Source organism: Colius striatus, chromosome 2 (genome assembly GCF_028858725.1).
Source record: "Colius striatus isolate bColStr4 chromosome 2, bColStr4.1.hap1, whole genome shotgun sequence".
NCBI lineage: Eukaryota > Metazoa > Chordata > Aves > Coliiformes > Coliidae > Colius > Colius striatus.
This window is the reverse complement of record NC_084760.1, coordinates 65,182,554-65,299,000: the sequence shown is the minus strand read 5'-3', so window position 1 is coordinate 65,299,000 and position 116,447 is coordinate 65,182,554. Positions and strand designations below refer to the sequence as shown.

Here is a 116,447-nt window from a genome sequence, read left to right as displayed (position 1 = left end):
CCTTGAACTCATGGGAGCATCGCATACCCAGAGACATCCCTGTACCCACAGGGTCCCGAGAGTACCCCACACCCAGAGGGACATGCCTGCACCTTCACAGCCTTGGGAACACCCATAGCACTCATATAGGTACACTGCACCCTGAGACACCTGTCTGAATGCACTCATGTCCATGCAGCCCTGGGAGCAACTCCCCTGCACACACGGCGTCACCTGCAGAGATACACCATGCACTTACTGGGAATATCACCTGCATAGACATACCCCTGCACACACCTGCATCACCACAGACTCAGGTGCCCAGGTACAGCCATGCGCTGTCAGACACACAGCAACAGTCAGCATACATACACTGTCCTGTCAATGACCAATGTCCATCATTGTACTCTTGGGCACCAACCATGAAGTTGGCACTGCAGCAGCATGGACCTCAAAGCCCTCATTCACAGACAGTGCTTGTGCACACAAGTAGGGTGTCGAAAACATCATACCCTTGCGCACTGACACATTTCATACCCCTGTCCACTCATTGCTCAAAATGAGATAAGTCTCCCTAAGTTGGTACACATCCATTTTTTGCTTGGCAGCCCTGTGAGCATCATCATTACCACAACGTGGAGCTCCTGGCTTTGGTATCAAGACACTTCTTCCTCCATCTTAATCTCAGGACCAGACTTCTGACTTCATGGTGTAAACCTTCAACAAGAAGCAGGGAAATTTTACAGCAGGTAACACAGAGCTCCTTCCCCCATGCTCATAGCAGAGACCTCTTTGCTGGCATGAGGAAACTAATGCTTTTAGGCAGTTTGGTCCAGCCTCCCAGCACAGTGTTTGAAAACTCATCTCAGAACAGCAGAGTCTGTTTGTCCTTAAGAAGAGCCAAACTTCCTGAGTGCCAGCTCAACTCACTCAGGGAGACTGGGCAGATAAAACACAATTCATGTTCAAGATTAAAAATTTGAACCTTCTCTTTGTGCTACAATGAAGCTTGTTCTGGCAGGGGTAGTGTTTTCTAAAATTTCTTTTTATCCTAGAAGTCTCACCAGGCACTTTATGTAGGTAAATAATACAGATTTTATCAAGATTTGGATTTCTGGGACTTCTGACATTTTCAACTGTTTTCTGAGTCCTGTACAAGAACAAACATACTCTTAACTTCTTTGTAAAGTTGGCATTATCGCACTGCTACTATAGTTCGATGTTCCTTCCCTGTTTTTTGGATGCCAGGTTAGCGGTTTGCCCAAGCGCTGAGCCACCAAGAACAGCACGTGTGCCACCTGCCGCTGGCCAGCAGTGTGGAGAGCTCTTCGGCTTTCACGTGCTTTGCTTAAAGATCGCTCAGAAGTTTTCTGTCAAACGCTATTTATATGCAAAACACACGCACATACACACACATCACCAGCTCCCTCCACCCCCTGGATTTCAGAGGCATGCTCTTCACAAAACAGGCAAATGAGTTGTCAAAAAAATATGCATTAATTTAAATTCTTTGGCCTCAAAACCTAGCTGCTTCGTTATCAGACATTGAAGTCTTCTGGAAATGGTGCCTTTCTGTGCTTTTCTTCTACATAGTACTGATTTTCCTTTTCCACCAGCAAGTTTTATTTTTTCTCATGCTTCACCAGACCAATCCCCACGCTTAAGAGGGGTCTGACAGTGTCATGAACACAACTCAGATGTAATCCAGCCTGAAGGCTACCTGATTCAGCTGGACAACAAGCACAACCCCAAACCTCCTTTATTACCTCTGAGAGAAATGAGGAGAGAGGATATGAATCCCTGAGATTTTGCAATGCCTACATGTCTTAGCTATGACTTTCTGGGGTGAAGACTGGCATCAGACTGTTAACTTTTGAGAATCAAGTGGTGTAACAGCAATTCTCATTAGGTACAGTGTCTTGAGTGTGCCAGGAAAGGCTGGTGCTTGGTAAAAGGTGGGATATGGAGCTGCTTCCTGCATTTGCTGCATCTCCATTTTGGAAGACCCTTCTGGCATTATGGACTCCAAACAACAATGCTGGTGTTACCAGCTCTGGAGAAGTTTGGTTACTGTGATCTGAAAATGCCACCTCTATGGCATCTCTCAAAGCTTTGCGTCTGCCAGGTCAGAAGAGGTTATATACTGCAATTGAGTGCCCTGACACAGTCTCCCAGTCCAGCCAAGCAATCTTACTGCCCTGCAGATTTTAGCAGCTAACATGCTCATCTGCGGAATAGCTGCAGCCCTTGACGTATATTAAGGGTCTTCTATGCTGATATCATGGCAGACATTGATGAACTATAGAATCATTTCAGTTGAAAAAGACCTTTAAGATCCATCAAGTCCAGCCACTCACCTCACGCTGCCAAGCCCACCACTAAACCATGTCCCTCAGCACCACATCTACGCATCTTTTAAATATCTCCAAGGAGGAGGACTCCAGCACCTCCCTGGGCAGCCTGGGACAGTGCTTAATAACGCTCTTGGTGAAAAAAAATTCTTCCTAATCTCTAATATAACCAAGCCATTAGTGGATCAAGTAGAGGATGAGTTTGGCTGTGAGTATCTGTTGATTAGAGTTGTAGCCAAAAAAACCCCAGAGCAACAACAAAACAATCCTCTCACATCTTACTTAGTGTGGTGTACAAGACCTAAAAGAGGTAGCATAAAGCTGAGCACAGGCAGAGGCATCTGCAGGATGAGGACCTTCAACTGGAACCACTCAAGCATAAGATTTTCATCCCTCCAGAAAGCCTGCCTGGCTTTTTCACATCTATCTCTGGCCTGCTGGAGATGAAGCCTCAGTCTTCAGCTGAAGTTGTCCTAGTGGGAGCTGTGATTTTACCAGGCAGGCTAATTCCAGCCACAGTCCCCACACCACAGTAAATGACTCTTCATGGGCTCATTTTGTATTCACAGACCACCTCTCGCTCCTTCTGGTGTGACAGCATGGAGATCACCACTTCTGTGCTACCAGGGAGAGAGAGACTATCAGGGAGTTCCCACTTGTATCCCTCTCCCAGGCACAGTTACCCTATAAGCATGCACACCAGTGCTCTCTGACTGCTTTGCAAATCTATCTTTTCCATCAAATCATGTATTCAAATCAAATGTATTCGACATGAGTTATGGCTCCCAGTTGCTCATCCCCCTATTTTTCCCCGTAATGGCCTAAAAAGGAGTGTGAGAAGGTGGTGAAATCCATGACTGTCACTTGGTTATTGCTATTCTACTAACTGGTCTTAGGTGGTCTTCCCACTTCATGTGCACAAAGAAAGGCAGTGCAAGGCAAAAATGTCATTGTAAAGCCATATCCATGCTGGTCTGCATCAGAAATCTTCCAAGTCACAAATAACACAGGTTTTAATAAAACCTTGTGGTCATTTTCAGTTACATTTGGGCTTGCAGATGAAATTGGTCATGTTCTCAGGTGGTTGTTGCAGTGGGTTTGAGGGCCTATTAAGCTCCATCTGCAGAGGGAGATTTAGAGCAAGAATGAAATAAAGCTAAAATGCAGTTGTTCAGGTACCACTCAGGGGCACAGAACAGTGTGGACCTTGGGTCCAAAGCAACAGGATCAACACTGGGTTTGAAGGAGCAGAGTACTCAAGCTAATCAGGGACATGAATCTTTGCCAAATCTGCTCACATTTAGCCACACCTGAAGTAAAGATTTGTTTCATTTCCATTTAGGAATGTGTAATAAATGCCCAGTAAGTGACAAGAGAAAAAAAACAATACTTATAAATATCCAGATAACTCGAGTGCCTTTAAACAGATGTAAAGACACTAAAAACCATCTTCAACAGTATCGCACTATCTTGCAAGCATTTAACTCATGATATTGCACACTAAATTGGCTGCAAGGTTTGCCTTTGCTGTATGAGGTACAAACAACACTTACAAGTCTTTTAAAAATCATGAAAAAAAAAAACCTTTGTCCCCTCAGAGTGTTTCAAGATGTGTGATATAAACTGATGAGGCTGTTGGAGACCCAGCACGCAGATGAGCACAGAGGTAGAGGCAGTAGGCAGCAATCAGAGGCTGGTATCCACTGTTGGTTTCCATCTCCTCTGGAGACTCCTTGCCACCACTGATATCGTATCACACTGGGGCAGTCAGTGGCAAAAGAGATCATTGGTTTTTCTGGGTATTCTTCCCTGCCTATACTCTCCATCGCACTTGCCATTAGCCTGACCAGGCTGTCAGTTGTCTCATCCTCAAGAGTTTCCTGCTCAAGGCTGGATTTCATACCAAATTGTTGATAAACACTGAACATTCTTTGACATTTGGCTCCTCTCCCAAACCAGCACAATCTGCACTGGTTTTGCTATGTCCTTTGTTCCAAAAAAGTCCTTGCTGACAAATCTCCCCATGATTCTGGCTCTTTCTTGGGCAGCACTTGGAGCTACTTGGGGGGGAACCTGGAGACTTCAGCACCAAACTCTTCCATTCCCTCTATCTTGGTTCGATGCTCTGGGCTCAGTGTCAGTGGGCAGAGGCCCACTCATGGGCAGATATTTGCCTGATGGAAACAACTGAGGAAGTTAGAAAGCCTCCAGCTCTCACTTGACTTCCACCTCAGCTCATCAAGAGCTATTTATTGCCTTTTCCTTTCTATTTAGATCAAAGAGACATAAGTTGCAACATAAATGTGATTGTGTGAAAAATGCTTTCCTACAAGAGGGGTGGAGGGACCCAGAGAGGCTGTGGTCTCTCCATCCCTGGCCTGGACAAGTCCCTTGTCCTGACCCTGAAGTCAGCCCTGCCAGCAAGGCAAGGCTTTCCTCATACAGGGCCAAATCTCACAGTACTCAAATGAGGTGGATGTAGATGTGATTACCAGGTTCAACCAAGAACTCAAGACAATCAGGCAAGTTTGTGCGTATGAGGCAGCTATGAGATCAAGCCAGACAGTCAGGATCAGGTCCGGTGGTGGCAGGCTGGGCTCATGGGCAAGGTGTGGGTAGATCCCCCAGTGAGGCCAGTAAGGGCCATTATGGCTTATTAGTGCATTCAGAACCATGACAGTCTCTTCCAATCCAACTCTGCTGATGGGTCTGTGCATGATGCCTCCACTAGCCCTCTGAAAAGGGGTCTGAAGGGCACCAAGAAGTATGTGAGAGGGCCTTTGCACAGGAAGGCAGATCCCTCACCTTCTCACTTTGTTTTCCCTGCTTCTGTTGGGCCCCCTCAAACTCAGCACCAGGAGCCAGTGCTTGGGCATATGAGTGATGAGGACTTTACTTGCAGCACAGAGAGCTCTTGTGGCAACTCTCAACTATCTGTAAATCACAGACCTAGTATGACAGAGCCTGGACATGAAGATGCAACTGTCTGTGAAGGGCTGTATTATACCCTGGTACCAGTGAGGTGAGCTGCTGCAGGGCTGGAGACTCCCTGGAGTCTCTGCAGGATGCTTACACTGAGGAAGCCTTCAATGCAGGGGATACAGTGGAGGAACATCATGAGGGATCTGGTAGACCTATTCTCCCCGGTCTGAGGGGCTGGAGGTGGCCATGGTTGTGGTGGATCTGCCTTTGCATGGCTGAGCTCTCAGTCTTCATTAACATATCCTCCTCTTTGCCATTCAGTGCTGCCTGGGACTGACTCCACTGCCAGCTCAGGGCAGTGCCAGCTCCACGCTAGTGATGCTGCCAGTCCCACTGTGATGCAGTACCCAGCCCTGGGCATATGTGCTGACTCTGGCTTTGGTTCCAACAGTCTAGTACCCAGCTGAAGGTGCTGGTGACAGTCTCAGGCGCAGTGGGACAGTCCTGTCGAGATAGTCGCACACCTAGCGTGCTAGTCTCAGCCAAAGTGCAGCCTCTGGCACCGTGCAGTGAGAACACTAGTCCTGGTCCTCAGTGCCCGGCCGCATGCGGAGATGCCAATGCTGATCCCAGCAGAGAAGAGAGGAATCTTATACCGCTCCCCGTACCCGCAATGCCCGTGGTCGCGCTGGCAGTGCTGGGGCGGGGTGCTCGCAGTGCCGTGCCCAGCCCCACGCTGGTGCAGTGCCCAGCATCCCGCATCCCGGCGCGCTGTCGTGCCCAGCCTTGCGTGGCGGCAGCGCCATGTCCGGTGGCGGTGCGGCACCCAGCCCCACGCCGGGGCCAGTTGCCGGTGACGGCGGGGCGGGCCCAGGGCGGGCCCGGCTGAGCGGGGGCGGCCCGCGGGTGATGTCAGGCTGATGCTGTCGGTGCGGCGCGCGGTGCATTGTGGGCGAATCCCGCCGCCCGCCGCGGCTCCGAGGGGGAAGGATGCACCCGGGGCCGGCCCGCCCCACAGCCGCTGCCGCAGCGCGCCGGGCCGGCGGCACGGAGCCCGGCGAATCGCACTGAGGGGCGAGGGGCATGCGCTGCCCACGCCGGCCGCAGCGGGAGGCGCCGGCGCCGGCGGGGCCAGGTGAGCCGGGCCGGACCGGGCCCCGGAGGCCGTTGCGGTCATTGGCGGGGGAGGGAGCATCTCGCTGGCGGCTGAGGCGGCGAGGGGCGGTGGGCCTCACCGGGCCTGGCCGGGCCGGGCCGCTCTGGAGCTGCGCGCGGGGCACTGTGGGAGCTGTAGTTCGCTGCTCCGTGCGATGCCGGGTGCGGAAGAGGAAGGGTCCCGTGCGGAGGACTCGCGTTCCCAGCGTGCCAGCGGGGCTGGGCGGGCCCACAGCGGAGTGACGGGCGGGCGTCGCCAATGAGAAAGCGGGCCGGGGTGGGGCGAACCATCTGTCGAAAGGGGCAGTGTGGGGGGGGGATGGTGGGGAGGCGGCGTGCCGGCAGCTGCAGTGCAGGGGCGGACGCGGCCACCTCCTCGGCGGGGGGAGGCGGGACGGCCCGAGGTGAGGGGCAAGGCCGGGGCTGGGGGAGCACACCCGGGGCGGTGGCGGCTCCCCCTCCCTGCGCCCCGCCGCCTCCTGCCCATTCCGGCTGCGGGCCGGCGGGAGCCGGGGCTCAGGGCCAGGGCTGGGGGGTGCCCGCCGCGGGAGGGGCGGACAGGAGCCTCCCAGGGGTGCGGGCGATGGCAGCGGGGTGTCCCGACCCGCCGCGCCTCGAAAGTCTCCGCCGAGAGGGTGAACAGAGCGGCCCTGTCGGGTGGTGCCGGGTGGCTCTGGCGCCCGCCCGGCCCCCAGTGTCGGGGTGGAGGCTGAGGTGCGAAGGCGACGGTCGGCCTTGTGCCAGGCGGCTGGTCCGGGGCCAGCGGGGAAGTGTCAGGCGAGGCTGCGGAGGGGGTTGGTGTTTTCAGCTGCCGCCCGGGCGAGGGGACAGGCGTCCTTCCTGGTGTCGCTGGGTGTCTGTTTAACCCAGCGCCAGAAAACCAGCCCCGTTTTGTAGGGGCTTTTGGGGAAGGGAGCGTTTTCATTGTGTTATTTTGGGATAACTCTTTGGTGCTCGAGTTTGAGGTGAGAGGCAGAGTTTCTCCTCATGAGCTGCCGCGGAGTGGGAGATTTTAGTCCTCTGTGTGTTGCCATGTCTTCTGCAGCGTTTTAGCGTGAAGTCTCCTGCCATTGTGTCTTTATTGCTCGTGGTGCCCAAGTTTGCATTGCTGAATGTGACTGTAGTCATTATGCTTTCCCTGCATACCGGGAGAAGATGTATCCTGTAACATGGGTCTGACCCACTGAGAACTTTCAAGATTAGCACCGTGACCTTGAAGTGCATCTTGTATTTAACGAGGAACCAGTATACTATATGAAGTGCTGGAGTGACACTGCCACTCTGTCAGTGTTGCTGAACTACTTGCATGCCAAGTTCAAGACCCCCTGTGGGGTTTTTTTTGTGGGGAGGAGATTTCAATAGCTGTCAGTATCATGTTTCTGAGCAGTCCAGACCAGCTGTATGTTAAAATCTGTCTTCTATCTTTTAAAATTTCTTTAAGTTTGCAAGAAGTATAGACAATTTGATTGACAAAGGGAAAGATTTACTAATTTTACTGTTGCACATGAATTTCTTTGTATTCCTTTTGCTATCGTTGAAAATGCTACCTTTTGGCAACAAACTTCACAATACATTTTTCAATCTTAGAACTTTTTCTTCACTTTCTTGAGTGAAATTTATGTTACTTGTGAGATGTTACTTGTGCTAATGTTCCCACAACACTAATGCTTATAGGTGCGGTAATTAAAGGGCATTGTGCATCAGTATTGCCTCACTAGTAGTTATCCACCACATTTTCAATGTGTCAGCTGCTTTTGAGACTATGTCTCAGAATGAGGGGCAGGTTAGGAATTATCTGTTAATATTTTGGCTTTTTTCCCTTTGTGTGTGCCAGTGATCATTCATTCAAGAATGGGAAAAATTCTTCTTCTCTGACTGGCAAAGGAAAACGCTGGTAGTATCATTTCCTTGTGGAATGATTTTATCAGAGTCAATCTTGGGGATTACCTGACTAACCTTTTTTTTCTTGGAATAGTTAGCAAGAGGAAAGTCTGATCCCTGTCATTGCCTTTGGTCCTCAAGTAAGCAGTGGTGTTAGGAAAGCTATGTCACTGCCTCCCAGAGTTGATGCTAATGAAATGGTGCTTGTGTCCTACGTGTGAATTTCCTTCCCCTTCCCTCTCCATCCCGACCCCATGTTTGGTGGCAAAGGCAAATGTAGCTCTACATTGCAACAAGCAGCATGGAGTTTTGCTCCAATGGAAGAAGTTGGTACTTATTGTTTTCCAAAGCAGGCAGTGATAAGGCAGATCCAGGAAGAGCTGAATCCTTCATGCTTCTTTATCTTTGGTGCTGGTACCCCTTCATGCTGTTCCTTACATGAAAGATCGATTCATCACTTTATAGTTTATTAGGTAGCCCACTAATCTCTTGTGGGTCTTGCTGTGTCCTGTCGGTTTTCTGCCTGTTTTTTTATTTATATATATATCCATGTGCAGGGTCCAGATAAACTCTGCAGGAATGGCGCCCATCCTGGGAAGGCCCTAGGTTAGATGCATTTGCCTGAGCTCCCTAATGACCTTCCAATGACGTTTGTTCACTTTTTAAACAGAGCAGAAGACAGAAAAGAGGGCCTTATAGAGGGATACGTCCCTATAAAGCCCTCAAGGGTTTTGTAAACTGTTGTCTTGTTTTTAAGGGTTTGTTTGCTTTGTGGGCATCTTCTCCTTTTAACATTGTAAGGCACAGCCCAATATTTGCTGGAGTGATTGTGAAAGCATTCCCTAAAAAGATATTTAAGCTCTGCTGGCTTACTGCATAAGAATGCAGAATGGTCACAACTAGTGCTTTCCATCAAAAGTTGTGACTAGCATCCTCTCTTCCATCAAAAATAGCCCTAAAGTGATCATTCCTCTGAAACATCCTGAAATCCTCTTGAATGTCATTGTGGGACACCATTCTACTGGCATGAATGTTAAGAGTGGTTTCGGAGAGAGGAGTAAGGAAGGCCAGCTGTGAGGCCTCTCACCCTAGGGCAGAGTAAGAATGGGAGAACCTGTTGGATGTTTCTTGAAGCATTAGGAGGAAAGGGAGATTATGTGATTTTTTTTTTTAACACCATACGTTGCAGCCTAAAATGAGACTCTGTTGCTTGCAAAAGATTCATAAGCTACAAACTGAGCAATTACAGTCCTCTGTGTCATGCAGGACCAACTCTTGGTCTTCTCCACAACAGTATCCAATAGAGCTTGTGTATGACAGTGTTGAGACCCATGACAGCTATCATAGAAAATACAGCAAATAATCTAGCGATAACAATGTCACTTGGAACCAAGTGTATCAAATGGGTTTTTTTATGTGAACTTTTCCAGTTTTTGGAGATCAGCAGATGCATCAATATATTAAACTTTATGAGGGGAAAAAAAATTGCCACACTAGCTTTTTTGAGCAGACTCGCAATCCCCTTTGGTCTTACTCAATTCTACACTGTTTTCTAGTAAGTCTTTTTCACTTCTTGAGAGTTGTTTACATGGAAAAGGGTCTCTTTTTTGTAGTTGAGAAGGAAGATGTTGACAGTGTGATGGACTGTTGATGTAATAAAATAAGATGTGCTTGGAAACCCTTTCCTTTTGGTGTCAAACTGTGTCATCTTTAATTTGGTGAGCAATATGAAAGGAACAGACTGTAGATCATGGTCTGACTCCAGCCGTATAGGCACAATGAGGAGCAGAGAGAATGCTTGTGGGTGCACATTTCCACTTCTCTGGAGAAGTGAGGCAGCCTAGTCTTAAGAAAGAGAGTTAGTGTCAGTCATGACAGATGGAAGTGGATTCTTCACTGCCCGTCTGACAGCAAGTGTTAGGGGGCTCACTGTCAGCCTAGAGACCGTATGTGTGGAAAGCTTTTGTGGCCTACCAAGCAGATAGCAAAAGATTACAAAAGGGATGAGGAGCTGATGTCTAGTAAAAAGGCTTTAATTAGAGGATTAGAAACTCAACAGCTCAGGTCAAAATTCTGTGTTGCTTCAGTCCTTTTTATACCAGTGACAAAGAGGTGACGCTTAAGGAAAGACTAAGGGCACATATAACATGCATGTCATAGTTATACCCTTCTTGGTGTTGCAGTCTGCATTTTTTTCAGTCATAGAATCATAGAATCATAGAATGGTATGGGTTAGAAGGGACCTTTAGAGATCATCTAGTCTGACCCCCCTGCTCAAGCAGGTTCACCTAGATCAGGTCGCATAGGAACATGTCCAGGCGGGTCTTGAAGACCTCCAAGGAAAGAGCCTCCACAACCCCTCTGGGCAGCCTGTGCCAGGGCTCCCTCACCTGAACAGTGAAATAGCTTTTTCTTATATTTAAGTGGAACTTTTTGTGTTCCAGCTTCATCCCATTACCCCTTGTCCTGTTGCTAGCTACTATAGAAAAAAGGGATGTCCCAACCTCCTGACACCCACCCTTTAGATATTTATAAATGTTAATAAGATCTCCTCTCAGTCTCCTCCAGACTAAACAGTCCCAGTTCCCTCAGCCTTTCCTCGTATGAGAGATGTTCCAGTCCCCTGATCATCTTGGTGGCCCTGTACTGGACTCTCTCCAGAAGTTCTCTGTCCCTCTTGAGCTGAGGAGCCCAGAACTGGACACAGGACTCTAGATGAGGCCTCACTAGGGCAGAGTAGAAGGGGAGAAGAACCTCCCTTGACCTGCTGGCCACACTCTTCCTGATGCATCCCAGGATGTCATTGGCCTTCTTGGCCATGAGGGCACACTGCTGGCTCATGTTAGTCTGAATAAATTTGTATATACACAAGGTGTTTTCATTCCACTGGTAACAGCACTCTATTGTGAAACCTAGCTTTCCATTCCCGCGTGTTTTCCTCCCCTTTAGCCAGTTACTAGTTTTAGAGAAACATTGTTTTTATGCTGTGACGTCTTAATTTTTAAGGCCTCTGGTCTGATACCACACCAGAAGGTTTTGGCTATCCAGGGACAGTTTTTGGTGAGATGGCCCCATCTGTGTGCTTGTTCAGTCTTCCTAAAAGCACCCAGCCTTTCCTACTACATCTATAAATTGACTTCTCCCCTCTGCCTGCCAGTTAGTGTTATTTTTTGTTTTTACTTTTCTGAGAATGTCTGATGCAGAAGTAAGAGTCTTTGATTTTCCAGATCCTCTGCAGAGCTCTTCAAAATAAACAACCACCCAAAATCTTTGGCCTCTTCTTTCTTTTCTCTGTTTGGTCTTTCTATTTCTTGTCTGTCATCCAGCCTGGCCTTTGGTCAAGTATTTGTGTAAAACGCTTATTTTTCATCTGTAGAAATTTACTTCATCTCTTTAAAGTCCTGCCTTCTTCCCAGCTTCCAGCCTTTTTAAAGGTAATGGAAAGCAGTCAGTAGATAGTTCTTTTCTCTTTTAGCCTAACATTTTTGTTGTTGTTTCACTTCTATAGTTAGGGATGAGGAACTTCACCGTTTTCTTGACGTACAGCTTAAATTCTTGGTACTCTTTCTGCTAACACAAACAGGGAGACAGTGTAGCTGTCTTACACTTTCACCTTCATCTCGGCATCACTGTGATGCTCCTTTTAATTGGGCACTCCATTAAATTGTGTGCTTTTGTTTCCCTCATTTCATGAAGAAGAAAAAGATCAGTTGCTTGCTTGGTGAAGAATCTCAGAGAGTAGAAGTCACCTTTGTGGTGACATTGTGTTAGGAGACAGCTCTGCAGTTTAATTACATCTTGAATTATTTAAACAATCTAGCTGCCTTAGACTCTAAAATTTACTAGTTGTTGAAACTAACTGGTTTCTTTAAATTTTGCTTGCCTTGAGAAAAAAAAATAGAATTGGTCTCAGACAGAGTTACTCAACTGCTTTTAAGCAGAAGTTACTGAATCCTGTGATCTCTTGGAAGGCCGAGGGCTTCCTGCTGTGGAGATGAACATGGAACGCAGCTTGACTGAAGCTGAAATGGATCTGAGGTACTGCTCCTCCATTGTGCTGGCACTTGTGTTTGACTGACCCTACAGTGAACCTGTTCAAGGAGCTCTAAGCCAAGGAAATAACTATTTATTAGAAAGGAGAATAGTTGTTCTGCTGGTACAAGTCACTGAACTGACCCATGGTGGAATTCCGTGTGCAGGAGTTCAGAGTTGGCAGGAGAGAGAAAAACAGTCTCTCTTCATTGCAGGTAGGTTTTTGGATTGGCTAACCAGGAACCTGAAGCTGTGGATCCAACATCAGCATCTATCTGTGGACTTTATGAAGGAGGGAACGTAGATAATGCAATGTAACGGTGCTTCCATTGATCCTCAGCTTTTATTCATTAGTGTCTAAGCACACAAAAATGTTAGTTCTGGGTTTGTTTCATCATTTGTTCAGTCCTGCTCTGGCAGAGTGGTTGGTCTAGATGGTCTTTTGAGGTCTCTTCCAGCCCTTAAGATTCTGCACTTATGTGATTTTTCTTAGTAAAATTTGCAGTAGCTAAAGCTTGCCTTTTTAAGGTGCCAAGCCATGATTAGAAAAGAGCAAGAGATCTAGAATCCACCATGTCCCATGTCCTAGGTCCTGTCCCTAAGGAAAACTCCTGTAAAAAACTGATTTGCACTTGTCAGGCCTCAGTGCCTAGTAGAAGATGAGCTAGAATGGGATATACTTTCTACACCACATTCATTTGCTTCTCAGTGTGCCTTTTAGACAAGATAGAAGCATTCTAAAGAGTTTAGTTTTCATGTGTCATTCAGCCTTTTTTGTGCTCCAGCATTTTTAGTGACCATGGGGCATGTATGCAGGCCCTTTACTGGGTTCCACTGTCTCTCCTCAGTTTTAGGCAGAGATAGAATTGCCTCTCTGCTTTTTTTTTCTGCTTCTCTCTGTAGGAGCATTGTGCTCTGTATACATGACCTGTATAACTTATTCATAGATGTCTGAGTGAGTCTGGTTATATTAAGAAGCTTTTTTGTAGGAGATGCACTCTTTCTTTCTGCTGTTTTCCATGTCTAGGAAGAATTGGGAGTGGTTGCTTATCAAGTAGAGCTGAAGCTTAAGGGGCTTTGTCCATTGAGCTAACAGCAATAAAAAAAGGCAAAAGGTGCAAATGCAAAAGAGTAGCAGTCAAGTATTTTCACACTCTTGTGACAGTTGTTGGAGAAATGGCAGGAAACATTTGGGTTCTACTTCTCAGGGCTATCTGATCATGTAGGTCTCTGCAGCCTATCTTCAAGTTTCATGGCAATTCAAAAGCTGGTACTTTTAGCACAGTTGTTGCTTCTTTTGCAAAACAGTTTTTCTTTAACCTTACTACCTGCATTTCTGATTGTGATGAACATTTGCCCCCTCTCTCCAAACATCCTAGGCTGGATTTGAACCAGTAATTGTTTTGTCTGTGGAGATTTATTAGATACGTTTGCCAGCAGCTTACTCTGGCAAGTTGAGCGTAGAATGCCCATTTCAGGCTGAGATGGGTTTGAAGAATTGTTATGAGCTTTATCCAGCTCAGGTGCAAAATTTAGTTTTCCATTACTTTATTACAGCTATGAATAGAATTAAATTTATTTTTACATTGAAATATGACATAAAGTTTATGATGCTTTTTTATAGAAACAGATTCTGACCATCTGTGTTGTACAATAGGAGAACCTCAGGATATACTTACCTGGCATAGCACTGCCAAGTTAAAGATCAAAGTACAAGTGTGGTTTATTACAATGAGTCTGCCCCAAAGAACATATTTTGATTATATTTTTTTTCCTTGAGAATAATATTGAAGGGATTTTTCTGTCAACTACAATGAACTGATGTAAGTTCTGAATAGCAAAATGAGAATACATGTGCCTTAGTCGTACCATTGCTTGATACAACAGATAGAATAATAGAATCACAGAATGGTAGGGGTTGGAAGGGACCTTTAAAGATCATCCAGTCCAACCCCCCTGCAGAAGCAGGTTCATCTAGATCAGGTCGCATAGAAACATGTGCAGGCGGGTCTTGAAGACCTCCAAGGAAGGAGACTCCACAACCCCTCTGGGCAGCCTGTGCCAGGGCTCCCTCACCTGAACAGTGAAATAGTTTTTTCTTATGTTTAAGTGGAACTTTTTGTGTTCCAGCTTCATCCTATTATCCCTTGTCCTGTTGCTAGCTACTATAGAAAAAAGGGATGTCCCAACCTCCTGACACCCACCCTTTAGATATTTATAAATGTTAATAAGATCTCCTCTCAGTCTCCTCCCGACTAAACAGCCCCTGTTCCCACAGCCTTTCCTCGTATGAAAGATGTTCCAGTCCCTTGATTATCTTGGTGGCCCTGCGCTGGACTCTCTCCAGCACTTCCCTGTCCCTCACTTGTCCAATTAGAATTTGATATGACACGTCATATGGATCAAAACAAGATTCCGTAGTGCTAATTCCACAGCCATCAGGTGGTACTTGGCGTTCACAGTCGGGTGGATTTATTTAAAAGGAAATAAACGCATTATATAGTAAAAGCAAAGGGAATTAAAATCTACAATACACGTTTAAAACAAAGGGGCAATGCAAACTACAAAAAATACGACAGGAAAGTACAATAAAACTAAAAAATAATATAAAAAACTTCAGTTGTAAGGATCACACTGCCTTTTGGCTGAGCTTTCAAACATATGTATCATGTCCACTGATGTAAAAAGCACCTTATTCGACAAACGTTTGGCAACTCTTTCTCATTGGGAAGCGGAGAGACCTTATTAGATAAGTAGTTCAAAGTTACCTTCAAACCATAGGAAAACTTATGGATGAGAAATGATTATTTGCGTGGGCTGGGAAAATGCAAGCAGATACTAACGGTTGTGGACTAGATGGCATTGTTGACACATGTGGAAATTATATAGAGGTAGTCCAGACCAGCTTGTAAAACTCTTCCACAACCTTAGTAACATCACTTCTCCTTGGAAACTGATTCACACAGCAGTGCAGAAAGGAATTAAACAGACTGGGCTTGCATATACAAGACTTTTCATATCTCTTTCTAGCATTTTCAGGCATAGGGAGAAATAGGTGCAGGTCACAGCCTTTATCTGCCTTGATGTTACTGCTTTCTTTGTTAATGTTATCTTTAGATATTAACTACAAAGGAAACAAATTCCTCTGGAACAGTAGATCCTTAAAATAACGATGAATTTTAAGCTTCCAGTCTAAACCCAAGTTTTACACCTCTGGGGACTTTTGTCTTTGAGAGAAAAAAGCTCAGGGAACCAATGAACATGGATGAGAATGCACTGGGATTTCCCAAGGGTAGAAGAAAAAGTGGGTCAGTCATAAGGACATCACCTTTGGGCAAGTCACCAGCTGTCTGCAAAGGAAAAAAATGGTGAGGCTGCAGATCAGAGAATGAAACTGTAGATTTGCAGGGTGCAAAGGGAAGGTTGAACATGCTCCCCAGAGCACGCTCCAACTAGAGGAGGAGAGTTCCTTACATAATGAGAGAAAATGGTTACAGAAGGGTTCAAGAGAAATGATTTAAATGACTAACAGTTGCCATGATAAAACATTTTTGTCAGTCCCAGGAAGTCTCTTCTTCCTAATTACAAACAGAATCTCTGCTGTGATCAGCAGTGGGCTTGAAAACCATATAAATTTTGTCTCACTTAGTCTCATTTGGTCAGATATGACATTATCAGTGCAACAAGTGGCAGTTGCCCCGCTTATGCTAATTTTTGTTAAATTTCAGAAAGCACATGGCAATATGAAGTCTATGTGGCTAATCTCTAAGTACATGATTTTTCCTTGTGAAATACCCTGTCTTCCAGAATTTGACTCAAAATACCATGTCTGTGATCAGCAACTTACTGCTTTGTCAAAAAAAGTATTCAGAGGTTAGGAAAATGTTTATTTAATGCTTGGTAATTATGGTGGATGTGTCTGTCACAAAATGATATGAATGGGTAAGATCAGCACCATTTTCACTGGAATGGAGGTTTAAAATGGTCACTCTCAAGTAGTGGGCCTTTTAATTACCTGTTATACTAAGTTAGATACAAGACCATTGAGCAACACGTGTTAGCAGTTTGCTGTATGCCTGAGCTACTTATTCAAAGTAAAATACTGTTCTCCAAGAATAAGGACTTGAGAAAGGTACTGTTAAGCACAGGTATGAAAAGCAACTTGGAGTGGCCACATTTGAAGGTGAATATCAGGCTCCCCACAAATGTGCTCTGCAGGGAGAAAGGAGAGGATTTCCCTAAGAAGGTCAATTTGCATTAAAGAAACAGGTGTCAGGATCAAGTGATGAAAACATACCTCTGTGTGGTGCTTCTGGTGGTGTCAGATGTGGATTGAGTTTTGTACCATAAGTGAACCTCTGCTTAGTTATTGCTTTTATTCAAATATATTTGGTTTGGCTACCAGCAGACAACTAAACCTTTATAAGCAGTGAGCTGTATTGACTTTGCAGTTAGATATACTTAAGCTGCAGTTAAATGTTTATTGTAAGCAGACCATAATGTTTACCTATTAAATTAGTAGAGGTGAAGCTGGTTATGATATTAGAAGGATTTCCTAGTTGGATTTAATTTCCTACTTGGATAAAAAATAGGAGCAACTCTGTCAGGGAGATTGGTGTAACGTAATAGACTTTCCTCTCCAATTCTCCTTCTCTCCAGTTTTTATTTTGGCTTTGCTGCTGACATGTACTTGGAGAGGATTAGGATCATACAAACTGCCAGTAGTGCAGGCATGCTTATCTGGTGTGCGTTCCTAATGATTTGTTGTCATAATTAACTGTGCTGATTCTCCCTGTAGATAGGTGGTTTTGGCACAGAAATCACTGGTGTGTCTGACTGCTCCGTAATGTATGTGAATACAGTCTCTGGCAGTGTGAAATTATGTGTTTGGGGATTTTGTTTGTTTTGCTTAGGTCATATGCTGTTACTTGTAAGTCACTGTGCGGGAAATAATACCTTAAGTTGGCTGAGCCAGGTAGCCATAATAATGCTGTCAAGGGGCTTCTGTTGTCATATTTAACATATTTATGTATGTTCTGTTCAGTGCAGCCTCCTGTAAGCAAAGAATCCAGACTTGTCTGTCTCGATTGCAGCTTTTTGAGGGGTTGTTTTTTTGTTTGGATTTTTGGGTTTTTTTTTGTGGGGGTTTTCTTGTTTGGTTTAGTTTGTGGTTTTTTTTTTTCTCTAGCCATAGCTACATCCCTCCTTAACAGTCATAAATCTTTCAAAGGTGAAAAACAGTCCCAGTATCTTGCAACCTCACTTCTAGATGTTTTGTTTTTTACAGAAATGAAATGCTGTGAATAGCAAATCCAGAATTTCTAAGGCTGATGCCCTTGCATGCCTATGAGAAGAATATGTCACAGAGGAGACTTTAAGCCGCAGCTGCTAGGAGAGCCTGCTTTGTAAAGCAGGGTTTGCTACAGCAGAGGCAGGCAATGAAGGAAGATATGTGTCTTCAAGGAACAATTCAGAACCTTTCGAACTCCTGCTGTCAGACCTGCCCTAACAGCGTATGACTTGTTTTTTATTGCTGTTTCAAGTTCAGCAGGAGGTATGATGTATTCCAGGGCTGAGGGGCTGTTAGTCCGCTGCATTTTTTAAAATCAACTTGTTTCCTGTACTATCTTATGCATTTCTACCCTTATAAACAGAATGCTAGTGCATGGTACAACTTGTTTGTACAAAGATTTAAGGATATTTTTGTCTGTTTTAATGTGAGGGGTTTAATTTTTATAATTGGTATTGGGTGTTGGAATCAGATGACATTTGTAAAACAGTGAGGGATGCTGAGTGCTTACAGTTAATGTTGCCATTAACTGAGCCCCAGTTCTGCTGCTCAGTTGCACTTGGAAACTCCACTGTTTTTCTTTCTTATTTCTAAGCACTCTCAATCCTACTCATTATGTTCCCCTCTTATTCCCCACCCCATCTGTATCATTTTGGCTCAATGCCAGTAATCTTAGTGTGGGAACAAGTAAATTATGCTTAAATTCTATTCATAACTTTTTGTTGGTTGTTACTGTCATGCAGATTTTGCACAGGGAGATTGATCTGATGTCTAGGCTGTGGTTTACTGGGGTTACTCATTTGTGCAGGTGTCCAGCTTTGTCTTGCAAAAAAAAGCTGTAGTTTGCATTCAGCTGCATAAAACTCCATTGGGATCTGTTCTTAAGGTTGATCCTGTGGTGGTGGTGGGGAGTTTGATTGAGAGGGTCATGGGCTACAGCAGTCTAAATAAACTTCACTGTTCTAATTGTTCTGATTTGTAGGCTTCCAGAGGTGAGGATGTGTGCTGAAATAAAGTGGGATATTGCAGTACCTCCACAGTGAGATTAAGCCACTTAAGATTATCCAGGACCTTTAGTAAGATGGTGAGAGACAGACCTCCATAGTTTTGTTCTGCTGTTTAATAACCCCATTGCATCTCAGTTTTCAACTTGATGTTTGTTTGAGTTTGGCTGTATTTTCAGCACTGTTACCACAGTATATTGAGCCTGAAGTAAGCTGATATAGGAAAGATCTCATATATACCTTAGGAATTTCCACAGGGAATGCTCCATATTTATAAGTTTAATTTTAAGAGTGCTAGGATCCTGTAAAATTAGGAAATTGTTTTTCTAGTGAAGCTGTATAAAATGTTGCTTGCATAACAGAGGACACTGTAAGATAGGTAATTGGGTATTTTGAGGCTTTTTGATTGGTTATTTATTTTTTTGGTCTCTGACCGCCTTGCAGGGATAAAGGAGACTATATATATATCTATATAGAGAGAGAGAGATAGATATATGTATACTACTTCCTCTGAAAGTTACCAATAAAAACACAAATCTAGCCATACCGAGTCATATCACAGGTCCATCTAGGCCAGTATCCCCTCCTAAGATGGCCAAGAGTGAATATCTAGGGTAGAGAATAAGAGCAGGGAAAGCATAAAAAATGACTCTGCAGAATGCTCTTGCTACCTTCAATGAATTGTCAACTGAAGGTTTCCTAAGCTAAAGATGGGATATTTGTATATAACTCCTTAATGGAATTTTAATTATAATTTTTAGTGAATTTGTCAAGTTGCTTTTTAAATCTGTGTAAGCTTTTAGCCTCCATAGCGAAGATTTCTTCATCTTAATGACTTTTATGAAGTTACTTTTGCTTGGTGTAGTTCATCTCCTGATGAACACAGGTGTGAACAAGGCAGATCCACTTAATGTAAGACTGCCACATTAATTGCAAGATCAGGCCTTGTTATTGTTGCCTGTCACACCCATGCTTCTCTACTGAGTCTTGATTTTCATGTTGGCTAAGTAATTGCTGCTATAATTGATCAGATTTTTGTAAACTGCCTTAAAAATAAGGAGACCATTTACCTGCAAGTGCTATTGACTGCACTTCTATTGACTTCTATTAAATAGAAGGAACAGCTAGCAGATCAGTGTGTCAGAATATATAGTGAGGCTTATTAGCCTTTTTAAGCGTGGGGTTTTTTTTTACTAAAAAGACTAAATTTATAAAACTATAGTATGGGCTGGAAGAGATAGCAATATGCAAGAGCTGATATCACACTTCTTCATGCTGAGGTTGGCCAAGAGATGAGATTTGGCCCTGTTGTCGTTTCTTTCTCACAGCTGCTTTCATTTCTGGTTCACTTGCTAATTCTAGGAAGCCAGTTTTCCAGTATCTTAGGATTGCTCAGCTCTCTTGCCTGTCTTTATGGGAGAGGAGTACAATCATTTCTTGACATCCTGAACATTTCCTACAAGAAAAGACAATCTGAAAATTCTTATCTTCTCAGTCGCTATCTTCAACGTGAATGTACCTTTACATTCCATGGTCTGTACATTTTAAAGCTAAAAGTGATTCAAATATGACAAAGTTTATGTGCTTGGTCACCCCCTGAATCAAGAACAGCTTTACTGGAATTCAAGAGAGATAAAATCGTGCCATCTCTCCTCCAGGTCCCCTTAACACCACCTAAAATTTAACATACAGAAGTGATGCTGTCTGCTGTGTGTTGGGAAAGAGATGATAGGTGCCTTATCTCTCCCCCACCAACCATCATGTGCCACCTCCCTTCTGTAGCTATAATAGCAAATTCAGCTTTAGCAGGGGACTGGCTGCAGGCTGTAATGCTAGTCAAACAATAGTTACACTATATCTTTATGATTTAGAAGGAATTACAATCATTTGTAAATGATGCTTATATGATGCTTATGTTTTCTGCAGAAGAGTGACTTTGTCCATTCTTTTGTCCTTTCTTTGTGACACTTCTGGCAATCTTAGTTAACGTGTTACATCCTGCCAGGGGTGTAGCCAATGGGGTCAGGTTTTGTTAAACCCTTTGGTGCACAGGCCTGAGCATGTTTCTGCAGTATTAGTGCTGCCTCACAAATTTTTGATGTGTTAGCACAGCTTTGTTCTACTACTGTCATCTAAAACAGCTTGAGATTTGTCTCAGGCTGTAATTAAATTAGCTTTTGGTTTCACTGCATCACTGTGGCTTTACCAGAGCATATCTGTAAACTTGGTTCTGTAATTCTGTATTGCCAAATGGCTGCTATTCGTGGTAGTGCCCAGGAGGATTTGGTTTTGGTTTTTTTTTTTTCAAAGCCAGTGAAGATTTATGCAGCTCCTTTAAATAACAAACATATTACTTTTGTACACATGTGTGACGACATTGATAAAGTGGAATAGTGCACTAGGGAAAGTACTTCTGCCTTGCCTAGCTTTGAGTGCTCATAGACTTCTGTGCTCTGTCTCTCCTTCAAAATTACTCCTTGGGATTACTTTCTACCACTAGTCACTAGACTGACATCTTACGTGTCTGCATTGCTAATGTGTACATCATATGCCGTACTTTTAGGTGAAAAATAGTGCATGACTGACTTTCTCTGCCAAACTCTTAAACTTCTTTCTATCTATCTTTCTTGCTACTGCCACCCCATGTCCTGGATCTTGAGCTGCTTTTGTATCCTCTGCAGTCCAGAGCCTGTATTGTGCTGTACCTGTCTTCATGAAGTGGTGCCAAGAGAACTCCAAGAGTAGGGAGAGGATATTTGCCTTTATACCTGTGTGTTAATGTTGAGGGGCGTATATTTTTGTAATGTTGAGGATCTGGGACATTCTGTAGTTTAAATGATGTTTCTTTAAATGGCAGAAGAAAAGCCAGCCTTAGAAGAGATGTTTTGTGGTAATCCTCTCTCCTGCACAGTCTGCAGCAATGTGCAGGAATGCCAACTGCACAGTGTATCCAAAGCTCACTTACAGTGTAGGGATGGTCAGTTCAGTTATGGTGGGCACAAAGGAACCTGGTAAAAGTATTAGATTTGCTTATTAATTAGAAGCACAAATGTTGTGCTGCCAAACACAGAGTGTAGTTTCTCTTAGGAGAGCTTTCCAGTTTCTTACTTCAATACCTGGTAACTGGAAGAGCTGTTACCCTATAAAGATGCAGGTCACTTTCTATGAGAATTCAGAGCATTTTGCAGCACTGTTCTTCTGAATTTCTTTAATACCCACTTTCTTATTATTTCTCTTCTATTGTTTTGATTGTACTACAGCAGATGTTGGATTGTATGAACATTTCTGAGCAGCCCTCTTACTGCATTAATCTGCTGCTGCTTTTTTCCATGTAGCTATCTTCTGTATCTAGAATGAAACCTTCTTTTGTGAAGATCTTTTGAGAAGATCTCTTTGAGATATTTTTTTTTGTTCATGTTTTATTTGATCATCCTCTATGTCTTGCACTTTTGACATACTTATGCTTCCTTGTGCACCTACATGCTGGTTACTTCCTATCCTTCTTTCTCAGTCTTTTATTGCTAGGAATGAGCTCTTTTCTCTACTTGAGCTCATAATTCACTCTTTTTTTTTTTTTTTTTTCCTTTTTTGAGGCCTGAAGAAGTGTGATGGTTGAATGGGCAGCTCTAGGGTTTTTTTTTTCTAATTTGGTTTTTATGTTGTTAAACTGATTTAAGTCTGCAGTCAGTGCTTCAATAACACTCATTTTTAGGAAGGAAAATATTTCATATTTTGGGGGAAGGATGATAGAACTGCCAAGAAAGTTTAATAAAATATCCATGCTTAATAAAAGATCCAGCCTACTTCTAAATCCAGAAAATTGTCTTGCAGGAAGAGATGAAATGTGTTAGGAAGATATGTTACTAGTCTTGTTTCAATTACTTTTCTTCCAGTAGTGGAGTTAATGTGTATCTGAAAGTCATTTTTGTAGAAGAATTAAAACAAAAAAAAACCTCAAAACAAAATTAATTTCAGCATGGGCTATCTGGAGCTCCCTATAAAAGCAGGAAAATAGGGGCATGAAGTAGAGTGCAAACACCATAGGAACAAGAAATCCCTCTGTATTTGAATTTGATTGTTTTTAGCACTGTGTGTATGCTGTGAGGAGGACTAATTTATACATGGCTGAAGCCCTTTCTAACCATCCCCATCTTCTTTGCTTGGCTGTTCATCACAGTGATAGTGTCTGTAATCCTGGCTCTGTAAAGGTCCTTCTACCCTGTTCAAATGCTTTTAGGCTTATTGAATGCAATACCTGGCAAACCTTTCTAATTTGTGTTGGATGTCGTCCAATGAAAACCATAAGAACTGCCTATGTAGCAGCTGTTCTGTTAAAGCAAGACTTTTTTGCCTGGTAACAACAACAGCTCTTGCAGCATTTGGCATTAGATTGTCTTTGACTTGTTGGCTGTCAGGCCCAAGAGCACTGGTCTCCTGCATGGTATAGCCGGTAATTGTCACCCTTTTAGTTTGTGCTGCTGACTTGAAGCATGGTTGCGTCTGCCAAGTTTATGCATGGAGTGAGCTCAGATGTTTGCAAGGTGAGTTTGCCTTCTCTCCTAAGAGACTGATTCTGATTTAGTTATAAGCAAAACCTGTGGAAATGTAGCATGTACTTCTGCCATGACCTGTACTAATTTTGTCGTTCCTTCCCCCCGCCCCTTTTTTTCCCCAGATAAATGGCTCATTTAAATTGGGAGCTACTAAAATACTCTCTGGCTGGCAAATGCAGTGCCTAGCAGCAGTCATCAAGGACGAACCAAACATGAGTGGAGGAGGGGAACAGGTCGACATTCTTCCGGCCAATTATGTGGTCAAAGATCGCTGGAAAGTGGTGAGTAGCTCTGGTTTTGTGCTTCCTTTGATGGCCCACACAGATCTCCTCCTCCTGTAGTAATATAGAAACTTGACTAGTTAATCCTGGGCTCTGGCAAGTAATAGTAGAGCAGTGTGGTTTGACGTGTTTGTAAGATACTACAGGAAGGTTGTTAATATTGCTTTAGTGGTTTTTAGACTGGTATTTTTAGAAGACTAAACCTACCGAGGATTTTTAGGTAGGATTGAACTGTTGCAGCAGACTGAATCATCTTCTAGTAAGAAACTTAGATTTTGAGTTACTGTGGTAAAGATTACTACAGACATGCCTATAAAAAATTTGCATCACAATAAAACATTTTAAAAGCAAACTTTTTCAGCTTGGAATGTCAGCTACTTCAAAAGTCAGAAATTTCATAATTAGCTTGTCGCTACAATTCCTGTGTGAATTTACTGGGATACTTTTAATCATCACAAGTTTTAGTTCTTCATCGGACAACTGTCTCACCTGTTGGACAAGCTGCATCATAGAATTCTAGAACCATAGAATGATTTGGGTTGGAAGGGACCTTAACGATTGGCTAGTTGGAACCCCCCACTCTAACAGGTCCATGTCCTTCTTATGTTGGGGGCCCCACAGCTGAACGCAGTACAGGTAGGGTCTCATGAGAGCAGAATAGAGAGGGAGAATCACCTCCCTTGACCTCCTGCCACACTATTTTTGATGCAGCATGGGGTATGGTTAGCCTTCTGGACTACAAGCACATGTTGCTGGCTCATATTCAGTTTTTCATCCACCAGCACCCCCAAGTCCTTCTCTGCGGGGCTGCTCTCAACCCACTCATCACCCAGCCTGTATTTGTGCTTGGGATTGCTCCTACCCATTTGCAGGATCTTGCACTTGGCTTTGTTGAACTTCATGAGCTTTGCATGAGCCCACCTCTCCAGCCTGCTGAGGTCCCTCTGGCTGACATCCCTTCCTCACAGAGTGTTGAGAGCACCTCACAACTTGGAGTCATCTGCAGACTTGCTGGGGGTGCACTCAGTCCTGCTGTCCATGGCCCCAGCGAAGTTGTTAAACAGCACTGGTCCCCATACTGACCCCTGAGGAATGGCACTTGTTGGGGTACATTGAATTAGTAACTGTTTCTTCTTTTATGTATTCACTGTATGGTTCACTAACCATTTGAATTCATGACATACGAGTTTGCCATGTAAACTCAGCTCTTCATGTTTCTTATTACTTTAGTATCTGTGACAGATGTTTTTTTTAAAGGTTAGTACTTTTCCAGGTGCTATAAGAGAGAACTATTACTTTGCTTTTACAGATAGAGTTTTTAATGTACTTAGATATCGATTTTTATTATTTTTTACAGACTGGTATTTATGACCAAAGCATAACTCTGTTAGACATCATGGGTATCTAGGCACGCTCATGACTTGTATAGATTGGACCTGGCTGTCTTGCCTTAGGCACCCAGCAGATGAGCATGTGATTAATGACAGCTTGTAAGCAGAGACTTAAGCAGCTTGACCAGAACAATGCAAGAGTGCCGTGGTAGAGATATGGGGAGAATCTCATCTCTAGACTTATGTTTCATTGCCACCAGGTTTGTTCAGAGGATGCAGTTCCTCTTTCATTTTAGTTGTAATATGAGAGCTCTAGGATGTTGGGGAAATAGCATTATATGATCACCTCAATTAAGCAAACTAGACTATAACATGTGAAAGGATCACATACCTTTATACTTATTGGAAGTCTGTGTGTGCTTTCTAAGAGTTTTTGTTTTCTGGCTTAAAAAGCTTTGCTTTTAAAAAGCTAAGAAAAAAAATTAAATCCCATCTACCTGTTCCTTTCTAACTTGGATTACCAGCAATGTCTGAATCATTAAACTTGCAGCAGAAGCCTCACTAGTTTGAACTACAAGTGATTTGTAGTAGTAGCCCTAAGTTGTTTTTGCATGCTAACCAGCTATGGTACAGCTACCCCATGAGTTTTGCAGTGGTCTGTGAAGAGCAGAGGGCTAGAGTGACTCAAGACTCTGAGTTCATTTCAGTTTCAGACTGTGGATAAGTTATTTTCAACACTCCACTTCAGACAAGGTATTATCCTTTCATTAGCCTTGTCACATGCCTGTGTCTCTTCATTGCCCTGGGCAGTACCACCTTACTCAGTTCACTCTATTCCCTGCCTCTCTTCATCCTAGCACTTTGCTCCTGCTTTCTCTACAGCCTTCATCTTTTTGTCTGGCCTATCTCTGAACAGCCTATTTATAGTTAGCAATTCAAACTGCACTTCATTCTCCATGCTTCCTGAGAGCATATGGAGAAGCTCAATTTTCTCAGTGATTAGATACCAAAATGGAGACAACCCCTATCCCCCTCCCAAAGCTTTCTGGCACAGCTGAAGAAAAATCTTGCTGTGCTCTTACAGCTCTGGGCACACATACTTGTTTTGACAGGGTGATACATGTGCAGGTTAACTGACATATAGAACTTGAAACAGCAGGGTGGTTGGACTAGATGATCTTTCAAGGTCTTTTCCAACCCTTAAGATTCTGTGATTCTATGTAAAACATGCTGTATGCTTATGGACTTCTCAGGAAAAGCTGCTTGAAGGTTTTATCTGAACCTTTCTGCACTAATGGACATTTCCTCAGAGCCTACAATTTGGTCACATTGGGGCATGTTCTTTGCAAAGCTGAATTTAGATACCCTTCTGGTACTAAGCTGTTATTTCAGGTGCACGGTTGCAAATACTTATTCTTCTCCATTCTCCTTTACCCTGTCTCCTTCAGCTTGTGCCATGCCTACTGTTCATCAGACCTTGTGTTTTTCCTTCATAGACAAGAGTGCTAAAATGATGAGTAATGTTTTAACACAGTGTAAGCAAAGTAACTTTGTTCTAGGAAACAGCAGAACTCATAACCACCAAAACCTCCAAATAAAGCCAAAAATATTCTCAGCTATGCTCATAGGGGAACATTTCAAACTCATTTTAAATTTATTAGAGGCACTGAATGTGGGATTTAGTGACTTCGTTGTTGCATGAATCTGTGACTGGGAACTGCTAGAATCTCTACCCACTAACTTTGCCATAGGAGATTCAGGAATGTGCTGCTATATTGTCAACAACTACCTCTAACTACAGAAATAGCCTTTTAAGTTTATAATGTTGGCTCACAGTGGTTTTCAACACTGCAGTGAGGTCATTACTCCACTTGAAGGCCCTGAGAAATTATGTGAGCTGCTAAAGGGCATAAATAACAATGAGAAATTCTAATTCCCAGTTCTGACTAGAGCTGGGAGTTTGGCCTTGTGCTAGCTGAGCTGTGGGTTATGAGCCTTCATTGAATAGTCATTTCTGCCTCCTCAAAAGCACACACCGTTTGGACAAGCTTTCTCTGCTGTCCCCTTGCCATGCTTGATGCTGGTGTGGAACCAGTCAGACCTATAAGCTATATTGGAAATAATATAAAAATGCCTCTTTTGGCCCAAGGAAATGGATAGCACAGGATCAAGTGATGATTAAAAAAACGAATGTGCATTTCAAGGTAAGCGGTTTTTTTCCTCTGTGTTAGATTTCAGAATCTAACCCAGAGCATGCAAGCCAGACAGTCCCAGCTTTGCTTTGTGTGATTGATCCTGCTCAAGCAGGTGTGTGGCATATTTCAGCTGCCAGAAGGTTTTTTGTGTAATTTGTCCTCCCATTGTGACTGTCTCTGGCTGGGCATCTGCTTGAACCTTGTAGTTTTTAGTGCTGGCATACTTTCAGCATTGAGCCAATTTCTAATTTTAGATGGGTGTAATGGATTCCTTGAATTCCTTTCTTCCTCTCCTCCTATATGCTAGCTGACAAAGTTTTGACAAATGAAGATGTTGGTTCTCTGCAGTTAGCCCATTGTAGTTCATTTTCCTGTCACTCCAACTCAGTAAAGTTTGGCTGGCTGACAGCAATGATGTTTTTGTTCTTATTTTTAGAGAAAGACATGGACAGGGACTGCTTATGTTTTTTATCAAAACTTTTGGACTTGAAGTGTTCTTTTGAATCCTCATTCTTTACTTGCAGAGATTTTTCATGCTTTGACTGGATGAAATTTGGTCGTTACTGGAACTGTGTGACGTGTGGAGAACCCAGACTGTGACTTGGTCCACACATGCTCTGAATGATGTGAACTGCTTAGTTCAGGGGAGGAAATGAAGTCAAACATAATTTGTATTTGCTTTCATCTAGGTGTAGATGTGAAGGCTGAGTAGAAGAATTTCTCTGAGAATCACAACTGATTAGCAAGACACTGTTGGTAGCTCCTGCACTGAGCTTTGAATACAAGTGGTGACTCTTGTACACATGTATGCTCTTTTGTCAGGTGCAATACATGGTTTTGTTTCTTCTAGGCTTCTGAGGTTCTTGAATTGACGTTTTGGTTACACTTTTCCTTTCGCTGTTTATTTTGGAAACTTTGCTGGAAGCCCCACAAACTTCTGTGGACTTGTCACCTTGTCTTGATCACAAAGGCTACTTATGGTTCCAAGAGGGAACTTAGAACAGAGAAGACACTTTGTCAGTCTTGGGGGTCTATTTTGATCTCACTCTGTACAGAATTGCTTTAAGTGGGTTTTGACAGGTCTTCAGATGATTTAGAATGTGACTAGTTGCCTTCTCCTTGATTGTCTTCTCAATTCATGCATGTTTTATATGTTATTTTTTCCTGGAGATCAGTGTAACTCCAGTCTTCCTGAACAAGTTGAGTGATGAACTCTTGAGAGTTGAGTGAATGTAGATCCACTTTTCCTCACCTTTTATGTCAGATGGAGCCTGCTAGCCATTTCTGTATCAAAGAGCCCATTGAGTTGAGCTGCAAGAGTTGCAGGCTTGAGTATACAAGTTTTCCTCGAAGGCAGTCACAGTAGCCACTGTTTGACCTTGTCAACATTTGAAGCCTGTAGGTGACAACTTTGACCTTAGCTGGGTTCACCTTAGGTTGCTGGCTCTTAGTTTGGTTCTTTGCTCTGGATTCAGAGCACATGTTCTTGTTCCTGACTTTGCCACTGATCTTAAGACTGAACCATTTGTGCTTTGGCCCTAGAGCTTTTTCCTGGGAAGCTCTAGTCTGTATATGATATCCTTGGCAGGCAGACTTTGTTTAGAGGAAGTGTCTTATATGCTTGCTGAATAAAAACCTAAATTTGTAATTGAAGGCTATTTTTGGTTGGAGGAGTGTGTTGCCTTGGTTTTCTGAAGTTGTCCCTCTGTGAGTACCACTTTCTGCTTAGTGGGAAGGCTGTGTGTTGGGGTTTTTTGTTTGTTTTGGGTTTTTTTTAATAGGCTCTGGAGGATTATGCTGCAAGATTTTTTTTTCAGGATAAATAAAAATATTTCAGGATATTTAAAGGAGACCTCAAAGAGAGCCATCTGTGTCCTGTGTAACTACAGTGGGCCTTCTGAGAAGGGCTTCCCCCATCAGGACATAGCTATTTTGTGGCAATAGTCCCGAGGGACAGTCCAGTTTGGGGAATTTCTGGAACCTCAGGGTTGGAGACTGCCACACTGAGGGATTGGGTAGAGTGGCTTTTTGGTGACAGCTTACTCCAAGGCTCTAATGTGTCCTGAAACCTCTTAGAATATGGGAGAAGTGCCACAGTGAGCTGTATGGTCATGTGGCCATTAGTTGGATGCTGAAAGAACTGAACTCATGTCTGAGATGCAGCCTGAATAATTTTAGTGTCTATGTTTGAGTCCAAATAGATACATGTATTTGATAGGGTGAGTTGTTCTCTGAACTCTACAGGCTGTAATGGAGACCTGGGCACTAAGCTCACACACAAGCTCGTGCGCTTAAGTAGAATGAATCCTACTGGTGTTGTCAGCTTGTATCCCAGTCTTAACAGAAAATGAACTGGTGGAAGGCAGGAAGTAGGATGAGAAGAAAATGTAAGTGAGGCTTAGCATGAGCTGGTGACTACCACTTAGGTGATTCTCTCTATATGCTCCTTTGACTTTGTGTTTGAAGGTTTCATTATTTAATTTCCTGAGTAGTGCCTGTCTCTGTGTTCAGGTGAGGGCTATGACGAGTTCACCTTAGGCGGTGAACTGTTGAAGAGCAGCCAAGCAATGAGGAAATACCTGTGTGGTAAGCCCCTGGCCTCAACCAAGAGCTTGAGTTGCAAGATAGCAACTTGCTCAGCAACAGAGAAAATGAAATGGCTGTTAATGGCACCTGGATGTTGCAGAAAAATCAAGGAGGATGGCAGAGCTGGTAATGATGAATAGGACCATCTGGTGTGCTGGGAACAGCATGCCAGAGAATCATTTCCATGAGAGGATGAGAAAGGATGTGAGGAAGCAGAGGCAGCTTGAGGGCTCTTGGGTAGTGAGGTCCATCCATTGACTTGAGTGTGTTTGTGTGTAAAATGGGTTTTGTGATTCAGCAGAAGCTCTGATCTTGATCTCATGTCTCACATTTGTTGCTCTTTAGACTTTTGTGGGTTGTACAATTTGGCTGTTTTCGTGGAGGAGCAGTACCAATACCTGTACATTTCTTTCTGATCCCGCTTCCCTGATGCACAGATTCTTTCTCTATTTTTCTGAGGCAGCAATCTTAGGCTGTCCTTAGTTTTTCCAGGCTCCTGATCATTCTCTTCATCCCAAAATAAACACTCCTAACTCAGGGACTGTCTCTAGCTGCAAAGTTATTGATAATGTACATGACTAGACCTTTCTACAGATCCGTATGCTGACACTCTCTTAATCATGCTTCATCTGTGTTAGAGTCATAGTATGGTATTATTATATTGTAGTAGCCTTGCATTTTGACAGGTAGGAGCTGTCCCTGTTGAGGCCAGTGAATGGAAAAGGACCACTGTGTGTGTCTGTGCTGGCTCAGCAATATTTCTCCCCAGATCCAGTTCTTGAGGTGGCAACCCAGTGAGATGTTTGAGTAAACTATGTTTCTTCTCCATCCCAGCTATGTTGTGTTATATTTATTACTGTTGACTTTTGCTTGTTATGTTACTCGTTTCCCACCAAGACTTTTTTAATCTTCCTCCAAGTCCTTCCAGATCTTGACTAAATTTTTTGCCTCATGCAGCTTTTACTTTCCCTTTTCTCGCCCCTTAATACATTAGCAGCAGAAGGTCTCGTGTACTGAATCCTAAGGTGTTAGCTGACATGTTGTTGCTATGCTGAGTTTGCTATCATTGTTTTGATAGAAAGATTTTTAAATAGCCAGCTCACTGAGTGTGAATTTCCAAGTAGAAGTAGGTCTGCACTGTAATATTTTATGAAAAATATGTGGTGACCTACTTATTGGGCTGTTTACCATATGTGTGCCTGTTTAGCCCAGCGGAAGGTTGTGAGGTTAAAAAAACAAGTAAAAGGAGAAGAAGAGCTCAGGACAGCAACTCCCAGAGGATTATCAAGAAATAGTTTCAGAGACTATACTCAGCCTGTTAACACGGGAAGTACAACCTTCTTCATGCAAAGCTGTTTCTCTTGACCTGGGATCCAGAAAAGCAAATGGTTTGAGTCACCTTAAGAAAACAAAAACCCATGCCCTTGAGAGGCAGGGCCCTTTGTTCAGCAAACTGAGTAGATGCACAGGACAGGCCTTCTGTGGTGCAGAAGACACAAAAATATCATCTAAACCTCACTAAACATTGTGTAAGATACAGATTTGACTATCTGCCTGACTTAAACTTTTTGTCTTCAAGTGTTATTGCTACCATTGGAAAGAAGCAGCGCCCAGGGCTTCCTGAGCAATTATGAACAGAGGGAACATAAAATGCTGAAGGGAAAGGTTGCAGCTAGGTTCAGTGAACAAAGCAGATCAAAGAAGCCCTGATCTAGCTCTGCTGTAAACCTGAATTTGTTCCTGGGCAGCATAGTGCGCTTTAAATATATCTGAGAGAAATAAATACGAAATAATTTTCCTGGCATAGAGAGTGACACTTGCAACACGTTAGGAGTCTGTCTTATTCATGCATATGTATAACTATATGTGCATATGCTGTCAAGTCTCAGCAGAAGGAGAATCAAGGAATCACCTTCCAGGAAAGGCAGAGGATCCCAGCTTGTTCTCTGAGTGGGTGGCTACTCTAGAATAGGCAGACGATCTATCTCTAGTAGGTGCATATCAAATATGCTGAAACTTAGACATCTTTAGCTTTGAGTCTGGGTCAATCAAAATGGTTTTGATTTCCAAGTAGTGATATCCTTCTATTGTGAAACAATTTTAAATTTTACTCTGAGACAGAAAAATGCATAATTTGGCATGGTTCAAAGTTAAAAAGAAAAAAAACCCCACAAATAAAAAAGTGGAAGAGAGAATGAGAAACAACAGAACTGTCCTTGTGTCTTGTACATAACTCTTTTGAGTTAACATAGTTGGCAGTCCTCTGAAATGTGACACTGAAGTAACTTCACTAGCAGAGCAGGTCAAGCATCTTGTAAAATATTCCAGTGGATGTTTTCTTCTACATTTAAAATGTTGTGAATAAGATGTAAACTTTATTTAACTTATTTCTTGAAAGCATTGGTTCCAACACCATGGTGGATTGCTGCAGAAATATGTTTGTGGAGAGGGAATGACAGTTTTTATCTGCCATGGTCTGGCTAGTGGTTCTGCTTTCTCCTTGAAGGGTGATTCCTTGAATTTTGGCAGGAACATTATTGAAGTAATAGGTGTTATCAATTGCTTTTAAATGTATCACATGTCATCACTAGGCAAAGCATTTATGTGTAGCACAGTCAAGTGGGTAGCTGGACTTTTGCCCAGCTGTGCAGTGAAAGGATTCAGGCACAGCACAGATTGGGAGCTGAGTTTGTTCTCCCAATGCAGTGAAGAAGCAAGTGCCTGGTTCTGTGAGAGCCAATTTGTACCAAACCTCTTTGTACTTTTCTAGTTGAAGAAGATTGGTGGCGGTGGCTTTGGGGAGATCTATGAGGCAATGGATCTGCTGACACGTGAAAATGTGGCCTTGAAGGTGGAATCAGCCCAGCAGCCCAAGCAAGTTCTCAAGATGGAAGTGGCTGTCCTGAAAAAGCTGCAAGGTAAGGCAGAAGACTCTTTGGAAGCAATAAAGGTCACTCATTGTGTTAACAATTAGAATCCAAAGTTGCAAGTTTCTTTTTAATTTTATCTTCAACTTTGATCTATGTGTGACGTTACATTAAGCCATTCAGCTCAGAAAGTGACTACATCCTGCAAAGCATCTTAACTCAAGTGAGTTCCAGCTGCAGGGGCTGTTTTTGTCTCTTAGGCTATGTATGAGAACCATGAGGAGACTTAAATGGAACTGTTGGTGCACTTCTCTGTGCAGTCCAGTGGTACTCATTAGGTAGTAAGGAATAAGATAAGAGCAAGCAGTGTCTGACTAAGAAGTGAGGTTAGCCAGCTGCCTCCCAGAGGACCTGGCCAATGTTTATGGCTTGTAACACTGTGGCAGTCTCCAATTAAAATGATTGACTAGTAGATCGGTGCAAAAAAAATGAATAAGATAAAGTATAGGGAAACTGGCAATTAGTTATTTTTTCACGAACCTGACTATCCTAAAGGCAAAGTGGGAAGTGATTTTAGGTATGTTTGGTTTTTGGAGTGGTTAATTTGAATCATGTTCCTATTCTTACTTTTGTCTAACACAACTTTATATTGGTTTGGATGTGAAAGTCAGCCCTGGGATCACTGATTTCTGTAGTTAAACCTGACAAAGCTTATAAGTGGGTTTCAAACTGACTGGGAAGAAGCAAAACGGGAGCCTTCCTTGACTCATGTCCAACCCTGTTTCCACTTCAGAAATTAGACTGAAAGGAGACTTGCCTTAATGCCAGGATGCTGGCTTTTTGTTTGCTCAGGTAAGACTATAAATAAGGCTAAAAGTTAAAAGTTCCTGTGCTGATCTTTAAAGTCACAGTCATTCTCAGGAGTGAACTTTACAACACAGTGAAAGAAGTCAGCTAGTATCCTAAAGGCTTTTGCAGTGCTGATGGGATACAATTTAACACTAAAAAATGCAAGGGTGCAACAGTGCTGCTGTTGTTTTTGGCTGAGGCGGCTTCTAAACAGTGAGGGGGCTTCTACTGAAAACTGACTGCTAGGGGAGGATGTAAACAAAGAATTTCCAAACTGCCTTTGAGGAACTGAGAACTGTTGTTTGCTGAAGCGCGTTGTGCATGGATTTCCTTGTGAAGGCAAGGATAGCTATTAATAGGTACAGTTTACACATTCTAGTATAATATACCTTTGGAGGTATGCTGGATTTTGCAGGATTCCCACTTGGGCTTAGGAAGCACCTTCCCATGAAGCAGAGAGCAGTATCCTTATCACCAGGGCTCATGCTTCAGAGATAGTCTTGTGGCCCCATGTCTGTGTCTATACTTCTGCCCTCGCACAAAACCTCCAGAGATATGATTGGATTAGATGTTGAGACTCTTGCAGGTCACATGAAACAGGAGCTGCTCGATGTTTGTGACAGATTGCCTCCAGGTAAATGTCAGTGAATTATTTTTTAAGGTCAAATACGTTTCTATAGTTTGGCTCTCCTAAGAGGAGAACTGATAAGGCTTTTTTTGAGTACGCTATTGTAATAGATGCAGCTGAGCTGTGTAAAGAGAATCAAAACAAAGGAAAAATCAACCCAGGTGGGTCACGAGGAATAAGCTTGCTGTTGACCTGTGAAAGGCCTGGATACACATAGCTCCCAGAGAACAGCAGAGCAGGTGTCTGAGATCTGAAAGCAGTGTTGTGAGGGCAAGCAAGGCAGATACTTAGACTTTTGCATTTGGCTGTACACTTCAAACTGCTCTGAATTGAGTGAGGGTGTAGAACGGCAGATTCTGAGAGATGATGCTATCATGCTGGCTGTTGTCAATATCTGTTACATTCAGGTCAGGGAATGCTTGAAAACCACGACCTGAAGTCACCAAATCAGAACTAGTATTAGAAAATGTGCAAGGAGTTGACTAATACTCATGCTTTACCATCAGTGTTTATTTCTGGAAAACAGTTGAGAATACCAAATGCTTGAAAACACACCCACAGTTGTACACAGCATGATCCTGGTAATTGAGGAGAGGAAGTGTGTGGAATTAGGAAAGTCCCTTGGCAAAGCAGATAACAAATATTAAAGGACAGAAAAGATGGGAGAAGTAGAATTGGCTATGCATCAGTTGTCTTGCATTTAGGAATGACAAATCACTTCAGCGATGTTTTTGAAAAATCAAGCTGTTCCATGGAGAATTTAGCTTTTTTCGTTCAAGGTTAATCTCAAAATGCCTTGCTGAAATAAATGCTAAAGTCAAAATAAGAAATAAAGTTAAGAGAGTTGGGAATCATGTGTTGTGTGTTATCAATGTGAACTGTTGCAAAGAGGTGAGAAACATTTCAGAAAGCTGACTTTATCCAATTGGTGGATGGAGGAAGTTGGTGGTATTACCATAGGTTGAGATTTATAGTTTTCCAGGTGAAAAGCAAGGCAACAGTGCTGTCTAAAAATCCTCTGTACTTTGTATTGATGAATGGAAGTGATGCTCATTCAAAGATGTAGAAAAGCTAGGAAACGTACATACAAAGACACACACAGTCAAGAAAGTGCAACCAGCAACATCAACTTAAGACCACTCTTTGTTTCCTAGCTACTTCCTTATATGCTGCTTCTGCCCATGTGATCACCCAGGGCTCCATTGATTAACCTGCAGCACCTGTTTCTGATCATTGGAAGCAGCTTGCCAGCTGCATCAACTTGTCCCTACTATCTTTATTCAAACTGAGGAAGTATCTGGCTGGTCGGAGTCATATTCATATCCACAGTACTTTTCTGGTAGAATTGAACATTTTCGTCTCTCTTAAATAGTGCACCATTATTATGCTTTATTTTGGTCTCACATCAACATTAGAGAAGAACTAACGAGCTGCTGTTTTCAGAGCTTGTGATCAGAGTCTTGCAGGTTGCTAGAGCTTCACAAAGTTTGGACAGAGAAAGCTGGCCATTAACCCATACTGCAGGCCTGCTTCAGAACCTGGTTTGGGTGCAACTTGACCTCTCAGTGCCGTAGCTTGTGATCAATTTCGACTGCAGGCCATTGCCAACAGATTTCCTGGGATACTTTCTGGAATAGCCACATAAGGAACACAGCTGCAGGTCCCTTGCAATGTCATTTCTGCATTGGCAGCCCATGGAGAACAGCTGGGGAACTAATCAGTTAATGGCTCTCTAGAATAGGCTTTACACCTTCTCTGTAAACACTGTGTATAGTTTTATACTGTGAAGGTGGTCAAACGCTGGCATAGGTTGCCCAGAGAGGTTGTGGAGTCTCCATCCTTGGAAAGATTCAAAACCCAACTGAATGCAAGCTGGGCAACCTGCTCTAGCTGTTGCTACTTAAACAGAGGGCAAGATGATCTCCTAAGGTCCTTTCAAACATAAATGATTCTGTGATACTTGTGCTTGTCTGTGTGAGATCACTGCCACTTCAGTATCTCTCAACTGCCTTGTAGAGCTTTTCTATTCTGCTCTTACTTGATTGGATTTTTTTATAGCTGTATAGTGCTTTTTCTTTATCTGTTTAGACATTAATGTTTTAGACAAAGTTATCTCTGACTTGTATTGTTACTTGCAAGGATTGCAGATCATCTTCTGACCAACTTTCCAATGGTGCCCTTTCAGGGTGAAACATTGTTGAGAAGTCAGCTTAGAGTTTCTTGCTCAAGCAGGTGATCAAAACCTCTTATTCTCACCAAGTTGCTGTAGAGTATACTCTTGTTTAGGCTCAGGACATTCTGTCTGATGCTACTCTGTCTGGACAATCCTAATCAGAGCACCACAAGACAACCTTTTTTCTTCATTTTTATCAAGCAATGTTTGGTTATATTGTGCTATTGCTCCCCTCTTCTGACAGGGCCATGGCAGTGTTGAACCAAAGCCATTTTCTCAGTGTGCATTGCTAAGCTTGCTTGGGGAACAAGGAAATTCCATTCTCTTTAGGAATGCTAGCCTCAGTATCAAAGTTTGTATTGCTGTCCTTGCTGCTCAAGGAGGCCTGCCCAGGCCTACATTCCACAGTGCCTGATTTACCCCTGTCATCCTTGCAGCACAAGCAAATGGGATCCTCCATATAATTACAGAATCATTTAGGCTGGAAAAGACATTTAAGATTGAGTCCAACTGCAAATGTAATGCTACCAAGTCCTACTAAACTGTGTCCGTAAATGCTGCATCTATACATCTTTTAAATACCTCCAGGGCTGATGACTCAACTGCTTCCCTGGGCAGCCCGTTACAATACTTGATAACCCTTTCAATGAAGAATTTTATCCTAATATCCAATCTAAGCCTGCCCTGGCACAACTTGAGGCCATTTCTTCCTGTCCTGTCACTGGTTATTTGATGGCAGGCATCTTCCCTGAAGAATCACCATTTGAAAACAAGTCTATCTTTCCAAATCCTCACCACATGGTGGCATTCAGGCAAGGAAACCTTGTTGTAGAACCAGTTGCCCCTACAGATTGCCACCTTGGACCTTTCTTACTTGAGATTGTGCTGTGTGCTTACTCGCTGGCTGCTGTAGGTGAAATCCTCTGTTTATCCACACCAGCCTGAGCAACCCTTTTCTCTTGACTACAGGAGTTGCTCACTGCTTGTGTTGGGCTTGATTATCTCTGGCTTATCTGATCCTTCCATGGATGCACGAGTAAGCAGAACTAAGTTTACCTGGAGGATCAGAAATATTTTTCGTCCTTGAAGAAGGCTGCTGTGCAGTTCCCAGCTAGTGGGTGTCATGGACAGTCCAGGGAACTGTATCAGAGAGTAGACTTTCGCAGTAAGAGATTCTTATATATGTATTTCTCTCTAAAATGTGCAATAAGTACCAAGCAATATCGAAGTGATATAAAAAATAATAATGTGCAGCAATAAGAAATGTGTATGTATGTGTGTAGTTGGTAAGTATAGAAACAATAAATGAAAGTAGTAGTATGAAAAAATGGTAATAATATTTTACAAACAGCTAATAGAAAATTACCCTACTAAGGACAAAAATCTTACCAATGATGTTCAGAAACTCTTTCAGGGATAGTTTGGCACTTCTGCACAAGGAACTTTTCCATGAATACAGCTGCTCTGTCAGAAGAATACTATTTTAGTGCCAAGCACTGATTTTATTATCCTAATCACTACTGTAAAATTATCTTTAAATGAGATAATTGTATATGATTCTACCATTTGCACATAATTTTAACCTATCGGGCTTTTCTGCTTTGCAGTCAAGCATTTTGAAACCAAGCCTAAGCTACATTGGTAAAATACTTCTTGCAGATACAAATTATATCCAGCAGAGGTTACTGGTTTAGTTGTGTCTGCAATTATTTTTCTGTGTGGACAAGCCTTTTGGTCATTGTGGTAGTTTGACTCTGACAGTATGTCAGGTGCCCACCGCACCACTCTGTCCCCCACCTCCTCAGCAAACCAGGGAAGGGGAGAAAATAAGGTGGGAGTCTTATGGGTTGAGATAAAAGCAGTTTAATAAAGAAGCAGCAAAGCTGCGTGCACAGGAAGCGAAGCAAAAAGCAAATAAAGCTGTTACTCTCTACTTCCCATCAGCAGCGATGTCCGGCCACCTCCTGAGAAGCAGGGCTTTGGTACGCGTAGCGGTTGCTTTGGGAAGGCCAGAAATGAATCTTACCTCCCCTTCCTGCTCCTCTCCCCCAGTTTATATTACTGAGCTGACATCATATGGTATAGAATATCTCCTTGGTCAGCCTGGGTCAGCTGTCCTGGCCATAGTCCCTCCCAAGATCATGCCCACCCACAGCTATTGGTGAAGGTGGGGGAAGGAATGCTGGAGGGACAGCCCTGATGCTGTGCGAGCAGTAGTCATAATATTGATATCAACAGTAAGCACAGCACTGCAGGAGCTGCTGTGGAAAATCACTACCATCCCAGACCCACTACAGTCATAGATGTTAAAAAATGAATAGAAATAAGATCTGTATGGCTAAGTGAATTAGCAACTTGCTCATCCAGAGAGCAAAAGGGCCCTTGCTGGGTTTTCTCTGTTTCACCCTCTTAAGCTATGTTGACATCAATGAGCAACATAGTACCAGCAGATGAGTGGACAGAAGTGCTTGGGCCTGTACATCTCCAGCACATATGTCTTGGAGATTATAGACTATAAACAGTATGTGCTTTCAGGATTTTGCTTTGGGTTAATTTTCATCTGGTCCCCCTGTCTGAGGGACCAGTTGGTTTGCTCTGTCTTCTTTAGAATTTTAGGGTATTATTTGGTGTGCCCCTAGAATAGGGCTTCTGGGTCTGCTCAGAAAAGTTTACCTGACTCCAAGCCACTCTGTGAACAGCCCTGACAGACGGTAATCATGATAATTTAAGGTAATATGAGGGCTTACTTTAAAACCTTATTGCTGTTATAAGCCAGAACTCTGAATCTCCAGTTCTTCAGAGTCATGGGGAGTAAAAATGGCATGGTTTCCTGTCATTGAACATGTGGAAGGAAGTCCTGTCACTTCTAGAAGAGCAGATGTCCTCCCATATCTTCAATACCTTTCTAACCCTTTGGAATACAGACAGAAACCTGTCTGCTCTCTCTGTGACTTTTCTTCCAGCCTGGATTTGCTGTGGAGCATCATTCAGGTGTCAAAGGAATATCTGTGAAATGCTATCCAGTCTCTCTTTCTCACCTCTGAGGTCTTTGAGGTTAATAAAAATACAATGACTCTGTTAGAACAGCTCTTGCACAGCTTTTGATATGCTTGGCTAGGGCTAACTCAGTGTCAGTCTGCCTTTCCAACAGCAGCCTTAATTGCAGAAATTGTATATGAGGATTCCTGATTAAATCCAGTGGATTACTTTCTCTGGCATTTGGACTGGTGCAGAGAGGTATGTGGAAACCATCTTTCCATGCCAAACCAGGCACTATCTGCTCTGGATGCTCAGCTGGGGCTGTGTAAAGCAGTAGATGCTTTGAATTCAAAAGTTATTCTTCCTTTCCTAACTCATTTCTTGATAGGTTTTTCTAGGAGCACTTTGAGGGCTTGTAAAACTAGGACAGTGCAAAAAGATCTCTCATGAGGTGTGCATTTCAGATACCTTCTGGTCCACAGACTTCCCAAAACATGGATATGGCCATGGTATTCAGTTTGTTTTGCTGGGATTCTTCTTGGATCGGCCTAACTGTCAGATTATCAGTTAAAATGGCCAGATTATTCTGCTCTGCTGAGTACTGTGGTGGCAATTTTGTGCTGGTGTGAGACTGTGATGCCCCGTGTGCTTGCCTTTGACCTCACTTGTCAGCCAGATGTTTCTAAGTTCTCTACACCATGTAATTTTCTTTGTAAATGCCTTCTTTTCAGTGCAGCCAATCTCATTGCATAGGACTCTGATTAATTTTATTCTGCAGTGCAGAGATCTTCTGCATATTGAGTAGTTGTGCAAGATGCAGTCTGGTCACAGGCATTGTAGTTTTTGAGTACCTGATTTTATTACAGCATATTGTGAAGCAGGTCTGTGTTGCTTGTTCCCTGTTTACTGCCAGGGTTTGGACAGGTAAGGGTTTCCTAAACAAAATAAGGGAAGAAAAGGGATCTTGCTGGATTTTTCTCGTTTGCCAGGTCTGATCTTTTCTTTTTGCATATGTGAGGTTTTTTGTGTTACAGTGGTGCCTTAACTCTCTATGATTCTGTTACTTTTGTAGCCATGATTTGTATGTTTCTGTATTTTGATAGGTTGATGTAACCAAGCTATCTGTAAAGGCTGGAAAACAGAGTACATTACCCTTGGCAGATTTTTGGGCTATCACAGGGTGACAGATTCAGACACTTGATGTAGCTCTAGCTTCTGCCCAGCACCTGCATTTTTCCATGTGGAAGTGTTTGAATGAACTGGCATTTGAGCCGCATGTTTTCTGTGTTAACCATGGTGTCATGGAATGAGGAGGCACAGGAGATGGATGAAAGAGGATTTAAAGCACACTTGTTTTGAGGCTGTGTTGAATTCTTGCTCCTTTGCTATTCTGCCTTGCCCCATGTGGGATCTATTATCACTTGCTCATCTTAAAGTTTTTAGTGTGCTTAGGAAACAAGTAGAGGAAATTCTGGCATGCAAGGTCAAGCAGTTTTACCTTTTACTGTTTGATTAAAGGATGATGATCAGCCTTTGGGTTTTGCTGTCCATTAGTTCATCCGTTCGTTACAGAAGCACTAGCAAAGTTAACCCAGTTGATTAAATCCTAGTTGATTACTACTGGATAATGCTGTTACATAAGCATACTTCCAGCATAGAATTTGTTTTCTTTTATGTTCAAAACTGCTTGTCTCCAACAGAGCTGACAAGTCCCTGAAGTCAGCTACTTTGTCTGGCCAGAGATGAAACCTGCTAACTGCAAACGAGAGAAAAGTGTACGCTAGTCAGCTTTGCCAAGGTACAGACACCATTTCCAAGTCAAGTTAGGAGATGATGAAAGTAAATGTCATTTCATTTTCTAGTCCTGATGGATCCTCCATTTCTTTAGATTATTTGTACAGAAGTGAATTCAGTATCTTCACAATAGAAAATCTTTGATAAGCTGGTAAGACTGATACCAATGTTGACAGGTGAATGAAAAAGAAGATAACTGTAAAATGTATATTATGAGAAATAGCTGCAGCTTTCCAGCTGCTGGTGAGAGCAATTGTATAGCTAGAAGTCCACAACTGTGCATATAATAGAAATCCTGGCAGTGCCAAGTGCTCAAGCAATTTATGTCACTAAGTGCTTGGATGTTTCCTATGCAGAGGTGCTTGATGGCTGTCTCACAACGGTTATTTTTGGCCAGCAGTATACCATTGGTTTTCATACTCAATGTATTACTTGAAGAAAAGGAAACTTGACTGATGATTTTGGAATTAAGCTCTTTGTGATTACAGAGCTCAGAGTCCAATGCCATTGTGAGAGGCAGCAGTGGCCTCTCTTTAGAAAAATGAGTGTTTGACAGAGGACAGTTTAGGCAGGTGGGTAACACCTCTGGGGCTCTTTAGTACAACCTCTAGTTTCAAGCAGAAAGAAATAGATCAAATTGCTCTGAGCCTTTTCCAGTGAAGTTTTGAATGATCTCTGAAGATGGAGATCTCACAGCCTCCCTGGGCCCCTGACACAGTTTTTGACCATCCTCATGGTGAAAAAGAAATGATACTTAATGAGAAACTCCCATGTTGCAGCTTGTGTCCAAAGCTTCTCTGCACACTTCTGAGCAAAGTCAGGCTCCATCTTCTCAGCACTCTTCTGTTAGGTGGCTCCTACCACCAGATAGATCCCCTCTGCCTCCTTCCTAAGGCTGAACAAACCCACTTTCTTTCAACATCCCATTTTCTACCACTGTCCTGGTAGCCATTGCTGGACTCGTGCTGTTACAGCAGTCTTAGTCTTGTACTGCAGAGGAAATGGCAAGAATTGGTATGGTAACAGTCATAAGAGTAACAATAATTGCCATGAGATTTATGATAATCTATGCAGTAAAAGTTTTTTCAGTGTTTTGGGTGGACTGTTAGCGATGAGACATCTCATCTATGGAGATGAATCACAAAATAGTTTTAGCATAAATTTAAAAGGTTAAATTATTAAACTCCTTTAGGGAGAAGAGTGGTTATTTGGTTCCTACATGTGAAAATGCAGGAAACATGGAGTCAGTTGTAAATCAAAAAAGTGCAACAATAATGCACATACTTCCTTCTTAACTATTTATTCAATTAGTTTCATCACTATATTGAAAGTACATTAGGAATATTTAGTAACTTAAGCAGAACATTGTAATGAATATTGGTTTCCAGTAGTTTGAAATCCATCTGTGTGGAAAAAAACACTTAAAAGAAGATCATAATTTAAAGTGCTGTGTAATGAAAGTTTTTAAATATTGACATGAGGATTTTAATCATACTTCTACAAGGAGATGAATATATATCCTAGGGTGGAAGGGTTTTCCAGATACTTGAACTTACTTTTATATGTGATGCTTGTTAATGATTGTAAATTCTAAGTTCCTTCAGAAGAAGGATGGGGAAGACCAGTATTATATAGGAAATTATTATGCTCACTTGAGTTTAAAGGAAGCAATAGAAAGAATATTTTTTTTCTATCTGTGAGCATTAAAACATTGATTTAACTGCATGCTTGTTAAAATAAATGCATGTGAAACAAGATGAAAAACATATTCTCTGAAAGTTTTCTCAGGTCAGACTTACTCCTCCAACAAACATTAGTTAGTTAAGAGGCCAAAACTCTTTCTAATCTCTTGCTCTGTTCCATTACTTGGAAGATAACTACTTTGGTTTAGTAATAGACAAATATGGATATTAGACTTTTTAAAGTATGAGCCTGTGCTCCTTTGTAGTATCAGAGAGGCTGTTCAGTGGAATAGTCTATCAAAGAAGCAAGTGTGATCTGGCAGTTAGCACAGTGAAATGGTTATGAGGTTTCCCATACTAAGTATATCTTGAAACCCCTCTTTTTTTTCTCCTTTTTATTCCTTTTCTAGCTTACGACATGCATTTCTGCACTCTGTGCTATGATTGTCATGCTTCAGGAGGTCATGTGTGAGGAAAGAGAGCTATTTCCTTCTTCCTTAAAGGAAAGTATGACAGTCCAATAATGTTGGCTCCATGGGAGGTTTAATAATCTCCTAGCACAATTGTTCTTGTGGGCTTCATAATTCTGATTGGCCTCAGGACCGGTCTGCAGGAATTCCAAAGGCACACCTGGCTGTCAGCCTCCATCTGCTACTTTAGCATGGCATGAATGCCTCTGAGAGCGAACAGTTGTAAGCTGGTGTCTCTTTTAGCTGAAAAATGAATAAAAGCCTCAGAAACGCAGAGGGGTTGATGCTGCAAGCATTTATCCCATCGTTATGACCAGCTGGATGTACATACACCAGCTCCAAATGTGGCCTTCTTCCTCTACACTATGTTATATTCTTTTTGTTTCATGCAGGAATTGCACAGTCTTCTCTCCCTCCCCTTTCTTCTTTTCCTGCTGTTCCTTGTGTTGCAGAATGGTCCATGGGAGAGCTGTTCCAGAAAAGCCTAAATTCTCAAGTTCCCTACAGGTCAGGCAGGAGCCCATTTTAGACTGGAAAGAAAGATTCAGGATAAAGTCAAGTCAGTTTTGAAATGTGGGTCATCAGGAACTGTCAGTCAGCTCACTATCTTAAAAACTTACAGTAAGCAGAAACTTGTCAGCTTAAACAGGCATGCAGTTCTCAAAGGTAATCAATCAAAAATGTAAATGCTTTTTCTTTCTGTAAAAAACTTTTGTGATCCAGAAAAAATAATGTTATGGAGGAAACTGATCTTTTTTAAAAAAGTTAAAAAAGTATATTCCTCAGGAATATACTTTAAATCAGAAGGGGCAGTACTCTAGTAGCATGGATGTGTTTTAAGTTACAAGTGTGTTGGACACTTATCACTCTTGTTTTGCTGAAATTATGGATTTGGATGTCCAGGTTCTCTTGTGTCAGAGGATTGGCTTTTAATGTTCTTGTCTGTAAGTTTACAGTAATAAAAAGCATGTAGTGTCCTGTCTATCAGTGCTTTGCAAGTATTTAAAACCACAAAAGCAAGTAAAAATTGGAGTGATTTACCCTTTTTACCGCACAGTAGTTCTCAATGCCAGTAGAAACAGTCATTGTTTTGGCTACTGCCTCAGTATCCATCTCCTGGTGCTCTGAAAGGCAAAACAAAGCAAAGTGGGACTCACAGTATGACTGTAAGTAAGCTAGGCTGGTCTGTGTGAATCTATACAGACTTAAAGGAGTCATGTCTGGGGTAAGTGTGGACCTGTGCTGTCCTGTCCCTCCTGTCAGAGACCTGAATAGATTGTCAGTTTGCTGAAGCACACAGGTATCACAAGCTTGTAAGGAAACATATCTGGTTCTTTCTGAGGTTATCCAGATACGTTGATTTTGTAGCCACAAATTTGATTTTGAGGCTGCCTTAACATCAGCAGGCAGCATTGCTATCCATATTGAGACCCATTGCAGGAAGATGTGTAAAACAGTTGAGACTTGCTGGTGATCCCTTCTTGGTAATGCCCAGGCCAGGACATGTACTACATCCAGACAGTGTCTCAAGGAGTTCCCTCAGAAAACCAAAAACCTATATATCAAAATCAACACTGAATGTGCAATGAATTTGGAGACAGTAGGAAACAGTGACACCCAGTATTCATAGGCACCCACAAGACATGGGCTTGGAATGTGAGAAAAAAGGATCAAAAAAGTGTGTGCAGGCTGCCTTGATGTATACTGAAGAGGGCAATTTCCTGATCTCAAAATACCTTTTCCTGACATCTTTTCCTGGCTGTGTGACATTCCTTGATGGTTTCAATGTGATCTTGCACACTCAGTCCTGAAACTGGTTAACGTCCTCAAGTTTGTGCCAGAGACATGAGGGATCTGCAGCCTGCTTATCCAAGCAGATATAGGTAAATACTAGGATCAGTTGGTTGACTGATTGGCTTGTTTTAAGCCTGTTCTTCCGAAAGGAGTAAGGGGTAGCCAAGGCCTCTGTCCCTCCAGTTCTGGTTACCTGCTTATAGTAGGAGAGAGAGCATGAATGCTCTGCTGTGGGATGCTTGTGGACCCTAGAGGGCAGACTCTTGAAACTTTTACCTAGAGCCCTGGGATGGAGCTACATGTTCCACAGCTATATGTATTGCTCTGGTTCTCCAGTAAGCAAGCTGCTGCTTTGTCTCCTGCTTCCCTCCAGGTACCTATTCTGTTACATCTTTCTGTCCCCAACAATTTTTGATGCCCCAGCCCTATGGTGCACACAATGAGAGCAATAGCAGGGTCCTGAGGGTGTTCCAGTGCAATTACTGATTACTGTATAGATTCATGTTCTTGATGTTTTTTAAACCAGGGAAGTATCAAACAATAAGCTTTGGTTTAAAAACTAATTCAAATCACTATTGTTCAAGTGCTACAAAGAAATGTGATGATACTCATCCCCTTCCCTGCTCAGAAACCCCACCAGGAACCAAATGTTCACCATCATGGTGTGCATCAACCTTTACCTTCTTAGCAGTAGTCTGCTGTTAGAGGAACATGTGAGTCATACTTCCCCTTTTATTAATACAGAGAGCACACCATCACAAATCCATTACAGGTCAGAATCAAAACCACAGTCTCCACTCACTCTGCATTATTTATTTTTCTGAGCATAGGTCCTGCCTGGCTGACACATGATGAAATGTAAATGTTCCAGCAGCACTATTGTACCATAGAGAATGAACCTAGAGGATTAGCTGAGTGTTGTGGATGGCTGGTTGGTTTTGATTTTGCCTGAATAGGCCTAGTTTGTACTAACACCGTGACAGAACTCGACATATGATTCCTTAGTTTATTATGAAATTGTTTTAATGGAGTTTTTCCACAAGCATCTTTCTTTTCTACATGCTTCTGATGATTAAAACCAGGGTTTCTCCATTTTGAAGTAGCATTAGTTTAGCTGTGTCAGGGTACACAGTGCTAATTGCCAACTGTAGTGGTGATGTGTAAAAGCCAGAATTTATGTGTTGGTTTAGCCTGGTGTCCACCAAGTCATAATATCACTCCCCCTCCTAAACTGGACAGGAGAGAGAGAGAAATATAACAAACAGTTCGTGAGTTAAGGACGGAGAGATCACTCAGCAACTACTATCACAGGCAAAACAGACTCAACTTAGGGAGAAAAAGGTTTGATTTATTAAAGGAACAATAAGAGCAGGGAGATGAGAAATAAAACTCTCTTAAAAACACCTCTCCCCATACCTCCCTCTTCCGAGGACTCCCTTTCCTTCCCCACCAGCGGTGCAGGAGATGGGAGTTGCAGTCAGTTCATTACAGATGGACTTTGATGATGCTTCTTCTCCGGGGAAGGCCTCATCACACTTCTCACTGCTCCACTGTGGGGTCCCTCCCCACGGGAGACAGTCCCTCACAAACTTCTCCAGTGTGAGTACTTCCTATGAGTCGCCCACCAGGAGAACAGTCCTTCAGGGACAGACTGTTCCAGCCTGGGTCCCTCATGGGATCACAAGTCCTGCCAGCAAACCTGCTCTGGCCTGGGCTCCTCCCCCATGGACTCCCAGGTCCTGCTAGGAACTTGCTCCAAAGTGAGCTTCCCACAGAATCACAGCTTCCTTCAGGCGTCCACCCGCTCCAGCATGGGGTCCTCCACAGGCTGCAAGTGGATCTCTGCTCCCTGGTGTCCTCCATGGAGCCTCCATGGTGTTACCTCCATCACAAATTGGCCAGGCCTGAGTCAGCTGCAGGGTCCAGCTTAGAATTGACGGGCCCTAACCCTGTGAGCTACACGGGAAGCTTCTGGCAACTCTTTGTTTAAAGAAACCACCTCTGTAGCCCCACCCCTGCTACCAAAAAACCTAGCCCAGGCTAAACCACTACAGTTTACTGAGTAAAGCTGGTGTAATGAGCCTAAGCATGCTGCCAGTTGGCATGCTGCCAGTTGGCTTGGGAAACCACGTGCTCATGCATACTACCTATGGTTTAGTTCAGAGATGGTGGTGGCTGTGGTGGTGTTGCACTGACATGATGCTGATAAGAACTTCCATTTGTCACACACTCACTTGTGCCCTGCATCAGTTTGAGGATTTGCTGATTGCTGACACCATTTTCCACTCATGGCTATTTCATAGGCAGTTTTCTTGTTGAGTATCAGTGCTCTCCTGAGCTACGAGACTGGGAAGTAGAAACACAATCAGTCTGCTCTGCAAAACTCCCTGCATGATGCCATTTACAGTTACGAACCTTTATTCAGAAATCATTTTTCTAAACATTGTGGTCACAGGAGTGTTATGTTCCATTCTGTATGCTTCTCTTTCTTTTCAGGGAAGGATCATGTTTGCAGATTTATTGGCTGTGGAAGAAATGAAAAATTTAATTATGTGGTCATGCAGCTTCAGGTGAGTTCTGTGCTTCCCATTTCCCCCCCACACTGTGGAGATGGTGTCACAGGGGGAGGATTGCAGTGAAAGAATTAAGACCAAATGCTGATGTAGAGACTTTGTTGTACATAGAAAGTGGATGGAATGGGAGACAGTGAGAAAGGGTGTTGTTGCTGTGGTATCCCTCGGGATAGCTCCGGTTGTCAAGATCTGCTAAAATATTTCATAGCTCTGCTTTTCTGTGTAAGAGGGCTTTCTGACAATTTTCTGGGGAAAGCACTCAATCCAGAATGCTTGCAGGAGCTACCCACAGTATCATGCAGGAGTGGCAGCTGTTTGAAATATGTCCTGCTGAGCAATGTGATGCAGCATTCAAAATATGTATCTTGTGTCAGAGCTCAGAGTGGGGTGGGAGCCAGTGGTGTTGTGAGCAGCACAGTGAAAGGGGAGTGATCTCTGGCTCCTTCATCTCTACCAAGCTCTGCAGTAGCTTGGCTTCTGCTGTGAAAGTGTTTTCTCCTGTTTGAACACTGCTGGTATTAAGTCAATATGAGTAAATACTTGGGTAGCTAGCACATGGAGACTGTACTGCTAGACAGCCAAATTACTCCTCTCAGAGTTAGCCAGCTGAAGTTTTACATGGATGTCTACACAAGCCACAGTAACAGCAGGAGCTGCAGAGACTTCTGCATGGTTCAGCATGAAACTTCACAAAAAACATATAGTTAGATATTCAGACACCAGATGTGGTGGTACTGTCATTAAAACAGCTTTTTTTTTTTCCTTTTTTCATGAAAGCAGTTTTCTTGTACAGCAAACAGTCACAGGAGAAGGAGTTGGAGTGGAACAAGTAGGAAGAGATGGCTGAGTCAAAAACACATGGAAGAAAGGCCTTTTAATGAGAGGGAGATTTTCTGTGGCTTGAGGGGAATACTTTCAAACTAAAGATGCTTCATTCTGACACAGTTCCTTGGAAGCTGGCCAGTTTCAGCATCTGACATAAGAGTTGACAGGGAACCTGTCCTGTCTTTCTCTTCTATGATCAGGGCTTTGCTGTGCTAAGTATTGTATGATTATACAGTACAAGCATACCTTTCCCCTGCAGAGCTTATAGCCCATGTCATGTTTCATTGTGTATAATTTGGGTGACAGAACATTCTGAAGGAAAGTGAGAGGGTTGAAGCATAAAGTAACGAGAAGTAAGCTGCTGCATAAACTGGGAGGTTATTTTTAATTAGTAAGTGGTGAATCGAGTAAAATAGACACTATTTTTACTGCCTTAATCTTTAGATGGCTTAGAGAACAGTCAAAGGTTGTTTTTAAATCAGCTTCTATAGAGTGTGGGTTTAACAGTAAGGAAGTGCTGGGCTCGTACAGTCTGTCTCATACACTGCTGTCCATGCTGTGCCTATTTTCCCAAATAGTGCATCAGCTGATTTCCCAAGATAACAGTCTGGTATCTTCTTATCAGCAAATACATCACTTTAAAGTTCAAATGAAGTATTGGAAGGTCATATACAAGAAATGAAGCACACATAAGGCAATCACCTCTCTGATTAGCATTAGCAGTTCTGATTAGCAACTGTAAAATACTGTACTTCAGCATGATGGTTTAAGTGTTATTGATTGTTTCAGGGACGAAATCTTGCAGATCTCAGAAGAAGTCAACCTCGAGGGACTTTCACGCTGAGCACAACGCTGCGATTAGGCAAACAGATTCTGGAGTCAATAGAAGCCATTCACTCTGTGGGATTCCTGCATCGTGACATCAAGCCTGTATGTTGTTTTGGAAATTGTCCTTTCAGTTCTATTTCCAGTCAATAAAGACAGTCTGAATATGGGCAGATCTCAGTGGAGGCATTTAGGTTTCCTTGAATTGTCTGGCAGTGGCTGTTTTCTGTAAGTACAGAATAGTAATATAGTAGTATCATTTTTTAAAGTTCATAGCAAATTAGTTTTTATCAGCTGCTTCATGGTGGGTATAGTAGCTATCAGTCATACTTGTACCAGTCAAGATCACATGACAAAGCAACTTGATTTTGAGCAATCATTTGGAGTTCAACCAATTATTACTATAAAAGAGTTCAAATGCGTCTTGCTCCATGACCCTTCACTTGAATGAATGCTATTTCCTGTGTTTAATTTAGCTAAATAAGCCTCTTAATCTTTTCTGAGCAATTGCCAAAAAAATTGGAACACACTTTCCAGTGTTGGAAACACAGTCACAACGTTAGTCATTTGCCTAGGTGAGGCTCAAGTGGAAGACAGCTATCTTCCTACAGGTCTTCACTACTTGACTTGAACACTTGTTTTTACACTGTCCCTGAGACCATCCTCCTTCCAGCAAAAATCACTTGCTCCTTTTAAAATCAGATAGTTTTGTTTGACCAAATTCATCTGAAAATCAGTCATTAATGTGACTGGCCACAAATCCTTTAGCAGCCATCCAGTACAGTAAAGCGTATGACTTTTAGATGAGGGTTAAAAAAGAGCCGCTCCATTTGCTCATTGTCAGTTTATTTACTAGGAACTAAGCACAATAGTTTTTAGATGTTTGACTATTCTGATGAATGGAAGTAATGCAGTACACTGGATGGGGATTCTGAGAGTCAGGGCAGAATAATGCGTGCTAGCAGCTAAACCACAAACAGAAGCATTTGTCTGTAGTAACTCCAGCTCGTTACACAACTGATTGAACTCTCACTGCAGAGCTAGTGGTGTTAAATGTAGCTCTTTCTTATGGCAGCTGAAATTTAGCTAAGCTAATGTGAATTTTATTTATTTCGAGACTCCACAGTCACTTACCTGCAAAGTGAACTTCTTAACATGGCAGCGATTTTCTAATCATGACATTTGTGTTTCATCTTAAAATTCTTCTCTTTGGCTTCTGTTTCCACCCAAGGCATGTGGGGCTGTGTGACACAGTTTTGGTAACAATTGGGCCACTCTTTCCCAAATTGCTGGTATCAAATTGATTTCTTTCTTTCTTTCTTTGTCTAGTCCAATTTTGCCATGGGCCGCTTACCTTCAACATACAGGAAGTGCTACATGTTAGACTTTGGTCTGGCTCGTCAGTATACCAACACTACTGGTGAAGTCCGGCCAGTAAGTAAACTTCCACTAATTATTTTTTTCCACTTCTGCAACTGCTTAGGCATGGGAAGGTTTTGTGATTTTTTAATTTGGTTTGTGGTTGTTATGCTTGGTCATTATATTGGACTGCATTTTCCGCAAGGTGAGAAGCAGCAGGTGACTTCAGCTGAGTTGGGAATCTAAGAAGGGATGCTTGCTTTTGTCTTACAAGGTTTGTAGCTTTTTTTTTTCTTTTTTTTTTTTTTCTTTGAGGATAATTGTGTTTTCCACAGGTTTGGAGTACTTGCTGTGTACATTATAGCCAAGCAAAGAGGCCGCGCTGGCCATGTGACTTCTGTACTCCCAGAGGACTGGTCTAGTTCAGTTCTCTGCAATGCAGGGAACCAGGTCGGTGCGTTCTTGAAGGTTTTTTGTGAAAAAAAGATGCTAGAAGTTAGAGGCTTGACCCTCTGAGGCTGAGCTTATTATGAACTGCAACCTGTAATGCTGTTCTCAACCTTGCCTGGATTTGATTTTGTGTATATTGCACCCTGTCCAGGATGTCCAGGATTACTCTCTTAGCATGAGTAATTCAAGGGGCGTAACTTGCACTATGTGACGTGTTATCTTCAGTCCACTTACCAGCACTGCGTTATCAAGAGTCACTCATAAGGATGCATTAAGCTTCAGATGCTCTAGGTATCAATCAGAACATTCCTAGATTTATTTCAGAGTACACTGTAAGCAGGGAGGGCTCACGCAATCCCTCTGTTTGTTATGCCAGGCTTATACTTTTTGGTCTGCTCATCTTTTTCATCTGCAAGATCATTGTTGTTGCGGAATATGTTAACAGCGTGAGAGCTGAATTAAGAGACTCTGTAGTGCAGGATACAGTTAGGGAGTGGGAAGAAAGCAAAGATCATCGAGCAGATTTTGTGTCTTCAGCACATGAACACAGCTGGGGGATTTTTCTATTTTTTCTTCTTTTTTATAAGTCTTTCCAGTTGGACATTGCAAGCTTTTTCTTGTTTGCTGTGGATGGGGAGCAGGTCCAAATTTTGTGTCTGCATCTTATTCTTAAAAAGACACACACTATGTACTACTGGTCTTCCTTGTCATTGCTGTTTAGTATGGGGATAACCTTTCTCCATATTGGCCTTTTCAAAATGCACCTCACTCCTTTCCTCTTTCTACAGTCAGAGTTCAAGCCCATTACGAATTGAAACTGGCATTTGATTTTCTGCAAAATTTCTTCATTGCTTCAATAAAGCAACTATGGTTTTGTCAGTATTTCAAGTGCCATTGATTGAACACTGTTTTTTCTTTACAATTAAAGAAACTTAATTTTTCTAGATGTCTCTTCTTTTGGATCCTCTCTTCTCTTCCTTTCTTCCACTAATTTAAAATTACTTCTATTTTGCTGGATCCTTGGAGAATACTCCCAAGCCCTGGTTTTGGAAACAGCACTACATCCAGCCCTGACATTTTTCAGAGCAAAGGCTTCTTCAGCTATGTCTTGCAAGCTATGTCCTGCTTGGGTTGGTATGGGTGAGGTGAGGCTTTGTTAGAACGCAGGACACTGAGGTCTGTCTTAATTTTGGTCATTCTGGTGGTGGCTTGCTTGCTTGCTACAGATGGTTCTCGTAGAAGCTCTAATGATACTTTATCTTTTTCTGAAGAAGAGATCCCCAGAGGGGTGGGAGAATGCTCTGCTGAAAGTGCTAACAAGTCTCAGTTTGTTCAGAGTGTGGGAGAATCATATGGGGTAAAGTCTCATATACCTAGTATGCCATACTTCAGGTGGTGAGGCTTTTTGACCAAAAAAATGATGCAATAAAAAAAATACATCAATATTTACTTCAATCCCTTTTAACACGATGTTATGGGCCATTTGATTCATTTATGTCCTTGCTGCCTGAGTCCGCTGTTGAGTCGCACTTCCGGGACTGAGCCATTTGCCTGGAGAAGCATGGTGTGATTGCTGCCCAAATAATGCGCTGAGGAGTAGAAGGGAAATGGAGGTGAAGGGCAGGATGGAGACAAGTGAAATTAGATTTTTTTTCTGTGGATTTTTTTTTCTTATTTTAATGAAGAACTTTGTCTTTTATTTCACTAAAGAGATGAGCCAGTAAGGTAGATTCTTCTTTTTCTGTTGTATTTCAGTTCCTTTGGGAATTGTGTTTCTCATGAACAGATTTATAACATGATCATCCTGAGACTAGTTCTTTTCTGATTTTGTTCTGAGGTACAATACACAAGCTAAGTAGGGGAAGGAGCTCTCTTCTTTCTAAAAGCATGTCTGAATTTTGCTTTCAATCGTATTTATTTGTTAACAGACATTTTATGCTCAAGTAGATTCTCTATGGTTTCCTACAGTTTCAGAAACATTGCCGTGCTTTTATAATAAGTAAATTAAAAGTACTTGCTGTTTTTACATCCTCTGAAATTCACAATCTCAGTCTTGCTTGTCAGCTTTTCAGAAAGACTCTGAATTGCCAGTAATAGAGAAAATGAGCCTGGCCTTTAGGATGCCATGGTTTTCTTTTGTTTTTTTTAACTTACCTTTTTGCTTCCTTATTTTTGGTCATTTCTATTTTGAAAACACCTTTGATTTTGAAAAAAGGAAAAGCCATTGACCCTGTGGAACAAAGTCCTCTAGAAGGCTGTGTTCACATTGATTGATTGATTGATTGATTATGTGCAATTCATTGGTGCCAAACAGTATGATTTTTATTCTTTATTTATATGAAAGGACAAGGAGCTCCTTAGTAGGTATATAGTGTAGTCTGTCACTAAAAAAGTTTCATTCTGATAATCCATGCAATGATTAAAGCTTTGAGGTGGGATTATTTCTACTTTCCATAGTCATCTTTGATCATTAGTTACTCCGTCCTCAGCTGTTACCACTCTGGCTTTTCAGAGCCTCTTTCAAAGGATTCCACAGTATCTTTTACCTATGAAGCTGTTACTCTGCTAAGCTTCTGAGGAGTATTTATTTGGTTTGTATGTTTTCTACAGAGAATATCCACTTGACAACTCAATTGCTTAGCATTTGTAAAATTATGGGCCACTTAAGCTGGTTTAACTAAATCCAAATTTACTCTGAATCTGAATTTATTCTGTGATCCTAGGAAACCAAAATTACTCTACTTACTGTGGGATGCTAGTGTTAGCACAAATGCCACTATCTGGAGATGAGCTATTGTTGCACAGATTTGCTTTCATGGGACCATGGTGTCACTCCTCTACCACTTACACCTTGCCAGATATTGCAAAAAGTCCTGGAGAGCAGTCTGTAGGAACTCATGTTGCGTTATAAAGACAGATGATGGTTACAGCTAGAAGGTATGTAAGGAAACATCAATGACTGTTCTTTTTCACTCTGTTAACAATCAGGGAAACTCAGCTGTCTCCAATAGTCTCATTATTTGATATTTCTCTGAGGACTGTGTAAGTCAGTCTTTGATAGTTACTGCTTTGGTCAAGGTGAACTGAGGCATATCAGTCATGTAGCCATTTTGGTGTCCATTGTTTGTTGAGAACTGTTTGGGGCCTGGCTGGAGCATGTTACTTTGGCTACCACCAGCGTTTCTGGTGTTTGGATCAGAGTCAACATCCTAGGTAGCAGGAGGGACTCTGGGCTGTTTTATGATAAACAGAACAAGTTTCTGGTGCAAAAAAAATTCGTCTTTCCAGAGGGCTTTGTTTTCAAATACTCGTGAGGATAGGGAAATGAAGGAAAAGTCAAAGCAGCTCAACAAAACTGCTCGAGGACATGCTGATTTCTTTATTTCTCCTCTCTGTCCCTCCAAACCCCACTCTTTTCTGTTTGAAAGGTGACAAATACTGGTTAAGATTTGTGATAGATGTTCATCAGGATATGTTTGGCCTGGGATTTCCCATTTTTCAAGGGAGCACTGTCAGTGAGGATTCACAAAATATTCCTCATCCATTACCCCTAGTAAACATCTTTTGGTTGTCAATATTTACATATTTACTGAAACTGAGTGGAAAGATCACCGAGTCATAGTAAATAGGGCCATCTTCAGGGCTGCAAGGTTCCTGAGGTCCTTTTTCTAGGGAATATGTCTTTATTTTGTGCAAAGTTGTAAAGCATCATTGAGAGAGATGGTGATACACCTGCTACCATTCTGCCTGTGGTTTAAATAAATGATGTTTGTGATACTCTCTCATCGGGTGAGAATGCAGGAGCTCCTGTAGGAGACAAAGTTCTGCACCTGAGACTTCAAAACTTTGAATGAATGTTCTAATGCTTAGTAGAAGAAACTATGCTCCTGTTCAGTATTGTCTCTTTTTATTTGAGACTCATTTCTTGTTTTTCTAGTTCTACGTAATACTTACTAGAAAACTCCTGGATAGCTTCACACCGACATATTGCCTCTCTAAGCAGACACAAGAGTTATTCAAGCTCCCTGTGAGTACGAGGACTTGTAATTGCAAGGCTTCCTTCAGTTGTCTAAAGAAGGCTTCAGCTACTTTTTCTTCTTGGACAGGCAGTCAGGAGCAGATACTTACCGTTATGATGCCTGTGTTAGTTGGTGCTGATCACTTGCTCATCTGTAGTGAGTATTTTGTCACCTGCTCCAAGAGCTTCATTCATTCAAGTCACTTCTGTGCAAAGGCATCTTCCTGGTTTCCTAGTCCTTCTTCCCATTCATTGCAGTACTCAAGACATGTGAGCTGTCTCACGAAGTGTCTGTAATGCGAGTGAGAACATAATTTTGCAATGGCACATGGACCGTTAACTCCTTCTGTTTGTTTTACATGTGTAGGTATTTGTGGATAGGCACTTGAGCTGGGACACCAGTTGTGCTGCATTCCCAGGGGAGGCATGAGAGCTTCCATCATCCAGGGCACTCTCCATCACTCCAGGGCACATCCATTGCACCTGCTTTAAGCCCTCCTCACTAGCTTCGCGAGCCTAGGTGCAAAGCCTTTGCAAAGATGCTCTTGCTCTTCTGTCAGATGGGTTCCTTCTTTCACTAGCAGTCCTTTTTCCTCAGAGGGATCCATGGTCACAAAAGCAAAAGCTCTGTCTTTGATGCATCCACTTCTAAGTCTTTCCCACTCACTGGCAGGATTTAGGAGCACAGTACCCAGGCCCCCATGCCCCCAGATCTATACTCAGTACGTGCAGGGTTATCCTGTGAAAAACTAGTGCTTTTGGTGCTACAGGGAGTTGGCAGCAATGATTAATAGTCAAAAGAGCCACACAAACCTTGGCAATCTGTCCTTATCACCCCATAACCAGGCCACCAACAATCCACAAAGCTCTTGAGTCAGGCCAGTAGATGGGGCTTCCTTTTCTTACGGGAAGAAGTCTTCTGTGACAATCATTCCTCTTTGCTTCTTGTTATGGACATTTGGTTCAGGCTCAGCTGTCTCTCCTGAGTGGGTTTATTCCCTCTCACCTGTTCCCAGGTTCTCACAAGAAGTGTGGATTTTCCCAAGAGACAATGTTTTTGAAAATTCAGATGTATTATATGCACTAGGTTGCCCTTGTCTATGTGCACGAATGCTTCAGAGAACACCATTTCTGCACTACTGCACTAATTTCCCACAGAAAAGCTATGTAGACTTTTCCTAATTACGTCCCAGCTAGTGAGATTTCTATTGATTCTGTTCTTCAGGAGAGTTTCAAGTATTCATCTCATGTGTGGGGTCCAAACCAAAATGATACCTTTTACAAATTAGTATTGTATATGTCAGATTAAACAGAATGCAAAGGGAATGCATCTGCCTGTAGGATATCCAGAAGCATCTTCTTAAGAACTGAAGATGCCATTTTACCAGACAAGATACATCATGCCAGTGATGCCATTGTGTCATGGTTCAACCCCAGATAGCAAATAAACAGCACACAGCCACTCACTTCTCCCTGCTCGTAGTGGGATGGAGAAGAGAACTGGGAAAAAAAGTAATGCTTGTGGGTTGAGATAAGAACAGTATAATAACTAAACTGAAATAAAAGAAAATATAATAATAATAATAGAAATGAAAAACAATATAACAAAAAGAGAAGTAAAACCCAAAGACAGACAAGTGGTGCCTAGTGCAGCTGCTCACCACCCACTGAGTGGTGCCTGAGCGGCATCTGTCCTTCCTGCCCAACTCCCTCCAGTTTATGTATTGGGCATGATGTTCTAGGGTGTGGAATAGCCCTGTGGCTAGTCTGAGTCAGCTGTCCTGGCCATGCTCCCTCACAACTTCTTGTGCACCTCCTTGCTAGTATAGTCTGGGAATGAAAAGTCCTTCACTTAGGCTAAGAGCTACTTAGTGACAACTAAAAGTCTGTGAACTACCATAAATCTTGAGAAGCAAATAAGACAGCCTCTCTTCTCTTTGGTTATATAGAAGCGAGATATTCAGTGAAATGGGTGATAAATTTAAACCAATAAAGGAATACACTTATTTATGAGACATTACTTGTTGCCACAGGTAGTCAGAATGCATTGTGAAGAGTAATACAGCACATGCCTGCAGGTCACAGCAAATAGCAGAGATGAGACAGGCTATGCTGTGGTAAAGATGTGGGCCAGCTATGGAAGATGGGAGGGAAACTATAAACTGGCAGATGAAATTCTGTGAGGTTGTCCTCATGGTGTGTGATCACAGAGGAGGAAAACACTTCTGATTTCATGTATGTGATAGTGGCTTCTGAGCTGAGAGGCATCAGTGGTGAGACCTTGATGTTATGGAATAGCTTCACAAAAACATGAGTTTGGTAATCAACAGCTTTTGAGAAGGTGCTCAAGCATTAAAAGTCATCAGGAAAGGAATTCAGGACCAATCAGAGATCAGTGTTATGACCCATGATGCGATGGAGGTGGCTTTTCAGAGTTCTCATAGTATATACTTCAGAAAAAACTTCACGCTGGTCTAATGTGGGTTTTCTGTTGGCCTTGTTCTTGCAAAGAGCCTTTCTGTTTGCATTGGTCACAGTATGATGCTAGCAGCAGTTGTGGGTATAGGCCACCTCTGCCATCTGCTACTTAAAGAGCTTACTTTAGAGTGCTTTATTTTTTAACCCCTCTCATCTGAGATTTTCTGCAGTGGATTCACTTTGTGGTTGTATGTTGGCAACCAGCCTAGCAGCAGGAAAATGGGTAACTATAAAATATGCTTAGAAACAGTTTTTTTAATGAGGTAAAAGAAAGAACGGGTGTTCTCTTCTTTATCAATGATCTTCCTGCAGAACATTTGTACCCCATTTTTGCCTTGTTGGAGAAAAAAATGGGCAATAGAAGTAGCTTGGAAGTAGTGTTGTCTTGGACCAATCTGACCTTTATCTAGACTACCGATACTCAGGAAGAAGCTTTTTCTTCCCTTAATACCTAAAGCAATCCCATTGCCTCATTCTAGGTCACTGTCCTTGTTTTTCAAGTTTACATTCTGCACCTTCCCATACCCTCTTTCTCCATGGGATCTTCCCAGGACTGGTGCTGTTGTATCAATTCAGTGATGGAAAGCATAGTTTTTTACATGGTTGTGCTGATGTGTTACATATTTTTATCACACGAGGATTCCCATCTAAGTGTGTAGGAAATGGGCAGTAGTTCAATCCATATGTTTCTCAGCCACGGAAGGCTTGGAGATTGGCTTGAGAAGAGATGACTTACAGAGAGTATCTGTTGTTTGATTTCTAGTTCTTAAGTGCTTTCAGATTCAGAACATACTCTTCTGAAAAACAAGGCTAGTTTTCTTTTAGTGATTATTCTTCCTCCTCCCAAAAAAGTCCATTTTGGGCTGAATTTCAAGACCTTCCATAACAAATTTGATGTTACAGGATTCAGAGAGCTTTTTTTAGGGACTTAACTATTATTTCCACCAGGTGCAGCCTTCTGCTGTGGTTCAGATAGAGACATGAGCAGTTTTATTCACTTTGATGCTCTGGTTGTGCAAGCCACCTTTCCCATGCAACAGTATAAGCAATCAGTGTTGATGCACATCTTGAGGCAACAGAGCTAAATACCTGGAGAATGAATTGAGAAGTAGTTTTGTTTTTTTTCTAAATTTATGTCAGTATCTTCTATAGAAAGCACTCAAGTCAAAATTTTCAAATTTGCATTAATTTTTATAGTAGAGAGTTTGACTAGCAGAACATGTTTGATACAGAGAACTAAGGCTAAGAGTAAAATTTGGACTTGGAGGGGAAAATAGACATAAACCTTGTTATACAGATAATGTGATGAACAACATAGGCTTTTATAGTAGAGGTGTTCTGTGCTAATGTAGGTCAGATTCTGGATGATAACTCCTGGATCATTATTTGTCTTTGTTCAGGTCTGCTAGTTTTGTCAGCAAAACGCAGGACAGAAGGCATTATACTTTTCCTCTGTCTGTGGCTTCCTGTCTTCAGAAATATATTCCTTGTGGCTCCACAAATATTCGTTGCAAATGATCAAAGGTTTAGCAGCTTAGTCTTCATTATTTATTTGAAAATAGAGAAAAGGCTATGTTCTTTCCTTGAGGCTCTCTCCCGTTGCAGGATCTGACACTGGGCTGTTATGCTCAGCAAGCATTTTTTTTTTAGCTTAGTCAGCTGCAGCCCATTGATTAGATCCTGATCTCCTCGTGGCTCAGACTGCACTGCAGTAGTTTGCAGTGCCTTGCTGAATATACTGTACATGTGCGAGGGCAGATCTGTGAGTCAGTGGGCAGAAAGATGGTGGTGTAGGCAGGACAGCGGGTACCCTGTATAGACAAGCACGATGAAGGCTGCAGAAATGTGTTGGCTAATTGAGGAAAAAGGTATTTATTTCCCAAATGTTTATGCATAGTGTTAAAAATAAACTTTGCTGCAGTGAACAAGGTATTAGAAGAGGAGAATATGATATGTTTTTCTCTAAGCAGTTGTACCTCCAACCAGAAAATCAGCTTTAAAATGTCAGAAAGGGTGCAGACTCCTACATCCTGAGCCCCCAAATAGTCAAACATGGAAGCCCAGTAACTTTTATACTTACTTTGTACTTGAAATACTTGTAAAGCTATAATATTACGTAGGAGATTAACATTTTGCAGTTGAATAAACAAATCTGTGGAGCTATAATACTTGACTTCTATATTACCTTAGGAAGACACATCATTTTTGTCTTGAACTTTGTATTGTAAAAAGGTAATCGAAGAAAAGGCTGAAAGTATAGCACAGTCACATTGATTCACACAGAGATGGAAAAGGAAGATGATGGAGCTATGTCTTTTAAAATATCACACATTTAATATATTCTAGAAATGCCTTTCCTTTGGGAATGGGTATGTTATAAAACAGATCATCATGAAAACCATGTAAAGGTTCCCATTGTTACCTTCGTTCTTGGAGTAGTGAATCTGGACTTGAGAAGGAAGCTCATGTTCTGATTTAAAACAGTCGAAAACTAAATGTATGAAAAGCAAATAGCTGATGGATTTGCAAATCTGTTAGCAAGCAGGAACTCTTGTATCTTGTTATGACTACCTGTTCTCTGCTTTCTCCCTCTGGAAGCCCTGGTTCAGAGTGACCTCAGATCATCTACATCACTGTAGATGTCATTAGTGGTTTTATTTTATATAGCAGTTCTCTAGGTAGAGCTCTTGTACTACAAGGATGAGGGAAAAGGCAAGATAACTCAGGCTCAAATCCCATATATGCCTGCAGGGAACTGAGATCCTATTTTCCATTTCTGAATGCCTTTACTGACAAGGTGCAGGGGGGATACATCACATCTGAATGTGTCATTCCTTCTGCTCAGCACTGTTCCACTTGAAGCTCTGATTATTCTTCCCACCGTACTATATAGAGAGGAACAGCAATCTATTACTGTGTCTAGTGGTGTGGGAACAAGGGATTCACACCCTGGGCAAGTGCATGTTGAGTTGGATTGCAGGTCAAGTCTCCCTTCTATCAGGTAAGTGCATTTGCTGCCAGGTTACAGAGTGCCTGCCATACGCTTTCTCTCTCTTAGTAATAAATATGCAATTATTCTGTGCAAAAGGGATCCTTTCCAATGTGGATGTTCTTAAACTTGCATGTTAAAGCACTCTGTGGCTTAGAAGTGAGATTATGCTCTGGAAGGAAGAAGCTGTGCTTTTCATGTCTGTCGACGAGGTGCAGAGATTTGAACTAAGCTCTGCTGCATCTCAGTGATTGCCATGAATGACTCGTCTTCTTCCTTTTGGTAGAAAAGGACCATCTTCTCCATCTGACTCCAGGAAAACATTAGGAGCTGTGAATCCCAATGAAACGTGATTAACACTCTGCAACACTCTCCAAAACATTTCCTTTTCAGTGGTTGCCCTGCTCTGTGCTACAGCACATGAAAATTTTTTCTTTCTTACGTAGGACTCCCCATGCTTTCCATGGGAATATTCTGTGCTGCTCATTCCCCTATGGGACCATGCACGTAAGAAACAAATGCAGCTCTGAGGCCAAAATAGTCTTGTTAAAAATTGAATTAAAATTGAATAATAGGATTATGGCTGGAATAAGATTTTTATTCAAAAATGCTCATTCTTACCCTTGTTTCTAATGTGAGAAAGGTATCATCATCTCCAGCACAAGTTCTTGTGCAGACACTGCATGATGAGACAGTTGGCGTGTGCTATTCAGAATGACAAAATTACTATCTTGCTGTTTTCTGATGTTAAAATCTATTGGAAATTTTGAATTCTCCTAAAGTAAAGCAGGAAAGATGATGGCATTTTAACTCAACCCCTTTAGGTCTTTTTCTTTGGAAAGTATAGTAGGAAACTACTAAGTAACCGTCTCAAAACTAAATTTTGTGCAAAATCTATGGAATTTTTAACTTGCACATTTTTAGGGATGAGGAATACTGAGACTCAAATGAACCTTTTATTTCTTGATTTCTGTTAGAATAAGTATATCTCAGCTGAAGTCTTCCCTCAGTTTACTAAATTGAGTTTTACTATTGTATAAAATACATTCTAATACTAGCTCTCGCCTCTAATCAGGGTGGCCCTTGTGTTTCCATATTGTGCAATTCACATCTTAAAGTGCAGTGACTGCTCACATAGCACAGCACTGAAACAGCACTGACTTTCATTCCGCTCTCCTTCAAACCACCATGCTGCATCCCACCACAAACAGTGGAGACCTCACTATTTCTAGGTGGAGCACCGTAGCAATCATCAGGGAAGGGGCAGATGCCTTAAGTTGACAGATGTGAAGCCTGCAAAGTTGGCAAGCCAGTGATGCATTGGAATTGTTGGTGAGAAAGCAAGGTTGCAGCAAAAGCCAAATATCTTGTGTGGAAAGCCATGACAATTCAAATAGGGAAGGAAACGTCTCTGGTCATTACTAGAAACTTATGCGCTAACATTACAACTTGCTATGAGTGCAAAAGGCAAGAGATGAGAGAGAGCAAATCCCCTTGCTGGTTATGAGATCAGTTTGATTGGGGGAGGAAGGGAGGTGTAGGTATCAAATAATTCTAGGAAGAAAAATCACGGTAGAACAATACCTGACCTGTGGTTAGGCTTTATGCATCTCTGCTCTCAGTTTTGGTTCTTATACCATTAGGTGTGATATGTGAGCTGGGGGGAAGTTAGTCTCTAGAGGGACCCCTCTTACCACTTTACAGAGCACTCAGAAACCACACAGACTCACTCAAGGCTTTGTACGTGAATGAAATGAAATACAGCTTGGGCCACCAGCCTTGGGAAAGATGCTGGGAGACAGCAACAGCTAAACAAGAGACCCAAGTTTCAGGAGGGATAAGATATTGAATTGTTTTCTAATTAATTTCTGTTTAATTTTTTTCTTATTTTGTTGTTTTTTTATCATGTTTTTCTTTGGGTTTCTCTCTGTTTTACAGTTCTTTTGGGCACTTCTTTTGAGGCTGTGTTTGATGCGTTGGCTTCCCATCTGCTGCTCGTAACCATCTCTGCTATGAGTTGTGAGTGAGCCATCACCATGCTTCTGGGTTTTCATTTTGTTTTGTGCTTTTGTTATATATGGAAGTCCAAATTACACCAGGTTTTCTTTTTTCCCCTCATGATATGTTTGTTTTTCAGCAGGATCGTGACAGCTACCTAAATGTAATGCAGAGGCCTAGAACACTTGGAATTCTACCTAAGGGGCTGGCAGACATTTGGGTGGTGCCAGAGACTGTAATTTTGTCTCTTCTGTGGGTTCAGAGGCAAGAGGAGGAGAGTTCTTTCATCTTACATTTTTACTTTCAGCTTCCTCTGTTAATTTCTGACTCCCTATGAGGATAAAATATGCTGCTATCATTAATGATTCTGCAAAGTGCTGCAGCTGAAATTAGTAAGTCAAATTGCATGTAAGAGGTGAAGAATTTGTCTCCTTAGAAGAGGTGGAGACGCATATCCCTGCATCTCTCCCAAGAGCCTGACTAATGGAAGCAGATTTCTAGAAGTCACAGAGATACTTCCTTTTAGTTCAGTTAAAGCTTCCTTTCTCTTTTCCTTCTTATCACAACTTTTCCAATCCAAGATATATCTCCACGTGATTCCCATGATCTGTGGCATTTCCTCTCTCCCCTTACCACCTTCTCTTTGATCTCTGCTAACTTTCTTTTCATTTTCTTACTGCTGGAAATCCTTTTGCTGTTTCCAGGAGAGGTGGGTTAATGATCCTCAATGGCAGCAGGCCTGCCAGGGGCAGAGGTAGTAGATCTCACAAGGTGTTTGCATAGCTTTGCAGAAAGTTGGGAAGGAACCAACAGTCATATTCCATGAGAGTACTATAGGAATAAGAAACATCAGGAGGAAAGTGCTGGCATCAAAATACAATTTTTTAGGAAGGAAGCTGGAAACTGTGGCATTCAAAATAACAATCCAGAGACCAGTGAGGCAAGAGGAAAAAAAATAATCTCTACGTATGAGTGTGATGTAAAGATCAGGGTTTCAAATCAACAGGGAAATATGAGTACTCCTGAAATAAAAGGACTGTATACAAGACACAGACTTCATGTGGATCATTAAGGGAGATACTGTTGGCACTTAAAAATACAATCAATCATGAGCGTTTGAACTGGAGAATGATGAAAAGCTGATGTTTGCAAAATAACACAATTTGATTCAATGTATCCACTTGGTACAGGATTTTTTTACCTAATTCTGTCTTTGTCTGGGAGGTAATGTACATTGGTAATATATTGAAAGGAACACAGGATACAATTTTTGCTCCATGGTAGTGATCTAACACATTCTCTCAAGGTAAAACTCATTTTAAACCAAGCTTCTAACATAATGCAATATACTTCATATCTCTTACATCTCCCTGACAGCCATGTGTAATAAATTACTTTAGCTTTTGCTAGACACAATCTGAGTTCAGGAAGAGATAAACTTTACCCTGAGTAACATTTTTATATTAATACTGATGGAGGGAAAAAAAAAGTGTGCTAGTTTATTAACTTCTTATCATTTTTGGGATTCAAATCAATTGGGTTGTATATTATTCCAGTCTGAACCTCATAACTGTTACCATTTCAGTTCTGTGTCAAATGTGCATGGGGACAGCCTGCCTCACCATGATCTTCACCACAAGTCACCGGAGAGTCTTTCTTTCAGGGCCTAAGCACCCTCCTCCCCCTCCTTCTCCACTGACCTCGGTGTCTGTGGAGATATTTTCACACTATCACTCCTTGTTGCTACTGCAGTTTAGCAACTGCACAGCAACTTCTTCTCAGATATGTTATTCACAGAGGTGTTACCTCAGTCACTAATTGGCCAGACCTTGAAAAGTGGTGGGTCCATTTTAGAAATGACTGGTATTAGCCCTACCAGATACAGGGGCAGCTTCTGGTAGATTTTGTTTAAAGAGGCCACCCCTGTAGCTCCCCCCACTACCAAAAACCTGACCCAGGCAAAACCACTACAAGTCTGGATAGCAAGATTGTGTTATCCAGGCTCTTTTCTACTGCTGAGCAACACAACTATGGGATAAAATTTATTACTGGTGAGGCCTCGTCTGGAGTCCTGTGTCCAGTTCTGGGCTCCCCAGATCAAGAGGGACAGGGAAGTGCTGGAGAGAGTCCAGCGCAGGGCCATCAAGATGATCAGGGGACTGGAGCATCTTTCATATGAGGAAAGGCTGCGGGAACTGGGGCTGTTTAGTCTGGAGAAGAGGAGACTGAGGGAGGATCTTATTAATATTTTCAAATATGTAAATGAGTGTCAGGAGGTTGGGACATCCCTTTTTTGTGTTGTATCCAGGACAGGGGGTAATGGGATGAAGCTGGAACACAAAAAGTTCCACTTAAACATAAGAACAAACTATTTCACTGTTCAGGTGAGGGAGCCCTGGCACAGGCTGCCCAGGGAGGGTGTGGAGTCTCCTTCCTCGGACGTCTTCAAGACCTGCCTGGACATGTTCCTGTGCAACCTGATCTAGGTGACTCTGCTTCTGCAGGGGGGTTGGACTAGATGGTCTCTAAAGGTCCCTTCCAACCCCTACCATTCTGTGATTCTATGATCCTATGATTAACTGGAAGAAATAAAGTGGAAAATGAATGTCGATGACTTCAAAAGTCAGTAACAGTGGGATATACAGCATGTACTACAATAAATGCCCAGGCAGGAGCCATTCATTTTGATGAGAAACAAGGTTATCTCCACAGCCATGGAAATAGTTGATTGCAGTGATTAGTGCCAAAGTCAAAAAGCATCATTAATTGCTTTGTGAGTGGCAGGGCAGTCCAGTGTGGTTAAAAGAACTGAAACCTTTATGAGAAAAACATGCTGTTAACACAGTTAACATTTGCCTGATTTTGTTCAAAGCTCTAAACATCCTGTCAAAACAATTGCAAAGTATTTCTCAGTTGCAGTGCTGAGAGAGGATTGGAGAGAGAGCCCTTTGGGTTCAGCCACAGGACTGGCTTGTTGAACTGTTATTGAGCTGTTTCATGTTGGCTGTGGGACAGATGCACAGCTAAAAGATTTCTTGCACTTTTGGTTTGTTTCTGCAAGAGGATGGGAATACATTTGGAAACTGCTGAAAGTTGCTTTCAGAATAGATCTAATTAAAGACCGCAAAGATAGCTTGTCTGCCAGAAATAGTAAGTATTGATCTAAAAAGATTTTCATAGATGTTGCCAACTTGCAATACTTGATTCAGCACATACACAGTTGATGTGTGCATAGGAAAAGGCTAGAGCACCTCTCCTGTGAAAACTGGCTGAGAGTTGGGCTTGTTCAGCCTGGAGAAGAAACACCTTTTAGTATCTAAAGGGGCCTATGAGAAAGATGGAGAGGGACTTCTTACAAGGACATTTAGTGACAGGATAAGGGGAAATGGCTCTAAACTGATAGACAGGGCATTGATATTAGATGTAAGGAAAACATTCTTCCCTGTGAGGGTGATGAGGGCCTGGCACAGGTTGCCCAGAGAAGTTGTGGCTGCCCCATTCCTAGGAGTGTTGAGGGCCAGGCTGGATGGGGCTTTGAGCAACCTGGTCTAGTGGAAAGTGTCCCTGCCCATGGCGAAGGGGTTGGAACCAGATGATCTTTAAGGTCTCTTCCAGCCCAAATCATTCTACGATAACTGAAAGTATTGAAGTAGGGAAAGAACACAAAAGATGGACTCCCATGTGTTGCAAACTTAAACAATATTTGTTCTGAAAGTCTTACGGGTTACACACCACAATTTTTCACAATGTGCTCTTATTTTGTGGCTCGTGAAAAGTATCCAAACAGACTGGCTTATGTTCATAATGGAAGAGAGGAATGTCCTCTTGCTTTCAGATAGGTAGAGGATGTTTGCACTGAGGGCTGATTCATTCCAACAGATGAATTTCAGTAGCCAGTATTCTGCTTTCAGGAATTCTCATCAGGGAATTTACTGGAATTCTGAAAAACATTGATCAGTGGGAATCCTAAAGTGTGCTCTGGGAGGAATGAGGTACATGATCATATAATCATGTAATATCTCTACTACTTACCTGCTGCTAAATAAGTAGCTTATAGCTCAAGCTAGAATATGTATATGGGTTCTCCTTGTGAAGTGTTTGATTAACATAAGGGATTGTAAGATAGCTCTTGAGCTTTTTTTTTTTTTGCTTGGATTCACTACAGCTTAGGAGCTGCATTATAAACCTTTCACATGTGTGTGAGTGGCGTGGTGGTGGTGAACTTGTGTAAAAAACATTTGAAGTTTTATTCTTTCTGAGAACTTTGAAACTCTGAGCAACTTCCCTGTACTCAAAATAAAGCAAATAAATGGTATATATTTAAACTGGCAGAATGGTGCTCTAGAATAAACCTACAGAGTTTTGGGCTTAGTCCTGAAAGCATAGGCACAGCTGAAAGACCAAATATGTATCAACTGGGGACATGTTAATCAGAGCTGTTATTAACGTTCTCTAATTTCTGCAAGAGTAGGATCTTAATTATGAGTGTGTTTAGTTCTTTGTCTAAGCTTAGCCTTACGATGGAGGGCCTGAACCTGCTTTTGCCACATGAATTTGGAAAGCACTGCTGTTGACCAGTACTTCTAGCTAATCTGAAATGATTTGGTGGATGTCATTCTTTAAATGCATTTTTTTTCAGAACAATGACATCTTCAATAGGTGAGCTCACATGGTCCAATGTTCTTGTGGGAGACAGCAGTGGAAAGACTTGGAAGTGCTGCTGAACCCTCAGAACAGAGAAAGCCTCCAGCTCAGAGGACCAGTCACAGGAGGATTGCCTTTTCGCAAGGCCACTATATCAAGCTTTTACTTCCCAAGGACGTGAAGAGCAAGAGAGTCAGAGAGAGAGAAAGTAGACATATATTGTTTAGGATATACTGGGCAGAATCTGGAAAAAAAGCAAGAACTCTGAAAGTCAGAGATTCTTAACTTGTTGAAGTCACACAGAGGATGTTGACAAGCAGAGTCAGGACGTGTGTGTAGACAAATGCCCAGTCAGAGTAGGGGATCCCTGTTATTGTCCAGGTCAGGCTGCCCTCAGGCTTTGCTTAGCTGACGTTATTCATGACTCAGTTTTGTACTTATGCTTCTCTACTAGCTTTTTTCTTGAACTGGAGTTAAAAAAGGAAAATATTATCTTGGATAATGTTCTTAGCTCTATGCCTAGACTATTACTATACTAACCTATCACTGTAACCACCTTGCCCTCTCTGTAAAATAAGCTTTTCTAGAACTGCAGAATTGGAGAATGCTGTTTAACTGGCTGCTAGAGCAGATGAAGACAATAGGAACTTCATATCCCTTGGGTACATACGAAATAACAGTGTAGACTTAGAAGTCCTCAGGAGTTAGCTGCTCAGGGGATTCAAGAACCTGCTCTCTCTCTGAGATCTTCTGTTGTCTCCCTTCAGCCCCGCAACGTTGCTGGCTTCCGAGGAACGGTCCGCTACGCTTCAGTGAACGCACACAAAAACCGAGTGAGTATTTCAGAGTTACAAGGACTTAACAGCAAAGTTATTTCTTCTCAGAAACCTATTTTCAGGAGCAGAGGAGTAAGAGGCACGAGTTCTGGTTTGTTACCACAGAAGTTAGTACATCAGGTTAATTCCATTAGGTAGTCAAAGCTGTTGACTGTAAAATCAAAGTTACAGTTCAGTTATTGGATCCTCTCTAGTTGGCAGCCTTAATAATTATAATTGTTGCATAATCAAACACTTTTTAAGGGAAAAAGAAACCCAACCCACGCTAAACTGAAAATCAGATAAAGTGCCAGGCTGCTTGCTGCTAATTTCTAGCAGAACTTATCTGACCAAGTGCCACGTCCCAATATCTGTTTTGCACACGGAATTTTAATAGTAACATTATGCAGTCAGACAAAGAGCCACTTACTGAAAACTAGGTTTATTTTTCATTGAGAAGAGCCATTATTTACATCGTGTCTGGATTGTTTTGTTCTAAACACTTACAGAAGTCTCATCCGACACTTCTCAAAACTCTTGTTTGTCCTAGGTCAGTAATGTTCTTGTATAGACAGCAAACCATAAGTCTTCTGGTTCTGCTGCTAAGTGCTTGCCAGATGGAAACTGTGGCCCTCTTGCATTACCTCCAGGTTTCTGGCCTTGTTTGGGATAAGTCTGTAGGATGACCTGTGTCATGAGGCACTTTCAAGTATTTTAGAGAAAGAAGTTATTGTCTGCAGAAGGTAGAAAGTGTGATGTGGGGATGGCAGTTAAATGCCATCATGAAGTCGTCCTGTTTCCTGGGAGGTATAATTTTTGGAAGAACTAAATAGTGCCATTTATAGCTGGCATCAGCTGAAGGAATATTTAGATATAGAAATTGCTGTATAATGCATGCTATTCTGAGAAATCATGTTCTAGACATTGGATGTCGAGCATCAAAAATCACTTCGTGTGCTTTGATAATTTCAACCTTAATCCCCATGTTTCAGTTTCCCATTTGCTAGGCCAGGAGGAGAGTGGTATGTGGAAATGTTAGGAATCTGTGAATTTTTATGGTGCTTGATGATGTGTGTTTTGCAAAAGCCCTTAAGTAAGTGCTGTCTTGTGGAAAGAGTTTGAATGATATGTAGCTTAAAAATAATAATAAAGAAGACATTCTGCTTAGAGTTTAGGTGGGTTTTTTTTCTTAATCTAGGTCATTCCACATCCCATTAATAAGTATTCCACTCCTGTGTACTCAGTGAGGGAGAGTCCTATGGAAAACCTGTGCTTTGTTGCAGATAAAATGCTCTTTCCTGATGTATTCACAGAAAGGAAAACAAACAAGGTTATTTGCGTGACTATGTTGACATTACCAAGTTTAATAAATGCTTGATTGGGCATCTCTAATCTGGCTTCTGTAATCACTGAATGGGAAGCATGACTTCTCTTCCTGCTTTTTAAAATGAAGTAGCTCATCTGGAGAGCACACTTGGACTACTGAACAGCATGGAACTTTGCTCCTCAGTCTTAGTCTCTCTTTTCTCCAGGAGATGGGTAGACATGATGACCTCTGGTCCCTTTTTTACATGTTGGTGGAGTTTGCAGTTGGTCAGCTTCCATGGAGAAAGATCAAAGATAAGGTAGGAAACCTGGTGTATTTAGTTAAAATAGGGTGCTACATTTTTTAAATTCTAATTCCTTCTGCAACTCAGGGCAGCTTTTTTGCTGAGGTAAAGCCTGAACCTGCTTTTCATTAGATTGCTGCAAGATGCCAACCTGCTTTTGTGCCTTCCCAATGCTCAGTGTGGATTATGTCTTATTTGGAGTAGCTAGACATTGTTACATATGTTGTTAATCATATTTGATCAGTCAACTTTGACTTTGTTCTTGCAAAGAAAACAAGAAAAATGAAAAGGCTGAGCTGTCCTTTGGACAAATAAATAGAGCCTTTAGAAAGGTGGGAGGATAATGCTTTGCCTTACCAAACTAAATGGGAATCACAACTGGAAACTTATGCAGAATAAAGCTATCTGTTCATGTTATTTTGGAAATATTTTGTGCTAGAGATTAAAATCCCTGGAAAGAAATAGGTCACCTGTGCAGAAAGCCCTGCTAAAGGGACAGTTTCTGAAGGGTGTTTCCAACTCAGAATTCCCATTTGACCTTTCCATACAGTGATCAACTTGGCTTTGCTAGAGACACCACACAAAAGTGTGTAGCCACACTGCTGAGTCTAAGAAGAGACTATGTTCCAGGAATGATAAGACTAGGTTGGTATTCCAGGGATACTAAGGCTGTATGAATACAAAGCAACAGAAGAGATTTTTGGCTCTGAGATATTCCTTTTTTTTTTTTTTTCCAGGAGCAGGTTGGCATGATAAAAGAAAAGTATGAACACAGAATGCTGCTAAAACATATGCCTTCAGAGTTCCACCTTTTTCTGGATCACATTGCAAGCCTAGACTACTTCACCAAGCCAGACTATCAGGTAGGAACCTGCCTTTGTTACCAGTCTGACACATGGCACTCTGGATTGGCATTTGGATTTTCTAACATTTCCATACACGAACTCATATCTGGCTGAGCAATGCCCTTCCTAGGACCATGAGAAAAAGGTTGGACTGTACAGTTCTTCAACATCTCAAAAGTATTTTCTCCTCCTTCCACCCTGTTCAAAATACTCCTATACTGGAGTAGAAAGCTCTTCCAAAGCAACTGAGTATTTTTGACTTTCATTATAGCACAAAAGTTTTGAGATACTCCAAATGTGAGGGAATTTTAGCACAGCATGCCAAAGACTGCCAGGAGCCTATGCCAAAAGCTTATCAGTCCACACCAACCCCTTTGTTTTCTTGTAGACTCTTATGGGCCATAGCTATTACTATCTTTCTTCAACATTCATCTGAACATATTTTTTTCTCCCATTCACTATTTACTATCAGCATATATGTGATCAGTTACAGCAGCTCAACTAGCATAATATAACTGAGGCAACTTGATTCTATGTCCCTTTTTTATCTGTACATTAAAGCCAGAGTGATGAGAAAAACATTTTATTAGCAGATCTATGCAGTCTTATACAAATGCCTACTCTTGTTGACAGTGCATCAAATAAGAGGAAAAACAGTAGAAGAGTGTTCCAGCAAACTCTCTCATAGAATCACAGAATGGTAGGGGTTGGAAGGGACCTTTAGAGATCATCTAGTCCAACCCCCCTGCAGAAGCAGGGTCACCTAGATCAGGTCACACAGGAACGTGTCCAAGCGGGTCTTGAAGACCTGCAAGGTAGGAGCCTCCACACCCTCCCTGGGCAGCCTGTGCCAGGGCTCCCTCACCTCAACAGTGGAATCGTTTTTTCCTTATGTATAAATGGAACTTTTTGTGTTCCAGCTTCATCCCATTACCCCTTGTCCTGTTGCTAGATACCATAGAAAAAAGGGATGTCCCAACCTCCTGACACCCACCCTTTAGATATTTGTAAATATTAATGAGATCCCCCCCCAGTCTTCTCTTTTCTAGACTAAACAGGTGCAGTTTTGTCTTCTGGCTTTGCAGGATGCTGGATGTCATAAGATGCTTTTGGCTTTAGAAAGAGGGCAGACATGAATATAAGAGGAGGCATACTGGGCCAGCCCTTCCTTTCTTGCTCCTTTGTAAATGAGGACAGATGATAGGGGACTGGCTGCCTCTGCTGCTGTCCTCCTTGCTCCAAGTGGTCTGTGCCCTGAAATTTGCAGTCTTTTTCTTCATCTCTGCCACTATCAGCATCTGAGATTGTCTATGTAAGCTGATATGCTAGTGTGAAGGATGGGAAAGGAAGAGGGGTGAAATACACTTAGAGCCCTCACCACCAGTGTGCAGCACACCTTAATATTGCAAGAAGGAAAATGCATCGGCATCTGTTGTCTCTTGGCTTATCACTGTCGCAGGAAAGACGTTTTATGAGTTGAAGGCAATGCATCTCAGTGACCCCATGATTTTTCTGCCCCCCTTGCCCCAGCCTCCGTCTTTCCTTCTCCATATTGTTGTTGTTGTTCAAAAAAACCCAAAAAAATAAAAAAAAAACCCCAAACAAACAAAAAACTTCCAGTCCTTTCCCACCACTCACATGTATTTCTGTCTCTCTCCATCCACCCCCTAGCCTGGCTTATGGCTTTTTCTGCCTTTGTGTGAATTCTTTTCTCTCTGTCTCCTAATTTTGCAGTCCTCTGCTCACAATCTTGCCCCTGTGCAACTGGGTTTTTTTTTTTTTGGATATATTGGAGGTTAGTCCCATCTGGTAGTGTTATGATTTGAGCCTAATTTTTAGGTTACAATTAGGTGTACTTCACTTTTTTGCTTAGTGCATAGATGACAGACATAGGCATTGTTCTCAATCAGTAATGACAAATTGGAATATCTTCCTGCATCAAGGAAATCTGAGGAGAAGATGTTACTTGGTCATCTGCTACCTTGGGGAAGGCCCAGCCTTCCCCAAGTCTCTTCATCTAGCCTCAAACCCTATCAAATGGTTACTCATAAATTTATGAAAATATAATTTTGATAATGTCATTGTATGTACAGAGAATCATAGAATCAGTTTTACAGAATAGTCTGAATCATAGAATTCTATGTGAAACATTCTCTTAAATACTGTGTGTAATTCCATTCCTGTATCTCAAAAAAGTTATCTGAAAGTGAGAGAAGCTGAAGGGAAGGGTAACAAGGAGGCTGGAGACAGATGCACTTCCAGATATGGGAAGACTAATTAGGCTAGGACAGTATACTGAAAAACAAGAGACAGTACCGGCATGTACATGACACCTTTATAATCAAAGGCAGAATGGCAAGAAGTGAATGGGGAGTGATTGTTTTCTGCCACCTCTGATTTGAAAATTAGGAACTGTCAAATGAAATTAGCAAATGGCAGGTTTGGATGAGCAAAGAAGTTCACAGAACTGTGCATTCTTTGCCATAAGATAAATGTAGCACAAAAAACTTATGTATTCAATAAGTAATTAAGCAAATTCATGAGAAAACAGCCATGTAAAGTTACTAAATACCAAAAGTGCATTCACTAAAAGCAAGACTGACCTTTTACTTACTCACATTGAGTTCTGAGCAAGAAATTCCTTGTCAACAGCAGTATCATAACTCCCATTTCCATCAGAGGGGAAAGAGGGCATCATGACATGATGCTGACAAGCAGAAACACGGCCCTATCATATTAAACTGTCATAACATCAAAATCCTTTTCAAATCAAAGGAGCTGCTACTGCTGCTATCTCACATCCACTCTCTGAAGAGGTGTTAGCTGTTCCTTCATCTGACCAGTCAGCTCTGGGAATCCTTTTAACCAAACATTGTTCCACTGCAGGAGTGGAGTAACTAGTTCTAGAATTCTAGGTCACAAAAAAAAGAAGGAAAAAGATGGCTGCCAATGGGCATATTACTGCAGTTTGGTGGAAGGTAGTAGGAAATGTCAGACTGCTGGCCTCCTGGTAATGCTGATAAACAGAACTGGAATATAAATGAAAACAAGGGGAATTGCTCATGGTATTTTTTTCTTTCATAACGTAGTGTTAACTCTATGCCATAAACCAAATATGTTTGTCACTATTATCTTCTCTCTGTATAGACTTCAGGCTGGATCACCTCAGTTCTGCCTTGTTTAGCTGAATAATTTTATTAGAAATGCAGGACCTCACATGGGGTTACCATGGCCTTATAGTATCCATTTTCCCTCTGACAGCAAAACATCAGATTTCCCTGGGTAACACACTGATGCACTGTTGCTAGTAGTTTCACTCTCTCCTAAAAAATATCTGTTCTTAGAAAGCAACAAGCATAAACCGTGTCAGGGTGAGCATTTATACCTGCCATCTTATAAAGAAAAAACTATTGTCTCTTTGCAGTATTGTTTTCTTCTGCAGCCAAACATGGCAGGCCACAGTGTACATAAGCTTATCATCGGGCTCCTGACCAAGCTGTATTTGAGCCAATACACTTCAACAAGTCAGCATCCTGTTGTATTTATGTCTTCTGGCAGCCCTTGAACTCTACATGTCAAATGTACTATTCTGCATATGTCTGATCTGCAGGAAAACTGAGCTAAGTTAAGCCTTTAGAGTTACAGGAACAAACCAGCTGCAAGGTTTTGTCAAATCAGTGTCAAAATGTTGCAAGCACTTCTCTTGTGCGTTTAAAGACATTTCAGTTACCAAGCCAAAACTAGCCTGAGCAACGACTGATATAATGACATTTGCTTTCACTTCATGATACTTTTTGTAGGCAAGATGGAGATTATAAGCTGCACTTGGTCCTCATGCTCATACTTCAGGTGTTTTTGTGAGAGCCACCCTCAGCTACTTAACATCAATTGCTTTTTGTAAATTTATTCCAGCTAATCATGTCCGTTTTTGAGAACAGCATGAAGGAAAGAGGCATCACTGAAAATGAAGCCTTTGACTGGGAGAAGGCTGGTACAGATATCTTGTTGTCCACTAGCACCTCTACTCCACCACAGCAAAACACCAGGCAAACAGCAGCCATGTTTGGGTGAGTATCACAGTGGCACCAGTCTGTCTATGGACGTCATCAGCAACAAGCTCCAGAACAAGTTCATTTTTGAAAGATTTCAAGGCCATTACGATCCTAGGAAGTTTGAGCTGCACAGCAGCTTTGACTTTATATATACAAACGTATACCTAAGGTGGTGGAACACAGTTTCAGACCCTTGCTCTCCTGAAAACACATTTTCTACTGTGGATGAATGTGGGGGTTGGAATCACATCAAGGGATGCCTAGAGATGTTTGGCCAGGATTGATGGAGCCCATATGCTTGTATATTTTGCATGTTATGTGTCACGTGGCTCTAGCTTGTGTGAGAGCACCTGCTGTGACGTGGTTGTTGCCTTGCTGTCAGGTAGGTTTGTGAGTGATAGTGAGCTGAACACAGCAGAATGCGTGCACTGGTCATGACTCAAACACAATTTCTTCACCTTTACAGAGCATTGTATGTGCTCCTGCAAAGATACAGAGAGCTTGGTGCTCACAGATGGGGAATAGTGGAAACAAAAGTCACAGAATCTCAGAATGGCTGCGGTTGGAAAGGACCTCTGGAGATCATCCAGTCCAACCCCCTGTTAAAGCAGATTCCTCTCCATCAGGTCGCACAGGAACGTGTCCAGGCGGGTCTGGAAACCTCCAGAGAAGGAGTCTCCACACCCTCCCTGGGCAGCCTGTGCCAGGGCTCCCTCACAGGAAAAAAGTTTCTCCTCATGTTCCAGTAGAACTTTCCGTGTTCCAGCTTGTGTCTGTTACCCCTTGTCCTTGTCACTGGGCAATAAAGCTTAGTTCACTGGTCTGCCTGGATGCTTTTGAGGAGGCTGACATTAAGGGATAACAGTAATCCTTAGTAATATTACAGAAGATAAAAGCTATAAAGCCTATTAAGCCTCATTTGCTCATGCAAAGAGAGAAAGTTTCTTCTAAGCTAAATATTGTGTAATGAGCACTTCTGAAGAAGTTTGCAGCCTACATCTCAAGGGTCCCAAGATGCTTTCACTGGGCCATTCCACTATCTCTGTGTCTGTACATTAGGTCAAATCCTCCTGTTCTATTTCACGTTGTCATGTCTGGGATAATGCTGCACTGCCTGTTTTTTCAGCCTGGTACTATCCTAAAGAATTTCCTTGCAGCCACGTGACAGGCCTCCTTCTTTAAGTGCTAACAACTTCACCTTTCTTGCGTGCCTCTTCCACAGGGTGGTTAATGTCACTCCGGTACCTGGGGACTTGCTTCGTGAGAACACTGAGGATGTCCTACAGGGTGAACATCTGAGTGACCAAGAGAATGCTCCTCCCATCCTGTCCAGCCGGCCAGCGGAAGGACTCGGTCAGGCTCCAAACACGGCTTTCAATGAGGGTGAAGTTTGGGAAGAGACAGATGTGAATCGCAACAAACTCAGGATCAGCATCAGCAAAGTAAAGAACATTTCTTTCCCCCCACCCCGTGCCTGTTGGATTTAGGGCAATGGATTCATAGACTGCTAGAAACTACCCAGATGCCAGAAACTGTCCTACATAGGGCAGCCCCAAAAGCACTGTGGAATTGCCCTGTGGAAAGTGGAAATTACACACAATGTTTTTTTCACAGAGTAAAAGCCATTAGCATTAATTTAGATCTTTATGCAAATGACATTAGGAGGAGGCAATCATCCTAGAGTGAATCTTTTGTACTGTCATTGTATCGTTATCAAGGGTCTTGATACTTCGAGCAATGGAAATGTAGTCCTTGTATACCTCATATAGTATCAGAAATGGCCCAGGTTTGGTAATTATAAATAAAAATTTTCCTGTGTCCTAACAGACAAGGGGTAATTGGATGAAGCTGGAACACAACAAGTTCCATTTAAACATAAGGAAAAAAATGTTTTATTGTTCAGGTGAGGGAGCCTTGACACAGACTGCCCAGGAAGGGTATGGAGTCTCCTTCCTTGGAGGTCTTCAAGACCTGCCTGGACATGTTCCTATGCAACCTGATCTAGGTGAACCTGCTTCTGCAGGGGGATTGGACTGGATGATCTCTAAAGGTCCCTTCCAACCCCTACCATTCTATGATTCTATGATTCCAACCTCTTGGGTAAAAAGATTCATCAGAGGTGTCTTCAGAAGCCGTATTTTTCTATATCTTGAATCATGACTAATTTTTCTCTTCCAATTTTTTAACTTTGTAAGAGTAGCACAACCTATAAAGAGAATCTAATGATAGTTTCACCCCTGTGAACAGTGAGATCACTTAATATTCTCATGTTTCTGCATTCTAGGGTCATGTGAGACTTTTTAGCTGGCATAAAGTGTGTACTTCAGGTGGTTTTCCTAATAATCCCTAAGCTGTTTTACAGTCTTTTTCTGTAAATGTTCCCTAATTTCTTGGAGGCATCCCCATTGTATCATGATTCTGCAGTAAAATGTGAAGTATGAGAATCTACTAGTTAGTTTATTTATTAGACCAATGGACATTTTGAAAGTAAATTAGGATTTGTTGTGTTGATCTCCGTTCTTATTTAAAAATCAGAACGTCACATGGCACAACATCAGACATACACAGAATCTGTTAGCAGAGGAACTGACATCAGACAGACTTAAAATAGTAGCAGGGCATATCAGATTTATTTCTCAAACCTGTCTTTAATGGACATTTGTGGACTAACCTGTTAAATCTACCAGCCTTCTGGGTCTAACCAGAATTAACTTTCATCTCTTCTGCACAAAGGTGGTCCTTCTTTCAGCCCTGAAGATATCTCCCACTATCCCTAGTCTTATTAGAAAACATTATTCATGCATAAGAAAGAATCTTATCTAACTTGCTTAAAATTTTCCTATGCAAATATTTTGTTATCTGTATGGAACAACACCAGCAGCATTCCCTAGTACTGAAAATTGTAAACCAGGTTCAAATCACTTCTTCATCTCTCACTGTTAAACTCTGTGCATTCCCAGAAGTTCTCATTTGAAGGCACATGCAGTAAGAAAAGCTTGGTACTTCTCTTTCCACAGCATATGAAAAGAAAAAGAGTATTACAGAAAAATCCTGGTAACTCCTATGTGTTTTTCTGTTCCCTTAAACCACCAGGTGCCTTGATACTCTTCAGTCAGACTGAGATGTGCATGAGAGAGTCCAAAAAGCCCTTTCTGTGTGCTAGTTGTACATCATATCTTAGGTACCCAGCACTGTCCTACACAAGGCCTGTCACAACAGCAGTTAGAGGTTTCTACAAGATCCACAGCATGACCAGGTGACTCTCCTGCTAAGGGCTATGTTATTTCTTGTCAGTTTGCTGGCAAAGGAGCTTAAGGAGTTAGCGTGGCAATGAGCACTTCAGTTCTGACAGCTTCTCTATAGCTGTGCAGCAGTCTATGAAAGAGAGCCCAGGGTATCATGCTTTCCAAAGCTAAAGAAGTCTGTCCTTTCTCTCTGTGAGGGTTGTTATCTTCAGTCTGACGCTTGCCTGTCCTTTCTCTCTGCTAGGCTTATTATCTTTAATCTGACTGTTCTCTAAGAGAGAATCAGTTTTTATTTTATTCATAGTCATCACATGGAGAGAAGAAAAAAAAAGAGGCTGCAGATTTGATGTGTAAGGACACAGCTTCACCTCTGCTTGGAATCTCATGCATCCAGAACTGCAAGCGCAGCTGCTGTGTAAAACACCCTTCTGCTACTCACAGCTTCACTGTCCTTTGTCTTCCAGTCTTGTAGCACTGTTAGTAACTCTGTCTCTCCCTGTATTGCTTGTATTTAGGTGATGAATAGATCTTGCCATGTTTTTTCTCCTCTAGCTCTCAAAGGTTTTCCTTATTTCTCTGTTCAAATAGTTCAGGTTTTCTGTCCCACTTCTCCCATTTCTGTGGTAAGGGAAGTCTCCTTGCTTACTGTTACTGACCTTTCTAAATCCTCTTTCTGGTTCTCCCCCCACTGGATCAAAGTTCTCACTATGTGGGGTTTTGTTTTTCACAAGACCCTTCCTTCTCTCCCACACGCTCCGCCAGTTCTCTGCTCTTGGATCTTACCAATTTGCCTATTACCCTACAGTTAGATCAGTACTTTACTTCTTTCACAAGCATATTTGACCTTCCTTTGTTGCTATCCTTCTGACCTGAATGGAAATACAAATTAAATCATTATCATCTCTTCTGCTTTTTCTGTAATATCAGAAAGTTCTCATCCACTCTGCCTAGCCTTAAAGGCTCCTTAGTGATGCATTCCAAACCCAGCTTGGATGGTTTAAATCTGCTAATTTATGGACACTGACTTGCCATATACACAGTGCATGCACAAAGGCAACTGTCTTCAGCAGCAGCATTTCACTGAGGACCCTGCTTATCAGAGCCCCTGGCATTAATAGGAGTGAATGTAGAGCATGCTGCAGGGAAGGGCAAACGCTCTCCATACGAGGAACTTGCACTGGCCTCTCAAAGCACATCCTCCCACAGAGGCAATGTGTAGCAACTGATGTTGCATGTCTGGCAGCACAACAGGGTTGAATGCAAATCTTAGACTGCTGCTGTAGCCCTTGGACCATATTGCCTCTATGCTTTTGCCTAAGCAGGTCTTCTCTTCCATGGGAAAGCTGCAAAATGGAAGGCAGAAGGCAGCTGTCACCTACTACAGTCACCTACTTTTGCTCCTTTTTCTGCTGCTAAGTGAAAAAAACCCATCAAATTCACTAAGGTTGTATGAAAACAGAAAATGTGTTCTGGTAGAGTATGGACATTTAATGCTCACACGTGTCCAGGATCACGTTCAGATCCCTCCATGACCGTGGATCTGTGGAAAGCTTTTATGGATGTTGTGGTTGAGTCTGTGTCCTGGAGGCCTTTGTGTTCAAAATCTTGGTCTTTTAAACAAACAAAACCCTCCAAAGCACCTTGGGAATTAGGAGATGGCTTAGTCATATCAAGTTCATCAGAAGTGAAAGAATGTACATTGCAATATAGTGCATGAACCCTGCATAAATGAATGTTGGGCTCTTGGACATCTTGGATAAGCATTTAGGATTTGTGTATGCAGTAGGTTAGTCCATGGTAACTCCTTTGGATCAACTCTTCAGGGTAATTGAAATGCAAAGGCCACCTTGTAAAGATGTTTATGTATTTGAATTGACTTCTAATCTGTACTTTGGATTAATACCATAGAATTGCCAGAGTACATGGGCCTTTGCATTCCTTCAGACATTGCTGGAGTTAAAAATGTAGCGGAAGCTGCATCGTGGAAGAAAGCACAGGGCAACAGTGAAGGATGAGAAATCAATGTCTTCAGTCAGATACTGAGGTTTTCTGTGTTTGCACCCTACAGACTCAGTGCATGGTGGAAGAGGAGCAGAGGAATGGTGTCTGCCCCAGCTCCCCGGTGCGAGTGCCCCCAGAGTCCCCAACTGCACAAGTGCGCTCCCTGCGCTACCGCCGCGTGAACAGCCCCGAGTCTGAGCGCCTCTCCACTGCTGATGGCAAAGCAGACCTGCACGAGAGAAGGTGTGCACACCCTCTGTAGCCTCCTGCTGCTCTTGAGGATTGACTGTTGAGAGCAACCTACTCATTAGATCAGCAGGCACTGGAAGTTCATTTCGGGATGGACGTATTTGTGGGCTTTATGACCTTTCTGATAAGACACTCATGTCTGTTAATAAGGAAAGTCAGTGGGAATGATTCTCATCCTGTCCCTGGATGAGGAGAACTCCACAAATGGCAATGAAGCTGGTGAAGCGTCTGGAGCACAAGTCTGATGAGGAGCAGCTGAGGGAGCTGGGGGTGTATAGTCTGGAGAAGAGAAGGCTGAAGGGAGACATGATCACTCTGCAGCTACCTGAATGAAAGGGGATTGTAGAGAGATGGGGGTCAGTCTCTTTTCCCAAGTAACAAGTAATAGGACAAGAGGAAAGTTGCACCAGCAGGGATGTTAGATTGGAGATGACAAACCCTTTCTCTGAGAGAATTGTTAGACACTGGCACAGGCTGCCCAGAGAGGTGATGGAGATACTGAAAAGCCATGTAGCTGAGGTGCTGAGGGACGTGTGTTAGTGATGGGCTTGGCAGTGTGAGGTGAAGGATTGGACTCCATGATCTTAAAGGTCTTTTCCTTTAAAAAAATGATTCTATGATTCTATTCTATAAGACATTTGTCAAAGCATTAGGTCAGAGATAATGTAAACAGGAACCAAGTTTTTTACTAGCCTGACGTGGGAAGGAGGACAGAGTCTTGCTAGCATGCTTGCAGGAATGCGTGTGTTCCAGGAGCCAGCTGGCAGATCCTGATCTAGTGTATTTCATTATTTTACATTAATGATAATAATACTATTGATCTTTCAGCATACAGCATTGCACTTGTTTACGTGTCAGAAGAACGCGTTACACCCTGATTTTGAAGGCAATAGGAATACTTTCAGAAATAAATAAAACCTCAAGAATAATAAAAACATTGAAAAGAAACTCTGAAAAGTATTGTATGCTGAAGAACGTTTGTCACAAGACATTAGCCCTTGGTGCTGAAAACCCCCTTCACATCCCTTGTTACTCTGTCTTCCTCTTCCCATAGAAAGTCAGGGCATGGACTGTGGTTGCAGGATGGCTCTAAAAGAGACAGGGGAGAGACAGGTCATCTTCTTTTTGAAGAACTCACATGGCTGCCATAGAGGCATCAGTGACCAGCATAGAGATAGCACAGTGCAGCTGGAGTGGTTACAGGAGCCCAGCAGAGACACTGCTCAGTCAGACAGGAGATTTAGGGTTTAAGAGTGCTTTGGTTTAGGTTTGTTTTTATTTTGTTTTCACAAACCAGTAGGACTTACCAAAGGGGAAAGATTATGTTGATGTTGTTGGGGAAAACTGATTATCATCCTGTCACCTACATGGAAGAGAGATGCTGAATTGGCTGTCATAATGAAGTGCTTCAGGGGGAACATCTTTATGTCATTGTATATCTCAACTCTTACAGTCCCTGACTTCAACCAGCAACCTGATGTCTTTTTAATGGCCTCATGTTCTGTCTTTAGATCTCGAATGGATATACCTGGCTCTCCGTCACGGCTGGTATGCTCCTCCCAGCCAGCCCAGATGCTGTCCATTGACACTGGCCAGGCGGACCGGCAGGCAAGCGGCAGGATGGATGTATCTGCTTCGGTGGAACATGAAGCCCTCAGCAATGCTTTCCGCTCAGTGCCACTCGCTGAGGAGGAGGACTTTGATAGCAAGGAGTGGGTTATCATTGATAAGGAGACAGAGCTGAAGGACTTTCACCCCGGTGCTGAGCCAAGCACCTCTGGAACCACAGATGAGGAGCCTGAGGAATTAAGACCTATCGAAGAGGGTGAGGAGAGAAGGCGCTTGGGAGCAGACGCTGCAGTCAGGCCGAAGACGCATGATGGGCGCAGCCGGGGCATGCAGCCTGTGACTGAGGAGGACAGTTCCCACAGACATGAAGGACCTTCTCAAACAGTGTCTGACAGTAAACACGAACAGCAGACAGGAAGTCCAGCCCACTCCCCCCTACATTCAGCACCAGCTATCCGACAAAGGAGACGAGAATCTGAACCCACTGGTCCTCAGAGACAGGTAAGATCCCTGGGTCTGTATCTTGTTGCCTAACATAGCATCACCTTAGGAAACCTCAGCTGTGCTGGAGAAGTCTGTGATTCCAAGCATGGATGCTCTTGCGAAGCTCCTTTCTGACAATGCTTGCACATGTGAGCACCTTAGAAGTGCTCCCTGTAGCTAGTAACATTGTCCCCTACTAAGAATGCACTGTTATCAGGATCTTTCAGCCATTCTGGTGCAGGGGCAAGAGGAGAGCACAGTTGTGTTTGTGGGTATCTTTAATCATTTCTCTCTTTCTCTCATTGCTCTCCCACGATGTTGTGTTAATAACTGCTTAGTTGTGCAGAGGTGTCGCTAGCAAATGTTCTCTACGTAGTTTCTCAGTGGCAACAGTAGCATGTGGCAAGAGAATGCCCTCTAATCCAATCACACACCAGCACTGGGCAGGTCTGCAGCAATGCAAATAGTAACATCACTCCCTGAAATTAAACTTTCTTCTAAATACCTAATAAAAAGCTCAGAGTAAGCAGCACGCACATCTCATCAACCTTACTTCAGTGACTGGCATTGTTATGACCAGATATTTACTCACAGAAATGTTCTTTACCTACTAAGGGTTTTTTTCTAGATAGTTGTAGAGGGCTTTTTGTTCAGTTTTGGTTTTTTTTCCTGTGGTTCTCTGAAGATATAAAGAAGTTAACTTTTTAGTGGGAGTAATTTATTAGATTACCTGGAAAAACATGATATACTGTTAGACTCAGAGTTCCCCTCTCGTATCTAATCTTCATTTCTCAGACATTCAGAAGAAGGCTGTCCCAAAGTGTTAACTGCAAGAGAACTTTGCATATTTATCCTGAGGGCTTTTTGTGTTTATATAGTAATGACTCATGCACATGGGATTCTTCAGTGCAGCAAAGAGCAGACAAGTCTTGAGTCATGTGCACAGTCATATGCCTCCTATGGCAGTCTCCTCTTGTGCAGTCTGACAGTGATAACTCTGTCTCCCATTCCCTCTTGTGTTTATTCTCTAAGGGAGTGTTCACTGGGCTGAAGCATATTAAAAAAAACCATCCTTCCATTCAGGCCTTGCCCAAGAAAAAAATAAATGGATTGTTAGTTTTGGCAGCAAAACATGAACAATATAAGAAACTGTATAGAAAGAGTCAAACCAAATCCTTGCTTGCCAAGCAAGGTGTGCCTTGCTAAGGTGTATGAGGCTGCAGCATTTTCAGGAAGGATAGAAATGCTGACAGCAGCCAGTGGTGGGACTGTCCTGCTGAGCATGGAATAGTAGCAGTACATGCTTCTCATGGAGACTGAGTCCAGTTGCAAGGTTCCTAAGTGGAGGTACTTACTGTATAAAGACAACATGTTGAATGCCCCAGATATCCAGAGACTGCGTAGGCGAGACTGGCAGAGTTGGAAGGGTCTGTATCTGAATTTACGCTGAGTAGGTTGGCCAGTGCAAGATGCGCAACGTCTGCAAGGTGCCGTGAACGTGGTAAGAAACAGCTGTAAGAACCATCAGGGACGCTTCATGGGTGTATTTAGTGCAGCTGAAGAAGGCTGGAGGTGCCTTCCTGGCCATAGCACATAATACTGCTACGTGAAACGCCTGGGGGAGTTGGGTATGATGCAGTATGAATGTTGCTTATCACTCATAAGCAGGCAAAAAGGAAGTTAATAGGATTGTGGGTGATCGATGCTAATGTATTACTAATGTATTAGACAGCCTTGATTCTTCAGCAGACGGTGCATTTTTTTTGTTCCTATGTTCTGAAATATCCTCCAGTTACTCCTGGGCTTAGCTTTGTATGGACAGACCAACACTGGGCTGCTTTGGCTAGCAGGGATTTAGTTGTGCTTCCTTTGATGTCTGAATCCTTCAGTTGCCTCTCTGTATACACAGCTTTTCAGTGTCATTCCTATTTTTCCATTTGCTGACACAAACCCAGCTGCTAACTCTCAAAGGAAAAAGGGCTTGGTGCCTAAAGGAAAATAGAAGCCTGTTCTCCTCAGGTGCAGCAGAGGTGGAAGGACAGTTGTTTGGGATGCTAATAAAAAGTTGTCCAAGGAACTTAACTAATGAAAATACTGAAGGCCTCATTAGCAATGACAGATGCTCCCTGTAGCTCAGGCTTGGGCTTCCTCTGGGTTTGACTGAAACTGTGATTCAATAGTGTGTGTTTGAGAGTAAATCTTCCTTAGCTTTGAATGTGAACTGAACCTTTAAGATAGGAGAAAATGTCACTAAATGCAGCGCTACCGTGACTAAAGTCATAGACCATGTTGTACAGATTTGGGACTTCATTCTGGTCTCCTGAAGACTGGTGATCATCCACTGGTGTCAGTAGAGTACTGAGAGCAAATGGGTAATCCCTGCTCTAGTGCATTCTTCTGTTCCTCCATTCTGTGGCTCCAGTATATAAGCCATTCCTTGTTACTGGTAAAAAGACAGTGACCTCTGGATTATCACAGCATGGTTGAGGTTGGAAGGGACCTCTGGAGATCATCCAATCCTACCCTTTGCTCCAAAGTGGATCAACTAGAGCAAGTTGCTCAGGACAGTGTCTAATCAGAATATCTCTGAAGATGGAGACTCTACAACCTCTCTGGGAAAACTATTCCAATGTTCAGTCACTCTTGTGGTAAAAAACCTTTTTTCTTATGTTTAAATGGTATTTCATGTATTTGAATTTCTACCCATTTCTTCTTGTTCTTTCACTGGAGATCATCAAGAAGAGCATGGATCCATCTTGTTTTTCCCATCAGGTATTTATAAATGTTGATAATGACTCCTCTGAGCCTTCTCTTTTCCAGACTAAATTGACCACTTTTCCTCAAATGAGAGGCGCTCCAGTCTCTTCATCATCTTTGTGACCCTTTCTTGCACTGTCTCCAGTATGTCCATGTCTCTCTTGTACTGGGCAGCCCAGAACTGGAACAGGGCACTCCAGGCTGGGAGCCTCAACCTGCTGGCAACACTCCTCCTAATGCAGCCCAGGACACTGTTGGCCTTTTTTGCAATAAAAGCACCTTACTGGCTTGTGTTCAGTTTAGTGTCCACCAGGACCTCCAGGTACTTCTGTGTCAAACAGCTTTCCAGACAGTTGGCCCACAGCATGTACCATTCCTCCCCAGGTGCGGGACTTTGCACTTCCCTTTGTTGAAGTTCAGGAAAATCCTACTTTGGGCCAGTCTGTCCCAGCACCTGGGAATATCAGCACAACCCTCTGGTGTGTCAGCTACTCCTCTCAGTTTTGTATCGTCTCTGAACCTGCTGAGGGTATACACTGTCCCATCCCCCAGGTCATTAATGAAGTTGTTTAATGGTAGTGGCCCCACTGTCAACCCCTGACTACACCGCTAATGACTGGCCTCCAGCTGGATTTTGTTTCCCTAAGCCAAATGCTTTGAGCCTAGCAGCTCTGCTAGTTTTCAGTCCAACTCACTGTCATCTTCTCTAGCCCATATTTCATCGTTTTGTCCATGAGGATATTATGGGAGACAGTATCAAAAACCATACTAAAGGCAAGGTAAACAACCTCCCACCCAGTCATCTCATCACAGAAAGCCATCAGGTTCATGAGACATCATTCTCCCTTCATATATCCATGTTGACCACTCTCAGTCACCTTCTTCATCTTCATGTGTTAGGAAATGGCCTACAGGGAGATTTGCTCCATACCCTTTCCAAGCTGGACAGCATGTAGCTCCCCAAGTTATCCTCATTTAGAGCTCAGATGTTTGGTCAGATGTACAAATCTGTTGGGAGAGAGATGTCATTGTGCAAGTGTGAGGGATGGTGGCATCCTCATGAAAGGATATGAGTGTAAGAGGGAGCACAGTATGAACAGATGCTGCCGTGGGGAAAGTCAAGTACAGAGGAGGTTCTGAATAGCCTGGGGGAATTTCTAATCCAAATATCCTCAGATATTAGGTATCTTCTAGTTTCAGCTGACAACAAGACAGCTACGTAGACCTCATGGGAAGCCCTGGTATAGAGGGAGAACAGGAAACTATGTCCTGTTGAAGCTTTTCTGACTGCACTGTGCAGTGCAGCATTGAGCATCCAGCATGCTGTTTAAAAGGGTAGTGGATGCTGAAATGTACTAATAAATCTCTGCTTATTTTTAGGCACTAATGTGCAGGTAAAGCTATAGAAACAGTTAAAAATGAGGGGAGAAAAAGATTTAACCTGCACTTCTCTTTTCGTATTAATCCTGAGATATTATTGTTGAAAATAATTTATATCCACACCTAGCAATATCATTTAAAAGTCTGTAAAGTTCTTAAATATGCTGAGTAAATCCAACTAACACTTGACAGAACTGTCATCTTCCTGCTACCTTCTGTGTTGGAAAGAAATACAAATGTTCATACATTTTAAGAGTTTTAGCAATTACTTCTGACTGTAGGTCTGTGCTCAAAGGTGTTTCTCAACTCTGAATCTCCCTTGCTGCTAGTGCAGTTGGCATTGTACAAAATGTTTTGAGACTTTCGTGCCTAAAATATGCCCATCCAAATGATGTCACATCTAAAAATGTAAGAAAAATGAAGTAGCAGTGGGAGAACATATTAATGGTTCCTTACCTGTTCTTGGATATATTCTGCAAAGATCAGGAAGCATGTTGCTTACACTTTGTCTTACAGTCCCATCTCAGACCTAAGAGTTCATCTTCTCTAAAAGGTCCCAATGTGAAGAGGCCCTGGTGTATTTCCTCACCAATTTCTATGTATAGTTAGAATAACTCTTAAAATATCTCCCCTTGTGCCATATTAGGCCTGTCTTCTCCCACAGCCAGCCTTCACAGCCAGAAGAATGCCACAAATTGACTCATTTAAAGTTGTCTGTGTCTTGACCCTAAGAGGGCAGTGACTGTGGAGCTTATGAGCCCTTCCCAACCATATCTCACCACTGGCATCTTTGCTGAGAGATCACTCAAGAATGCTCAGTGTGAAGACCTGTGTTGGTAGTCCCACAGTGAGACAGGAGGCAGTCAGAAGTATATTGCACAGGCTGGCTGGGCCAGCTTCACCTGGGAGTCCAACTTTACCTATAATCCCTGGTTTTCTTCTGTAAAAAAACCTGTGCTGAGAGCCCCTCTGAGCCAAGAAAATTCTTTGTTCTGATACTGAGCCCATGGGCACCCCATTGCCTCATCTGAGGGATGCTATCGTGGTAATATTGCCTGACACACTTGGGACCAGCACAGCTGGGCAGAGGACGACCATGTCAGTGACCTCAGGATGCTGTTCTCTTCCTCCTTTGATTTGAGTTGGTGATGATTTTTCCTCAGGAGTGAACACAAAGACACAGGAGAGGGCTGCCTGCCAAGAAGGACGGGGCTCTATTGTTTTGGGGGATCATGTGGTGTAAAGCCCTGGGTTGTTCTGGGTCCATTACCTGAAGGAACTCTGATTTGCACTGATAACTGAAAGCTGAGCAGGGCTTTCTCTAAGTTATATTTTGGGCCTGGTGGCCTCTGTGGCCCCAGGCCCTGAAGCAGTGATGGGAGAAGTCTTTGTTGCTCCCAGTGCCTATAGACAGCAGGAGGACACTACAACTTCACTGGTTCTGAGGCAGAAAGACTAAAAGCCAGGCCTAAATACTAGAGGAAGATGTGGAAGCAAAACACAGCAGGCTCTTAGGTTTCTACCCCTAGGCAGGAGAGGTAGGCTAGGGGAAGAAGGCAGCAGGAAAAATGAGATGTGGAAAGGTGCTATGTGTCTTGGTTTCCTTTCCCTTCCACAGGGGCCATTTCTCACAGGTGAGAAATGGGTGTTTGCAGAGGAAGAACAGCATTCCATTGTGCCCCTCTCTCCAGGCACTTCCCTTTGAGCTGTGCTTGGTGCCCGTTGTAGATGATGTGATCTATGACATTCGGCTCCTCTCTGGCTTCCCTCCATGTGCAAAGAGCTTGCCAGCTAGTGGAGGAAGATGTATGCAGAATTGACCTCTGCCCCTTACACTCTCTAGATTCAAGGTCCCTGTCCATCCATGTGTTAGGAATAAAGGATCAGCGAAAGGGTGACACTGCAAGAGAAGTTATGCTCACAGATGCCTGTTGTATAGATACAGTCATAATAAGCAAAACCTTAAGCTCGGTAGAAGCTCCTAATTGCATTTTATATCTTTAAAATATATTGAGCTCTATCAACATCACATTTTTCTGGGACTTCACATGAAAGGTGTCATACTGCTCCTTTCCAAACAGAGCAGAATAGGCCTGATGGAGGGCAGCCCACCCTGATTGCTGCCAAGAGCAAAAGGGATAAAAAGTGCAGCACGTCCAGCACTGACTGTTTAATTTAAGCATTAGAGCATCAGTGAAGAAAAATGGTGTGTCTGTAACCTCAGCTAAAGCCAGGAGGCAGCAATACCTGTGTTGCTTGCTGATGGGATGTTTCAATTTGCCCCTCTGTGGCCTAGGCAAGGTCCTTGGTCCTGCGCTGTAAGGGCATCCATCTGGATAGTCAGAGTGACACTTTTTGACCTGAGAAGTCTTTACTATGTTGGGATGATATGTACATTAGAAATCATACAATATGCTGAGCTCAAACATAAGTCAAAAAGTAATAATAAGAATTCCAGTATACTTCCAGTATAATTCCAGTATATTCCAGTATGTAGCCTATGAGCAATACATTCAGGACTGAATTTCTACACCATCTGTGCAAAGAAGAGGTGATTGTCTTTATGAGGAATTAGAGCTACTGTCTAGAATGACTTTGTGTCTCTCAAATGTTCTATATGACAGCATTGCATTATTGTTACTGGAGAGTCTGATCTATGCAGTGACATACCGTACATTTAGGACTGTGAATAATTGCTTTTCCCATTTAATGCCCACAATAGGCTGAGTAGTTCCCAGTCACTTCTGAAGATAATATACCTACCTCTAAGCACAGCAAAGATATTGAAAGTGACAGGAAAGAGATGAGACTGGATGAAGTTCAGCTCTTTTTCTCATATCATTTGCAAGGGCAACATCTCTAGGCAGGTAAAGAGAGCAGTGTTGGCTTAAGAAAATACAATATTGCCTTTTCACGTTTCCCAATCAGATCTTGGAACCTGCAGAGACTTCCTGCAAATAAATGCAGCACAAGGAAGGGAATGGATTTGAAAGAAAAATATGTATTTCCAGGAAAAAAAATGGTCTGATTTTTGGAGATTGAGGTTGCTGACCCCTGTGAAAGCACTAGTTTCATAGCAGAGGTAGGAAGGGGAGGAAGGGCTTAGCATTTTCAGGGTGAAGAATCTGAAGTCATTCCCATAATGCCTCTCCCTTCCATTCGATGCATAAAGGGAAGGTAGGGACTGTGATCTCATCCTGGCACAAGCTGTCCTTTGTGAGTACACTTTCCTCCCTCTCCTGGCTATCCCGGGATCACAGAAGCAGAAAAGGGACCAAACAGTTCATCTTCTCCTCATGTCCTCCCATGGCTCTGTGTTTCGAATTTTTCCCTGAAAAGAGAATTATACTCTGCCTGCCTTTCCAGCTGCTGCCTGTCCTCTTGCTTACCAGAACTGGAAGCGTTAACACTCCCCCTGCAGGTACACTCTATAAAAGTGTATCGGGAGGCCAGCAGTGCAACGGTGAGAAAAAGAAAGTCCACTAACAGCCCCTGAAGTTGCCTTTGCAAATCCCTGGAGCAAGTTTTTAATAAGACTCATTGAAAGAGCCCCTGGGACTCCCTCACTTTTAAATACATTCTAGCACCAGGTGTTTCACCTTTTCTTATAAAGGTAGTTTCCAAGTGTGTTCAGAGTCTGACTGTTACCTATGCGCAAGATGTATGAATAGCCTAATGACGTGTAATGGCACAGGAACAGAGAGGTCAGGCGTGTGGCCTGAAGAGCCAGAGGAGGGGACTGACGTAGCAGAGCTTGACAATGCCGGTGTCGCTCACGTCTGCGTGTGGCTGGGGAGAGCGTGGCAGGCCCCCTGTAATGTCAGGCTCCCCGTGGTGCCCGTAGGATCCCCGGGAATTTGTAGACGCAGAGCAGTGAGTAGGCCCCACGTAGAGCAAAAGCATTTTTCATCCACCGGCGAAGATGTCTGCAGCATGCGCATCACAAACCAGGGGCGAGTCAAGTCTTTGCCTGACACCTTTTCCTCCACTCTTCTTGGTCTTTTTCAGTTGGAGGAGGACAGGCCTTCTCAGCACTCCCTCCCGAGGTACAGCCCCCTGAGAAGACTGGCGTCCTCCGTTTTCTCCTCCTCAACCCTGGAGACAGAACACTACCCTCACGTTGGTGGCACTTTCATACAGCGCAGCCGTTCGGCGGAGAGCAGCCCCGTGCGCATGCCCCACCGCAGGCACATGCCCCTCACGGCAGGAAACCACAGACTCATGCCTTCCGTCCTCCGCATTTCCAGGTCCCAGCTCCAGCAGGTGTGGGCCCGCTTCACACACAAAACATAGCCCGTTCAGGGAAGCAGCAGCAGCAGCCTCCTCCATAAATGCAATAATAGATCCCACCTGCCCACAATGTGTCACCACTTAATGCAATATTGAATCCCAGACAACACTGGCCTAAGGTACTGTAACTTCCAAAGCGCCCCCTGCAACCAGATCCCACAGAGAACTGAAAAAAAGAGAAAACATCTGCCTTTCTAAACGTCCCAGCAGCCTGGGCGAGGGGCGGCAGCACAGCCGAAGATGAGAACGCAGATGCTGAACGTGTCAAGTGTGAAAGGGGTGGATGCTGGGGCTCATCTCGGAGACTCACTCGCGCGGCTGGCGGCCTCAGGGTAGGAAGTGCAGGGCTGCCTCACTCAAGATGGTTCCATCAAGCCAACAAACACTGTCAAATTCTGACTGGAGCGGAGAGACCGCGGAGGTATCGGCAAACATTACCTTCCCTGGGCCGATCGGTTGCAGCATCTTTGTTTGGTGTCTTACACCGGGCCAAACCTGTAGGTGGTTTCACTCCATCTAGCTGTAGGCAGACTGCCACTGGAAGCTCACCTGAGGCAGGACCTCAGGGTTTTGTCCTTCTTGCAGAGTTACGATCATGTATCTCTTTGTTGCTTTGGCTTTTGAAGTCCCTTTGCTTTTGTTGCCGTTTGGTTTCCATACAGCGACCACGTGTTTCTGTCTCTCTGGCTTTGCCTCTGTTATGTTGACAGTGGACCTGTTTATCTGCTGTCCACAATTAAGCTGCTCCAAATCTACCTGCCTTCCCCTAGAGGCGCTGACTGTCAGGGGTTGGATAGCAGGGATTTTCTTACTGAGCCAGCTGTATAATAAGCTGTTTCTAAATTCCAGACATTTTAGGCACCTGCAGCTTTTCAGTGGCAGAGCAGCCCTGCTTCTTGGCCTTGCTTGGAAATGCCTGTGATAACAGACGTCACTTAAGAAATAAATTGGCCTCAGCACTTGATATACAGAGCCTCTGGAGCCCTTGTCTAAAGCTGGCTTGAACCTCAGAGGAAAAGGGGGAAATCAAGGTTAATTTAAATTGACATAAGTATCCTTATTTCCTGGTTTTACAGAGATATATTGCCTTTCTCAGCATAGCTGCTGTGTAAAATACCAGGCTGTATGAAGACCTTCTGTAGTTAAGTGAATGTAGTAACTGTCTTTTATTAGTCCAGTCTTCTGGGAGAAGAGGCAGTATGGATGTTAAAGGTGGAGAAGAAGGAGTCACTGCTGGTGCTCAGGGCTTTAGGAAAGTGTCAGTCCAAAGTAAAATACTTTGCAGAAAATATGTAAGCACAGGATAGGGAGAAAAAAACATGGAAAGCTTAGGCAGATGTGAAAATGGCATGGGATAAGTATGTGTGTTTGAGGAGGGTTGTTCCACGCAGGTATTCCTGCATTAGTAGGGTGTATCCAGTGGAGTTACAGTGAACTCTTCCTTCCAAATACTGATTTCTGTAGGCATGTCTGCCCTGCCTCAGGCTCCCTTCATGTCAGATTCACCCTTCTATAAGCAACACTAGACAGTGCAACCCCAGACAGCGTGGGTGGTGCTTTCTGAAGCTCATAGGAACCGGTCCTGTGGGTCTGCATGCCATAGGACCCACTCAGGCAGGCTAGGGGGCTGGTTTGCCTCTTGCCTGCCCACAGAGCATCCCAGTGGGTGTAGGGATGGGGATGGAGATAGATATTTGGCCCTTCCTTGATAACATTCAGCGTAGGTGTGATCAGTCTCATCCCCTAGTCATTCTTGAATCGGTGACATCAATTTCTTTTGATTTGCCCCAAGAAGGAGTGAACAGGACACCTTACTGCCCAGCCAAATTTTTTTATCTGCAATTTTTTGGTCAGTTATATTTTTAAGAAGGGCACCGGGCATTGCCAGAAATACTTGGACTCAATTAAGCAGTAACCTAATCCTATTTGGCAGTTCTCTTGTCAAGGACAGAAACCAGAAAGAGCAAAGCTTTGCTTTTCTCAAAGCAACATGAGAAGGGATAATTTCCCTAAGTAGACTGTCCTCTGATGTTATTTTTTCCATGGTCAGTAGAGACTTTAATAGAACAGCAGATTCCAGAGAAAGTGGAATTTGTAAAAGAAGCAGATTTTAAATCATTGGCTCTTAATAATTTTTAGTTCATAGTCCCCAAAACAGCCATGCTCACTCTTCAAGGTCAATTTTAGGAACAAACATGTCTTTTGTTCTATTTTCTAAATAAAAACCCCCTTTTTAATTTTGCCAGTGAGAAAAGGGAACGGACAGGATGACTGGCTGTGAACTCCAACCTCCCCCTTTCAGACAAGACCAATGACCAGCCCATAGTAGCTCCATGCATAAAATTTAAAGGGCAGTAATCTGTCTAATGCTACTCATCATGATTATATAAGGACTTGTTCTTGGCAAGTGAAGTTGATACTGTTCTTCTAAGTTCAACAACCGGATTGATAAAGGCGGCTGATTTATATAGACTTCAGTAAGACTTTCTTCTAGTTAATAAATTGAAAGCCAACTAACCAAGCAAAATACGTTTCTATGTTGGCATCTCTTACAAGTGGGGATGTTTCTCATTAGGACTCCTGATCTCCTGCCCTTAGCTCAGCACTATTCCGTGCTTTCAGAGGCTGGCGAGAAGGAAAAAGAAAACACTGAGGAAAAAGTTCGCAATGACAGGAAGATAAGTGACTTGATAAAATAATACCAACAGGCCAGCTCTGCATAAAGAGCTGGATCACTTGATGAGTTGCTTGCAATCAGACTAATTATTGCATTCAGCCAGGGACAAGGTCGTGTTTCGAGTGTGAAAAATATAGGTCACACACACACAGAGTGGGAGAAACTGTGCCCTGGGAGGTACTATCTCCCAAAATGAGGGGGCGGGGGTTAGGGGGAATAATTAGCCTCACGTAAGTTCTCGTTATGCTGCTGTAGCTAAAAGAAAAAAAGAACTTCTTTGGTATATCAGCAGGAAAAAGAAGATGTGAGCAGAGAGATGATCTTTTGTACTGGTTAAATAAGTAATATCCAAGTCTTTTGTGGAAGTTCATTTTAAAGATTATCAAAACCTGAGAACAGGGAAGTGATACAAGAATTGTTTGATTCTGTAAAACCTGCCATGTAGGAATGAGCTCGAAGAAACACAGTCTGTTGTTGAAGGCAGAACTGGGAAGTGACATGATTGCTGTTAAGAGAACCTGTCTGAAGAGAGCAAGACAGGTTTTTAATCTGCCAGGCAAAGAGATAGGTCTAGGTGCTAGAAAAAGTAACAATAATCAAACTAGAAGTAAGATGCTCCTTTTAAAGACATAGGTGGGTGTTAAACCGATGAAGGGCGTTATTAAAAAGACACTGAATTCTTTGCTGCTTAGAATCTGTAAGGTGGGATACTGGTTTCCAAACCAATCCTGTCAAACCATCAAATTTGGGCTCTGTACCGAAATAATTGGACGCGTTGCTGCCGCCTGGGTTTTATGGGAAGTTTTTGTTTCATCACCAATATGGCTTTTACAATTTATTTCTGAACAAATTAATTGGTGCTAACAGCTGGAATCCTGATGTTACAGTGGTATGCAAAGAGTATTAAAAATAGACAATTTGCAGATTTCTTTTTTAACATCTTCAAATACTGTGATAACTTCTGTGGAATCCACATATTGTTGAGGAGCAGTTGGTAAACTAAATGTGAAAATAGCTCTCTTTTTATATCTCTATATATATGGAAATGTAATAAATTAATATTAAAACTAGTTACATTGCAATTCTAACAAAACCTCTGTAGATTACATTTATATTGCATTTATTTATTGTGTTTTCTTTAGATAATGACTGCAATTATAAATGTAAAAATAAGTCCAAAATCAGTTGTCAAAAACTCACCAACTAGAAAGCTCAAAGGAGGTGGCAAGCAGCCATTTCCCATTGAAGTCTGCACTTTTGTGGTCAAGTTTAGGGAAGAGAGGCACTCTGCTACCCACACCCCATCCCCATCCAGCTCTTTCCTGCTTTGGTTCACATGTCCATGTGCACAACTGACAGCACTGGTAAGCCACGGTCAGCAGGGAAAAAACCAATAGATGGGGGGCTGTCAATGCAAAAAGTGATGATAGGGCTACAAGCTGAGATGTTAGTGACCTTAGTTTTTTATTCTTTTGTGTTTGATAACCTTCCTTAAATTCTTCAGCTAAGGTAAGTCAGTGTAACCCCATACTAGTGAAATAAAATTGCCTTTCTTGAGCAAATTGTGTTTCTCAGGAGGGTCTAAGAACGCATCCTGAAAGGAATGGTTTTGGTTTTACTTCTCATTGTACAGAGCACCTGAGGGCTGATGTGAGCATGTGCCACTCTTTTGCAATACAGAGATGATTAGTGTTGAGAAGGACAGGTAGCTGTCACTAGGATCTCATGCTCTATTTCAGTGAGCAAATGCACATCGCTTGTCTATGCATACAAAAGCCATTTTTTTATATCTTGGTCTCTTAGCTCCTTTCACTTTCTTTCTATGCAAAATGGGAGATGTTTCCAATTTATCACTCTCTCACCAGTCTCCTTCCCAAAGGAAGGAGCTAATGAGATGTGATTTCTGTGAAAACATTACTGTAAAAGCTTGGTTTAAGCCAACGTGGTTTAGTTAAATGTAGTTATACCTGCACACATTCACTTTCAGCGGAGAAGCTTTTGGTGGGAGGGGGTTGGCTGAAAATAGGCTATACTGACAAAGGTGCAGTTTTGCAGATGCCAGTGCATCTGTGTTAGGAACATCCTGTTGATATACCCACATTGACACAGTCTCTGATGTGAATCTGACTTTGTCCACCAATCCCACACCTTTTTGACGGTGTCGAGGTAAGTGGAAGAGTTATGTTGCATCACCTCTTTCACTGTTCAAAGTCTCTTTAGTTACAGTGATGACAGAATGTAAGATAGAAATGCCCTAAGACAGCCATATGGGTGATATAGTCCCATCCCTTTGCTACCTCTTCCCGATGAAAAGTGTCTCTTGCTCTGCTCCTTTTTCTCTTTTTAGTGGGTCTGAACCTGGACATTGGGGTGGTCAAGGCTGCTGCAAGACTGTTGCTCTGAAAGGGCAAACTGTTTCAAAAGTTGTATTTGTTGGGCCAGGTGTCTTTGTGGTTCCTAGAGAGTTCCAGCCTGGACTGATGTTTTCCTTTCTACGTGACAGATGTTGACTTCAAGACCTTTTTTTCAGCTCGTTTCCTGTAGTTCATGTGGTGATTTTTTAAGGGTCCCCAGGGACAGAGGTGGGTCCACCCACCTGTCAAATCCCATGCCCAAGTGACTTTTGAGGAGTGTGTCGGAAGCTGCTATCTGCCTTTCAGTTACTAGCTACTCAGCTGAGGGTGAGAGTGCACCTTCTCACTTGCAGTGCTGGGAAGGCAGCAGGCACCACCTGAGCTGTGAAGGATGTTGGCAGTTGCCACTTCCCCATCCCAGGATGAAGTAGCTGTATGTGGAGAGTTGGCCTCCAGACTGGACGGGGATGAGGCGGATGACTCCAGGACTGGCTGATGTCCTCCTCATCCAGGATCTCATCCATTGCTCCATAAGCAGAGATTATGCTGCTCAGCCACCTCCTAGTTAGCTTATGATTAAATCTGAATCTGGATGCAAGAAGAATAGCAGTCAATTGTAGCCCTGAGTTGCCGATTGGCTTCAACATACAGTGATCAGGAAGCAGATCTTCATCTTCACATCACTGCTTGAGAAGCTCTTAGATATAGCTACTTCTTCTTCTAGTTACCTTTGCCTATCCCATCTCTTCCCTATGTCACAAAACTCTTTTAACTTCATCCTGGTTGCCAGTGCATGTCCCACTCCACACGTTCACCTGCCCCCATGGTTTACCTCCGACACCATTCATGGGATCTTATCCCTCATGACCTTACTGGGTCACTGAGTACCTGCACTACCTCCTGCCTTGGTCATTCCCAAGAATATGCAAGACTTGCCTCCTGGACCAGTTCCCTACACATTGCGTGTCTCATCTTGCACCATGCAGCCCCCGTGGCACTTTGATCGGCCTCCTCCTGATTTCCTAGGAGGAAATAGTGAAAAACAGCACATTTTGGCACTTAGTTTTAGCTCTCTGAGAAATGGTGATCATCTTGTTTAAAGGCAGTTTGGCTTCAAAAACGATAATGAAAATATCCTTCATTTTCAGGACAGTTTCAGAAGTTTCAAGTCCTAGAATCCTTAGAACTTAACAAACTCCCCAAAATTATTATATACTTGAGCAGCTAAATTTAGAAAGCTGGCAGTGCTCTTTCCCTTAAGACACAGTTATCACCTGTGATTGCAAACCGTGTAAACAGCTGGCTAAACACCACTTCTATTGTTGTGAGCTTGTCTATACGTTCCACTTAAATTGGTGTCTGATCTCTGTGAGTGAGAAAATGTCTCAGCTCCAGTTGCAACTAGTACCAGGCTTTTCCAGTTTGATGTTTTTTGGGTTGTCAAAAGTGGCTGTCCTCATTCTCCAGCCTGAGAGTCATGGGGGCAAGGTTGGGGATCCAAATAAAACCAGAAATAAATACAGTCTTTCAAGCAGCCAGGACAGGGCAATTTTAAGTGCAACAGAACTGACACTTTTCTCGTGAATTCTAAACTTGTAACTCATTGGCATTTCCTCTCATTTCCTGTCTTATCTGAGAAGTTCCAGAGAGGGGTGGATTTTTTCCTTGAGGATTGGTGTTCTTCACTTTGGCAAATACAGTGACAGTTCATCCCTTATGTAGCTTGTGCCACTGGTGTTAGGCCACTCCAGTGTCTTCTTGTTTTAAACAGGCTTCATGTTTCGGCCTTTGCAGCAGTCAGCCACGGGTGTTACATGAGAAGGCCAAGTCAACCAGTTGACCAGTCAACAAGCTGCTTTTTTTCCCTTTCTGAGGTACAAATAATCAATTTTTACAGGACTTCTGGAAATAGGCCTATTGTTTCAAACTGATCAGTGATAACAGGGAACTGCTAAGGACGCCTTTGGTTTAGACTACTCACAAGGCAGAAAGGTTGAGTGGCTCTTTAGTAGTTTGTCTGTTCTTTTCCAAAGATGATTCCAGAGGCAGTTAACACACACACAATCTCCTTTTCTGACTCTAGGCAGTGAGCACTTTGAGATGAGAAACAAAACAAATGTCATAGAATCATAGAACGGTAGGGCTTGGAAGGGGCCTTTAGAGATCATCTAGTCCAACCCTCAGGACATTTCTCTGCTCAGTGCTTGAAACATTTCTTCCCCAGGGTTCACTTTGGAGTGTTTAACTACCTCATTTGTCTTTTGTTTCAGTGGCATGGCCAGGCTTTGATTCCATCTCTATCACTGGCCACACTGCCCCAAAGCCTCTTCTGAGAGACTTGATAATTGGTTTTGTGCTAGAAGCCTTCTTGCAGTCAGGTGGGAAACCAGGGCGAGCACCTCAATTTTAGCCTTCCCGGAGTTTATTCAGAAACAGTACTAATAGTCAAAGTACTCCCATGTACCTTCCTATGGCCTCTTAGCCCAAAAGATCCCCAAGTGCTTATTTTTCCTGCTGTTTGAGATGGTGGCGCTGCTGGAGAAAGTCAGAACAAGTCAGGATGAATCCAGACATGAGAACTGGATTGCACAGAGAGTATTTCGGGAGGCAGGATATTATTTCATGATATGGAAGTGATGAGGAGAGTGGGTGGGACCTCTATATGAAATGAAAGAAATATCATTAGAGGATTTCTTTGACTGCAGACCACCAGGAACTCCACTTGTTCTCTCGTGTAAAAATGCACTATTTGAATCTGGTGCTGTGATCTTATGTAAATAAATTAAGGCAAGAAAATATAACCATTGCTAGTTTAGTCATGTATTATAAAATAACTGAACAGTAGGATGCACTGTGAGACTGAAGATCAGAGAGCATGGAAAGATGTGTTCGGTCCTCTCCTCGTTTTCTAGTATTTTTCCCTCTCAGAACTCCATTAATTAATCTGATAGGATGTGCATGGAACTTTTAAGTGCTCAGCAGCAGCACAAGATTATTCTTGAAAACATAAGGAGGTTTTCTACTGCACATCTGGAGGGACTGGTGACAGATACCCACCGTGTTTGGCCAGTGGGTGTAGCATCTCTCTCTTAGGCTACATGGAATCTGTGGTATCGGTCATATTTGTATTACAGCCACATAATACTGTGTCAATGACCTAATTTATTTTTATTGTAAGCTGCAGGGTTGGAAGGATGACACATTTTATTAGCAGTTGTCAGAGGAGATTTATTCACACCACTCTCAGAACTTTACCTGGAGCTGAGACCATTTTGTGTCTTTCATATCGAGTAAGAAAGGGCTCTTCTATCCCTATCAAAAAAAAAAGCAGCTTGTATTTTTCTTTTCTGTTTTTCCTTTGGTGACAAGTGGGGAAGAACTGTTTGGAGGCAGCTGTCCTGTATTTGTCTAGCTGTGCTTGGCAGTGATAGATGGGCTTCAAGAGGCTACCTGAAGAAAATAAAATTGCATTTCCTTGCAGATAAGGTCTGAAGCCTTGAAAATCATGGATAATTTGGAAATCCCTAAACCCCTGTTAGTGCTTGTAGTGAATAAATTGCCCCAGATATTTCTCAGCTGGAGAACATGGGGTGCTTTTCATCCTGACCCACTTCCCCTGTAGTTGCCAGCCCTCCCCAGAGTGACTGGAGGAGATGACAGTTTCTGGAGAGGCTGACCAAAGTAAGCCAGATGTGCTTCCTGATTTCACTCTTGTCCCCAGGGTGGTGTTGGGATGCTTTTTTTTTTTTTTGCTGGAGCTTCCATTTCTGATTGTATGTATGTATCTATGTGTTCAAGACCACACACGGAGTGTGAATGGCCACACATGGTCATGCCTTACGGAAGTGTTTCTGTGCTGGTAATGGACCACTTTGCACGCATCCAAGTGCTCAAAAGGCTGTTGCAACCAACAAATCTCCATCAGTTACAGAAAGTACCCTTGTGGTGTCTGGGTGAGATAGCCCAGATACCCCCCTCTGCACATTGCAGATCTGATTTTGGTAACCTGACCCAGCCCAGTTTTCTTAATTCAATGTCTGGCAGCATCCATAGCCCTCTACCATCAGCTGGTGGCAGAGCATTCTGGCCATGGGAACGGTGCTGCCACTTGGGATCTAATGTATTAGTATGCAAACTTCTACTTTGGGTAAAGTCAAAGCATGAAATAAAACGTGTAAAGGCTGATCATTGTGGCACTACCTTCCTTTGTGTTGCATTTCTATGCCACGTGCTTGGTGCCTGGGTCGCTCTGACGCACAGACCTGCATTTGCGGTTCCGTGGGACAGCGCCGAGACGAATTCCTGGGAAGTGTTTCTGAGTCATTTGATGTATTGCAACTCCTTTGTATTACACCTGCCATTGGGAAAAAAAAACCCGCAAAAAGATGATGTTACAATGAATGTATGTGTTAAACAAGCTGCTAACTATGTAACCTGGGGATTGGAAGCAATCCCCGTTTTACATTCACTTGCATGTCTTTTAGTGTTGGAGAAGAGAATTGCTTTATGTTTGGAGGTGTTATTTTTTCATATGCAAAGCGTTTCAAGTTGGTTACCTCATCTAGTGCACTTGCACATCTCATAAGAATCCCCAGGGCTTCCTCCAACAACTCCAACAAGCTTCTCAGTTTAATGATGAGTGCAATTAATTGATCTGGCAACGTGGAACACAGTAATGGCAAATTTCCTCTAAGCAAGTCAGATAAGGAGGATTTCCGTGGGACTCTTGCCCCTTCAGCTTGGTCCTTCCTAAAAAAAAAAAGCCAGATCAGGTTCTTACTTAGCACTGCTGACTTGTAGTTATTTTTATGACTAAGGAAGATGTTTAGCTTTCAGAATCTCCTCCTTCTTCTTTCTTGCTGCTATTAAGTTGCCTTTACAATTAGGGACTAGAACAAATTTTGGATTGTCATTTCCTTCCACTTTGCCCACCATTTCCTGAGTCTCTTAGGAGTGGGAAAAACGAGGTGGTCCCCGTGTCCGCTCAGACAAGGAGCTCTGGGCTGATTCTTGCTGGACGAAGTGGAAGGTGCAGAGGTGGGAAGCTTAAGTGGCAGGTGTAGCACCTTTACAGAGCTATTGCTTCCGTCCAAGATGCTAGGAGAACTGGCACACACCTAACAACATCCGAAAGCACAACAAGGGATGAGCAGAGCACTTAGCCAGCAGAGGACTGGGCTGTCCTATTCACATTACTAAAGAGAGAAAAATCCAACGAAACAAACAAAAACCACAAAGAGAAAGGCTGCGGAGCATTTGATGGTAAGATGCTGGAAAGAAGAACATCTCTCTGACATTTATGGTGCTGATTCTTGGAACACGGAGACCCTGCAAGCAAGCGTGGCAGCTCTCAGACCCCTGCTACTTTTACCTCATCTGATGCTGGTTTGAAGAAAGAGCTGCTTCAGACACTCCGATTCTAGAGTTTCCCCACTCACTGTTGGCAATCCTGCCAAATCTCCCAGTCCCAAACAAGCCTGGTCTATGTTGGCAGAGGATAATGTCACTTCCAGGATATGCTAAGGTCCTGATCGTATCCAAATCAAAGCTGTTACGAGGAAGACCGGACCACAGCTCATGCAGTCTGTGTGCCATCTGCATCTCTCAGGACTAAGGCCTCTTCCTGTTCCCAATGGAACAATTAACATCACGTTGGGAACTTGATTTTACCTTCTCGGACTTTCCAGCTCCCATGAAGAATCTCAGGGACCAGCATATCCGTCCTTTGCATTACCTTGTGTCACCCGTTAGGCTTCTGTTGCTGCTAAGCAAGGAGAGAGTCCAAACCGTATTTAAAGAACTGCTCTTCAAGTAGGAGGTGAATGTGGGTTTCTGTAGTCGTTTCTACTGAGAGGAGCCAAGAGCTGTAGGTTAACCCATTGTGCTTCCCGGTTTGCTTGAGAAACTTTATCTGCTGGGATTTGAGTTGGCTTGAAGCCATGGATCTCAGGAAAGTCTCCTTTGAGCAGGTCTCTGGCGTTGGGAGGCGCAGCAGAAGGGCTTCCTCAGGTCGCCAGGAGCCCTCATGGGAGGTCTGCAGGTTTGAAGAAGCTGTGGCAGTTTGTCTCAGGGGGAGGGCAGCAGGGAGATGGAGGGGAAGCAGCTGTAGCTTTAAAGGCAGTACTGAGTGGGGAGCCGTTTGGAAGGACGTAGTTGACGAAAGGGATCCAAAGCTTGTTTTCCTTGAGTCTTTTTATTCTTCCTGTATCTAATCCCTTTAGAGCCTAAGGTCAGCCCCTTTTTGTACTGCAATAACACTGTAATATATGCTTGCACTAATTCTTCTGGCACACCAAGCATGCAAGACTGATTGAAAGCTTTTTTTTTTCCTTTTTTCAGAAGAAAAAACACTGTATTATTGTGTATATAGAAATACTGAGAGAGAAGTTGAGTTCTGGCTCTTGTATAAAAGCATGCATTGATTTACCTGTATGTAGACCATGCTGTAAATGCTGCAGAGTACTGTAAAATCCTACACTTGAAACCAACCACAATGAACAGGCAATGTCATCAAAAAGACGAACAAAACAGAAGCTGTGCAATGGATTTTGTGCCTTTTTTAAATCCATGTATGTTAATCCAGACAATCGGGAGAAAAAAAGAAAAAGAAAGCTTGTATACTACCAAAACCTTATTAAAGAATCAAAGGCAGCACCTTGGTGATGGCTGGGTTTTTGTTTCCTTTCCTGCTTTGTTTTTCTACTCCCTTTGTTTTCCTGCTCTGGGAAGGTGTCTCCTACTCATCCTCGGGAACATGGGAGCACCAGGCAGGGAGATGAAGGAGCTCTGGTACAACTAGTGAGAGTTTCATTATTGCTTTAGTAATGTGATCCCTGAAATTTTGCAGTTAAGGCAGATCTGATATCTACAGACAGATATCTACAGCAAGACTCAACGACAGCAAAAAGAGACCTCAGCAGAAGGAGGAGGGAAACATTATTTTTGTCACAGCAATGTCATGCTGTCCAGCTCTGTGTCATACCTTCTCACTTAACGTGGTCTCAGCCCTGAGACACCTCTGATGTCTAGCAAGGGAAAGAGCTGTTGAGGAAGGGAGGGCTGCTGCAGACCTGGCCTCTGTAGGGTGTGCACTGCAGGACTAGGTTCAGTTCTCCTTCAGCAGAAAGTAAGTGAGATGACACAAGCTGAGAGATTTGAAGGTTTCCACATGCAAAGAGAAACCAGTGATCCTCCAACTGTACTATCAACCACAGCAACTAGAAAATGGGGTGAAATAGAGCAGCAGGTGAACTGCTGCTGAGGATGGGGTGCTTTTTACAGTGGGAGGCTCAGCACAAGGCAAAGGGCGTCTTTATCAGGTCCCAGTCCCACCAGGAAAGCGCATCTGTTTGATCAGGGCTCCAGAGATAACACTGCAGTGTGTTTCTTGGGAAAACCAAATCCAGCCAACAGACATCATCCAGTCTTAGGCTACTGAATGAACTGATATCCAAGAAAGGCCTGGAAGAGGAAGCCAAGTGGATGATTTCCTTTGCAAAGAGTGGTAAGTCCCTCTTACCAGTCCAAGTTCGGCATCTGTCATCCTGAGACAAAAGGTAGCGTGTGAGTGAAAGCCCAAATCAGGCTAATCCAGGTCCATCTTCAGGGGCAGGCTTCAGCTTTAATGAAAGAAGAGAAGCAGCTTTGGACTGGAAGCATTGACAAAACCAGGCCATGTTTGCATTTGTCAGATATAAAAAGAAACACTAAATGGATAATAACTTTTCAGCATGCACAGCAGCTTAACGCTGCCCACCAATCTGTTAGGAATGTCCCTGGTACTCAGGAGCATAAAGATCTTTACATTTTTCAGGTGTACCAACAGTTTAGTGGCTCTGCACAGAATAACCTGCAGATTTTCAGCACAATTTGGAATTGTCTCATTGGACTCAAAAGCTTATCAAAAGCTTTTTTTTCACCCCCTTAGAGACAAAAAAAGATCTATTCCCATAGCCAGGTGAATGTGCTGGCTGTTGACAACTGGGTAGCCCACGTAGCTAAATGGGTGCTTGCTGAGTGTAGCCCAAATGTCCTCTGAGGCTGTCAAATGCTGCTTGGAAAAGCAGATCTTTGGATCCCCTCTGTTTGTGATTAGGACTTTTCAAGGGCAGCATGTGATGCATTATTGACTGGTTGAGTTTATGGAGAGGCTTTCGTTTTCCAGCTCTCTTAACAGAAGGGTCACCTAAATGGTTTGGGTTTTTAAATCCATTTTGCTGAGTGGTGCTGCTGTCGTTTTTTTCATTAACAATCAATTGTTAATTGGGCCAAACTTTGATGGGCATTTCCTTTTTATTTTTGCTCTCTTTTGCTTGATTTGGTCAAGTGTTTGCATGGGTGTGTGAGCTGCTGCTTCTCTATTTTAGCATTACCGGCAATTGTTTCACAGTCTGCTCCTGGAGCCTTTCAGGCAGTCTCTCTGCACAGCTGCTCCTCGAGAAATACTGCCTGCACCATCTGTCCTGTCCTCCCGTTGCTTTGAATGGTTGGACACTCCAGCATCTAATCATGATGCTTTATATCTCAACTTTCCTGATTTGCTGATCATTTTTGTTGAAACAGAAGCCTGTAGAAGACAGAATTAGAGGCTGCTGGAGGGACATGGGAGCAGAAGGGAGGGATGAATAGCACATTAGGCAAACAGAGGAGTGCTCCAAGGGCAATGGAGGCAGGTACTGGAAGGTGATCAGGAAATTTATCTAGCCCAGAGGGGCCCCTTGAGTTCACTATGGCCTGGGCACAGAAGACAGTTGCTGTACAGTAAAGAAGACAGTTCTGGTAAAGGAGAGAGTGAATACATAACTATATAAATCACAGAATCACAGAATGGTAGGGGTTGGAAGGGACCTTTAGAGATCATCCAGTCCAACCCCCCTGCTAAAGCAGCTCCACCTGTATACTGAAATAAAAACAAAACCACTGAAGGAGATTGGGAAACATGAAAAAAATCCTGAGGAACTGCTTGCAAACAGCTGTTTGGGGTCCAGGTTAAAGACTGTTAACAAAGGAACTCCTTTGGCACAGGGTTTTTTTGCCTTCATTGATAAATATGCTGTGAATCCCTCCTTTCTAAGGTTTGTACGAAGCAAATGGTCAAGGGCTCGCTGCTCAGGCATGTGTTTTGGGAGCATGATGGACTATATGCTTCCCACTGACGCTTCCTGCTACTGTTGATCCTGATGTCTCCTGTGTCAATGCTGTGGCTGAACACTAACCCTTTTCTTCTGTCACATCTGTCTTCTTGCAGGCGTATATGCTGAAGTCATTTGAAATGAATGGTCTGCCCAAGGCGGTGCCTTTAAGTTTGCCTTACCAAGACTTCCGAAGAGATGTGTCAGACTACTGGGAGAAGCCCAAGGTGTCCCAGCGGATAAAGAAGGTCGATTTCTCAAATGTCGTCTTGACTGCTCCTTGCAAACCTCTGGAACCTTATCTGGAAATTAATGGAAAAGAGGAGGAGGAAGAAGAAGAGGAAGAAGATGAGGACGAAGACGACGAGGAGGAGGCAGAGGAGGAGGAAGGGGATGAGATTGACATGCAGAGCGGTTCCAGCAGTGACCTGAGTCAGAAGAGCACCGAGCGCAGCCAGGAGTGCGCACCATCCACGCTCCTGGCTGATGACCAGAAAGGATCCAAGGGTCGGGCGTCCACCGCCGACGGGGACCTGGAGCTGGAGGAAGGCTCGAAAACACTAGTGCTTTTTTCACCAGGTGATCTGAAGAAGTCTCCGATGACTACAGACTTGGCTCCAGAAGTTGATCTGGGCACTCTTGCTGCACTGACACCTCAGAGCGAGCGGCCACAGCCTATGGGTAGCCAGCTGGATGTATCCGAGCCAGGGACCTTGTCCTCAGTCCTTAAATCTGAACCAAAGCCTCCCGTGGCAGTGGCTACAGCTTCCTCCCCCTTTACCAAAGTTGAGCGCACGTTTGTTCACATTGCTGAAAAGACTCACTTAAACGTCATGTCTTCCAGCGGCCAGCTGATGAGGCACGAGGAGTACTGCCCTCCGGGCCAGCTGGACGACGTCATCATCGAAGAAGAGCTGGAGGACAACCTGGTGCTGGTGGAGAATGGGAGCATACACTCGGGGCTGGAAGGGGCAGAGACGGAGAGCTGCGCGCTTTCGGCTAACCACATCGAGACCACCTCAGAGGCGGCGGGGGAGCAGCCGGCCCTTCCCAATGGCGTGGCAAAGCCTCCCGAGGACAAGCCGGAGCCCTCCGACCAAGCGGCGCTCTCGCTGGATTTGGAAGAGCCTGGCAAGATGGCCGTGAGGGAGCCTGACCTTGAGAAGTCAGCACCGGCGGCGGAACAGCCGAAGCGAGCAGAACCCCTCGCCGACATCCCGCGGCAGGGCCCCAGGAGACCTCTGGGCTCCAGGTACAGAAGTCGGATACCCATTTTGTTCTCCGAGGAGGACACCGGCTCAGACCTTTCAACTTCACTCTCGGCCAAAGAGAGGCTCTATAAGAGGGCAAAGCAACCCGACTTGGCTCGCATGGTGATGGAGAAGAGGCAAAACCGTCTCCTTCGGCTGGCCTCGGGGGCCTCCTCCTCAGCGTCCTCCAGCGACGACAGGCGGTGGGCCTCAGAAACCCTGTCAGCCACCGGCTCCGAGGAGGACACCCACGACTCCGATGACTCCATCCCAAGGAAGGCAGGGAAGGAGAAGGCCACGCTCCGGGAGAAAGAAGAGAGGCCTGTAGGCACAAGGAGCAGGATTCCTCGTCCCATCACACCAGTGAAGATGCCACTAGAGGTGGCCAAGTCCGAGAGCTCTGTGGCGATGGCAGTGCTGTGTAGCTCCTCGCAGCACGCGGCCGTGGCCTACAGGTAATGCCAAAAGGGTGAGCAAGGCAAAACGTGGGACTTGTTAACGAGACAGACACCTTGTTTCCTACAGTCATTTCAGCTCACCCGTGTGTGAAGATCCCACCTCTCTGTCTTCTTTGGCTCAGTCTGGCCAATGGGCCAGAAGCCCCTCTTCATTTGCCCTGGCTTTGAGGCTTTCTTCCCTTCCATGAGCTCCTTCACTTGGTCTGGTCCTGCTAATAGTGGAGGGCTCAGTTTTGCAGCACACTCAGCATAGCCATGACCCTGCAGGGAGACGTGGGCTGGCTATTGCCAGTAGAGCTGCAAGGGCTGTGAGGTTACCAGTCGTGGCTGCCTCAGAAGATGGCCAGCATGCAAAGAGCTGGAGAGAGGGAGCACCACGTACATGGGCTTTGGCAGTGACCTGAAACAGTGTGGACCACCCCGGCGCAGTCTGAATTCCCTACATGTCCCTGTGCCTTGATTTTTTTTCTTGGAGATAACTGGATCTGTGTTAAATAAGCACAGAGATGTAAGTGGGGGTGGACCTTTTGAATTCACTAATGCTTAACTTTTCTGTCTGGCCTTGGTTCTGGAGGCCCAGGCTAGGAGCAGAGCTGCTGCTCTGGTTCTGCCACAGGTCCAGCAAATTCTGCTCTTTCAGGAACCTGGAATGAAAGGAGGGGGTCCCTGTGGGTTGATGTATCTTCCAGCATGCTTCAGCAATCAGAGGCCAGCTGCTGCAGTCCAGCCCATGCCCACATTCCCAGATTATATCTGCTTTGAAAGAGGTTGCTACATCCATGCTCCTCGTTAAGAAAAGTCCCAGATCTGTGCTATTGGCCAGACTGTGCTTGCACATTGTCCCAGAGGGCACTGGAGGATTGGGACAAACACTTAGGAGTTAACAGCATTAAGAGGTACAGAATGATGTTCAAACCAGTGCCCCATCTTGTTCACAGCATCGCTCCTATTATCCTGGTGCTGGAGGCTCCTTGTAATTGCCCAGCAACATTCATGCCAAACCTGCCAGGAGCCTGAAGCCTCCTGAAGAAAGTGCCCTTCATCCTCCCTCTTTTCTCTTCCCCTGCAGGCTCCAGGTACATAGATCAGCTGGAAGTGTCCTGAGCGAGTGCCGAACAACGCCAACACAAAGCCGGCTTCCTCCTCCAAGCTCCGCTTCTCTTCCTTCACGGAGCAGCTCACGGAGGTCCAGCTGTGCATCCCCTCGGAGCCCTGTCCTTCCCTCGAGAAACCCCAGTGCTTCCCCCAGAAGCCAGCCGCCACCTCGGAGGGAAAGCCCTTCTCCCTGCCGACAGCATAAGCCAGGGACTGCTCTTCAGCGAGTTCCTCCTTCCCCCCGACCTCAGCCCCCAGCTCAGGCCCTGGGGCCGACAGGAGATTCCCTGCCCTCTCCTGGTGTGGCCAAAAAACGACAAAGAGGAAAAACCCAGACTCAGAGTCCAGCAACCAAAGGAAAGCAGGTGTCCCTGGAAAGTAAGGCAGCTGCCAGATAATGACCTTCTGCCAGCCCAACAGACTGCACTTAGTATGCACTTGAGATGCTGCAGCACAGCCTTCCACGCTGGACCCACGAGTGTATAGCAGTAGCTGTACTTCAATGCTTCACTCACACTCACCCCACACCGTCGCGATCAGCTCCCACGGGCCTGAGAGAGCCTCTAAGCCACAGAGCCTGCTCCAAGGGAGACATCCTGCCCACAGCTCACGCTTGCTAACGCACAGCACCAAGCAGCGACACAGGCAGCCTGCCTAGTGCCTGACTCTCCTCCCTCCCTCCCTCCCTCCTTCCCCAGGCATTCCCATCTCTCTGTTAGCAATACCAGTCGCCAACACCGACCCTAACTTTGGATGGAAGAGCAGAGGTGATGTGGGCAAGCCTGCTGGGGAGGAAGGTTCCTGTCCTGCAAGCAGCTCCCTCCTCTCTCCTTGCTGGGAAAACACCAGCCTTGGCCACCACCATCGAGCCTTGGCTTGCCTCCTGCCACCTGTGTTAGCAAGGGACTGTCACTGGCTTAGCCGAGAGCGATGGATGTGTCTCTGTGTGCCGAAGGAAAAGCAGGAGCAGGGTGGAGGGGGCTTCTCTGCAAATGGGAGATGGGCAGGTCTTGATGGATGCTCCAGGTTGCTCCAGTAGGTCCCACAGAGGCGGCCTTGCTGCTGTTTCAGTTTGTGCCCGTGTGGTGGGTCTTTTGATGGAAGTAGGATGCGTTGGCAGCTTGGTGGGAAATCAGGAGTGCTTGCTGATTGATGTAGAAGGGAGCACGCTGCAGCCACTTCTGTCTCAAATACCAAACTGATTTGTAGAGAGCCTTTCTCCCAGTATGAGTGGCTCCCCTCAACGTGAGCGTGGTTGGCACCACAGACCCACCAAACACTGCTCCATCCTGCAGACGTGCATAGTCACTGGATGCCTTTAGCTTGGGTGCCCCTTGCACCTAATTTCCTTGTGCTTTATCGTCAGCGCTCTTGGTGTTTGTGAATTCTCGGCACTGCGGTTGGAAGGTTCCCCGACACGGTGGGGTGGGAAATTCTTGCACTGTAGTATACTCCAAAGCTGCTGCTTCACAAGGAGGCGTTTGCTGGCACACCGTGCGCCCCTTGTGCATTTCCACTCAAGGCTGAGTTGGTGGGTTGAGTTGCAGAGGTTGGGTTTATGTCTTTTTCGATGCTCAGCTCTTCCACACGCGTGACAACCAATGACGTGAATGTAAAAGCGGGAGCTGTGCTGCTTCATGTAATGTTGTCAGAGCGGAAGCTTAGTGCTCAGCTAGAACTAAATCCACCAGCTTTTTAGCCCCCACACTGACTAGGAAGGTTTGAAAATGGAAGCCAGGAGGACTGAGCTTGATGACATCTTGAAGCGGTCACAAAATTTTCCCCTCACCTCGCAGGGAGAAAGGGCCCAGACTCCAATACTTTGGGCTTCGTGTCGTTGTCATGCCTAAAAGAGGCTTTGTATGAGGCAGAAAAAAATATGGCTGCTCTGTACACCCATTCCTGCAGCTACATCTAGCTGCAAATATTTACAGTTTTCAGACAACAAAGCTTGGTAGAGGAATCTGGACAGTAATAACCTGGGCTCATTTGAACACAGGCACAAACAGTCACACTGGTGGCCATGGAGTCCAAAGAATGCTGAAATTGTTCACATTGCCAGAAACTGTTCTGGAAAGGAGTATAAGAGCTTTGACAGCATGACCAGGAGAACAGGGTGCTCCTTGGACATCTGAACAGGGAAATGGCTTGAAATAGGTGACAGGAATTACTTCCTGATATGACAGTGTCAGCGTTGCCAGTGCTAAGCATATACTTCATCTGGCTCCAAGTGTTTGCTGTTTTCCATTGAAGTTGTTCACCCTGCTAGAGTAAGAAGAGCAGCTTCTTGTCTAAAAACGTGTCCTCATCTTTCCAGGGAAGCATTGGGAACTCGGAGGCTGGGTTGTGGTTTGGTGGACTGAGCTGATGTTGCCACCCAAAGCAGTGGTCCCTCCAAGCTCCAGCTGCTTCATTGCACGGTCTCACCTCCTCCCACTGGAGCAGCTGTTTGGTGAAGTGGCTGGAAATGCTGATCCATCATGACACCAAGCACACTGGCTTCTTGGTTGGGGTGTCATCTGGTTCAGTTCATCAGCCTAGTTCAGCATTTGGTCACACACCAGAAGTGGGGCAAGGAGAGGACAGAGAGTGTGACCACTTCTGGTGGCACTGTAACCTCATGTGGGTTTGAGGTGTGTGTCCAACTACAACCCAGGTATTTGCAAACTAGAAAACAGAGTCAACACAAACACAAATTACTTCCAGAAATATAAACCATAGGGGCACTCCTGTTAATTCCTTGGAGGACTATTCATTGTAGAGCTCAGATGGTAAGACTTTGTTGTGGAACTTTTACTAGGTCCTAGATGCACATGCCAAAAATTATGATGAAAGAGCTTGGAATGAAGGCTGCAGGACTATTAACAGGGTTAGCAAACTTGCCTTACCACGGGAGGTCAGTAAAGCACAAGTCAGTGTATTTGTTCAAGAGAAAGTTTAAAGAAAAGTTTTCCTTGGCTTGGCTATACCTGTGTGAGGAGGGAAGCTCCAGGGCAGAGAGATCTCTCATCTGGCACATGACAGCAGGGGAGACAGACTAGCTGAGAATGGCAGGTGAAGAAATCAGGCAGGTTGCCAGTTGTTAAATGACTGCCCAGTGAAATCTTTTCATGGGAATGTGGGGACTTGCTCATATTAAAAGGTTTTCTGAGAAACCTAGCTGTCTTCTAAGAGGTCTTCCTACCATGACCCACCCACGAGTAGTGGGCAGGATGTTGGTGACACCAAGGTATCATTCCTCTTTGTGGTGCAGTAGCTTCCTGGTCCTGCTGGACACATGCCAAAGCTGTCACACATTGGAGGGCCACCAGACACATTTGAGAAAGCCAGCAGATAATAACAGCCATGCCCAAGTGGTGTTTGACAGGACTGGGCTGAGGGCTGGCACCACAGGGATGTGGGACTGGCATGGCTCGTCTCTCCTTGTGGCTGTGCTACCTCTGCCCCAGCACAGCCCTGCTTCCCAGCTGTCCTGGCCCAGGCATGCTCGTAAGCCCCCTTCTTAGCAGCCCACATGCTACAGGAGGTGACATCTTGATCCTCCTTTCAAGTGTCAGCAGAGGGACCTGAGAAAGCCCCTGCCATGCAGGTGCTGCTCTGGATCTCCTCCCTGGCTCTGATTTTCAAGGTTCTGCCCTTCAGTTACTCGATGGTGAGCGTGACCTCAGGGTACTCCCATCACTGGGGTGCTGCCCAGCACACCCCGATTGCAGAAATTCCCATTCTTCTTGTATGTGTCTCTGGCAGGCAGGTGGACCAACAGCGAGACTCTGTGAAAACACAGTAACCGTGAAAACAGCCCTCCAAAAGGCTCGATGACTCCTCTGGGTCTTCTCTTCTTCCTCCACACCTCAGGGAGGCTGGAAGGGCACCTGCCGTAGTTGGAGCAAACACAGGAGATCATGTTTGAAGGCAGGAGAGGAGGAGGCCTGTGATGTTAGGGAGAAGCTGAGGGATGCTAGGTTGGACATGGTAGGCTGACACATCCCAGGAAGGTGGGAGAGGCAAGACCCTGTTGTTCTCTGCAATGAAATAGGGTGTGGAAGTTGTGTCAAGCCCCAAGGACACACAGGCCTGCTCAAACACTGCTGTTGATGTGTGACTGCACCCTTGCTTCCCTGCAAAGAAGATTGAATCAACCAGGAGCAGAGAAATGACTAGGAAGAGTAAAGAAAACTGTTTGGGGTCGGGGGAGGAGAAGCAGGCTTCCCAGCCCTTTTCCATGTTTGTGGGAATTTCTGGGAACAGCGTGACACTGTGTGCTTCCCCATTTGGTGTGTTTGCTGCAGGGCCTCTCCTGGCCAGCTGCAGATGGTTGTGCCCATGAGTGCTTGAGAGGACTGCTGGGACAGGCTGCCACCATGCCTGCCTGTGTATGCATGTCTGTGAGTGGTAGGCACAGACAGGACTTGTTCAGGGGAGCATTGTGGGGTCCTGTATGTGCTGGGAGCGTAAGTGTCTTTGGGACTGCCCAAAGTGTCTTTGGGACTGCCTGGTATGAGATCCAGCAAAGGCTCTGCTAAGAGCCTTCACTTTGCAGGGGGGTCTGTGAAGGTCCCACCTCTTTCTTAGGTACACACTGGGTGATAAAAATGAGTCAATGAGTGATGTCTAGACAGGAGATGCTTGCAGAGAAACAGGGATACAGGGCAGATGTGCCAAGTGGCGAATCTGAAAGACAGTTCTCAGCCCTAAGCCAGTGTGGTGACAGATCATATGAGCAGAAGGACCAAAGGGACCAATGGCACCAGTCAGACAAATGCCATGGAGGGGCTTGGACACGTGGCTGGAGCTGCTTTGCTGGTTTGTCTGTTTGGCAGCACAAACACTTCTGCTTGTCTTGGTGCAAAAGGTGTTTCAGTAGCAGACATCTCTTGAATCAGTTGTGCTTGGAATCTGTCAGAGGCAAGAGATTTTGCTTGCCCTTTCTAAGTAAAGAATATTATAATATATATATTATTATAACAATATAATATAAGTAGTGCCCATTATATATAGTGGCTAAAGGTTGAAAAGGATCCTGCTACCTTCAAAGAAGTGCCCTGATGCTATGTGGCTTCTGATGTGTGCAGGACTTGACTGCTGTGTGCAGTGAATGTGGTTGGAGGAACAGGGTACCACTCTACCAAAGTGCACGTGAGCTGTGAGGCTCCACTCTCCCCAGCATGAACCAGGGGCAAAACACCCCAGCTTGGATGGTTGGCAGCCGTCATGCTTCCCATCAGAGTTGTAGCAACTGCTGGACTGCCACACAACTCTGTGGGGTATGGATTGGGGTCTGGAGGGTCCCTGCTCACGCGGCTGCTCTTGACTAACACAAGTGTGGTTTGTTCTCTAGGGAAACGCTTCAAGCAAGTTGTGTTAGGGCAAGACAGTCTTTGATGTTTCTCCTTTCTGACACAGAGGCATTTTTGCAGTGTAGATCCTCTGTAAGAAGATGGCTAAGTAGCTATTGATGGCTTGACCAGCTCCAGTAGCAGCTCAATAGTCCCTTAGCACACTTCTTTCTTCTCTGTATAGTTTGCTGACTCATGGCATGATCCCAGCACTATTCCCTGTGCACAGACACCGATGCCCACCCAAGACCTTGCCCCACACATCAAGTCAGCTACGGTTAAATTAATCTTGTGAACACAGTAACGGTCCCATTGTGGACATGATGAGTTTGGTATCAGCTGAGTTCCATCTGGCTTAACTGAAAGGTGCCTGTGCTCCAGCAGTGCTAGGCTGGTTCACAAAGCATGCAGGGACCAGCTGGGAGTTTGCAACCACCTTTGTTTTCATCTGTTTGCCAGCTGCTGGGACAGCAGCGCACAAGGAGGGGAGCTTGAGCTCCTCTTCAGGCCCTTTCCTCTTGTGTGCCTGTACCACTGATACTGGCCCATGGGCTCGCTGCTGGCTCCTGAGTTCCTCTGCAGAACCCTGAAGGGTTGTTTTGCTCTTACCATACTGATAGTGAGCACAGTGCCAGCTGACCTTAGGACAGGTTGGCAGCATCTCCGTGAGCGTTGGGGTTGGTATCTTTGTGAGGCCAGAGAACAGCCCTGGTTGCAGGCAGTGGTCAGCTGTGATCCCAAGCACAGCCAGAACCCCATGAAATGGCAGTAGATGTCATAACTCTCCTGTCCTCTTGTTCCTGAGCTACCTCCTCTAGCAAGTATTATCTTCACAGTCACTGTGTACTCCCTGCAGATCAGTCCTTCTCTATCTGGGGGACTGAAGCCCTCCTGGATTTCTGCAAAGCTTGAGGTTGACTAGGCCACCAATTTATGCAGCAGGCACTGCACCATGCAGGCTGCAGGTTATAAGGAGGAACATTGTCCCTTTTACTTCTGGAGCTTCAAATGTCTGGAAGGCAGGTTTCAAGTACACATTGATGCCCTCTGTGCTAAAAGGAGCTACCACAGAAAATCTAGAGGTGGATTCCTGGTAGGGACCAAGGAGAGAACTCCTCATGCTCTTAGCTCCGAAAGCAGAGGCGCTGCAGGGGTGGGATCTCTGCTTTGCGAAGGGTACTGCTGGGCTGGTATCAGCACAGGGCCTCTGGCTTGCCTGGTATTGTCTGTGCCCTGAATGCAAGGAGGTCAGGAGGAGTCAGAGGCTCTCGGACCATCTGCAGGTGGTGGGACGGGCTCTGCAGGCTGCAGGGTTTAGGTGAGGCATCCAGGTGTAACCGTGTGTGGAAACCAGTGTCAGCAACACTACCGTGCCATGGGACCTGGGCTGCTTCTTCTCCGGACAGGAATTGGAGCTGGAAATGCAGATAATTTTGTATATCTCCTTTTAACACGATAGCATGTGACTCTACACTCAGACGTTGTATCTGGCACACTTGACGACGTTTTCTTTCACCTCTGTCACAGTCTGACCAAGTTTTTTGGCCCAGAGACAGGACTTCTGCTCCTTGGTACTGCCTGCCTGGAAATGCAACTGGGTCCTATGGCTAAAACTCTCTCTACATACCTTTTTTTTTATGTTGTTGTTGTTGTTCTTTTGGGTTTTTGTTTGTTTGTTTGTTTGCATTCTTTAGGAAAGCAGCTGGAGAATGTTTACACACTGCAAACAGAATGTACAACTCCCAGAGACCGAGGAACCACACAGATCCGGTTCAACTGCATGGCAAATTTCTTGCCCATAAAAAATCTGGCATGCATCACAGAAGCCCTGTCTGTGTACAGATCCACCTGGCGTTTGTCATAACTTCAGGTCACGTCCTTAAAAAGGGTAAAAAACAACAAAAAAAAAGGAAATAAATAAGTAAATAAATAAATAAATGATGATGATGCCATTTCTTGTTCATCTCAGACACCGTTGTCATTAGATTTGTTATTTTAAAAGGGGATTCTTGATCATGCCATTAAAAGCCGGTCTACCTTTTCATTGGTGTCTCCTCCCATTTATTGGCGTTGCCACATGTGAAGCAGAAATACCCACCTCAATTGCTGGCAAGGGACCGTGGCTATGGTTGTGCTTGAGTTTTCATTCCAGCTGTGGGCCCCCCATCCCTTCTCTAAAGCCTCCTGCAGAGCTGTGCCTCGAGTTGCCACAAAATGTTATAGTATTTTTACCTATGTCATGACAACTCAGTTGGCCACAACCAACCCCAGAACACTTGCCGGTAAGGAGCAGAGCCATTTGTTTCAACAGGAGCATCGATGTGTGTGTCAACAGGTATGCAAAAGTTCAGAGCTGTCTGATTTGCTGGTGGTAGCCTTTCCCTGTGCCACAGTGGTAAATGCTGGCTCGCTCTTCTCTTGTGGCTTGTGGTTCATTCAAGCAGGCAAGGCCAGAGGAACAGCTTGGAAGAATCCACCCAAGCAGGGCTGTCGGTGGTCATGAAGTGTTTCTGCACTACAAATGTGTTCTTTCACCATGAATCTCGTTTACAACCACACTGAAGGCAGCAGGTTCAGCTATCCACTTCCAAAACAGCATCTGTTGGAGAACAAAGCCTGCTTTTTAAACAGAAAATAGAGATGCTTTTAGGGTAGAAGCCTTGATGTCACATCTGAGTGACATTCATGCGGTGCCCAGCTGGTGTGTGCAGCCCATCTGGGATCTGCCTGGGGGATCTTCACTGAGCTCCAGAACTGGCCAGGGCCAGTGTTTTACACAACCGGACTCTTGCTCTCCTGCTTTATGTGGTCCTCCCAACTGGAGCACCACTGGGATCATTGCAATATTTCACTGTCTCCATCTGTACTCTCTTCTGGAACCAGCCAGCTGGGGCTGCAGTTGAGCCTGCATATCAATGTGCCAGAAGTGGAGCAGAAGCAAGCCACTAACTTGGCACTTTTAATACTCTCTGACAGTCTGACATTTAAGCTGAGGAGAGCTCCCACAACAGTCATTTCACTATGTACAAGTTGCCTGATGGCTACTGCGTGCAGACCACGTCCAGGCATGGGTATTAGAGTTGTTTAGCCAGGGCTGGGAAGGAGTGGTAGTGGAAGTGGGAACAAGGGATCATTTTCATCAATTGGTAAGTTCATACCCCTTCACCTGGGCACTTTTACTGAGCTCTCTGCAAGCAGGACTGGGCACAGCTAGCCAGCAGCCACCCATCCTTTTGGGCTTGACACAGGTAGTACAGGGCTCACTTTCCTTGGCTAGATATTCATCAAGTCACAGCCCCCTCGCAGGCCCACAGCTGGCAAGTGGGTGTCAACTTCTATGGCTCATTCTCCTGTTGCTCAGTTGCCATCTCACTTTGCTGTGCTTTATTTTCCAGGGTTTTATCTCTGAGTCCTTGTGCTGCTCAGCGTGACCATCTCGAACATCTTGGCTTTGGTTTGTGTTTTTAGTTTTCCTCCCTAGCATTGCTTTAGCTCACAGACTCTCTCACAATGGTCTTGTTAAACTCAAACCAAGGTTTGGCATCAAATCTGGTCCTTAGCTCCCAGAAGCCTGAACCCTAGGGTGAGGGGTTTGAGTTGAGATAGCAAAAATAAGAGCTAAGACACCAATAAACACAAAGGCATTTAGGCATCCTGCCCCCACGGCACGGGACGGAAACCTAGCTTGTCTCTACAACCACCATTTGAGCTTCACTGAGCCACTTTGTGTCTGATTCAGATCACCTGGTGGGCCCATACTTCTATCCTTGACTCTCCCAATGTGATCAACACCAGCACATTTCACATGTAGTTTCATGAGCTGTTTTTCCTCTGCTCAGCTGTATAAAGTTCCCTTTCTTGCCTTACCAAAGGGCACCCATTTACAGCCAACCTG

General features: G+C 43.7%; 1 protein-coding gene across 1 annotated transcript; it reads left to right on the top strand.

Annotated features, from left to right (window-relative positions):
- The first annotated feature begins 6,763 nt into the window (after positions 1–6,763).
- On the top strand, positions 6,764–114,594 carry TTBK1 (tau tubulin kinase 1). The gene is made up of 15 exons (XM_061990866.1): positions 6,764–6,811; positions 23,290–23,448; positions 32,331–32,478; positions 47,293–47,366; positions 48,984–49,124; positions 50,349–50,453; positions 67,723–67,788; positions 69,303–69,395; positions 70,118–70,243; positions 74,138–74,292; positions 75,500–75,719; positions 79,591–79,766; positions 81,284–81,842; positions 104,530–106,118; positions 107,191–114,594. The coding sequence occupies exons 2-15, from the start codon at positions 23,341–23,343 to the stop codon at positions 107,612–107,614; spliced, it is 3,984 nt and encodes a 1,327-aa protein (XP_061846850.1). The 5' UTR covers positions 6,764–6,811; positions 23,290–23,340; the 3' UTR covers positions 107,615–114,594.
- The last annotated feature ends 1,853 nt before the right edge of the window (positions 114,595–116,447 follow it).

Bases quoted from the DNA above. Each gene is read 5' to 3' on its own strand.
- TTBK1 (XM_061990866.1), top strand. From the start codon at position 23,341: ATGCAGTGCCTAGCAGCAGTCATCAAGGACGAACCAAACATGAGTGGA. The intron at 32,479-47,292 runs GTAAGGCAGAAG...CTTTCTTTTCAG, and splicing joins TGTCCTGAAAAAGCTGCAAG to GGAAGGATCATGTTTGCAGA. The intron at 49,125-50,348 runs GTATGTTGTTTT...TTCTTTGTCTAG, and splicing joins TGCATCGTGACATCAAGCCT to TCCAATTTTGCCATGGGCCG.